Consider the following 130,000-nt stretch of genomic DNA (forward strand, 5'->3'; position numbering starts at 1 on the left):
TAATGCAAGATGATTAACTAAAAGACAGCAAAACGTATATATTTTTACAATTGAGGCAAAAAGGGACAGATCCAAAGATCAATAATCCTAGTGACCCAATGGATCAATAACCCTATTGGTTTGACCAGACAGCGCCTGGCATGGCATGGCTGTCACATGTCTTCAGGCAATGCCCCCCTAACCTAACCTATAGCCGGGAGCGGGGCTAAACGTACACGAAGCGCTTCAATGTTTCCGGTTGGAGGGCCGAGAGAACTGGAATGTGGTAAGAGGGTCACACAGAGGTCACACAGAGGTTACATAGGGGTCACACAGGGGTCAAAGGGTCGAGGGTCTGACCATGGATATTTTCTGTAGCTGCTGCTGTGTTTGTAATGAGATGTATTGTCTTCTACAATAGATCCTACTTGGGTACTTAAAGAAATTTAAATTTTGCTCTGCAAAACAGCTTGTGACTTTTGGTCAGACATTTATATTTTCAGAAGCCAGAGACAGTTCCTTCGCCATCGCCGCCCCTACTCTCTGGAACTCCCTCCCTCTGGCCTTCCGAAACTCAGAAACAGGTCGTTCAAAACTCAACCTAAATCCCATCCCTTCAGGCTTCTGGTTGGGCAATGACCCATATTTCATTGGTTGGTGCTTTGATAGGTCAGCCCTTGCTCCGAGGTTGACCAGAACGTACATGTACCTGCAGAAAGCTATGTTTTTACCTGTAGAAGATCTTCACTTAATACTTCAGTTTTTTCAGCCCTGAGGGAGAAATAAGCAGAGAAAAGAAAAAATGGGTTAGAAAAGCAGTTAAGACTAGCAACATTAAGTAAGTTATTACTGTGGTAAATGGGCGGCATAGCTCATTCCACAAAACTCAGCTGGGGGGTGAATTGCTATGCAGATTGATTTAGCTGTACAGGTCCCCGGGTCATTTTCAATAATTGGAATGGTTTATAATGCCATCCCCTGGGAAGTGCAAATAGGGTGTGTTTGGAAAAATGAGAGTGTGAACGATATTAATATACTAACACTTGAATTTGGGATTTGTTATTGTCAGTTTCTTCTTGTGATCATGGGGTCATCCTAAGCTAAAGTAAAGGTGTTGCCTTGCCCTTATTAAAATGTAGCATAGCGTACATTTGCGATTGCGATCCCTTTGAACTATATTAAAAGTGTACATTCTAGGTGAATTTAGGACCCAGTGGCACTCTCCAGAAAACACTGATCGACATGACAGGATTTTTGTATCGTTGTAAATTGGTAACAATGCCTTGAGCAGTGTTTATATCGAACCCATCAACTTGAAAAATACCAAAGGCTAAACGGAAACACTGATTAAATCCTTGTTGTGAATATTTCACATGATAACAATACCCCCTGTTAAAATATCAGCCGCATTCTGTTATCTTCCAAGTGGGAGAAATCTATCCAATCAAATTATAATTGTGTGTGTGTGTGTGTGTGTGTGTGTGTGTGTGTGTGTGTGTGTGTGTGTGTGTGTGTGTGTGTGTGTGTGTGTGTGTGTGTGCGTGCGTGCGTGTGTGTGCGTGTGTGTGCGTGTGTGTGTTTGGACGGTGTATGAATCAAGGCTTTCACTATATTAAAACCATTATTTCTCTCTGAGTTTGTAATGGCCTGAAGGGAGGAATTAGCATTGCCCCCTGCAGAGCGAGATTCAGCTCCCGTACACCATTCACCATCATGCAGAATCATTGATAACATGTTCAACTTGCAGAGAGACAAGCAGAGAGAGACACGTAGATGGATACTTGCAGTATAACTATATATTTAGCTAGCCCACGAAATGTACTGTAGGTAGGCCAAACACTAATCCTCAATAAATGATGTGAACATTTGGGTGACATTCTTTTGTATTGACAATTAACTGGACACTCATCTTCTAGTTAACCATCAGCCTGCCGGATTAAGCAGCTATTTGATAAGAGGGACCAGGACAATAGAGTAGTCTATTCAAACACAGCTCTGCATGAAAGACAGCAGTCCATTCAAACACAGCACTACAGCACAGACAGAAGTCCATTCAAAGACAGCCCGAAAGCAGAGACAGAAGTCCATCAAAAAACAAATGACATAAAATGGACATAGGTTAACTAGCAAGGTCATCCAGGAACGGATAACCGGCAAGGTCAAGGTGTAAAACAGGGGCAGATTACAAATTATTCACTCACAGACTTCACTAGTGCGTTACATTCACTTCCTAAGGCAAACTCATACTGTTAATAAATGACACTGGAACTCATTCCAGACTGAGCAGCCTGTGAGCTGAAAAGCTGACGCTTCACGCCTTAAAAACAACCACAACATGGGAGGAAGACATCCTGAAAGGTCACCAAAGAGGTATCAGGGTAAGGGAATTTCCCTGAAAGTGGAAGCTTCCCCGCGATGAAAACCAAGCCCATCCTAAAACATACTAGTCAATACTGTAACCAAATACAGTTAATACTGTTTACTTCCCGAGCCTGGCTCTCCCTGACAGGGAACACTGTTCCTGTGGAGCAATTTAGATTTCTTCTTCAATTTCTCCGTAAAATTTTGATTTGACATCTTTGGTAAACATGTATTTCTGACACAGCAAAAGGAAACTAGTGTGCCATGCGTAACTTTGAGGAAGTTTATGAGAGACCACCGGTGGATTCATGTACACTGGTAGGAAGGAACCAACGCATTCTGACATGAGTGAATAAGAACAAATCCTTTACTCTGACGGACGTCCTCAACACCCCAGGCTCATTGAGGATTGGCCCGTTGAGATCCCAAGTCTTGTGTACAAATGTCTTCGGCTTTAGACCAACCGGCTTAACAAAGTTAAATATGAATAATAAATATTAATATCCAGACATAGTAATACAATTACATTTAAACCAACAGAGTATACACAACACTGTACTCTATTCTCTCCACCCCTCGACCGCCCTCTACACTGCAAACAAACAAACAAAATGACAGCTGTGTCGTCTTGAAGGAACGTCGAAATAGTTAGATTTGCAGAAAACGTTTCCCCAAAGAAGAGAGGACAGGAGACATCTCCTAACCACACACAGCTTACCACCCTGTCTCTCTGACGGCACCGTTACAACATCCTCCATCGTCCACAGCGCTCAGAGAGTCAACTCCCTCCGAGCCCCCCCCCAAAAAAACAGACCGGCTATAAAGTCCATGGAGGAAGTACCACCGTGAGGACCAGGGAGACAGAGAAGGGTCCGGTGGTTACACCACCAGAACCCTGCCTGGTGCCGGTGCTGTGCAGGACTTACAGAGCCGTGCGTTTCTTGCTGGAGGCTTTGGTACGGGTGATGTGCAGCTTTCTCTTCCACATGCCCCCTGCTGTCGCTGGGAAGGGACCCGGCTGACTGACCTCAGTCTGGGGTGAACCGAGTCAGGGAGAGGAGAGGAGGAGGAGGAGGAGGGGGAGGAGGAGGGGAGAGAGAGAGAGAGAGAGAGAGAGAGAGAGAGAGAGAGAGAGAGAGAGAGAGAGAGAGAGAGAGAGAGAGAGAGAGAGAGAGAGAGAGAGAGAGAGAGAGAGAGAGAGACAGAGAGAGAGAGAGAGAGTGGTGGGCGGAAGGAAGGAAGGAGGGTATTGTACTGGCTGAGACCTGCCTATCTGGTCCTTTCACTATTTCAGTCATCGCCCAATTGTGTGGACAGGTCTGACACTATTGCTTACTTCCCTTGTTGGCTTTCCCTGACACACGCATGCACACACACACACATACATCCTGTGTGTGTGCGTGTGTGTGTGTGTGTGTCCCTGTGACTTATGCACATATCTATAGCTGATTGTGCTGATAGGACTGACGCATTGACAGATAGGTAGTCACACAAACGGACACACACAGAAACACACAACCAACAAAAACGAGGAGAGAACTCAGTTAGATTCCAAATGATAGAAGTTATGATAACATCTTAAGTGTTGGACACAGATGCTGGACACGATGTATATACAGATCTGATTGTATATCACCCTGGCCAATTGTATAGTTTGTAATGTAATGTCTCAAAATGACCAGCAGGGGGCAACTTTCAATAGCGTAGTTTGCCCACACCTCGCTGACCTAAACTAAGACCTAGCCACTATAGCAGTAGTACACACACACACACACACACACACACACACACACACACACACACACACACACACACACACACACACACACACACACACACACACACACACACACACACACACACACACACACGCACAGCAGGTCAACGCACTGACCAATCAAAAGGAGGTTACCACAGTCATGTGGGTATGGATTGTCTCCACAGAAATATCATTGAAGGGTCAACACAGGTTCCCCCCCCACCCTCAGCGGTGAATTTAATATCAGCTCTGTCTCCAGAGCAGCATTACGGTACATGCTTACATTCACCGGACTTCTACATGCATTCTGTTCCGATTGCATGGTAAAACAAATCAAAACACAGCCAATACACAAGCATAACTGCCCCCCACACATCCATCATGGTTCCGTTTCGGAACGCAATACATCGTCTGTAATGGTTCTGGTAAATGAAAAAGAGCTGACATTAGCGGGCGAGAGCTCTGCGCGTGTTTCCCCGACTATGACCACGCCTGGGAGAGCAGTCCATTAAGAGAACAGCGTTGGCAGCCCCGAGGCAATCAGAGGTTGGCTGGAGATATTGTGAAATGCACCAACTACGGTGTTAAGACATAGCACCCTTATTCAGACCAAATGAGCAGTTTGAAGGGGAGCGAAAAAGAGAGAAGGAAAGCAAGAAAGATGGAGGCAGAGAAAAATTGTATAAGCAAAGGATCCCATTTCATACTTTGACAACTCTTTCTCTTCTCATCTGTTCAACAACCTACACCTCTCTCTCTCTCTCTCTCTCTCTCTCTCTCTCTCTCTCTCTCTCTCTCTCTCTCTCTCTCTCTCTCTCTCTCTCTCTCTCTCTCTCTCTCTCTCTCTCTCTCTCTCTCTCTCTCTCTCTCTCTCTCTCTCTCTCTCTCTCTCTCTCGCGTCCTTCCTCCCTCCTCTCTCTCTCTCTGCAGCCTATTGTTTGTTGATGGGTATACTTACTAGCAAGGGTAGGTTTGGCCTTCCTGGCCTGCATAGAGTGGCTGGTGCAGATGGCAATCAAAAATCTCGATAGCTTGAACCCGCCCCCTCCATCACCGCCTCCAACTCCCACCCAACCTCCTCCCTGCCTCTCCTCTCATTTCCTCTCCTGCAGCAACAGCAGCCTCTGACGTCACACTAGGGTTTCCCACACAGGCAGAGAGACAAAGAGAGACAGCGGGGGAGAGAGAAAGAGATATATATATACATATATATATATATATATATATATATATATATATATATATAGAGCGAGAGAGAGAGAGAGAGAGAGAGAGAGAGAAAGCTATAGTGAAAGAGAGAGCTACATCGCTCAAAGAGAGAGTAGAGAGGGAGATGGAATGAGAAGGAGAAAGTGAAATGAGAAGGAGATTAAATAGAATGTCAAAAGGAAAAAAAAAAAAAGGGTAAAAAGCAGCATGGAGGTGGAAGAACATTGCTAGAGAGAGAGAGAGAGAGAGAGAGAGAGAGAGAGAGAGAGAGAGAGAGAGAGAGAGAGAGAGAGAGAGAGAGAGAAAGAGAGAGAGAGAGAGAGAGAAAGAGGGAGAGACAGACAGAAAGACGGACAGAGACAGAGAGAGAGAGAGAGAGAGAGAGAGAGAGCGAAAGAGAGAAATAGAGAGAAAGAGAGAGAGACAGAGAGAGAGATAAGAATGAGGAACGGCAAAGGCATTTTTTCATTAAACCATTTCTATAACCTAAAACCCAAACCTAAATCTATAAATACAGTTTATTCCATTCCACCTCAAAATGTGATGATGTAATACCAAGCCTACAGCATTAACCCAACAAGAAGGCTATTGATAAGCTATGAGAATACACATTAACACCACGATATCAGCTCTGAACACACAGGGAGAGTGAGAAGCAGCCGTACTGCGAGGCTCGAACACAGGGGAGTCCAGGGGCTATTTCAGGACTCTTTCATTATCTGTCGTATCTCTATAAACCCGTCTGGGCGTTCCGCATCGCACAGGAGAAGGAGGAGGATGAGGGAAACAATATTGAGGATTGCGGGGAAAATTAATTTGACAAGTGGAGTGAGGGATCACTTCTTGCGAAGGAGGGACGGCGTCGACCCATACTCCTTTAACAATACATTGTTCTCACAAACACTTTAAATCGTTTAACTGGCACTGGTACTGAAAAGGCAAAGAAGTCTTTCCTCTCAGGGTCTCAATCCATCCCAAAATGTGCGCGCATGGGACTGAGGCCTCTGAGTATCAAACACGTTCAGGCCATGCCGAATGAGAAACAAGTCAGAGTCGGTGAGGCCTCTCCCAGGCTCCGCCTCCTTACGCCTCATGACATCGCGGCACGAGTCAACGAGCCGATCCATCACCCACCAATCAGAGGCTTTGTGATGAGTCTTTAATCACTCTGTTCTAGTCCCCCACCTCCCCTTGCTACCTGAACCGCCCGCCTGCGACAAACGGGCACCGGTCCATCCCCGCGCAGGTACGACCGCTCGGCCCCCCGAGGGGACCAGGCAGGGGGGGCCCAACCTGAGGCCCGGGGGGGGGGGGGGGGGGGCGTTTGACAGGAGGACAACCCCCCGCCGTCGGGCCGTCTTTATAAATGGTGCATTCATCCAACGAGACGGGTGAGGAGAAGACAGGCTCTGACAGGGGACATCACCGAGCCAGCAGGGTAGGATGGGTAGTCATTACGTGTGTGTGTGTGTGTGTGTGTGTGTGTGTGTGTGTGTGTGTGTGTGTGTGTGTGTGTGTGTGTGTGTGTGTGTGTGTGTGTGTGTGTGTGTGTGTGTGTGCGTGCGTGCGTGCGTGCGTGCGTGCGTGTGTGTGTGGGGGTGTGTGTGTGTGTGTGTGTGTGTGTGTGTGTGTGTCTGTGTGTGTGTGGGGGTGTGTGTGTGTGTGTGTGTGTGTGTGTGTGTGTGTGTGTGTGTGTGTGTGTGTGTGTGTGTGTGTGCGTGCGTGCGTGCGTGCGTGCGTGCGTGCGTGCGTGCGTGTGTGTGTGGGGGTGTGTGTGTGTGTGTGTGTGTGTGTGTGTGTGTGTCTGTGTGTGTGTGGGGGTGTGTGTGTGTGTGTGTGTGTGTGTGTGTGTGTGTGTGTGTGTGTGTGTGTGTGTGTGTGTGTGTGTGATGTTCCTTGATTCAGAAATATATGTTTTTTGTATGTGCTCAATATACATTGAAAACGAAAGGTATATGAATATATACATAGTGGCACATACAAATTTACTCTGCACACATATATGTCTGTTATAGATAGATAGATAGATAAATACTTTAATAATCCCAGAGGGAAATTATTTACGGATTTACTTATTCCAAATGTGTATAGATATATAAATATACACCTTTAGTATTCAGCGTTTAATGAGGTGATGAAGGACACACTACTCCAACCCCCCAAAGAGAAGCGTTCCAGGTGAAGACCGATTGCCCACGACGCCTTGCTCTGCCGATCCCTGGAGGGAGTTGTTGCCATGGTAGCAGTGATGCGTTGTTGAAGTAAGAGAATGGATGGAGGGACCAGAGGGGGAGAGCGCGGGGAGAGACGCGGGGGTGTGCGGATGAACGGAGAACAGTGGTAAGGGGGGGGGACGCCTGACTGAAGACAGCAGAGCACGCACCTGAGAGACGTCGCTCTGTCTCACTGGGTGCTGCTGGTGCTGCTTTGATTTGTCTCCGCAGACCCAATCAACACACACACACACACACACACACGCACACACGCACACACAAAACCACCCCCATCCCCCCCACACACACACATACCCAACCCCCACCACACCCGCAAATATAGTCTCACACACACACAACAACCCCCCCCCCCCCCACATTCACACACACGGTCACACAAACAAACAGTCAAACCCACACACACACACACACACACACACACAGACCCTTCCCCACCCCCACACATACAGTCACACACACAGGCAGGGTCTGTATCTATCTTGATCTCTCCATCTGTATAATTCTGACTCTGATCTCTTTCGCTCTCTCTGTCTCTGTCTCTCTCTCTCTCTCTCTCTCTCTCTCTCTCTCTCTCTCTCTCTCTCTCTCTCTCTCTCTCTCTCTCTCTCTCTCTCTCTCTCTCTCTCTCTCTCTCTCTCTCTCTCTCTCTCTCTCTCTCTCAGTTCCCTTTTTAACACACATGAACACACACACACGAGCACACACAAAATCGGATCAATCTATAGCTCTTTGTGCATCCTGAAGGTCATCTCTTGTCCTTTTACTATGGTACGGTAAAAATATTATCGGAATTGTATCTGCATGTCCTTATGAATTAAAAAATATCAATACAACATATATTTATACGTGTGTGTATAAATACACCCTAAACACACCCTAAAAAATCGCATTAAACACCCATATGCCATTCTCTGACTCAAAGAAACATCCGATTGGTATTCTGAGGTAATGGCATAATCCATTCTATTCAAACCACAAAACTACAACTATGGATGATATTTTACCCAGTGAGGATAACCTCTGGTGCTTTAAATGATTAATCCAATAGTAAATATACCCTTTTCCCAGTAGGAAAAACATAGGTGTAGAATTAATTAAGGGTCCGTCCGATTAAGCCATAACAGTTTACAGACAGTTTTTAGACAGTTTTTAGACAGAACTATTCAAGTAAATGCACATGGAGCCTGCAACAGAAATGAATAAAACCGACAGGATTGATGGTCTGTGAAAGTCACTCCACTGAACAATTATTGAATGTAATTGTGTGCATCACAAACACAAATATGCGTTGATTTTCAAGTTCAGATTATACAATCATATGCGTAAAAGTTTCTTGAATTCTACAGGGTACGCGACGGAAATTGACACCCCAACACCTCGCATGGCAGCCTGCCTTCTCTTCCTCCAAAGCACCTATTAAAATGCTGCTCACTACCAAAAGAAACTGCAGACAAGGTCAAACTCTTTCAGAGATGTGGCATTTCACAAGGAGTCCTAAATCCCTTCAGCTTCTCTCAAGTGAACACTATAAAGTGGAATGACTAATGCCAGACTCACCGAGACAACTTTAACCCTGTCTGGATGCCAACAGAGTTACAAAACACCCCAGAAGAAAACTCATTTATTAAAAAAAAAGACATATGATACAGGCCTCAAAGATTTAATAGTTTGCTCTTTGAGATACAGATGTTTCAGCAAGAGATGGCACAACACAGTAATAGAACATCTGTCTGTGCGACGGGACAACATATGATGTATGACTGCTCTTACTTGGACAGATGTGAATAAAGTGATTCATTCATGATCGCACCATCTGTCACAGAGTCACAAGTCCTCTCATGCAATGTTGTACTCTCTGGGATCGTCTTAAGACTTGACTAAAGCTGTTTCAGAGCCTCACAGATTTACAAGGCTGGACTGAACCCAGTCTCAGAACAGAAAGGCTCAGTCTTCTGAAAGGGAAGGGTATGGAGGTGCTGAAACATTAGTGATCCATACACTGTTGGTTTATAAATTCTTCAACACTGGCTAAAAATATGAGCAATGCAATGTAATCATAAGTTCTGCTGAGTACGGTAGGGGCCTCATTTAGCATTCACAATGCATATAGATCAGCCGGGAAGTTTGGCAAAGTTATTTTTGCAAGTCACTAATGTAGATTGAAGAAGCCCACATAACTGAGAGCATAATAATAATGAATGTTATTTATGACGCTTTACATCAAAGAAATGATCTCAAAGTGCTACATTGTACAAGAACAAAGGGCAGAAACAACATGAAAACAACAACAGCTAAGGCAGAGAGAGGCTGTATACACTAAAACTAAAACCTAGGCACAGAGAGGCTACATATAATATTTTAAGGTTTAAAATAGCAGTCTAGCCAAAGGCTTTTCTAAAAAGATAGGTTTTCAAGCCTTTTTTTAAATAATCTGCATGTCCTGCACTGCTTAATTTACCAACTCTATGCACACATATGCACACACACATACACGCACACACACACATATACACACGAAACAAACAGATGCACTTATACACAGACGAAACCAACACACACACACGCACGAAACACACACACACACACATAACCACACGAAACACACACACGCGTGCGCATATACACACAGACACACTCGCACGCACGAAACACAAACACACAAGTGCGAGAGGTCGGAGTTCAGCCTCGGCTGTGGTTGATCGAGAGAGGGTAAAGCTCCCCGGACACTTTTAAGGATAACGGCTCGTTGTGTATGATTGTGGATGTGTGGAGCTTTGTTCTGGAAAGCCGTTGATTTTGAGGATCATGTCCAAGAGTGAAGGCTGCCCGCACACCAGCACCATAACATGAGCGTGTGTGTGGATGTGTGGATCTCTGCCTGAGCGGCGGCTCAGTTTGATGTCCGTGCCGAGGGAGGGTTAAGCATCTCAGTATAACTGACATCGAAATGTTCGACATTGTGTGTGAACATTTCACACACAATGTTGCACATACGGTACTTAAAAAGCATCAAACCAAAAAAAATAATCAAGTATTCGAAGCTGAAACACTGGGTTCACTGGCTTTTTACTGATGACATGGAGAATTCTCTCACAACACGGGTATGGCAGTGCTAGTGTGTTCCAAGTCTCCAGTCTTAACCTTCGGTCTTTACCTAGCACTCAACAGCAGGGCCTTATTCTCCGTGTATGACATCATTCAAATCACTGCGATATCAAAACCAAACCTAATCTATGGTAATGCCTTTCATGTGTGCTCACACACAGGTCTTCCCCTGTGGCACAATTAGCAGTTTTCGCCGTAACGCGTCAACGGACAGACAGGAAGTGGATACACCAAACAAACGTTGCAAGGGGCTTTCCCACAAATGAGTGAACATCTGGTGTAGGGACTCAGGAGCTGGAAGAGGAGAGGTGAAGGCTCCTGTGCGGCGACCGGCCCAGCAGACCAGCAAGACCGGGCCACAACTGGGCTGCCCTCAACCAGACTGCTCCGGGGGGGGGGGGGGGGGGGGGGGCTCACTCAGGCACATGTTTATCCTAGCAGTCAGGCAGATCTGGGATGCTGCCTGAGTGTGTTGTTTTTCAGATTATTGTAATTAATTCTATATCTTTCCTCTCTCTCTCTCTCTCTCTCTCTCTCTCTCTCTCTCTCTCTCTCTCTCTCTCTCTCTCTCTCTCTCTCTCTCTCTCTCTCTCTCTCTCTCTCTCTCTCTCTCTCTCTCTCTCTCTCCTCTCTCTCTCTCTCTCTCTCTCTCTCTCTCTCTCTCTCTCTCTCTCTCTCTCTCTCTCTCTCTCTCTCTCTCTCTCTCTCTCTCTCTCTCTGTTGCTGATTGGACTCCAGACAGATTGGTTGGACTCTGCCTCAGTTGAGGGGATTGAATCATGCAACGTTGTGGTTGAGCTCAAACAATTTCAGACAATGACTAATAGGTGATCAAGGGCGAGAAGACAACCACACACAGACACACACACACACATGCACACCCACATGCACAAACACACACACTACAACCCCCACACACACACACACACACACACACACACACACACACACACACACACACACACACACACACACACACACACACACACACCACACACACACACACACACACACACACACACACACACAGAATAATCAACAAAAAACTGCCTTCTGTTTAACGTTGGCATCCACCAGAGCTATGAAATCATGTGTGTGTGGGAGCACGTGCGTGTGTGTGTGTGTGTGTGTGTGTGTGTGTGCGTGTGTGTATGTGTATGTGTGTGCACACATATGTGCAAGTATGCATTTACAGCCTCTACTGTCACTTGTTCCGACCTATTTGTGGTCGTTGGTCTCCTTTCCCCCAGTCCATCTCTTCCATCTGCTCCGGTCCCGTCCAGTTGGAGAACTCTCCTGCGCACCGTTCCTGCAGTTCTCCAGAGAGGAGTATTGGCACGGCCATGGCGGCCTTTACTCCTTAATCACCAACTCTATAGCCCGACAGAAGGAGCCACACGGTGTGTATTCTGCACACATGACTCATTAACACCAGGGAGGAGGCCTTCGGGGCGCTAAGCCCACATGGAGTCATAAATTAAATCTCTTTGCTCTGCCAGTCGTGATCCGCGGTGGAGGAAGTGAAACAGGCTAATGTGAGACGTGCACGGCGCTGCCCCCGTTTCTGAGCAAACGGACTGGGAACTTGAATGAGCATCGCCGGCCCTGATTGGTCGACAGACCTTCTGCATGCGGAGACGCACGAGAACACAATCTGGCGTGTGACCGCACATGCTCGCAACAAATGCTGCTGCTCCTTTCGGGAATGCCGAAGCTTAGTGGATGGAAATGGGCGGACGTACAGGAAGACCGACAATAAGGCTGAACAATTATACACTTAACGCCGTAAATGTCCATGATTAACATCAGCGCATCAACCCGGTGTGTTGTCTTGTTTGATAGCTTTTTCTGCACAAGCCCCCGTGCATTCAAACACGCACACGTGCACAGACACACACACACACGCACACACACACGCACACACACTAGGCACAATACGTTCTGCTCAAAATAATATGGACGATTTGATTTTATAAAGGACTACCACTGAGCCCGGAAAATGAGGTAAACAACACTGGGATCCACGGACGTATCCGGTGTTCCCGATGTGCGTCAACTCATTCAACTGGTGGAGGATAATGTAACCGAAGCCCACTGCGGGGGGAAGAGTGCTAGCCCACTTTCCAGGGTGTAGCGAGAGGGAGTGTCTGTTATTCCCCCAATAGGAAAACAGCAGAGAGTGAGTGACAATAGGAACAAGTGACTGCTTGGCCTCAACGGACCGCATTTTCCATACCGGGAATGTGGTTTTACAACCTCTGCTGCCTCCCAAGACAAAAAGATGAACCAGAAAGGTTCATGACAGCAGGATGTGTGCATGTGGTGTGCGTGGTTTAGGTGTGTGTTGGTGTGTGTGTATGCGTGTACATGTTTTGAAAACAACATGTAAACAACAAAAAACACATGTATTGCCTTCATTATGTCCGTGTGAAAATATGATAGCAGAAACGCCCCTGCATTTTGTGCATGTGTTTGTGCGCATGTATGCGAGCACTCTCTCTTCCTCTCGTGCGCTGGTGTCTATTGAAACATCACAGGCTGCTGGTCGCTTCCCTCTCTCTCTTTATTTAGCTTTGTGTCACATGCCGTCACACAACAGCAGGTGGAACCCGTGATTCACAGCCGCTTTGTCACCGCTACACAACACACCGCTACACAACACACCGCTACACAACACACCGCTACACAACACACCGCTACACAACACACCGCTACACAACACACCGCTACACAACACACCGCTACACAACACACCGCTACACAACACACCACTACACAACACACCGCTACACAACACACCGCTACACAACACACCGCTACACAACACACCGCTACACAACACACCGCTACACAACACACCACTACACAACACACCGCCCATGGACATCAGAGCTCTGCAGGTGCCTTTAACAATACCATAGGGTGGAGCCGCATGGCTAATGCATCACACACACACACACACACATACTGTACACGTACACATACACACAAACACAGACACGCACACTGAACACATACACATACACACACACAAACACACACACATGTACACATTCAGACACACACATATACATAAACACACACATACTTTACACATACACACACACACACACACACACACACACACACACACACACACACACACACACACACACACACACACACACACACACACACACACACACACACACACACACACACACACACCATACACACACACGCACTGCCTGTAAAAAGCTATTTTTATGGAAATAGCCTGCACTGTCTTGTCTTTAGGCCTGGAATGATGATACAACTTCCAGGGACGTTTATTTCATTGAACCACAAGTTATACCGGTTCTGCTAAAGGGTATTTGTGAATCATACCGCACAGCTGCATATGACAGTGTTGTTATGTTTGCTTCACTCATTCACCATCTATTCCTTAACATCGTCCTGCAATACCATAGCACAGGACAGCTTCCATGCATCCATCAAATGATTTTGCATATTTACACTGTATAATTGCTATGCATATTTATTTATCCTCCCAGCAAACCTCGGCATAGCCTGACCAAACAGATTTCTCTCAGGCTCCAAGGACTTCCAGAAAAAACACAAATTCCTCAGCTTAGCGGAGCTCCCCTGAGATTCCTCCAGCTTTTCCTTGGACCCACAAACAGGGTTGTTTTCTTAAAGACCTGTGTTAAGACCCCCACAGCCTTAGAAAGATACCCCCACAGTCTTAACACAGGCCCTAACTATTCAAAACCACGACAAAAATCAAGAAAGCCCTCGCTTTCATCGGGCTTACCAAGGACATTTGGTTCTGTAACGTGGATTTCAATATCTTTGGTGGCTAAATCGAATCACGCATGACCAATTGAAAGGTACTGGGTTTGATCCCCAATGGCCGTGGTCGACCTGTAGGCATCGTTTAGCGGGATGTCCTTACCTGCCTAGCCTACCTAGCTGTTAGCTAAGAATCTCTCGCAGACCTTTTTATTGCGGCCTTTCTTTTCCCTGAGTTTAAGGGGACATACCACCAGGTGTGACTGTGATTAGCCTTACAAGCCGTTTCGAAACCTGGTGGTATAATATGTCCCCTTTAATTATCTTTTCCTCCTAGTCTTGATAATACATCATCACATTTTGAGGTGGAATGGAATAAACTATATTTATAGATTAGGTTTGGATTTTAGGATATATAAATGGTGAAATATGATGAAATATGCCTCTCTCTCCCTCCCTCTCTCTCCCTCCCTCTGTCCCTCCCTCCCTCTCTCCCTCCCTCCCTCCCTCTAATCTAATCACCTGCCAGGTGACTAAGGTCATTCAGCTCGTCATGGGAAACGCGCGCCACTCAGTCGGGAACGGTTGCCGAGGGTTACGGTAAGAACGGGGGGGGGGGGGGGGGGGGGGGAGAGGAGGGGTCAAGGAGAACCAGAGGGCGAGAGAAGGAAGAAGGAAATGATAAAAGGTGGACCAATAATGGACAATAGCGGCCAATGGTGTGCGTCCGTCAGGCCCGTGCGGCGTCGGTGCTGGGTGCGCTCCTACTGCCTCAGAGGGGGTTTATCATGCCAAGCACATACTGGGACTGTCTGTCTGACGGATGAGTGGAGGGAGGAGGCTGACGGCCCCCAGGACCCAGGCAGCACCGCTCCCCAACCCCCCAGCGCTCTGACACACAAGGACAGGCATGCACACACCGCGCCTCACACACACACACAAGCATGCATATGTGGACTTGCACGCAGGTGCACACACACACACACACACACGCATGCGTACACTTTCTATACCTCTCCCACACACACACAGTTTCTATATCTCTCTTACAAAAACATACACACACACACACACACACACACACACACACACACACACACACACACACACACACACACACACACACACACACACACACACACACACACACACACACACACACACACACAATGACTCCTCCCCAGGAGCGCTGAGATGACAGGGTACGGCGACAGAGGTGAAGCCAGAGAGATACAGCTCAGATAATGGCGTCATTGTGCTACTATCAGCACATATGGAGGAACCCGAGGGGGAGGGGCTAGTGAGGAGGCCCCGCCCCTCCTGGGGTCTGAAGGAGAAGCTGTCAGCGGGCCGGGTTCACCACATGTGGCAGGAAAAGCACCTGCTCTGTTACTGTGGAGCATATGCCGGGCTGCCTCTCCATCTGATACACAAGGAGGGAGGGCGGCAGGATGGAGACAACAAGCGCCACGCCTCGCAGCGGGACGGGAGCCACGCTGGTGAGCCGTAGCTGCTGCGGACAGATTAGGGAGCGATTATTGCAGCAATTATTAAAAAACGATTGTTGTTGAGGCATAAAGATCGAAGTCGAATAGATACCATCAAAATCATCAAAAATGTAAAGTGATGGAGATAGAGCAGGTCCTCTGGTTTATGTCTTGCAGGAAATTTCGATTCCATTTGCATTCAAATGAGTAAAAACAAGTGCAGCCGATCCGCAACACTCCCCTCATTTAACAAGGTGCATGTGACATGGGGCGTGACGTGAGCGTCCACCACAAGAAGCGCCACATTAAGCAGAGGGAGGCCGGCACGCCGCACACGAGGCAGCAGTCAGAGCTGCAGCCGCGACAGTGATTGCTATCAGTAGCCCTGTTTTAATGATCGCGGCGTCGCACGCCCCCCACAGACGAAGAGAAAAAGAGCCACGGCGTAAACAAACAAAGGCCCCGGTGCTCCTTCCTCGGTGTCTGCGTTCCCACAACGCTCTCAGTCGTTGGCAGCATCGCCGCCCGATGACCTTTTGCTGCGCGGCCGCTGATCACACGTCCAGTCAGCTGCGTGGGTTGCCACGGCAGCAGGCGGAACCGACACATCCACCCGGAGCACCTCGCCGACGCCAAGAAACACCCAAGGAGAGGGGCGGGGGGGAGAGGGGGGGAGGCGAAAGAGGGGAGGGGGAAGAGGGAGGCAAGAGGGGAGGGGCGGGGGGGAGGGAGGGGAGAGAAGGGCGGGGGAGAGAGAGGGGTGGGGAAGAGGGAGGGGGGAAGAGGGAGGGGGGAGGTGGGAAAGAGGAGGGGGGAGAGAAAGGCTGGAGGGGGCGGGGGGGGGGAGAGAGGGGTTGGGGAGAGAGAGGAGAAAATAGGGGGGGAATAGGGGGAGAAAATGGGGAGAAGACTATGGCAATAGAGAGTAGCGAGAGGGAGATAGACGGGAGGCAGTGGGAGATAGAGAGTGAGAGGGAGGGAGAGAGAGAGAGAGAGAGAGAGAGAGAGAGAGAGAGAGAGAGAGAGAGAGAGAGAGAGAGAGAGAGAGAGAGAGAGAGAGAGAGAGAGAGAGATGAGAGAGAGAGAGAGAGAGAGAGAGAGAGAGAGAGAGAGAGAGAGAGGAGATAGATGGAGGGTTCTGGTGCATGAGTCATCACTCCTACCAACTGCAGTCGTTCCACTGATATTAATAGAGAGCTGCTCTTATATTTACATTTTATACGTCTCCCTTCTCAATGATGATTGGGTCCAGAGGGGGCAAGCAGTCATTAAAAAAAACAACACTAGACACGTCAAAAAACGACAGAACAAGACAAGAAAAATCTCAGTAATATCCTCCCACTCATAAAGTCTCACTATAACTATTCTAATGAACCAACAACTAAAAAACGGAGATGGGGGGTCTCTATTCCCGAGCGCCAGGTACAGACGAGGTGGGTTCCCACAAGGCAGCTGGCCAGCGGCGCTGGAGACAGAGAAACCCAGTGGGGGCGTCCACCAAACTGGGTCAACGCCGGTCCGAGCAGGAGAGCGGGGGCGCGTCGGTCCCCAGCCCCCAGACATGTGGATCTGTTAATAAGTGAAGAGGCCAGAGAACACACAACAAGGGAGGGCCTCCGGGGAGGCGTGGTGTAGCTGGTAGGACTGCCATGTGATATAGCATAACGACGGGCCGCGTCCCCCCCTAGAGGGACCACTACAGCGTTAGGACTCATGGGCGAGCGCACAACACACACCCACCCCTCACTAAACAACGTTCACATGGCACGTAAAAGACAGAATATAGCCCAGGCTAGAAGGCTACTCTAAATATTGATCCAAAACTCATAAAAACTGGTTTAAAGTGCTGTATAATATGGATGGGATGGGAGTGCAAAGACAAAGCATAGAAGAGCTTACAATAGCACGAAGAACCAAAAGAACATTACTCCCTATGCTTGTATTGAGAAATATTGCATTTCAAGCACCTATGATTGACAGGCCAGAAGGATTCCCTGAAACAAGCAGGGAAATTATCTAGAGGGAGTGTTCTGGAGTCTAAAGGGTCTCTTTCAGAGGCGAGTGCAGCCAACTAGAAACAGATATTCTCACAGTGCATTTCACTCCCTAATAGCTGAATAACGGCCGGGCCATCTCCAAAGAACTACACTCAAATAATGGCTCTTAGATCTTACCTACAGCAGCTGGACACAAATAATAACTGTAAAATGACCAATATTGTTTTCATTAATAACGATTATAATATAATAATAATGAATACTCATAACAATGTTGTTGTACTATTCCTGCAAAATACAAAATATGGAAAGATATCGCCTGCAAAAAGTCCTGACGCATCACACAGATCCCCTGCCTCAAACCCTCCCGCTGAGTCGGGCCTCCTGGGATACAGGCAGAGCACTAGCACCAGCATCACTATTCATGAGTGTTTCCATCGGGTAACCTGAGCAGAACCACCCGGCGCTGCTCTCTGCTGTCAGGCTGACCCCGTGCAGTATGCAGCATGCAGCATGCAGCATGCAGCATGCACCCAGGGACCGGGTGGCGGCATCGGGCTGCTTATGAACCAGGAATACCTCTCCTGAATAATGGAGCCACAGAGAGTCGTGGCTATCTTTAAAAAGACTTAAAAGGGCCAATGATCGGCGCTTCATGTGGGCTTGACGCCGTGACAACATGATGGACTTTGGTGGTGATGCACCCGGAGGCTGATCCGCTCCTCCACCAAGTTCAGAACTTGTGAAAGTAAAGCTTTGGTTGTGGGGTGAGGACGGGGATGGGGTTGAAGGTGGGCCGGTGGATCAGGAGGCCTCACAGAGCCGTCTCAGGTTACCTGGAGAAGGGTGTCATTCGTCAGGCATGCGTGTGGTGAGGTGAGGCCCTAGCTCACACTAAAAAAACACCACAACGCCAACCAAACTAAAGGCACTGTAATCCTCAAACACGTGCCCCGCCCTCCATAAGACACATTTATATTAGTTAGGTAATGCCTGCCAGCGGATAGACAATACAATGGAACACTTCATGACATTCAATACACTGATGCAGAGATGTGCATAAAAACCACCACGTTTCATAGAGATCAGAGGAGGCAATTATCCAGACGATTTTTCCTCCAAGGGCAAGATCAATTCTTTGAAAATGGAGCAGAAGATGAGAGGGGAAGAGGAGAACACAGATGGGGCGAGAGGAGAGATGAGACCGTCTGCCCCACTTTCACTTTGAGCGCGCAGTCGAACGGACATCCGAGTCCATCCACTTCCTAACAGAATCAAATGTCCCTCCCTTCAGGAACCCTCGGCGGTGTGCTCCAACACACCTTCCACGCCATCGCATCGTTATGAACCGCTGTGCTTCAAGGCTATGGCGTGCACAGCTCCGCCTGGGCATCGGCCTACGTATCGCTGACAAGGCTGTGCAGCGCTGCAAGGTGCGCGAGCGGTAGGGAACGGGGAAGGGGTGAACCCTGTCGTCATCGCTTCGTCACCTCTGCAAACAGAGACGCAGGACAGCTGGCAGCGTGGCCGCTTACAAACCGGGTAAACACAAGCATGCAGCGTGTGTTTAATCACTGCTCCATCCATCTCCAGAGAGAGTTCAACACAATGTCCTGCGATTGGGCGGTCGCCCCTTACAATTACGTCATCGAGGGGAAATTCCAAACCCTCGTCATGGCGATCACGAGTGCGTCGGAGGCAGACTGTGACTGTGACTCAACTGTGTTGCCATGGGGTTCAAGTGAGCAACATGAGGAAGCCTACAGGTGGAGGCCCATCAAAGTGACGTATGGTGGAGGGCCGGTGGGTGGTAAGGTGGGTTGGAGCACCACACTCTCGCAGGGTGAAGGTGGGGGGAGGGGGAATTATGGGGGAACGATTCGTCTCTCACAACCGACCATAAATGGTCCCTCTCATGTGTTCATCGTGTGCTGACTTTTACACCCCCGTACCCCTCCTCACACCCCCTCCTCCCCCGCCACCCCTTGTGCGCAGGTTTCATCATCAGGCAGACCTTTGTGTTGCTGTCTTGCTTTTCCCTGAGTTAATTATCTTTTCCTATTTCACTCAAAAGCTCCTTCTGCCATTTTCTCTCTCTAGCTCTCCATTCCTCTCTCTATCTCTCTCCAGTCTTCTCTGTCTTTGTCTCTCTCTCTCTCTCTAGTCCTCTCTGTCTCTCTCGCCCTCTCCAGCCCTCTCATTCTGTAGTCCTATCTCTGTCTTTACCCTGCCTCTCTCGTCCTCTCTCCAGCCCTCTCCCTCTCTCCAGTACTATCTCTGTCTTTACCCTGCCTCTCTCGTCCTCTCTCCAGCCCTCTCCCTCTCTCCAGTACTATCTCTGTCTTTACCCTGCCTCTCTCGTCCTCTCTCCAGCCCTCTCCCTCTCTCCAGTACTATCTCTGTCTTTACCCTGCCTCTCTCGTCCTCTCTCCAGCCCTCTCCCTCTCTCCAGTACTATCTCTGTCTTTACCCTGCCTCTCTCGTCCTCTCTCCAGCCCTCTCCCTCTCTCCAGTACTATCTCTGTCTTTACCCTGCCTCTCTCGTCCTCTCTCCAGCCCTCTCCCTCTCTCCAGTACTATCTCTGTCTTTACCCTGCCTCTCTCGTCCTCTCTCCAGCCCTCTCCCTCTCTCCAGTACTATCTCTGTCTTTACCCTGCCTCTCTCGTCCTCTCTCCAGCCCTCTCCCTCTCTCCAGTACTATCTCTGTCTTTACCCTGCCTCTCTCGTCCTCTCTCCAGCCCTCTCCCTCTCTCCAGTACTATCTCTGTCTTTACCCTGCCTCTCTCGTCCTCTCTCCAGCCCTCTCCCTCTCTCCAGTACTATCTCTGTCTTTACCCTGCCTCTCTCGTCCTCTCTCCAGCCCTCTCCCTCTCTCCAGTACTATCTCTGTCTTTACCCTGCCTCTCTCGTCCTCTCTCCAGCCCTCTCCCTCTCTCCAGTACTATCTCTGTCTTTACCCTGCCTCTCTCGTCCTCTCTCCAGCCCTCTCCCTCTCTCCAGTACTATCTCTGTCTTTACCCTGCCTCTCTCGCTCTCTCTCCAGCCCTCTCTCCAGTCCTATCTCTCTCTCTTTCCCCAGGGCAGGCCTCTCTATCCATCTCCTTTCTTATTCTAGTCCTTGTTTTTTCTCTTGCGTCTCTCGCACTCTCTCGTTCTCTCGCCTCTCTCTATCTCTCTGTTTCTATCTCTCCTTCACCAGTAACCCTGACCCTAACCCTCTCTCTCTCTCTCCCGTCCCACTGTCATTTGACTGGCTGACCTGAACAGAGAGTGGGTCACAGAGGCCATGATGTGGCTCATGAGATAACAGAGGCCAAATTAGGTAAAATGACCATCGTGAAGTCTCTATGAATTCCTAAGCATATCATACATATGAATTGTCATCCATCTAATACTCCACGTTAAATAAATTGAATATGCTAAGCTGACTTTGCTAGGTGTGACATCAAAAATGTAGCAATGCTGCTTGATAAATGTTGGACTAGTGGTACCAGTATTTCATAAACATTAGTTTGTCCTCCAATATCAATATTATAGTAGTGAATAGTGGGAGGGACATGCCCCACAGCTAAACTCTTCACCCGACCTCGAAGGCCTTTAGGAAACTTGTTCCAAACTGTTCTGTTGTAGGGTGACCTCTTCCAGTCCAACAAAGAAACACAGCAGGCGGGCAGGATGCCCCACGCATGGGTTACAAGCAGATACCGTCATAACACACACACATGCTCACTCACACACACGCTAACATACGCTAACATACACACACAAACACCACACATTATCACAAATTATCACAAATTATCACACACATACACACACACACACCACACATGGACACACACACACACACACTCACACACAAACATTTGCATTGCACGCGCACGCACAAACACAGGCACACACAGAAACACATGGACTTACAAAAACACACATCACACAAACACATGCATTAATTGGCATGGCAAACGCACACGCACACACACACACACACACACACACACACACACAATATGGAACGCCCTATTCACCTCTGCCCCTCCTCTCACACGCGGCGTAGCGGGGAACAGCGACACCTGAGCACAGAGGGATTAGCTTCCCATTAAACTTTAACCAGGAGGACCAGCACTGGAGGCGGGGCCAGGACTCGGCCACGCCTCCCCCTCCTCCGCTGGACATCCGGGGGGGGGGGGGGGGCAGGATAAATGAGGGAAGGTTATTGGATTGTTTATGCAGGGCACGGCCAGAGAGATGGGTCAAGAGCGCAAGCTAATTACATGACCAGCTACGGTGTGGTGTGTAGGTCAGTGTTGATCCAAATAATCCACGTTTCCACCGCAGGAACTTTACCCAGGAACTAAGGAACCTTTGGAGGAACTCGGTGCGATCCACCTCTGAAACCAGGGTCTAAATTAAGTTTCAGGGACATTATACTACCCCCCAAAAGGGCCCTTCAAAAAGTACAGCAAATTTGGGGGTGGGGCTTGCAGCGCTGAACATCTCTGATTCGTCGAGTACACTAACCCAGGGGAAAAAATACTATAGTTTACTACAGCATTTACTACAGTATACTATATATTACTATAGTATACTAGAATATACTAGAATATAGTGTGGGATTGACTATAGTAATTTTCCAGACATTGTAGTGCACTATGGTAAATACTATAGTAAATTACTACACAGTGTAGTATACTATAGATTACTATACTATACTACAATATAGTGTGGGATTTACTATAGTAATTTTCCAGACATTGTAGTGCACTATGGTAAATACTATAGTAAATTACTACACAGTGTAGTATACTATAGATTACTATACTATACTACAATATAGTGTGGGATTTACTATAGTAATTTTCCAGACATTGTAGTGTACTATGGTAAATACTATAGTAAGTTACTTAGTTTTCTGTAGTATACTATAGTTTACTGTCGTAAAACTACTATAGTAAGGTTAAAAAACACTACAATATTTACTATAGTATATATAGGGTGTACTGTAGTTTATTTAACATAGTAACCTATAGAATTTTCTGTAGTATACTATAGTTTACTGTAGTAAAACTACTATATTAAGGTTCAAAAACACTACAATATTTACTATAGGGTGTACTGTAGTTTATTTACTATAGTAAACTATAGAATTTTCTGTAGTATACTATAGTTTACTGAAGTAAAACTACTATAGTAAGGTTAAAAAACACTACAATATTTACTATAGTATATATAGGGTATACTATAGTTTATTGACTATAGTAAACTATAGAATTTTTTCATGTGGGTAAGCATTATATTTCAGCCATTTCAACTTAATTTGCAGCCGCGACTCTGCAGTAAATCACACACAGTGCTCGTATTGCATCCATAAAGGGTCAACTACATTCATATACCTTTAATTATCGCTATCTGTTATATGTATTGATCATTCATCTCCATAGCAGCGCTACAAGCCAATGTGATAACATCACTGTGTGCAGTTTTTTTGTAACTTGTTTTGTTTACCAACTTCCTCTGAAAGAGCGATACTTTATTGAACAGGGAAACAACCTAAATAACTCAAAAGCATGGACGTATTAAGGAAGACCCATCCACTTTATCGTAATCCCCCTCATCTGCAAACAGCCCTTCGCTACACTATTTTACACTTGGATTAAAAATCATCATTTAATCCAACAAAAATACATAAGAGATTTTGAATACGAGCACAGAGCATATGCTCGTCGTATTCACTGGATATATGGGGTAGAGGATTGAATCCATCTGTCTTTTTATCTGCCGTGAATCCTATCGGAAAATGCTGCATATTTGCGTCGTAATTTAAGTAAATATTTGATGCGCTTGGTTGTTCCGATTTCATTTCAGTAAATCTCGCTTATTCATGTCCTTTATTTGTTATGTGCCTGGTGTAAGAGGAAATTCCTTTACCTAACCTTCGCGGGTCTTCAGACTGCGTTGGAAACGCAGATAACAAGGGGCTGAAGGAACCTCTTAGTCCCTTGAAATGTGGTTCCTGAGACCAAAGGATCCGGGTCATTGTGGTGGAAATGCGGCTCTCTGATCTCCATAACTGCTGCATGTTACAAGTCTAATCTGTAATCCTCCACCCGAATGAGGTCCCTGAATGACTTCAGGTCAAATCTCAGTAACGTGGACCCTGTAGGGATGCAATCAATCTCCGGATCATCAAGGCGATTTCTGGATCGTTTTGGACTTCTGAACCTCCTTTTCAGTGTTTATTAATGTTAATAACATTTTATTTAATGTTTTTTTCATACACAGGCAAAGGGAAAAGTGTTGCTCCAAGACTAGTGAGAGCCATGGGGGAAACTGACCTTCGCTCCACCAACGAGGCTGCACACACGCACAATGCTAGCTTTGATCACACCATATGAGCATCAAAATCTACGGCGGCCAACCATTTTCTCTCGCACTTTCATCATTAGTGCCACATCATGACGTCTCCCCGCGTTTGTCCTGAGCCGCCATGAAGCCAGTGAATAATAGGAGTAATAGTTTCACGCTTCCCCGCCCTGATGCAGCTTGCTTCCCTTTCTCTGGAAACATTGGATCCGTCAGTGACAAAGACCATGATTACAAAGAGGGGGAGAGGAATTCCCAGGGGTTGAGGGAGAGAGAGAAAAACAAGAAAGAATCGATCAATTAATTTTAGTACGTCCAAACGTTAGCAAAAACAGATACAGAAGATAGAGAAGAGGCTATGCAGGCTTTGTCAAAACAATGTGTGATTGCAAGTATTCTCTTCCAACTATCTCTTTGTTTGACGCAAGCTCGGCTTGGAGTTGAAACCTTTTCATGGGTATGTTCCGCTCCCTCATCAAATCGATACGAAGGAAAAGTGGGTCCATGAAACGGTAACCCTGTCACAATTTGAAATGTTTACGCACCCACTCATCAACGCTGAGCGTTTCCATTTGCAAAGATGTGACGCCGTTAAATATGCAGTTTTCCATGGATGCTAATTTGTCTTTCCCAAGAATTTTCACAATGACTTGAGGAAATAAGTGAAAATTGATCATGTGGCGTAATTTATTGAAGTAAACACACCTGGAACCCATTTTTAGCTTGACTACAACAAATGTTTACATATAAACTACAAATGGACCCATTTATATATTTTGGCAAATGGAAGCTTCGAATCAACTCAGGAAGAAGAGTGCCAAACAATTCTGCTGATAGCTGCGGTCGTTGGCAATTAAAGGCTTGTTACAGACTGACTTTTAGTAGACTGATAGAAATGTCAATACATGAGCTGATTGCTAATAGTCATTAAATCCCTCAGACTTTCACAAGGCATTTCTGGCATTCAAAGGCGATAAGAAATAAATGGGTAAAAAACACAATCCCACAGCTACAATTACATTATCACTACTTCACTGGCGACTGTTCCACAAAATCTTTCCACCTAAATCCTTGATTTAGGAACATTTAATAGAGGATACAGAAACAAGATCAGAGCAAGATGTAGTGCCCTCAAAATGTCTGCAGCAAGCAAGTGTCACTACTATTATTAATTTATATTGTATTCATAATTCATAACAACAATATATTCTCAGGGCATAGAACAGGGGACGGTTTTGGCCCACACGAGCATGCACAGGATGGGTGGGGCAGAGGTATGATGTTATTTAAGAGTGGGACACACCCCGACGCCTCAATAACACACAGGGAATGTCTGTAGGGTGTGTGCTATGCAGTACACTTGGGAATTGGGAATTAGAAAACCTTGCTGCTAGGCTGGCAACGCAAGCTATGCATGTCATAACCGCAACACCTCCAATCAGCTCAACATAACGGTCTGTTGACCTACAGGATACCGCTACGCTATCGCAGGTTATTGAAAACGCAAGAGACTATAGAGGTTAACAATTTTAAAGATTATCTCTAAAGTGACGAGAAACGTATTAATCCTGAAATCAAACACTGGATTTCCCTCACAGAAAAGTGAGTTTATTGTATTTCTGTTATGTTTTTTTTGGTTACTGGTCTGGAGTGTTGGCTGCCATGGGCAGGGTGGGAGGATGACCAATGTGTGTCAGCCGCTGCCATTGACCCGGGTTGGCACGGCGATGGAATGAGCGCATCACCAGAAGCTAGGGATTCATACCCAGTGGCCCCCGATCCTCTGAATCATTGTGAATTTCCTCCATCCGCCTTTTCCCATTTCCCAGCATGATGAGTGCTATGACGAATCCGCTAATGAAAGAAAAACAACTGTGATGGTCTGGTGCGTTGCTGGGATACCCTGGCATCTAATTTACAGCCCGTGGTTTCTTATGCCATCTATGTCTAGCTCAACATTAACATGCACGTAGTGCGCAGAGCGAGCAACAACCTAACGAGCTGAAGGGCTGGACACGTCGGGCCTGTGTATTTGTCTTAGCTAGCCTTGGTCGTCTTTGTAGCCTTAGGCCGCATTCTCAGAGAGGAGGACATCATCAGTGATTGTGTTTAGGTTTCAGAGTTAAGAATGTTTGAATGTCCAGCAGTAATCATGTATAACCAACGGTCTGCATCAACGTAACAGTCCAATGAGTAGTGTTACACAGGAACCCCGGTACGGTCCAGGCTGTGTTCTGAACAGCAGTGTTGTACCAGGGCTGTGTTACACCCGACCCCGGTACGGTCCAGGCTGTGTTCTGAACAGCAGTGTTGTAACAGGGCTGTGGGATCTGAGGCCATTGGGGTGTGGTGCCGGCCCGTCTGTCCAGCCTTCTTGTTTGCGGTCCTGAGGGAGACAGCAAACAATCCAGAACAGCAACATCACGCTTTAGTACAAACACAGCAATACTCCCTGCCAGAAAGACGGAAAATAATCGAGGAATGCTGTTTAAAAAGGAATCCATCTCTAAGGAAGACTCTTTGGAGAGGCCTCCTATTTCCCCCACTATCCCACAGCAACCCAGCCTCAAATACGACCGGCTCCGTGGTTCAGTCTGCACTGGGATCGTCTCGTCGTCCAGGAGGCCTCATCAAAGCACGTGAGCTACATCTGACAGCAGCGGGTTAAAGAGGGATTTTAAATGACACCTGGCAGCAGCCCCCCCACCCCCCACCTTCCTCATCTGCCATCCCTGTGGTGTCAATCATCCCATCAAAGCCTAACAGTCACAAAACCTGGATGACAAATGTGGTGAAACTTTTCGAAATGGAGGGTTCCCCCTCTGCGAGTTCAGCTGCGTGACGTATCAGAAGACTAAAGGGCGAGCAACAAAATATCACGCAGGGAAAAATAGTCATAGTTGAAAAGGAGGGTTATTGTTTTTTGTGTGCCTGCATTATTGGCAGAAAGAACAGAGAACTACTTCTTGCTTCGAGATAATGAGAATGAATGAATGGCTAAGCACAGACCAATTTGGGTTTCACTAACTACCCAGAATGCATCTTTTTGTTTTCTATTACTGCAGAAGGCAGACAGAGCCAGGTTATAATTGCGTGCAAAACTCACTCATTATGTTTTAAACTCTCTCTCTCTCTCTCTCTCTCACACACGTGTACGCGCAGATAAACACACATGCACAAAACAAACACACAAACCAGTAATCAAACTGTAATCACAATTTTACATGTCAAATCGCTTGCTTGCTCATGTCGCATGCTTGCTCATGAAACAATGCTGCGAAATGTAAATAACCTGATGACTATGATAATAAGTTACACACACTCACACATGGAGGGTACACACACACACACACATACAAACACACGTTAAGTCATTTCCCATACATGTAGCCCTATATTTCTAAATATCATTCTTAACATTAAGTCTATAAACAAGTCCAGATAACAGGGTTAGGGTTAGGTTTACGAGTCGGCCACTTCTTGACCCTCTCCCATGCTGACCAGCGTGGGCCACAGGCAGATCCAGGCCACTCACAATGCTCTCTGGGTCAGGGGGACAGCATGCTCATTCTGTGTTCAGCATCTAAACGACCCCAGAATGCAGATTACATTCTGTAGCAGCAGCAATCAGCCCCCTTACACTATGGAAGTTGTATGGATGAATACACATACTCTCCATTCGCACCGTGTTTGACAAATGAGGTTCATTATCTTTCCCCGGCTAAATGGGACGGCAGTTCGGCGGGATGAAAAACAGATTAGCATAATTTATGTTCCCCTCTACGGGGACCATTTATACTAATCCGAGAGAGAAACTCTTCATTAGAAGCTAAAGGTTTAGCCACCAGGAGGCTAACCGCCCCGCCGTCATAACCAATCCCACGCACTCCCTCCTTCATGGGGCTTGACAGGGGTCACCACCTCAGCGTGTCTGGTACACAAGCAGTGACCATGAGGTGCCCAGGCAGCAGGAGGACTTCAGTGAATGATGGAAATACACGACCATATTTAGCACCCCTCGAGGGAATCCGACACCCCGACACAGATACGCACTGTGGGCCAACACTTAACGTCAAAGGCCCCACACTAAGTCAGGACGGCCGGGGACACGACGTCAAAGAGCAACCGCCCGCAACGTAACAGAGACACCGGCACCCATGTGATTAATGAGGTGTGACCGAGGAGAGGAAATATCCGCTGCTCCTTAAATTGGGCCACGAGCATGACAGTGTCAGTCAGGATCCGAGCTCCGAGGGTGTGAACTTATATACCTGAGTGTGAGTGTGTCAGAGATAGGAAGAGACGGATGCCAAGTGACACAATATGGAATGCTGTGCAGCAGGTGACGCAGCCCCGCCTCTCGGGCCCCGCGGGGGCCCCTTGGAGAAAACGTAGCCACAGACGCTGGTAAACGCAACCGCTTACGACATGTTACTCCGAGCGGCTGTCCGACAAACAACCTCCACATTGGGAACAGAAAAGTCACGATTATAATTGTGTCGCAGAGCGACAGGAGCACCGATAAATCAAATAGTGTGGTTGTGCTCCACCGTCGTTGCTCGTAAATCTGTCAACGAGTAAGACAGGGGAGAACAATAATGGATGAAATGGAAAAAAATAAAATAGGATGAAGCTGTTAGAGGTGCGTATGCATTCCCCCCCCCCCCCCCCCCCCACACACTCTCTCCTCGCTCTCTTTTGCCAGAAGCAATTTTCAGCAGCCTCTTCAATCACAGACGCTCGTAGGAGAGCAATCGATAATCAGGTTTCAGATCTGAAATGGAATGTGTACGACTAGACACAAACGATGGCTCCGAGACCCGAGGTCCCAGGAGCCTTCAGGCCGGTCGCGAACAACCAGGAGACAGTTTGCATCGTGTTGTAAAGCAAAAATAGAACCTATTACAATCGTTTTTTCCCTTCCTTACAGTTTCAGAAAAATAAAATCTGACTTCGGGGAGGCCTTTTCGGTGACGAAGCAGCAAGACCCATCGTTTCATTGCCGCGCTGATTTAAAGCCCACCGATTGAGCACACGTGTGCGGCCCTTAGATCTATGGAGACCGCAGAGACCATACCCAAAACAAAGATAATGTGAATGAGTAGACAGACTCAAAACACGGAGCGAGGGAAGTAGTGACTGGGCCAGAGGAGGATTATGTGTGTCCCCTACCCGCCCTTCCCCAGGCCCCACACACACTCCCCCCTTGATTCAGTCACAGTTTACACAGCATTATGCAGGATTAATGATGCCAGCCAGGGCCTCTGAAGATGAGTTGAACTGTGTCACCAAAAAATAACATACTCTTAGTCTACATCATCAAATCTCATCGGGATGAAGTCCTTAACAATACTGTGTAATCTGCCTTAAACCTTTTGGTCTAAATACTGCGTTAATGGCATAGAGTGTTTACGTTTATGTTGTTGTTTTATTAAGAAATGTTCACGAAATGCAGTTGACTTGCCTAGATGAAATCGGCACATTAACAGGATGTGGTGCTGAGCTGTTGTTGTCATTATAAAATATGAAAGGTTTAATGAAATCTATTTTTACGTGCTAAATAATTCTAATTAAGATCGTGAGGATATCTCTGCCAAACATTTGTTCGCTATGGCGGGATCCCAAGAACGGCAACAGGAAAAACAACCACGAAAACTAGCACAAGGAAATGTGGAGGAGTGGTGCTGCTTTTCTTAAGTGTCAATCTCTAAAGCCTTAATGTACTGCCCAGCTGGCGTACGAGTCCATCACAGAACACCCATCATCAGACACATGGCAGTTAACAGATATGAAGACTTCTCTGAGGGCCCTTCGTGGATTCCTTAGTGCTTTATATGAGAAACATAACCCATGCACGAGTCGGTCAAGTCGACTGAAACGCCTGTCATGTGGACATCCATTCCTGTTTATATACGTAACTAGGTGAGAAACTACCGCCTCAACCAGACCACCCACAAGCCATTGCATTTATAAATGCTACTGCAGGAACAGGAGCTCCAAATCGCCATGGTAGGAGTTTTAAGCAGGGGCCAGGTGAGATTGAGTGCCAAGGTCATGGAAGTGATGCCTAATTACCTGTATGGCCAGCAGTCAGCTGACAGGCCGGAGCCCCTGCCCTCTAAACATGACTAATTGGCCAGGCTGTTGCGCCTCTTAGGATACAGGTGAGAACTCATTAACAGAGATGATACGCTCAACAGCTGCTCTGCTCCTGGGCAGATGAGAGGACTAAATGAGAGGCCACACACACACACACACACACACACACACACACACACACACACACACACACACACACACACACACACACACACACACACACACACACACACACACACACACACACACACACACAAAGGAGGAGCCACATGTCCGTTGAGCTCCAGCAGGGTACAATATCTCTATGATAAAATGTCAGCCAGGCCTGTTGTGTTCAACATGCTTTGCATTGATCAGTAGCTGTACCTGATAATCAGTAACTGTTGCTATAGGCACACAAAACCAACTACACACTTAACAGCGTGGTACTGCCCCACAGCAATGCGTGCCACACGCATGATAAAAAACCGAGAAGTAGGAACAGGTTCCTCTGGTTGACTCTGTGGCGTCCGATATGAGGTCTACATTTTGAATCGTGACAAAGACAGAAATGCTATACAGGTCAGCACAGGCAAATTGTTGACAGATGGAATCAACAATAAGGTAAGGGAGGGGTTTGCAAACACTTGGAAGCAGAAACACAATATCTGTTTTCATTTACTTATTATTGAGAAGGAGATACACCCATGTATTGTTCCTTGACTTTTTTTTAGCAACACTTTAAAGCAACTTGTCGCATGACATAACACATCTCATCACTGCATCATGGCATTTGTTTGGCTATTTGAGTTACATGGTGACACAATCACTAACCATATATGAGTTGTTTTCAGACACAGACACCAACCTGTGTGTATCTAAATCAACTTTTGAATGCCAATGCACCACGACACACACACTTCAGAGGTGGACATTCCTGCCTGAAAATAAAGTCTTAACCATGCCTCCTTCAACTGTCTGTGAGTGATGACATCTGGAGAGGCAAGTCTCTTTATGTGTAAATGATTGACAATGTGACTTCGAAAGCAATAGAACCGAGGACTGAAGAAACATTGTAGTCATTAAATGTTAAATAAACATTCGAAGAAAGAACGTGAATATTGACTCTTGGCTGAAGGGGACAAGAATCTACGCAGTATTATTTCTAAATGTTCAAAATGTATGCAATAACAGAGGCCTACGGTGAGACGTTTTAGCTTAGTCACTTTCGTTTGCTCGTTTCATTGCATGTACATTCATCATGGAATAAAATAAAAGTCAACATGTATGATGATGCTAACCATTTAGGCAGAACAGGTAACAGAACATGGAAACTATAACGTGTTTATAGGCCATAAAGGCCATAATGATAAAAGCTATAGCTTTAAGACTTATTCAAGAGCCAAAGAAAAAACTGTGATTGTTTTTTTTGGCGATACTTGATACGGGATAACATGAGCTAATTGGGCTAGATAAGGCTACAGGTTAGCTGGTTTAACAATTCATCGGATGCGACCCGAGTGCTCCCTGTATCCCGGGTACCATAATCTGATAAACCCTTGCCTCATCGGTGTGCTGAAGCGCGCGCTGCCAGCGCAATCAGCTGAGCGCTATCAATCCATACGGTGCGGACAATGCATAGTATAGAAAGCAGCGAAATCTACGTAGGCTATGTTTGTGATAGGGTCTCACCCCAAGAACAGAGCTTGGGATGCATTGCATTTGTTATTTTCGGCATTTCGAGCTCCTCTCGGTCAACTAAAACGCTAATCTCGGTTGGATCCCACGATGTTATCTCAAGTCATGCGTCGGGTTTCATAATTTACTCTTACCTGCCCACTGTTTGGTTGGCAAGCTGTCGCATTCGATTGAATTGCTTCTTCATCTTGTATTTTCTGCGTTAACACCGATGGGTTGAGCGGGTCCACATATTTCATTGACAACAAGTCAGATCTCCAAAGGAACGAGTAGGAGACGGTTTACTCTGTACACATCCGAGTCTTACATCACTACAATATATCTTGTTAAATAAAAATGGGTGGGCTAATTTCTACTCATTCTGTGGCCTCTGTCATCCACCCCGCTGCCCAGAGATGCTGGAGCAATTTCTCCAAGAACAGAATGACAGCTCACGACACGACGCTATGCACTGTTGCATTGTGGGAAATGTAGTTCCAGCGGCCAAATCCGACTCTTGTACTAAATGTACAAATAGACCAAAAATCCTGATTATAATTAACTGTCCTTCAACATGGTAACATTTGTGCGTATCCCTAGTTATAGTTCCTCTTTTTGTATTTAGTTCACAATAAAAAAAATCCCGTCAGGCTACTGAGCTAGGCTACATAAAAGCTGAATATAAGCCTATTCGATTTTTTTTGCAGTCGATAACATTAGTCAGCTAAGTCGAGGGGTTCAAATTAGTCACTATATGAAAGCAGCTAGATACATACCACGGCCAGCTAATGAATGCCGATGGCATCATCTGGTGGCGTGTTGGCTGAAAATGCACTCAAGGGAGTTGAAATCAAATGCAAAAATAATCACCCAACAATATTGACACCACTGTGTCAAATTTACATGGTGATCGCATATTTATGACATGCATAATATGAAAAAACATAATTTAATTTTTGGAAGACTTGAATTACCTTGTTTTTTGGGGAATGTCTCAATCTAAATGTGTTTGCCTTCCAGCCCGTAGGGGGTGCCCTGGTTCACATAACGCTGTCCCTGATCATGGAAGAAGTGACAGGTTGAATGACACAAGACCGTCTGTGCACAAGAGCGAAAGTTAACTTTTCACTGCTGTATTTTCAGCACTATTTTCATAATTCATCATCGTACAACTACATCTCCAATATCTACGAGGGAAACCTAAATTGCTCCATTTGGGACAATGCGGGACCGCACCAAAGAGTTAGGAAATGTAAGTTTCCAGGAGTATTGCTAACTTTAGCACTACCCGCTAGCCTGCAGATTCTGTTAGGTTAACTCCCTTCTTTAGATGTTGGTAGCTAGTGTCAATGTGTCTGTCTCGGCCACTTGATAAACACAATCGAAATGACCTTTGTCAAAGCTGTATTTATGTCTCAGCATTTATGTTAAGATACAATACATTTACAACTTCCGTTCAAACGTGCATTGTATTTCCCATAAAGGGTGTGTGACAGACCGATGCCGTTTGTGTTATGATGTGCTAATAGCCAGGATGTCTAGCGGCTCTTCAAACACCTCAGGGCTACATGAAGTGTATGACACATTTAGTCCCTGATTACTTGTCCTTGTCATCAGGCTGAGTGCTCCGATGAGGATGAGGAGGGTACGGCGTTGGTGGTGAAGCCCGGGACCTCGACAGCAAATGAGGAGAAAGAGAATGATGCTTATTTCAAGAAGGTGAGAATTAAATTCTAATAATTTCATGGTCGCTCATTTTGATTGATTGTTTCTCATGGGAAGACGTTTGAATTGGGCAACACAAAGGACAATAATGTAAATAAACTTTGATTTTTGGGAGGTCCTTAATTGGAAATATTTGCAGCCAATATTTTTTTTTTGTCAGGCTGATGTTATATATCAGAATGGGAACATGCAACATATTCACAAGAGTGGTCTACCTATACAATAAAAGTTGTGCAAGGTGAAATAACTAACAACTGATATGATTGCTGAATTGCAAAATTCTTGATGCCAAGGTGCTGGAAATTCGGGAGGGACTTGTGTCGATCAAAGATAAGGTGGGGAAGCTGGAGAATAAACAGAAGACTGTCCTGGGCGAGCCACTCCCAGATGAGAGTAAGTAACCATTGTAGTCCATGTTGGATTTTTTTGATTAAGCTGTATTGGCCGATACTCAAGTTCAGGAATCGTTGTTCGGAGTAGAAGAAATTAGGCATTGCATGGCAAAGAATTGCAAAACATGACGCAACCAGCAGTTTCCAGACTGCACGGGTTTGGAATTCTGAAGTTCAAGCCGGCTAACTATTGTGGCTCAGAGCAGGGCAGTGTGCAGACATTGTATTGCCAATGCGGCGGGGCTTGGAGTGCTGGGGTACCCTTAGGATAGACACCCCTAGAACCCCCCAGAAATGTCTGTGGTTTATTTAGAAATTATTTCGAATTTTTCGTTTTTGGTAGAGCAGGTGATGACACAAAAAAACTCTCTAGATATATATTAAAGGGTTCTCGAAAAAAACAATGCTATAAGTGGCGCTGCGCAACCACGTAACATTATTAAATAGGGCTGCTGTGACGAGGACATTTACTTTCTGCAATTGTTTTTTTCTAATTGGGTGAATGCATGTTTTAATGGTATAACGCTACAAAAAGAACAACTGCAATATCACGTAAGTGCTGTGTGGAGGAAGTCCGTGCCTATCGGATCCACTCTCGAAAAGAGGCCGACTTGGTTGCAGCAGAGCTTTAATGTAAAGCAGCTCGCACACTAAACGAGCAACGTAGCGCCATGTCGGGCAGCAGCGATTTTAGGTCTTGTTTAATATAATGAGTGGCAATGGCGCTGCGATGCGTGCCAAGGTTTGAGCAGTACTGGAACTCATAGCGCGGCAGTAGGGCGGGGACGGTGTTCCAGCTCTTGTAGCTATTGTAAACACGACCCACTTGAAGTTCAAATGAAGACACACTGCTTTAAACTTATATTCACTCCTTCACTTAAGTTCAGGGAACATTTGAAACCAAGTTGCAAGTTGGTTATCACGATTTTACCCTTTATTTTTTTTCCACAGGTTTGAAGAGGGATATCCAGACCCTCCGAGAAGAGATCAAGAACATTGCGAGTCAGATCCAAAAGAAACTCAAGAGTGAGTGGAGGAATAAACTTGCTTGCATTGCCATAACCCACACAAACCTTTCTTCATTAATCTTGCTTTTCTTTTGGCAGCTATTGAACCCAAGAAAGGAGAGGATGATGGGAAATATGTAGCCATCAACTTGAGGATGCAAAGGACACAGGTGAGGCCGTGTTTGGTAATCAAAAAGAACTGCTCAACACGTTATTCCAAATGTAGTGATCGATTCCATCCAACGCATTGTTTCATGGACTGACTGAGTTTCCTCTGTGCCGCCAGCACGGGGTCTTGTCCAGGGAGTTTGTGGAGCTGATGGGACACTGCAACACCATCCAGGCTGACTACAGAGATCGCAACTTGGAAAGAATAAAGCGGCAATTTAAGATCAGTGAGTCTGTCGATCGTTGGTCTTGGGCCCGGATTGCATTGAGTCATCCACAAGATTGAACATTTTTGTCATGCCTGATGGGGCTGTAGAACTTGGATTATTCCTCAGAGGTGAATGTTGATGTCCAGGGCAAACGTGTTTTGAATCCAACCCTAAACGTATGCATCTTCTTTGTCTCGGACACTTTGATTTAGTCATGTAGTGAACTAGAAAAGCAGTACTCGGCGTTGGCGGTATTGTTAGCCCTACAGTCGTCATTCATGTATCGTCTTTCTTGGCCTCACACATGTGAATGGCCGGTTCTGTCTCTTGTGTCTCTGCAGCCGGCACCGACGTCACCGACGATCAGCTGGAAGACATGATTGCGAGTGGGCAGACGGATGTTTTCACACAGAACGTGAGTGCATGGAGTTGGGTGGCTATCAACCTCATCCCAGGACTCCCTTCTGTCTCAGAGACACACTTTGTAAACATGATTTAAGATATAATAACTGACAACTTTGTTTTTACTACCATATGAGCAGTATTCCCACTTCCAAAGGCTATGAGCACCCTTAGGTTGGTCTCGTTGTTGACCTCCTTAGGAACCCTGGCCACCCGCTTGGGACACAACTTGTTTTGGTGGCCGCAGTACACAAGTGTCATGTCAACAACAACAAAGCAAGGCTTACTCTTCCCCCACGTCTGCAGATCCTGAGCGACGTCAAAGCCACCAAGCAGGCGCTGAACGAGATCGAGACGCGGTGCGAAGAGATCCTGAAGCTGGAGAAGAGCATCCGGGACCTGCACGACATGTTCCAGTACCTGGCCATGGAGGTGGAGGCGCAGGTGAGGCTCCGGCGCCGCCGTGTGCTCGTCCAGGGAGGGTGAGGAATGGTTTCCGCTCTGAGCCGCACCCCTCTCGGTCATGTGCAGGGGGAGACGGTGAACCGGATCGAATCCAACATCCTCCAGTCTTCGAACTATGTAGAGAAGGCCAGGGATGACGTGGAGAAGGCGGTCACATATCAAAAGAAAGCCCGCAAGGTACGTGTAACGGTCATCTTCGTGGGGTTATGTTCAGCTCGTTGGATATGCCTTTGATCTGACTCCTCTTTTTCTCTCCTGCAGAAGAAGATTTGGCTTGCGGTTTGTTGCGCCATTCTCCTCCTTATCGTCATAATTTCATTGGCTGCCAGTCTCGGTGGATGAAACCGGCTGTGAGTCCACGTCCCTTGTATTCCCCCCCCCTCTTTTCTACCATAACCCCCTACTTGCTGTAGGGTTCTGCCTTTATGGCAACATATTGTCATCCCCAAGCTTTTCCACCAACGTTGTCTTCCTCTCTTAACCTCGGCCCTACCGTCGCCCTGGCCAGGTTGAAGAGATGGTCTCTCTAACCTTTTAACCAGTGCCTTCTCACAGGCCCACATTCAGGTGCTCTCCCCCGCCCCCCCCCCCCACACACAGTCGCCCCAGACAAACGGACACGTGGATTACTGCATATTGCATTGCCATGTTTCCCCCCCTCCCCCAAAGTGCTTGTGAGCAAGGAAGAATGCAGTATTTGATACACTGAAATGGCTTATTATACTGTACTCAGGAAAATTACTTGTAGAGTATTCTTGTTACACGATTGATAATGAATTATGAAAGACGACACTAGATGGAGCATGGTTCTTTTTGAAAAAGGCATATATAGAGACTAATATAAATGTACATAGGCCTTTTTATTTTGCTAGTGTTGGGGAACACTTTCTTTGTAAATAAGAAAATGTGCACATCTGGAGATACTAGCCCAAGCATTGGAACAAACTATAAAGTTATAAGTGCAGGTCCTCTATCATTCACTCTTATTTATATTTGTATTGTGTTGCTTTATAAATACAAACAGCAATGTCTCGTTAGGAACTCTTTTTTTACAGGTTTTAAAACTGCTTTACCATTTTGCAAGGTCGAAATTGGTGAGAATGAAGTCAATTCATGTATTGCACCGATATTATCAAGAAGGGATGAGGTTTGGGCTGTAACTGCTTGCTTTCACATCAACCTTTGGATTTTTTAATATTGTTTAGCAACTTCAATGCTGTATTCATGCTTTACACAGGGCCCTGAAATGTTCCTTTAAATCAGTGATATCCTCCTAGGTGAGCATTTTTAGCATCTGTTTTTGATTTAACAGTTGGAACTGTTCAATAACCAGTAACTTACGCACGACATGTGGAAAAACCTAAAGATAACTTCCTGTATGGAATTTCCTTAAAGGCTGCCTCTGAGGTGGAAATGTGCCGTGAACACAAACTGGGTAGACTAGCGACTTGGTCTGTGTAACTTTATATTGATATTTTAATTTTGTATACAGCCCAATGCCACTTATTCTGATGTTTTAAAATAAAAATCTGTCATGTTCTACAATATCTTCCTCTGGTCTTTTCAATACTCATGGAAGTTATCAATATTTGCAAAAGTAGATTCCTCTTGTCAGAAGGCTTAAATATTGAAGTATCAATGTTTAGCTGCCATGGGCAATTCTGCCTGTTTGAAAGAACAGGATTACAGGCTGTCGTTTGCCAGCATAGGTAGAGGTTCCGTGACCTACTGGCAGCAGTTGTCCCCTTATTTGTCCTACTTCACCTAACTTTTGTTTGTCATTAATGGTTGCAATTTCTGAGCAGTTATCTTCTTCACTGCGGCGTTTGATTTTCAGATACAAGCATAATTCATGGGAACGAGGCAACCAGTAATTAACGCTGCTTATTAATGATTGGCGACAGGGAGTGAGTCATTTTCTGCGACTGTTTGTTTATGTGGACTTTACGCAAGAGTAGTTAATATAAACCCTTGCCATGGTGCAACTGCAATCACCCATCGATACACACGTAGTATCAAACCAACTAGTTAACATTTCGCTTAGTGTGGACCTTGCTTCCTAGCTTAAGGGAACTAGACTGGTGAAAGACTAATAGCACTACAGACACATTCAATTGGGTTTCCCATTTCAAAGACGACACCCATCATTTTATAAATTGAGACGCCACAAAAACATTTCACTTGGACATACATTTCTTGTAAGACCTGAACCAAACGTAAAAAAAATTACCCATAACCTCAAACACCGTTTCAGAAGCCATTCACAGAGAGTTAACATCTTTCAAGGATACTACACTACAAAAATCATTGCCTCCAAGAACACAAAAAAACAGTAAACTTTTGGTCTTTTTATTCAACTCTCTTTTCAATAATTCAAGTAAAACGATGTGGAATTACAAGGGAACAAAAAGGAATGTAACAAACGAAATCAAGATTAGACCATCACCATAAACTACCCATTCCCTCAAAATAGCACCCTGCCCCAAAATTATTTAGACAAAAACCAGTCAACGTGAATTGACCATTTACATTGTTATCTGGAACTGTACCAGTATTTTATTCACATATTTTGTTGAGGTTCATTACAGGAAAGAGCAATGAATTCATGGCAACAGTACAGTATCAGATGGAAAAGAATAAAAAGTAAAGAAAAATAAGATTTGGTTGCACATCCTTGTTTGTTTGTAGGGGGACGTTTCATTTTTAAGCAAATAGCTTCTAGTGTTCGCCGCCCACACTTTCAAGAGTTTCAGAAGGCAAATCGAGGTTCATAACGCTTTTGGCCATACAGGCACTCTTAGTCAATAATGATTCATGGCCCTCTTTTTCAGAATCAGTTCAAAACCAGGTTGACCATAATAGAACTTGGGAAACTTAAGAAAAAGCAAAAAAGAAGACCATGATCCTGTTGCATGCCTGCAGTCCAAGGGAGCCAAAATAATACCTGGAAATTGAGTTGGGTTGGAGACGCTCAGGGCTCTGAAATGCATTGCGAGGTCCCAGTTATGTAGCAGATGATTGAGGCTGCTTTAAAAAAAAAAAAAACGCGGTCAGAAGCGATGGGGCCATTTATCAGATGTGCAAAGAATAAATGCAAGGCTGGATTTAAAATGACAGGACCAAAACATGGAAAGCAAGAAGAAACAAAACAAAAGCCCCCCCACCCCCCCGTTAAGGACAAGCTCCAGCATAGTGCAGAAAAGATCACATTTACAGATCGATTCTCTTCCCGATACCCTGGAAGAAATAATAAAATATCCATAACTTATCAACCGACTACAAAACAATAGTCCCAACAGCCAACAAATATTTCAGAACCCAACCGTCTAAAACTTTCAACTTACAAGACATCTGCTCTCTGAAAAAGTATTTTTCTTGTTTGTTGCACAAACGGTCTTTCATTAATAACCCCGTCAGAGGGTGCAAGTTAATCCCACCTTTAACACTTGAGTATTTTTTTCCAGTCTTTTAAATGATTACAGTACTTAAGTGTGAATCCACAACAACTTGTGTTTTATCACCTCACTCGTATTCAACCCACCCCCCCAGGGGCGTGTCCAACCACCCTCTGACCACCCCCCCCCCCCCCCCCCCCCCCCGAGCAGTGCTCCCCACTACCGACCCCACGCAGGGCGCCTTCTGTTAAAGTCTTCTTTTTGTTCCCCCCCATGAGTCCGACATCTCTGAGCCATCCCCCAGGAGACGATGGCCGTACTGGCGAGGAGACCAGCTCCCGATGGGAGGGGGGGAGACCCAAGAGACGGGGAGACCCGCTGGCGTGGACGCTGTCACAGTACTCTCGCGCTTTTATTTTGTAGCAAAAAACAAAAAGCGGCAACGTCGCGGAGGTCGTGTCATGCGCTCCCCGCGCTGCCCCGGAGCAGCACCCTCCCCTTTCCTCTAGGCGTGTGATGTTCCCGGCGGCGCTCCCGGTCAGGTCTTGTTGTGGCGCTGCTGGCCGGCCGAGGACTGCGTGCTGCTGAACGAGGAGCGGGTGCTGGCGGCCGAGGACAGCGTGCTGCTGAACGAGGAGCGGGTGGTGCTGAACGAGGAGCGGGTGCTGGCGGCCGGGGAGCGGGCGTGCACCGCCGCCAGCGCCGCCACGCTCCGCAGCACGCGGTCCGGCGTGCCCTCCGCCCCCGAGCTGCTGCTGGCCTCCTGGGAGAGCTTGTGGGACCGCCTGCTGCTGCGCCGGCTCTCCCGCCGGCCCTCCCCCGAGCGGCTGCCCCTGTCCTTCCTGTCTCTGCGCGTGGAGCGGCGCTCCGAGCTGCGCTCGTGCTCGCTGCCCGAGGACGCGGCCCGGGAGCGGGACCCCCGGGGGCCCGTGCTCTGGGAGCTGAGGCTGGGCGAGCGCCGGCTGCTGCCGCTGCTGCTGCGGCTCCGGCTGCTGCGCCCGCCGCCGCCCTCGCCGCTCCCGCTGCTGCAGGCGCTGTGGCCCCGCGACGACTCTCCCTCCTTCCCCTCCTTCTTCCCCCGGCTCCTCTTGTACTCCGTCCCCTCCAGGGGGGGCAGGAGGGACCCGGGACAGCGGCGGGTGGAGCGCGAGGCGCGGCCCGACTGGCCGGGCGTGGAGGGCTTGCTGCCGCTGGCTCTGTTGTTGCCGCTGTTCACAGAGTTGGTCTGGGGCGTGGCCGGTAAGCTTTTGGATTTGGGCTTCTTGTCAGCCGCCGGGGAGCTCCCGGCGGCCCTGGGGTCTTTCCTCAGCGTGTGCCCGGGGGTGTCCACCCGCCCCTTCATGGCCAGCAGCTTGGCCGCCGCGTTCAGGGCCGAGCACCTCTTCCCCAGGACTTCCGGCTCCGGGGGCACGCTGTTGGCCGGGGGCTTCACGTGCTTGCCGGTGGTCCTCCCCGACGACGCGTCGCTGCCGGACTCTCCGCCCGTGGACACGGCGGCGTTGCGTCTCTCCAAGCTCCGGGTGGTCCTCTTCCTGGGCCGGTTGCCATCGCCGACGCCGCGGTCCTGCAGCCCGCGCTTGGCCGAGCGGGTGAGCCGGTGCTCCTTCCGGTCCGAGGAGCGGTCCGAGGAGGAGGAGGAGGAGGGCGAGCGGGAGGGTCTCCTCTGCGAGGCGGCGGGGTGCTTCTTGGCCTGCTCCCTGCCCGGCCGCGCCTTCTCCTGCTGCCTCCCCCCGGGCTCGGGGGAGGCATCCAGCCGCCTCTTCTTGGTGGGGTGCCGGTTCTCGTAGGTCTTCCTGTGGTGCGCCCGGCGGGTGAGCGTGGCCGTGGAGCAGCCCGAGGACGGCGAGGAGGAGCGGGCCGAGTCCCGGCTGCTCTGGCGACTCTGGGATCTCTTGGTGCCGGAGGCCCTCTCGTCTCCGTCGCTCTCCTGCTTGGACCCTCGCCTGGGAACACCTGCAGTGGGTTTGGAATCGGTGCGGGGGGACGCTGGGGGCGCCTTCGCCTCCGAACACTCCGTGGCGTTCTTCTCGGGCTGAGAGCTGGAAGTCTCTGCCTTGTCGTCTTCAACGGGAGCTCCACTGTCCATGTTGGCTTCAACAGCGTTGGCGTTCTTTCTGGCTTCCTTCTCAGACTCCATATTAGACACTGGCTCTGGTGGAGAAGGGGCCAAGCAGTCAGCCGAGGGGGCCGGCGCGGGACCCTGGGGCCGGCCCTCGGTCTGGGCGGACGCCGAAGCCTCCGGTGGTGCGTCATGGGAGGCCTCCTTCTGCACTGGAGAGGGGACGACTGCGGGGGCGGGACGAGGAACTGTCCCAGTTGCTGTTTCTGTGGACCCGGGTACAGCAGCAGTAGCTGGAGTGTCCTGGGTATTAGGCGAGACCTCGGTCGGCATAGCGACAGTGACAGGTTCTGCGGTGGAAGATGAAGACGCTGAGGCTGATTTCAGAGGGGCTTGCGCTGCCACGGGGCTAGAAGTCCCCTGAGGGGTGGCGGCCACAGTAGTGGAGGTTGATAAAGTCCCCCCCGGTCTCTGCTCTGCTTCTTCCACTCCCTTTGAGGAAGGGGGTGGTGTGGTTGTCTTTGCAGAGGTTGCTTGGGTGGTGATGTTTGCATGCCGAGAAACGGTAGAAGAAGAAGGAGAATTAACCATAACAGGCTCGGTCAGGGATGTGGCTTGTGTGAGCGTTGTAAGTGGGGCTGCAGTTGCTGCCTCCTCAGTTTTTTTTTTTGGTGGATAGTTGGTGATTGGTTCCTCAGGGACAGTTGTGGTTGGACCTGCAGGTTCAGTAACTTGATTCACGGTGGACAACGAAGGGGCGATAGCGATGGCCTTTTCGACCGCTGATGACTTTGCGGCAGTGTGTGATGCGTGACTGTTGGAGGCCGGGGAAACCGCTTGGTCCACATTTAGCACGGTTCCTGAAGTAGGCGAAGAGGTGGTGGTGGTGGTAGTAGCAGAAGTCATAACTGCGCTGGCTGGACCTTCAGTAGGTGGTGCAGTAGACGTGGCAGTCTCCATGATTGGGTGTGTGGAGGTTGTAGATCCAGAGGGTGTTGCAGAAGTCTGGGCCGAGGAAGGGGCCATGTTTTTCACAAATGTACTCTGGCACGCTGGTAACGGTGAACAGTTTGTTTTCGAGAGTGTGACACAGCCTTTTGTGGGAGGAGCCGACACAGCAGCAGCATCTGAAGTAACTTCTACTGAAGTGACATCGGAAGGTGTAGCGTGCAATGGTCTGGAGGCCGGTGTGGAGGCCGTTGTAGATGACGATGACGTTGTTGATACCGGCATTGATTTTTCATTGGGTGGGGAAGTTGTTTTTATTGTCGTGGAGTCGCCGTTAAATTCAGACGGTGTGAGAGCTGTCAGCGCTTGTTTAGCAGCTGGGATGGCGGCTGAGGCTGTAGTGATGGTAGGAACTGTAGCTGGCACCGCTGTGGTCGTGATCAGATCAGAGGCTGGTGGGGTCGATGACGGTGGAGGGGGAGCGAACACAGGCAATCGGGCTGGCTCTGCGGCAGGACCTGACAAGTTTGTGGGGCTGGGTTTGGGATTCTGCTCTCTTGGGGATTGGTAGATGGGTGATGGCTCGAGGACAGAAGCTGCTGGACCAGATGTGTTCATCGTATCTGTTTTCTCCAACTTGGAGGGAAGAGAAGCCTGACTGGGGCCAACGACAGTCTCTACTGGAGGGGTGGATAGGGGCTTAGAGGGCAGGGAAGCCTGACTGGGGCCAACAACAATCTGTAATGGAGGGGTGGGTAGGAGCTTAGAGGGCAGGGAAGCCTGACTGGGGCCAACAACAATCTGTATGGGAGGGGGGGGTAGGGGTTTAGAGGGGAGGGAAGCCTGACTGGGGCCAACAACGATCTGTAATGGAGGGGGGGGGAGGGGCTTAGAGGGCAGGGAAGCCTGACTGGGGCCAACAACGATCTGTAATGGAGGGGGGGGTAGGAGCTTAGAGGGCAGGGAAGCCTTACTGGGGCCAACAACAGTCTCTGCTGGAGGGGTGGGAAGGGGCTTGGAAGCCGGACTGGGGCCATCAACTGTCTTTACTGTAGGGGGGGGTAGGGGCTTAGAGGGGAGGGAAGCCTTACTGGGGCCAACAACAGTCTCTGCTGGAGGGGTGGGCAGGGGCTTGGAAGCCTGACTGGGGCCAACAACACTCTGAGCCGGAGGGGTGGGTAGGGGCTTAGAGGGCATGGAAGCCTTAATGGGACCAACAACTGGAGGGGACGGTAGGGGTTTGGAGGGCAGGGAAGCCTTACTGGGGTAAACAACAGTCTTTACTGGAGGGGCAGGGAGGGGCTTGGCGGGGGGCGACTGAACCTGTGAGCTACCAGGCTTCTGAGCGGCGGTCTTCGACCCTGGATCAGGGCTGGCAGTGGTTTTGTTATTGGGTTTCTGTCCTGTAATGTCTGCCACAAGTGAGGCGTCCTTTCGGGGACGCCCCCTCCTGCGTTTGGGAGAGATGGTGGGGCTGGCCTCGGCCTTGGGTGGGGGGGGCGGGGGCAAGGGCTGGACTAAGGGCGAGGGAGGAGTCTTAGGAGGTCTTCCTCGTTTCCTTTTCACTGGCGTAGCAGCGACAGAGTTCTCGCTGGGAGCCGTCCCGGCGGCGGCGGCGGGGTCTCTGCCGGGTGGCGTGTCCGTCTTCCTGGGCGCCCCGGCGCCCCGGCCGCGGCCCAGCTGGTGCTGCTGCTCGCTGAGCTGGGCCGCCATGCGGGACTCCGTCTCCAGCCGGCGCCGCACGGGGAGGTTCCTCAGAACGGGCATGTCCGGAGAGGCGTGGGGCGGGGAGTAGGGGTGGTAGCCCCGAGGCTGGGGGGTGGGGAGAGCGGGGCCGTGGTCCTGGTCCTTACCGGGGGGCCCTTTGGGTTTGCTCTGGGGGCTCTGGGGGGCGGCGTCTCGGCCGGGCTCAGAGGCGGAGCCCCCCGCCTGCTCCTCGGCGGCCTCCTCCGAGGAGCCGTGGCCGCCCGTGCCGCTGGCCCGCCTCCGCCTCTTGCGTGGCTCCTTGTCCGTCACCACGGTGACCAGCCTGCCGGGGAGCTTCCGGAGGACCTTGGCGGAGGGCGAGTCCTCTGACAGCCCCTTGAGGACCTCCCCGTCCGCAGACTGCCGCTTGCGGGGCGAGCGGGAGCTGGAGCTGACCGGAATAGGACCGAGGGCGTCCATGTGCGTGGTGTCCTCTCTGGCCGAGTACATCTGGTGGTCCACGGGGCAGTTGGACTCCAATGGCGAGACCTCTGTCATGGACCTCTCTTTCGTGCCCGTCTTCTCCTCTTTCTCCTTCTCCTTGCTAGCAACCTTCTCCTCCTTACTAGCCCCCTTCTCCTCCTCACTAGCCACCTTCTCCTTCTCCTCGCTAGCCACCTTCTCCTTATTAGCCACCTTCTCTTTACTACAGGGCTCCTCCCTCTCAGTAGTGACCTGCTCCTCCGCCCTCTCCTCCTTACCCCTGGGCTCCGGAGCGGCAGAATGCTGACCCTCTGTCGGCCCGTCGGTCTGGGGTCTCCCCTTGGCCGGGGACGAGGGGGCAGGGGAAGGCACTGGGCCGGAGACGGAGCGGTTCAGAGTCCTGCCTTTAGCTGGCTCTCTGGTGGGGGAGGAGTCTTTAGCGTGTTTGGAGGAGGCGGGGCTCCTAGTGTTGGGGTCTGCGCGGGTCGGGCTAGCGGTGCTGGTGCTGGGGGGGGAAGCCGCCGCCGCCGCCGCCACCGCCGCCACCGCCGCCGCCGCCGAGTCTTTGGACGGCGGTCGGCCTCTCAGGCCGGAGCGGGGTCTCTCAGGCACTTCTCGGGGGGCCGGCGGCGGGCTGGGCTCGGGCTCCGGGGACGCGCCCCGCAGCCGGCCGCTGGTCCGGGTGGAGGTGGCGCTCTTGTCTTTGGGCTTCCGGCCCCGGCGGGCGGGGGTCGCCGCGGGGGTCTCCGCGGAGGCGGGCGGCGACGACACGTCGTCGTCCGAGGAGGCGTTGTGCTTCAGGCCCTCCTCCTTGGCCTGGTCCAGGCCCTTCCGGGCCGCCTCCACTTGTTCCTGGGAACAAGGAGAGCTCGGTTCACATCGGCTCAAAGGACAACATGGGTCAAAGTAGGTCACAAGGGCCTCAGCTCATGATGCCACTCCCTCGACCAGTTAAGCCTGATAAAATGGAGTAGGGCACGGCACCAACACGGCCAATGTCAAGGCGTCGTTACCTCCGCTTGCTTCAGCTCCTCTTTACACACGTCTTCCAAGGACGCCTCCAGGAAGTTCATTGCATAGCGCTCTATGGGAGTGAGCTGGGGGAGGCAAGGGAGGAGAGGGTTAGTCTTGGTGGTTGGCCTGGATAGGCGGGGTTCCCCCACGTTTGACAGGTCTTTCAGTCATGAGCGCCCGCCTCGAACGTCAGACATCAAAACTGAAAGTGACATTGAGTAGCATACTGCCGCTCTGGCGGAGCATTGAAACAATCACACGGCAAGTTTATAAAGATATCCAACATCGATCTGAGGGGGGGGAACTAAAGACACGATCAGGAGCCTTGTGGTTCTAGAGAGGTAAACCTGCTCAGGAGACAGGGCAGCAGTGCTACTTTCTATAGAGCCATCGTTTGGTCAATACTTCCACACAAGAGGCGAATTACAAAGTACTCTGCCCTAAACAATAGCTTAACTAAAACCCCGTTAACCCGGGTACGTCTCACATTACAAAATGTCTGCAGTGGATTCAAATCACTGTTTAGAAGTAAACAGTAAAAACGAGTGCACAAGTAGGTCCTACGTGTTGAGATTTGGACTGAATCTATGGAAGAAGGGCGCTTATGTCCCATCTAGTCCTTATTCTATAGGCCATATAACCGAGCGAGACTTGTCGAAGTTGGCACATTGCATTTGACACACAGCATTGTAGGCTAGACAATGTCACACATCCTACAATTCTATCCGTTTTATTATTATTAATGTTTTACACAAATACCGTCAAGTCATGTACTGTATACCCTGGTGAAGTGTCAGGAGGCTATGCAAAAATAGATAGCGCCCAAGCTGAGAGGGGGTCTGAGTACAGTAACCGTGGCAACAATTTTCAGATGAAATCAAAACAGAACTTCAAATCCGACTCAAGTATGAAATACTAAATTATTTGTCCTCGCTACTAATTTGTTCCAGCCAGTCGGTTCTTCTGGGACACCAGAGGATTGCAAAATGAGACTTGAATAACTTTATAATCACTAGGATCGCCGTGGTTTGGGATGACAGGTTATTACTCGCTGGCATTCAAACCAACGGACGCCCTCACCTGCTCCACCAGCGCGGCTATTTCCTGCTCCGCCTTGGAAAGCTCCTCCACTTCCTCCTGGTCCCCTCCGTCGTCCAATGGGATGTTCTCGTTGAACTCCGCCAGCTCCGCCACCTGCTCCGCCTTGGCCTGGGAGGCGGCTACGATGTCCTCCTCGTCCTCAGCGCGACAGAGGGCCTGGAGAAAAACCGTGACACGATCCGAACCGTGAGTTTTGTGATCCGTTGCACCCCTAGTTATGAGTAACGGGTACCCTTTTGAAGTGTACGGGAAAATAGGTAGAATTGGTGAACAACAGAAAAAGGTGAACATCAACTAAACTGAAGAGAATTCCCTAAACAGAAGCCTGGCTTCACAGTTGGCCGTGTCTTATCGTTGGCTCTACTTTCCATTTGGGGTTGAGATGAAAGTACATTTTATGTTCCAAAAAAATTATGAGCTCAATCTTCCAATTTCTAAGTCATATGAATGCTTAAATTGTACCGGTCACACTTGACCATAAGGGTACAATAATAAGCCATTCATTAACATCAGTGAATTCAGTAATACCCTATTCAATAATGAATACCCTGATAATCATGAACACCATTCCTTAAATGATAACTATACTATTAGTTAACTATTAAATCAACGATTAGTGAATTGAAGTTAGTGCACATTAGTGCCTTAACTCATGTTAATGAATTAACGTTGGTGTCAAGTTATCAACACAACGAATGACCATAGCAGACTGGTACGACTCCCGGTAGCAGCTAGCTGGTCCACCTAAAGCCTGTACATGAGTAGCTAGGTGCCGTGCGGCTGACCTGCTCCAGGATGGTGGTGCTCTGCTTGTGGGCCGACTCGTCGTCCTCCGGCTGGGGGGCCGCCACCACCACCACCTCGGCCGCCGCCTCCTTCTTCTCCCCCTCGTTCACGTCAAACAGCTCCCGGATGGTTTGCTGTGGACAGGGAGGAAGGCGCTAATGAAACCTCTTCAATAGGCCTCGGTGGCCAGCCTCCTACACGCGTGTTGGAGGCGTGCAGGCCAACGAGCCTTCGTGGGTCGTACACAACTTCAAATCCCTCCTCAAAAACACATTGTTGCTAACTGTAGGGTTATCCTTTCTGGTTATAATGGTCGTGTTGTGCGTGCATGTGGAACCAAGACGAAACATATAATTACGGTCAATCCCTGTTATTTCCAGAACTGAGACAATGTTAAATGTATTGTTGCTCACCATTGATATAACTCCCAAAGAGGTGGTTATTGTCTCTATTGATGTGTAAAGAGAAGGAGCATCCGGCTGGCCCACTGTTATGAGGGTGAACCCCTACCTCTTTGAAGAACGCCGTGGTGAAGTTTCCTCCGTCGATGGCCATGTCTCCCAGCATCCTCTTCTGATTGGCCTTCTTCAGGATGTTCTCCTCCACCGTGCGCTCGCTTATCAATCTGACGGAGACACCAAGGAGGCCAATAGGTTGGTTATCGTTGCCCGTCATCGTTACGGAAACACAGAAGGACCAAACTGCACACAGTAGGGTTCAAAACTGGTGGCCCAGGAACGGAAGACAAACTCGCCAACATAAAAGACACATGATCTCGGCAGCGTCCCAGGTGATGGAGCGGAAGGGTGGTAGTTTGATTCCTGTCGAGGCGTCGAGGTGTCCCTGAGCAAAACAGCTAACCCCAACGGCTCCAGGCGAGCTAGTTGTTGCCTTGCATTGTTGACGTTGGTATGCCAATGTTTTAATCATAGGGTGGATGTAAGGCCATAATTGCAAAGAGCTTTCAGTGGCCGCTGGTGAGAAAAGCACCCCATTTTAAAAGGCACTCCATTTACCATCTCCTTGCATCAGGAACCTTAGTGAGAGCTACATCTGTATGTCGTGACGTGCAGCCTTGCAGAGAAGTAGCGGCCCATCGAACAGATATCATACTTGAGCGACCCGAAAAGACCCGCCCCCATCACTGGAGCGGCGGCCTGGTCCCGGGGAGCGGGGGCGGGCGGGGGGGCTCACCGGTAGATGTGCACGTCTCTGGTCTGGCCGATGCGGTGGCAGCGGTCCTGGGCCTGGGCGTCCATGGTGGGGTTCCAGTCGCTGTCGTAGAACACCACGGTGTCGGCGCCCGTCAGGTTGACCCCCACGCCGCCGCTGCGCGTGGACAGGATGAAGCAGAAGATGCGGCGGTCGTTGTTGAAGCGCTCCATCAGGGACTGAGGGAGGGGTGAGAAGGTACATTAGGAATCACTTCATCTACACACGCATTATAACTCGCACGTCCTGGCACTCAAAAAAGAAAAAAGTTAAATGGTGCGTTAGTTGTGTAGCATCTTAACCTACCTTTGTCGTAGACAAGGAATGGGTTAGCCTAGCGATTGTTTGCACTTGGTTCTATGAACCTCATTACTGTACCGCAGCGATGTATTGTTCTGACAAATGTAGTTATTATAAGTCGCTTTGGATAAGATCGTCTCCTCAATGTATAAGCCAATCAGCACCATGCTGTCTTTTTTACAGAGTCGTACAACAAAAGAAAAAAAGACAGTGGCTTTGACCTGAAATATGTGGTTCTCTATATGGGTTACAACTGTAATTTAATTAATGGGTATTTATTTTACACACACACACACACACACACACACACACACACACACACACACACACACACACACACACACACACACACACACACACACACACACACACACACACACACACACACACACACACACACACACACACACACCTACCTGTCTCATCTCCACGCGGGTGCTGCCGTCCAGACGCAGGTAGATGTGTCCGTGGTAGTTGAGGAACTGCTCCAGCACGTCCAGCATCCGCGTCATCTGGGTGAAGATGAGCACCCGGTGGCCGCCCGTCTTCAGCCGCCGCAGCAGCGTGTGGAGGGTCTGCAGCTTGCCTGCACACACACATTACACATGAACTTATTGGAATTCTGGTAATGTAAACAAACACACAAAATCATTTACAGCTACGCCGTTCACAATACTGTATTTAAATGGAGCTGCCAAGACTATTTTCATTACACACACACACACACACACGTCGCAGTGTGGCTGAAGGAAAAAAAATGCATATTATGTACGCAAATCATTTCCACGGACACTAGGCATGTGGCCAAAACCAATAGATTTGATTACTTTCTCCCTCCATTAGCCCAGTGTTGTGGGTCACTGCATGAAATTTGTTTGCGTGGACAAATGGAATTCGGGAAGATCATTTTACGGCTTAGTGCGGGTTGACCTGGAATCAACCTGACACAAATCCATTCCTACTTTTGGTTGTAAAGTAAAGAAGCTTTACATGATGACCAAAAGTGACCAAAAACAGAATTGACAGTCTTCCAGATCCAATTAGTCTGTGAGGAATGGGGGTCCTTTCCCAAGCAGCCTTACAGCAGAGCTGCCTGCGGCAGACTAAACCCAGGTGGACCGGCACCTACCACAGTCGTACTGGATGAGCCTCAGGTCGGGGAAGTGGGTCCGCATGTTGCACTGGATGCGGTGCAGGTTGCGCGTGAGCGGGGCGAGCTGCGTGGACAGGGCTGAGGAGAAGACGACCTGCTTGTGGCTCAGCGAGGGGGGCGGGTGGCAGCAGTGCATGGTGATAGGGGCCGCCTCCACCGGGGGGATCACAAAGGTGAACCTGGGGGGCAGCGGGAGCACACGCATGGCTGGGGGTGAGCGGGATAGCTTTGGTGAGGTCTCGCAGATCTGACTCATAGATTCATCCGGAGTCTGGTCGCAGAGCAAATTCAAATCTGGGTGACACTTTCACTTTGTGTTCCTGGGGAAGGGGGTCTGCATGTCTATACTTGCCAGAGTTACACAGATATGACGTTAGCCTGTTCCTATATAAGTTAACAGCTTGGACAAAAGCTCAAATATATGAAGCAAATCCCCCCCCTTCACAATCTGTAGTGAACAAGGCAAGGCTTGTAAACAGACCAATAATGAATAGCGTTTCTACAGCTCTTTATAGTTTCTATACCCTCAGCGACACATAACCAACAGAAGCAGGCCCCCGTCCCGTACCGGTCGATCATGTGGTAGAGCAGGTTGAGCCTCTGCTCGGGGCTGTGGATGGCCTCCTTCAGGGCCCGGCTCTGGACCCAGTGGTCCGCGTGGTGATGGGACTGGGCCAACAGGCAGGCCGTGTGGCCCGACCGCCCCCACTCCCCCCGGGGGCCCACGGGGGCCGGAGAGGGCTTGGAGCCCGGGAGGAAGGTCAGGAAGTCGAGGACCTCCAGACCGTAGATGGGCCTGGCTCCGCAGTGGAGGTCGTTGACCCGGGACAGGAAGTCCAGCTTGCTGCGGTGCTGTTCTTCACGGAGCTCTGCCAGCGAGGGCTGGGGGAGGGACAGGCGACAGGAAGGTTAACAGCTGATGGTTGTAGTGAGGCAAAGCCCCAGTGTTCAGGGTACAAGTGTTTTAAATATACAAGGTGCTCTAAGAATCAGAAATTCCTTCTCATTACTGGCCCCTTTGGTCTGTAAGTGAACAGCAGCGCACAGACAGCACTTCCTTACTATTTCCAGGCAAAACCGTCCCGGTTAGCCCTCATACAGTGGGGGCTGATTTTTTTAAGTAAAGTTACAACAGGTTCATATATTGGCAATTTAAAGCAACCTGTTGTCCCTTTAAAAAACGCTGACGTTGGATTACTGCAGACGTTGGATACCCGTTCAATACCGAAAGCTATTGTATGTGACCGTTCACACCGTGTGTTGACGAGGGGACTTGACATGAGCCACTGACCAAGTAGAAAAGGGAGCGACGAGGCGCACGGGTGGGGACCCTCGGCAAGGGGGGGGCTCGTGAGGCCGGGCTGGCTTTGGGAGGGGGGGCGGGCTTGCTGCCGACGCTGGTGTCCCGCGGTGCCACTGCTGAAGACTTGGAGGTAGAGGTGGAGGCCATCGAGGGCGACGAGGATGACGATGAAGGGGTCACCAGGACTGGAGCTGAGGGGCAGGTGGGAGGGCAAAGCAGGAGCGTCAGCGGGTTCCTAACTGGAACACACGTTCTAACAATCACCTTTCACACCAAGCAGCGCGGTCCAGTGACCGACCAGTGACGCATCAGAACCCCGATAGAGAATCCACCAGGAGAACCCGACAGCGCCTGACCAGGCGACGTGGTTCAAAGCTCACAACACCAGGGTCGGTTCTCACCTGACTGCACCACGGGGGGCGGGGGGGCCTGCACCACCTTCAGGATGGTGCGGGGGGGCTGGGGCAGGGCCGGGGAGGCGCTGGGGATCCTGGGGGGGGCCATGGTGTAGGTGGCGGTGGCGGGTCCAGGGGTGCGATGGGAGACCGTCAGGGGAGTCCTGACGGGGGTGAACTGCAGGGGGGCCACGCGGGGCGAGGGGGCGACGGCCAGGGTGGGCACCGTCCCGCCCTCCTTGCCGGTGGCCTGGCGCACGACGATCTTCACGATGCCAGGGCTGCTCACCATGGAGGAGGTCACTGGGGGGGGGGGGGGGGGAGAGAGGTTCACGTGAGGAGGAGCACGGCAGCAGTCACGTGGACGACGTCTATGGGAGGGACAGGGGCCAACTGGGGAAGACATGAGAACCGCTAGACCCGCATGGAAAAGGGAAAACACATGCAAGGTAGATGTGGCCGCAGAGGGTGACACACTGAGGGGCATTCCTTAACAGAGGTAAAAAAAACAAAAACAAAGAATGAAAGAAGTATTTCCATCCAATGACACCAGAATGAGTTGTCCTGCCCAGACTTTGTTTATACAGAAGAATGGAAAACAGGAAAAGGAAAGGGAGTGGTGGTGTTGTGCACAGGGGGTTCGGTGCTGGTGGTGTTGTGGTTGGTGGTCGGGGGGTGGGTGGTGGTGTTTTGGTTGGGGTAAGAGGGTGGTGGTTAAGGTTGATGATGGTGTGGATGCTGAGGTTGGGGTGGTGGTGAGGGTAGTGGGGATAGGAGGAAAAGAGGGGGGAGAGGGGGAAACCTTGAGAGGAGACACTGAGAGGCAGCTGGGTCCCAATGGGAGCTGGAGAGGTGTGAACAGGGTGTGTGCTGGCTGTGCTGAGGACAGCCACCTGGGCCGGCTGGCTGATCAGGTGGTGCTGCCCCCCACTGGACACCAGGTGCATCACATTACCTATTGAGAGAGGGAGAGAGAGAGCAAGAAGTCATTAAATAACCAAATCAAATGCATTTCCATAGTACATTTGGCTATAAATCCGAAACCGCATGCTGCTTCAGAGGGAGGATAGAAACAGTTCAGAGTTAGCTTGTAATGTCATGCTGCCGCCTCTTAATCCTAGGTTAATGCTCACCTTGTACTTGGCGTGGTGGTGCCATTGGGACATGGTGGATCTGAGCTCCAGACAGAGTCAGCTTGTTGCCCTGGAGCTGGAAGGTGACCGGTTTACTGCCCTGACACGATGACATGGGCCGGCCGGCCAGGGAGGCCAGCTGGGCAATGCTCACTACCTCACCAGCTACAGAGAGAGGGCACAGAGCAACGCGGTTCAGAAGCGGAACTGGAACCCTGCAATTGTGGTTCAAGGATCGTCGTCCCGCTGTGGTTGATATGCATCTTACTGGTCACCACCCTAATAGAATAGTATCATTCCTCTGTTCTGAAATACATCAGACCACAGAAAAACTATTCTGACAGTAATCCATTCAGAATTTATCACACCATAGGCAGGGGTGCAAAATATTTTTTTTTGAGTTACTCAGGTGATTACTCAGGTGAGTACCAGGAGATGGTGTTCGATACGCACCCCACACATAGCCCCACACGTAACATCTGATCTTATGAAACGTACCTAGTTTCACAAATGAGATTCCGTTATCAATACACAACTTCTGAAGCACAACTGTGTTTTTTGCTACACCCATTTTATCATACTGCAGCAGCCTGACCACGGAGCGTTGCGATCAGCTGATTTCAGGCAGTTCTCCAGTGTGTTCAATGCATAGCGCACACAGCGCACACCAGGGCACATTTCAGCGCTTATCATTCGTATCGAGCCTGGCACATCTTCACGCCACTTTAAAAAAAACATTTTCTTTGCAGGTGGCAGTCGCCAATTAGCTGCTCAATGTATTTAGTTTTTAGATCTGTTAACTACGCAAAAGCGTTTGTGACACAAGTGACGTTACGCATCCTTGATTATGGGCGCGCGTGCGTACTTGCATACCAGTTATGTGCACCCCTGACTAAAGGAATGTATTATGCTAATAATGTTTTGAATTACTATCAGCAGCAGTGAAGGCTCAGACTGCAGGAGAACACACCAAGCAGGGGGTCTGTGTGGGTACTCACAGGGCAGCCGGGCCTGCATGTCAGGACTGAGCAGCACCCTCTGGGGCAGGACCTGGCTGGGGATGGGGGTGGGCTGGGCCGGCACGCTGGGGGCCCCGGGGGCGCTGGGGGCCCTGACGGTGAGGATGGGCCGGGGGCCACTGGACCTCACCGCCGTCTGGGGGTTGGGGTGCACTAGTGGGCGCGGAGGTGGCGGCGTGGTGGCCACTGAACACACAACTGAGAGAGAGAGAGAGACACAGAGGGAGAGACAGACGTATACAGATACGGGAAGGAAAACGATTTAAGATGAATTAGGGAAGATGGATGGTTCACATGATTAGGTTGTATGAACAGAAGCCGATCCTTTAATATATCAAAGCATAAAGATCAACAACAGTAACTGCACGCCACACGGGCTCAGTTTTCTTATTTCTTATTACGCATTATTTCCCAACATACGTTCGTCTCTCTGTACTGACCTTGTTGGACCACGGGGGCCGGGGGTGGGGGGGTCTCGGCGACGCTGGGGGCTTTAGGGGTCTGCGCGGCAGGCGGCACCGGGCAGGTGGGCTTGTTCATGAGCAGAACCGGCCGACTGTCCGTCTTGGGCGGCGGTTGGAGAGTCCTGGCGGCGAGACATGACCCGGGATTACAGGAGGCTGGGAACTGCTGGCTTAAACATTAGGGTCCGAGTACGGCTAATCACACAGTCTGAGGGAGGCTTGTTCTTTAGCAGCGAGGCCGCATGGAACATTTTCGGGGTACCGTGCTCGCATGCAGGAATTTACTAAACGGGGGCAACCCAGGTCGGGTTTGTTTTAATGAGAGACAGCGCCGCGAGGAAGGATCGCAAGTAGGCCAACTTGTGACTTCTCGTCAGAAAGGAAGGCGGAACAATGAATTAATGTTTGTTTGCAAGACATTAATTATTCTCTCAACGGTTTTAGGGCTAATTTGTAGGGTAGCTCCGGGGTACAGGATAGATCGTGTTTATGGAAAGAATCCCTTTTCCATCGGGGCCCTGAATGAGGCAGGGCCGCTCCACACTCAAAGCGCCGTGTCTCCCCGTACCTGTTGACCTTCATGCGCACTGGTTTGGGTCTCGGGGGCGGCTCCGGAGGCTCCATGATCTCCTGGATGAGCTGCCGGCCCACTTTGTGACGGGGCATGAAGACGTCGGCCCGGTACCGAGAGACCCGTCCCTCTAAGCCCAGGAGGTCGAACATGGACAGGTCACAGCGCTGAGAAAGGCAGGGTTGGTTTTAATGCGAGGTCACACAGTGCTGCATGATTCATGGGTTCAGCTTATAAGGTTGACTGAACGAAAACAACACTAACACAAACAATGTCCCCATTTCAACAAAAAAAAAATACAAACCACAAGGGCTAACCACATCATGTAGAACCAAGGATTCCTTGATCAGAGTTATCGTGATGATGGATTCTTCTTCTCGAGGCCTTCACATGGGCTCTCGTAAAGGATGAGTCATCAATAAAATCTTTGTGGAGGAGCTTTTCTCTCTTACTTGTCAACCTGGTAAACAAGCTCAAGCCTCCGCATCCCGTCTCTTACTGCACTATGCCCTTACTAGGCACACAAACAAATCCCAGACATGCTGACTCTTTGCCCAACAAACAAGCCGGATTGTCTCCCCAGTGAGTCCACAAACATCGAGTGCGTGTAGCTCTCCCCCCAGGGGGCCCCCTCCCCACACTGACCTTCAGAGGAGAGACCTCCAGCACGTCCTGCACCAGGGAGGCCGTGCGGAACACGATGGGCTTGGTGATGAAGGGGGACTGGATGGGCCGCGGGTCAAACAGGTTGGGGTGGTTGCACACCTTACGGAGCTGCATCAGGATGTTGATCACTGACATGAAGTGTCCGCTGGCCAGGGTTTCCCGTACTCTGTGAGACGGAGAGGAAGGAATGGTGGGTTATTCACCGTAGAGACAAGTCTTAAGAGGACTAAAACGTCATGATGTCAACAAACACTTTTCCCACCGCTAGTGGACCAAACATTCATACAAGAGGAACAATCATTCAGAAAAAAAACGAATTTCAAAAAGGAAATTAGCCGACGGAAAGCCCCGCTGAACGAAAAGCGACCACTTACGCTGCCTGCGCCATGAAGTCGTCGTAGAGGAAGCGCTGCCTCTTGGACAGGCGGCAGCGCACCACGTGCTCGTACTTCTTGGGCATCTGCTTCTCCACGTCCACCTTGATCCTGCGCAGCAGGAAGGGCCTCAGCACCTTGTGCAGCCTCTTGATCAGGCCCTCGTTGTACTCCTGGCTGCCCTCGATCATCCCCGTCAGCGGGTTGGAGAACCACTCCTTGAACTCGCGGTGGGACTGGAACACGTGGGGCATGAGGAAGTGCATCAGGGACCACAGCTCCATCAGGCTGTTCTGCAGGGGCGTGCCCGTCAGCAGCAGTCTCCTGTGGCTGCGGGCGCCAAGGAAACAGGGACGGGTTAGACATGGGACCAGCTTTGTATAGCGGGGTTGTGGACCCCGAGAAAGTCTGAGAAAACAGTTGGTTCCACCCATATATACCAGTAGGTAGATTTCAAAAAGGAAATGATTTATACGAGTCAGACTTGGAACTTCCTCCCTGGAAGGAGATTCCCATCGGACCGAGATGAATCACGCGTCAAGTTTTACCGACCTGTTGAAATTGAGAAGGCTCTGCCAGCGCTGGGACTTGAAGTTCTTGATGTTCTGGGCCTCATCCAGGATCAGGTAGCGCCAGGACTTGCGTCGGAACGCCTGGTGATCCTGAAGAACCAGCTTGTAGGACGTGACGCACACGTGGAACGCATTAGGCTTGGTCCATCCCTGAGGAAGAGAAAGAATCCATCAAGATGGGAAGGAAAGCTGTGCTCTCACAATTCAGCAGGTTGTGTTTCATATTTTTATTGCATGCAGGTGTTACACACCTGTCTCTTCATCTTGCGTTCCTTCTGACTGCCAAAGTAAGTGAGGATCTTGAAACCAGGACACCAGCGTTTCAGCTCCATCTCCCAGTTCAACATCACACTCGTGGGGACGATGATGAGGTGAGGGCCCCAGTTGCCTGCATGCGCAAGGTGAACGGACAAACCATTACTGAGTAATCTCGTGTACAAAGCTGCACAAGTCACTACGTACATTTGAATTCATCGGGTGGGTGCAACCAGACGCATTGAATGGGTTACCTTTCTCACAGGCCAGGTGGGCAAGCAGAGCTATGGTCTGAATGGTCTTGCCCAACCCCATCTCGTCAGCCAGAATGCCGTTGAGCTTCTTCTCGTACATGGTGACCAGCCAGTCCAGGCCGATGTGCTGGTATTCACGCAAGGTGCCGTCCAGGAGAAAAGGGATGGGCGTCTTGACCTGGATATAATCGTCCAAATGGAAGGAAGCCATTAACACACGACGGGTCTCCTTAGGGCTGGACGATATGGAAATGTGCATCACCGCGATAATTATGGGGAATGCTAATCAAAACAGATAAATATATAAACGTTGAATTCAAAACACCCCTCTTAACATTCCAACATTCCAAAAAACGATCCCGATAAGTGGATAGCTGTATCAAATGTAGTCACAATAACTTGCAAAGATAAATAATAATAATATTGAATTATTACCCAGCCCTATTATTACCCAGCCCCAGCCCTACTACTTCCTATACATACATCTGTACTGAAACAGGTCTCCTCTCCAGTTAAAGGACCTGCTCCATGCCAAGCTATGCTATTAATACAGGTCATGTTCTTGTGACTTGGACCCACCTTAGTGGTGGCCAGCGTGTAGCCTTTGGGTTGCAGGCTCTCGGCAGTAGCAGCAATGTGACTGATCTCCTTCTTGGGTCTGGAGCCGGCGGACGGAGGGCTGTTGTCTCCCTCTTTGAGCAGGACCTCCATGCCCTCATCCCCACAGCTGTCCTCGTCACTACCCTCCTCTTCATCCTCCTCTTCCTCATCACTCTGCTCCTCGTCCTTCTCACTGTCCTCTTCCTCGCTGTCTTCTGGTGAATCTGAGACACAGACATACAGAAACACACGGCTTGATTCTTCGGACAAAAAAAACTCAAATGTTGGCAAATGTTGTAATAAAAAACGGATTGACATTTAGTGTTTAGCAATTACCTGAAGAGGAGGAGTTAGTTTCCGCATCGCTCTCATCTTCCTCCGTCTCTACTTCGTCGTCCCCGGACACCTCAGAGTCCGAGCTGGCTTTAGAGGCCGAGGCAGAGGGCTCCTCAAAGTCTGACGTGTAGGCCCCCTTGTACTTCTCCAGAAGCTCATCCATGCTCATGTCACCTGTTGGGATATCAGGACATCATTCAAGGCACAGTGGCGCTGCTTGAAAGGTAACATGAATGAATGGCGAAGTGACAAAATAAGTCAGATCAAGCTATAGTGTTTATTTATTCTATTTATTATTCAATACATAATACAGAATGGCCAGAAGGTTGCTGGCATTTTATTGAGATTAAACCACAGCAATGTCACTGAAGCCATTGGCTCGGCCACTGGCTTCAGTGTGAATGTAAAACCACGAGGACTCTACCTTCTTTTGCCAGGTCGTCCAGTTCTTCTGCATGGTCCACGGTGCCCTCCACCTTCTCTTGGGCATCGATGGTGTCCTCCTGATCCTCTGCTGTGAACAGCAGAGAGCAGACGCACAAGTCTTCAGTAATTATGTTTGACCTCAGATGACACCAAGCAACAGTGCCCCGATGTTAACTAGAAAGAAGGTGGGAGGGAATCTGTTGCCCCCCTACTCAATTGTATACATAATACTTCCAGTAGGGATTTCACTGGTTGTATATATTTCAACAGTGTGAGTGCTCTGAGTGAATACTATGGGATAGGCATGTCTTACCATCCTCTTCGTTGGCATTAAACTCCCCGTCTTCCTCCTCGATTGAGGTGGAGTTGTCATCCGAGCCCTCCTCGGAGGCCGAGTCCTGTGAACAACCAGCATTACTCAACCTTCTAGAAAACAACATTTCAAACGCAGAGAGCAGCAACAACTCGCTGTCGGGCCACAACCTGCATTTCTTTTGTACAACAGACCAAAAGTCACACACCAAATGAAGAAGATTTTTTTTGTTTTACATACAGAGTTTTGTTTTACATTAAGTCATAAAATAAGTTATTTCATGTAAGCAGGTCGGATAGACCAGTCCCTCTGGAATAAGAGAGAGTCTCCTTCATCTAGACCGGTCATTCAAAGCTGCTTGCATAAAATAACAAGTTAGTTCATGTTAGAAGGTTAGAATGACCAGTCACTATGGAATAAGAGGAAGTCTCTTCAATCTAGAAACCTCAAGGGATACCACCTCAGCACTATTCTGTGATACAACACAAACCAGCAATAGCCATCAAATTGACCAGAAATTAGCATGCATATCTCGGCCCGGCCACAATCGGCTGTGATCTCAAAAATGAATAATTAAGAAAACATTTTGAGTGATATGCAGTCATTGTGAACGCACTGCGGATGAACTCCACGTCACTAATGTCATGGATAGGCCAGTCAAGTCTCATGACAAAAAAGCATTTCCAAGAGGAAATAAAGCTCATATGACAGCGCAGAGAAAATAGACCCTTTAAAAACACTCCAATTTTCTAGTTCTTCCTTGTATCGCGAGTGTCCAGGACGATTTTGGAGGATTGGTCATGAAATCCCCCAGCTTTGTGAACGTGAAATATGGAAAGGCTTCGGCCGGGACCGGTCCAGAACTCTTGGCGTGACGCTAACATCCCCCACCTCCCTTAAGGCCTCGTTTCATGCGAGTAGGGCGAATATGTTCATACCATCAGGTTTTGATTCAAGCTCTACATCTGTTGCGAACTCCTACCCCATTCCTGAGAGGGGATGCATTTTTATCCCTTGCACATTTGCTTCCTCAAGCTCTACCCCCAACACATGACACGGAGCGGAATTCATGCGTTCCCTCAAGATGGACCCCCAGTGTGGTGCCAGTGTTATTACCGCAGGGCCCTTGAGCATGCGTAGGAGGTCCTCCAGGGGAAGCTCTCCTTCCTGCTTCAGCAGCTCGATCTCCCTCTGCTGGCTCTCTGCGTCGTTGCCCTCCTGCTGCTCCTCCACGTCGATGGTCTCCTCGTCATCCTCCTCCTCACCAGGGGGCTCAAAGTCTCGGTCTGCAAAAATAGGTAAAGGGGCTGTTAAGGGGGGGGGCACAGATTCTCACACACACACACACACACACACACACACACACACACACACACACACACACACACACACACACACACACACACACACACACACACACACACACACACACACACACACACGCACACACTTATCTGATATCCAGTCGCACTATGTTGTATAGCAAAGCTTCTGGGGGCAGAGAGACTGGGCTGGGGACCAGAAAATATGTGGGACGGCATTAGAGATATTCTACCGAAGAAAATCCATTTATGGATGAGGCTTTCAGAGGGGGGTTTGAATGTGTATATCTACAGTGGTCAGTCTAAACCGTGCTAATCCGAAACCTTTTTTTACAGTTTGCTACTGCTGGCCCAGATGGTGTTTGCCAATTCTGCACTAAGACTTCCAGTACCAAGAGATCCCCGTCTTCAGTAACGCGATTGGTCAAAACAAATATGAAGGGAATGTAATTGAATCGCCCCATTCACCCAGATTTGAGGTTGTCCGAATCTCTCCCTCTCCCTCTCACTACCACCCTCCCTCTATCCCTCTCTCCCCCTCTCCAAGTGCATTCCTTATGGTTTAATGGAGCGTAATTGGTCCTAGTGGTGGGTTTCAGTTTCCAATGCACGGCTACTTGTGAAACAATAAAAGCGTTCACCCTGGACGAACTCGATGGAGCATGCAGCAGAGGAGAAGCTTTCAGCCAAATAACTAATGTCTGGAAGTGGCCTTCAACGAAGAGAGTTATGATGTCGGGCACACAGAGGCCGCCATCCAACAACGGGAGGACGTTGAGGCCAGGTAGTGAATCAAAAGGTAACGGTGGACATGGAGCGGCGCACTGCGACCGGTCGTTTCCTCTTCCTGGCTGAAGAAGCCCTTGCACCAACATAATCTCTCACCACTGAGGCCGTTCGGCTTACTCAACGCCAGTTATCCCTTGCAGCTTGAAATGACAGGTTAGGCCAGTCCCAGGGTTCACACCTGTGCTTTTGTTCTCCAGGCAAATGCTTGAAACATGATCTTCAGACGCCGTTATAAAGCCCGATGCAAAGCTGCCCACAGAGAATCAGCAGGATAATGTCTCCTTGCACCCCTATGATTAGACCTTGAACAAGCGCAAATAGAGACCATGCTTTACATAACCCATTGACTTTTGAAGAAGAGCAAGTACATGTCATTTCTAGAGTGTAGCCATGACAACGTTTCCCACCGAATCATCTCCCATTCATTCATTTTCATTCACTAGTAATAACCGGTCAACACAAAATCCATCTAATAACAGGTGATTCGACCTAACAGCCGACGGAGGGAGGAGAAGGCTCACCGCCGTCGTCTTCTCCGGCCGTGGGAAAAGGTTTCTTTGGTTGCACGTCTGGGGTCTCCGTTGGCGCTGCAGGGGCCAGGGACTGGCTGAGAAGGTCTGAATACTTCTCAGTCTGGCCCACAATGAAGTCCAGCTGAAGGTCCAAAGCCTTTTTCCTCTTCTCCTCCAGTCTGGACTGCTGCTTGTACTGCACCACCTTTGTGGGATACAAAAGGGCACGTCACGCGAGGACGTAGCAAGAGATCTCCATTCGACTGCGTGATCGTGAGCATGAAGTAGCGAGTATGAGCATTTGTGTGTGTGTAATGATGCAACTAGGACTAAGTTGCATCACTGTGTCCGGGTGTGCCCGTATGGATTTAATTACAGAAGAACAGGATTTCCATACAGCCATAGTGAGACTACCACGGAGGCAGAGAGATTGTCCACAACACATTTGTTGACAAGCTTTCACACAAAAAAAGCAGCTGTGACTTAAAACATATATGGGTCCCTAGAAGACAAGACGGCGTTCCCGTCGGCCGTGTTTCATCCAGGACATCACACAAACCTTCTCAACACTGCTCCAAAAGGCCCGGACCTCCTTGGCAATGGAGGAGGCGATCCGTCGGACTTTGGAGTGCTCGTCTCTCTTGGCCTTCTCCTCCTTCTGCCTCAGATCCTCGTGGTATCTCATCACCATGCGCACCACCTGAGCGCACACACACAATGTCGTGATGCGTCATGTTTTCTCCCTTTCAAATACATTTGTAAGGCTCTTTTTGCCAGGACAGTGAAGATGGATCGAAAGAAATTGGTTTAAAAGAGGGAGGAAATGTAACACGGTCGAGAAACAGATTTGGGTCAGCAGAAGGTGGATGGTTCATATGGTTATGGCGCTAGCACGTTAAGCCGAGACACCCTAGTTTAATGTCCAGGCTCGCATTAGGTAGGGGACAACATAGATGTTTCAGCTTTATTTGCAGCCAGGTGGCCTCGCTTACCTTCCTGGCCACCCCTCTCTTCCAGCGCCTCTCCTGGGCAAAGTCAGCAGAGAGCCACTGCATTTCCTCACAGAGGTAGTCCCAGTGGACCTTGGGCCGGACGGGCTCCGTCAGACGGGTCAGACGCTTGGTGGACCAGTAGCCCTCCTTCTTCAGGGACTGGCTGCGGTGCTCGATGTCTGCTTCCTAAAGGGAAATGATAAGTAGTATAACATTCTTTAGGGTCGAGCCAAAGTTCATTCAAGTCTTTAATGTGAACGATATGAGACGATCGGTGGTAAAGATAAGCATTACAATGTATACGCAACCTTTGACTCAGCTTCTAAGATTCTCTTTTGATTGAGTCAGTTTAAAACCTGATCTTAAAACAAGAAATTACATTTTCTTAATTTACAAATTCTCCTGCTTTCGAACTAGAACTCGTATGCATTAACCTAGTAAAACCAGGACAAACATGTTCACATGAACCAGGTAGAAAAAAAATAAAAAATAAAAGGTCCATTGCAGATTTTATGAAGTCCAAGCGTAATTCAAACCAAAAGCAACCACTATGGATTGAAAAACCAGCCACACATAAACGACATAAAGCCCTGATTATCCTGAAGGTGCACAGGTAAGAAGTGCAGCAAAAGGCGCGTCTACGTGGGGACCCCTGCTCTTACGTGTTTGGCCCGCTCCGCCATGTCCTTCTCTCCGCGGGGCCGGTGGGGGGTGGTCTGGTCTGTCGGGGACGACGAGCAGCTGGGGGAGAGGAACTTGCCGTGGGGGCCCCGGAGAAGCGAGGCCCTCTCTCGCGGGGTTGACCAGTCGCTGGCCGACGAGGGACCCGGCGACGGGGAGGAGGAGAAGGGCGAGACGGGCGAGGCGCTGGCCACGACCCGGTCCGCTATCCACCGTCGAACCTGGGGGCACAGGGGGGGAGACGGACGGGAGGAAATTACACAAAACCCCCACGGGACAACGTTGGGAACGGCAATATCCACAGAGGACACTGGAGCACGATAGGAACGTGGCATGAACGGTCAGCGGCGGTTCATTGTCTTTGGACAGTGGCAGCTTGTCCAAAGTGGCAAACTTCCGGTCCATCTTCCCAATGCCTCTCTCAGCCAATACGTTGCATCATAAAAAGAGCGACGATGCAGTATTAGGACGCAGCACAGCATGACCACGCTGTCAACAGCCAGCCAACCAGCCTTTCATCTGCTCAATATGTTCATCACCACCACCACCACTCACCTTGGCGAACACTGCCTGTCTGTCTGTCCTGCTCTGACCATGCTGGAAAACAAACAGGACTCAGCATGCGGCTAACTTGATTCTTAATAAGAATGACAACATCCCTGTCCCATTCCACAACAGAAATGAGAACTGTGTAATATAAAAAGGAATGAGAAGTGGCTATAGAAAAAGTTACACTACCATTGTATAGTACAGGATGAGTACTGTGGTATTTTTTGCCGTTACATATAAAAAGTTTCAGGTTTTGATATATATTAACCAGTTTGTGATGTAATAAAAACTCTTGGGGTGCAATCAAGGTGCATCTTTCCCTGTGAAACCCAGTCCAAACATAAAAAAATGATCCTAAATGTATTGTGGACAGAGTGCTACCCTTTTGCCAGGACACCTCACCCCGTGTGCCATATTGACATGCAACTCCATGATGGCTTTGTGGATCATTGCATGTGTAGTTTTAGTGGAAACAACCAAACCGACAGCAATGTATAAACAAGGTGGCCTCAAGTCCAATGCAGCGTGTATAAACGTGACACCGTGCTTTCAAGTGCTTGCTTATCCCAACTACTACCCAACTCCAATAAAGACCCACCAACTCGTTCCCCTTACCTGGTTGTCCGGGCTCGGAGTGGTTATCCCGTAATCTGTCTTGTCGCACTCCGACTCTTCCTCCTCCTCCTCGCTGCCCTCCTCTTCACTGCTGGCCTCCCCCGAGGCGGGTTCCTGGGACGGGGCTTCTTCAGGGGAGCCTTCATGCTCCATCTCCTCACCCTCACAGAGGAAGTAGGACTGGGCGTCAGGACGCTCCTGGGCAGTGAGAGAGGGGGCCTTTGCTTCCAACGTAGCCGGTGACGCACCGTGGGACTGGGGGGCGCTCGGAGCGGCGGTGCTTTTAGAGGAGGCAACATTTAGGAGTCCAGGTAGTTGCCTCCCTGTCGAGGGTTCTGCCGCAGTTAAGGCCTCATTGTCCGAGTTGCTTTGAAGGGTTCCGTGGCGGGCGTTTTCAGTTGTAGGTCGGCACAAGGCCTCGGTGGAAGGTGCGGTGGCGGGTGACCTGTCGACGGGACGCTGAGCCTGATGGCTCTGGCAGCCAACAGCAACAGTCTCTGGCGCCGGGTCGGTGAGCGACACGGTCTTGGGAAGGCACTCTTCAGACACCGAGCCCGCCCGGAGGCTGTGGGCGTTGGCAAGAACGTGTTCAGCAGAGTTCTGCATCTCGGGCACCTGCGACAAAACAGAAGGTGTGTGTCCGAGGAGGGGAGACTTAGTGTGTGGGAGGAACTTTGGATTTACGGCGGGGGAGGCAGTCTCTGGTGTGGTGGCTCTGCTCAGAGTTGATTTGTCTTTGGTCCCTCCGTCGGAAGGAGCTCCGCAGGCGCCCAGCTGCACAGCGTTTTCAACAGTGACGCCCGGACACTGTGGCGGATCCGTCTGAATTGAAACAGCGAGCGACGAGTACATAGCCACCTCCTCCGGGATGACAAACTGCACGGGGGAAACGAGAGCGGAGGAACCAGCGGACGGTTCTGGTCCACCCATCTGAAGAGAAGGGGCCTCCACCATGTACGATACAACAGCGTCGGCTGGCAGACATGGGGCCAAGGGGTGCTGCTCACTGCTGGCCGTAACGACACACAGCTCACTCAGGCCGGGCACTTGGACAGCCTGACTAATGTCTGACACTAGGCGCGAGCCCAGGGCGGCCGTGACGGGGTGCGAGATGGAGACGTTGTGGCTCATCACTGCGGAGGCCCCCGACAAGGGGAAGGCCTGCTGGGCGATCAGGACGCCGTCGGCTTCGCTCACGGTGCAGAGGGGGGCCTCCATGTGCAGGCTCAGACCCTCTTTTCCCGGGTACTCCTCAGAGTGATCCAGCAGCGCGTTGAACAAGTTGACCTCGTAGCCCGGGGAGTGGGGCTGCACGGTGCTGCTGACGCAGATCGTCTCCTCGGCTACGCCCTCAACCAGGCTGCAGATCTCATAGACGACGGGCTGGGAGTCCAGCTGGAGGCCCTCTCCGTAGAGCTTGGGCTGGCCAGAGGACAGGTCGTTGACCACGGAGGCCTCGCAGATGCTGCCGTCCTCCTGTTGGACTAGGTAGCTCTGATTGACGTGCATCTCCGACCAATCCCCACCGAGGTGGGACGGGTCCCCGACGATCACGATCCTCTGAGTTTCCGACGAATGCACCATCTCTGAGATCATTGGCACATCCACCGTGGAGATCTGGTCCGCCAGGGCAGCGGACCCTAGTTCAACAAACGCCTCCGCCTGGCTGGAGCCCGCCGGGTCCGGGCGGAGGACATTGGGTGCAGAAGGGGGCTGTATTTGCAACGCATAGCCCGCCGACGTGAAGGAGACTACACTATAGGTGTCCACGGTGCCGCTGCTCTCCGCTGGCTCCACCTCGGCCGTGCTGACGGAGGCGGTGCTCTGTTCACCGGCACACGGCTCCGCCCCGGACACCGTTTCTCCCGGCCCGGCATTCTCAAGTACCTCCGACGAGGGAGGCTGAGATAGTGTTTGTTTATGAGCGGAGTCTGAAAGTTCCGTGGCGTGCTCTTGTATCCTGACCGACATGGATCCAACACCTCCAGTCGGTTCCCCGGCACCGCTGGGGCCCTGGCTGATGATTTGCGGCTGCGACGTCGGGACGTCAGTTTGTTGGGCGGCCGTTGTGGACTGCTCCATAACGGCGTCCTGGAGTGAAAGGTTTGCAACGCAGCGTTGGCGGTCAGGGGAGGAAGCGCTGGGACAGGGTGGAGAGGGGGCTTGTGGGAGGTTGTCTGTGATTGTGTGCTCTCCTCCACAGAGTGACTGGTCTGGTCTAGTCTCTGAGTTATATTCCATAATGTCCCTGGCTGAGGCCACTGGTCCCGCCTCTGCCTCTGTAATAACCAGCAGTCCACCAGCCTCTCCCGCTGGCTCGGTCTGGGTTTCACCACACTCTGACTGGCAGATTTCTGTCTCAGTTTGTAACCCGTAGTGGAGCTCTTGCCCTGTGACGTCAGTCTGTATGCCTGACGACGGGGTAGGAGGTGGAGGCGTGAGGGGAGGGGGGCTCCTCTGCAGGCCGGCAGAGGGGCTGCAGTTCTCAGAGGGGGGTATTGGAGCGGAGCCTCCACCTTGGACGCTCTCCGGAGAAGCCTTGAGCCGCTCTTCTGGAAGGCCTTCCTCAGAGCCTTGGGAAACAGTGTGGGGTGTGTTGGACGCAGGGTCCCTCTCCGCACCGAGGGCCGCCGGGACGTCGCTCTCTGGCGTGGGCAGCGTGGGCGCGTGGACCAACAGTGGGGCTGGGAAGGGGGCAGCTGCGACCGGCTGCGGGGCATGCTGAGGTGACAACCCAGCCACATTCTGTGCAGCCAGAGGGTCGACACCTAGCACATCCACAGCCGGGGGGTCGTGCCGCTGCACCACCTCCCCCCGGGAGCTTCCTCCCCCTGCGTCGCCGCGGCTACACTCTGCCCCTGGGGGAGGACAACAAGGAGGGGATCCGGGTCAATGGATCAGACCGACATATTGAATACAATATTTGGATTACGTAAAAAAGGGAATTATTAAACAAATCTCATAATAAAAAAGGTAAACTACTATATTTTCCAATCATTTATGCATGTACTATAGCTCATCATAAAAAGGTGAACGTCAAAACTAAATTGGGAGCAGCAATACAATTGTTTATAGCATAATCCAACCAGGTAGTACACATCCCCATTCATAAAGATTCTCATATTGACCAGCCAAATCGGCATGCGATGTTCAGAAGCAAAAAACGAAAACTAAAAGCTGTTCAAATGAAGAAAGGACATACCAAAATAATGTCATAGGGTCCATACGTTTAGGCATACACTTTTAGTAACACACGTATATAAACAAACACACACACCACAACATTTTCTAGGCAATGTCTTACCTGTCTGTGGTGTCACACACAGATCTTCTGTGCTTTCTACTTCCAGGATGCTGACATTAAGATCCCCTCCACATATTCTAAAGGGACAGAAATCAAACGGTTGTAATGAAATGTAAAGTTACCTTTATTTACAAATTGGTAACTTGTATACCTCAGCCTTCTCAACAAAGCAACACATTAGCATGCTAACAGGCTAGACAAAATACTTGCTTTTGGGTGCTAACATTAATATTGTTAACTTAGATTTCGACTTGCTGGGAACCAACCCCTTCTGATAATGAAACTACTACATATGTTCCCGTGCCGGGCGGAAATTAATGTCACATCACGCGAATAACACTGCCGCCCAGACCTGGATGTGTAAGCTAGCCGATGCTACCGAGAAGTAACGGACATTTATGTGGTCTAGCGGGACTGCGTGGGCACCGGCGTTCTGGTCATTATGTCAGTAGTCTGCGAAAGGGACAGACACGATGGCCGGAATAGCGGTACGCTTTGTGGCGGTTGTCACTTCGGGACGGAGGGGTCGTGCAGCACGCGCTCCCCGAGCTAAACCCGGCGGACTGCGCGCGGGCCTTCGGTCATTCATTGCTCTCTCGTCAATGCGAACATTATTCATTGTGACTGGGGTCGGGAACTTGTTCAAAACGTTGGCACACCAACGACATTTTTTTGTTCTATGCAATAACAATGACTTCGGATCATAATAATTATTAGAAAATAAACAATGTTCGTTGTTTACTGTTGCCTCGATATAGTCTGACCTGCCCCTAACTTGGCCGTATGCTTAGCGTGTGAGGGCTTAAATGGGTTAAATGAACGTTACTGGGATTGTCTTGTGAAGTTAGCTTAGTAGCGTGTACAATAGCCTACACTGCTTGACTGGCATCACTGGAAAGATTGCTAACTAGCAATCCGAATAGTTGGTAGGTGCATTCATTGTGTGCGCAGGCGCCTTATCCCGCCCGCAATTATGTAATGCTGATTCTCGCTATAAGACTGTGTATGCCGATACATATGAAGAGTTATTTTCTCATTTGGACGGCAACACACGAAGAGTCGCATTATAAAGCCGCTTTACCATGCACGATAGAAAGGAACAATCGCTCGTGACGTCATTGCGTGGGGGTCAAATCTACAAGTAAAGAATCACCTCAAAACTATTTTTGCATTGATGGAAAACGCACTGCATACATAAAAAAGGTCCAAATAAAAAAAAAGATACATACATTTAAAAGTTTCATATCAAATTTGCAACGATTAAAGGGTTGTCCGAAGGGGGCTAACGACAGCCCACAGGTGCCTCTTTTGCATTGACCAGAAAGGGGCTGTCAATTCAAGTTGGTTGAGAATGAATATCACTGTTCTCCTGCTACGGCGAATCCATATGGGCCACATCCTAGCCATAGCATGATATGAATTGTACGTTTCGCATATTCCATAAAGGAAAAGGTGAAGTGCAATATATTCAGATAGTGTCCCGCTTCAGTTTCACCCCCTTTAAAGCCCCCTAACTTCCTTTATGCCCCCCCTCATTCTCATGGCCGCCATCTTAAGTTCCCACCTACCTGAAATTTCCGACCAATTTTCTTTTACTAAATTCTTGTTGAAGAAGTCGTCATCCGCATGAAATCGTACTCAATCCGTAATGCTAATAATCCAAACTGTCTCCCGGTACCCAACGAGGTACAAGTAGGTATCTGAGAAGAAGTTAAAATACGGACCGGGAGAGAGTGGGTTCGGCGCAGAATGTAGCGATTGCGGGGAGGAGACTTTACGCAGCGAAATGGTGGAGGACCGCTGCTGACAAAGTGCTGAACAAAGTAGGATCTCGCGAGACACAATCGAGCGCGGCAGTTCAATTGTGTTAATTTGATGCATCTTCTGATCAAAACCGAAAGGATTCAAGACACTATGAGATTCCTTTTGTTTGACAGTATTCAATATAAAGTAAAGTTTGAATTGTGATAAGTTGGGGTATTTAAACATTTGTATTTATCAATACAAACTCAAATATATTCCTGTAATTAGGCCTACTCTATGCATGTCATAGTTTTGATACACAGCCTACTAATATGCATCCTGGTATTCGCGTTATAATATACTTCCATATATTCTAACTATTTATAAAGAACAACTAACAACCATATTGGTCATTTGACTCAAGTTGTTTATCCTTACCGTTTTATCAGTGTTTATTTGGTGACGTTGAGGTAATGGTTGTCCGGTTTGACCTATTGTACCGTTAACAGTGCTTTTCATGGATTAAGTGTGTACAATTTTTAGCACAGAACTTTCTATGCAATGCACATTTGTAATTGTATTACCCCCTAATGTTGTCATGTGATGCATGGGAATTAATATATATCATTTTCCTCCATCAGATAATTTCACCACACATTATATTTCAATTCCAAACAAAATAAGAGCCACACAACTCAGTAAACAACAATTCATTTAATAATTAATATATGTGGTCTCTAGGGGAGGGGATTTGAAAGGTATAAAATGGTCATATTAAAATAATTGACCCATTGTCTTTCCTCCTCTCAGTATACCCACAGTCCAGTTGCCTTTTGACAGAAGACCTTACATTTCTGTCCTTGACGCAGGTGTCCCAACTTTTCCAATGTATATAACTTATCTTTGTGAACGAAACGTCTCTTGCTATTCACATAAAAGCCTCCCAAATGTAATGTAACACACCAACGCCACAGGCCGACCTCCCTCCTCGCACAACAGCCATGAGATCCTTGAAGAGGTCGCTGTGGTTCTGGCTAACCGTTCACCAGCGGTTCAGTTCTCCGTGGAAACGAGCTATTTGCATGATACTTTAATTACTTATGACTACCTCAGGAGAGGGTACTGATTGATACCTGAAACAATGACGAATAACATAACAGTGAATATATTTAATATTATTATTATAGAAGATAATTAATGTTGAGAATAATAATTACAAAGGCATTTTCACTATACTACTATAATCTGGTCCTGGCCATATACCAAATTAGAGGAGTGGGGAAACAGTTACTGGAAGTCCGAACCTATTGTGTGCACCCACACAACGCAACGACTTCATATTCGTCCTTGAAAACAGAGTGGAGGAGCTTCAATCACAGAAGTGGTCAAGTTCAGGGTGTGTATTTTGCAGGGTGAGGCAGAGAAGGTACAGATGTGCACTGAACTTTGTTAATTCATACATTTCAAGAGTAATTTGTCTTTACAATGATGAGACAAAAGACTTAAACCCAAACATCCCGTTACCACTGTATTTTGTAAGGCATCATCCGAAATACAGGATCATGATTTATGTAGAGGAGGGATTTAGAACATCCCGTAGAGTTTAAACAAGAAAAGGAGTAACCTTTCATGTGTTCTGAAAGTGCACACCCCTCTGGAAGAAATAATTGTTTTAATCCAACAGGAAAAGGCTTGCTTAACAAAGCATGGAAATGAGATTTACCTGTATAACTACTGTATTAACAGCCTATAAAATAAAAATACACAAGGATGCACAGAAAACATGTACCTTTAAATTGCACTGATAGAACTATTGGGAGGGGGATATTATTCCATGTCATTCTGAGTGTCACATGTCCCCTCCCGGGACCTGGTTCGGCCCCTCGGTTGCGACTGGACCCGTGTTTGGTTGTGGGTCTGGGCAGGCCGGGCGTTGCAGAAGCCCGTCACCAGGGACGACTACAGAGGATGGGGAAGGGAGGGAGGGGGGCAGGTTGAGAGCAGCACAGTGATCCTTATGTTTCCCTTGATCTCCAGTGTTGTGCCTGTACTATCTGGACTCCCCGTCTTTATGGGTGCTGTACAGAGTCATCTCGCCCGGCCCCCCCATTCTGGAGCCGCGGGGGGGCGTGGACGACCGGCTCGTCACCGAGGGAATGAGGGGCGGCGGCGCGCCCACCGACAGCGCCCCGACCAGACCGCCGGGGGTCTTGGTCAGGATGCCGTTGGACATGTGGTGCGGGTGGAGCTGCCCGAGGCGCGAGTACAGGCCCGGGTGGTGCTGGGGGCCGGCGGGGCCCCCGTGGGAGAGCGAGTGGGCCAGGAGGCCCGGGTGGAGCTGCTCCAGGTGGGCGGCAGTGGCGGCGTGGGACTGGCTTTGGAGGTGGCCGCCGGCCGAGAGGTGCGGGTGCGGGTGGGGGTGCGGGTGCATGCCAAAGTACCGCGCTCGCTCAAAGTCTTCCCTCAGGATCTGGGCTCGCTGCTCCTCGTCCATCAGCCCGCCGCCCGGGGGCCCCAGCTGGGGGGGCCGGTCAAAGTGGTGGGCCATGAGGCTGAACTCCTGGCGAACGGCGGCGGAAGAGGTAGATGTCTGAGGGTGGTGGGGGTTAGCCGCGGCCGCCGCCACGGCCGCCGCCCGCTCCGCCTCCAGGAAGCGCTGAGCGTGTTGGTGCTGGAGGAGGCGCGCCAGGTGGGGGTCCGAGCGCAGGGCGAGGTGCGGGTCCGAGCGCAGGGCCAGGTGGGGGTCCGAGCGCATGGCCATGGCCTCCCTGCGCTGCTGCTGCTGCTGCTGGGCGGCCAGCTCCCGCCAGGGGTCCCAGGTGAACGTGTGCGGGTTCTGCGACGGACCCTGGGGCGGGCCGTGGGCAAAGCGTTCCCCCCCTGGGCCCATCACCAGGCCCCCGGCTCCGGCGGCGCTCCCCAGGTAGGCCTCGATGGCCCTGGAGTGCTCCAGCAGAGACAGGTGGTGGTGGTGGGGGGGCGGGTGCTGCGTGGGGAGGGGAACCCCCGGGGTCGGAGTGAGGGACATGGACGAAGAGGAACCCGAGTTGGGCTGGTGGGAGCGGCTGTTTGGACGCTCAAACCCGTGGGGGTGGCCGTGGCCGTGGGGGTGTCCGTGGGGGTGGGGGTGTCCGTGGCCGTGGCCGTGGCCGTGGGACGGGGGCTGGTGCAGGGTGATGGGTATGTGCTCCGGCTCCTCTTTGCGCTCCTCTTTGACTTTGACGGGGGGCAGCAGCAGGGGGTGTTTGGACACGGGCGTGGGGGTCCGGTCGGCCTTCTTCCCGGGGGCCATGGGGAAGGGGTGTTTGGAGACGGGCGTGGGGGTCCGGTCGGGCTTCTTGCCGAGGCTCATGTTGGGGCCGGCGGCCGACCCGGAGGAGGAAGACGGGTGGGTGTCTCTTTGGGAGGAGCCGTGGGGGGGCTCGCCGTGGTGGCCGTGTCCCGCGGGGTGCGGGGGGCCGCGGGGGTACAGGTCCAAGGGGGAGGGCGCCGAGCGGTTGGAGGGCGGGGGCGTGGTGAGCACGGAGGACGAGGACGACCTGGGGCGCTCTTGGTCCGACACCAGAGAGGAGGGGCCGAGCGGCGGCCCCCTCGAAGACATCATCTGCATGGGGGGCCTCTTGTCGCCGTCCCGGTTGATGCTGCGTGCCAGCTCCTCGATGGGCCCGCCGCCGCCGCCCCCCAGCCCGCTGCCGTGACCGTTGAGGTGGGACACCGGGGTGCTGCTGCGGGGTTTGAAGGTGGGGGCGACGGGGGACATCCTCACAGGCTGCCGGCCGTACAGCATATTGTCTCTGCAACACAGTGACCACATGAGTACGGCATCGTTTCACAGCGCACACGTCTTTCCATTATTAGTCCTGATTACAGAAATAAAAGTCTTTCAATAGAGCTGTTTACAAGTTACATGGTCAATCCTAAAGCGCATGGAAGGTAAACGGCAGCACGTGGAGCTTTGCACACCTGTCTTTCTCATCCTTGATGTGAGGGACGTCTCTCCTGTCCAGCTCCTTGCCTCGGTCCCTCTCGTCCCGCTTCTCCGCCCCCTTGGCCCAGCTGGGACCCCCAGGGAACCCGGGCGGCCCGCCGTGCAGGCGGTTCCACGGGTCGTGGTGGTTGGGGTTGGACATGCCGCTGACCACACTGGCCGGGGAGTCCTTGTGGCCGAAGACCGAGCCACCTGCAGGGAAACCAAAACCGGGTCTCAGCACGAGGACCTTGCTCTTACTTATCCCCGGCCGTTTTACATTCTCATGTGCAAAACTAGAAAGAGGAGACGGCCTACAGGGCAGGGGGGCTGAAAGATACTGGAAGAGCTTGTCTATCTATGGGTCTGGAAGATAAGTAGGTGTCTATCAAGGCGGCAGTAGTGCTAGACTGACCCAGTGTTGGGCTACCAAGTCCTCCAAAGGCTCCAGAGCCTAGCGCTCCCAGTGGAGTAAAAGGTGGTGAGCGGCCATATGGATCTGAAACATACACACACCATAAGCAACTGGTTTATAATCCACTGATTTAGAAAGGGGTTTTAAGAGCAGCACATGTCAATATGTTAATTACACACACCATGATCTGGTTTATCATCCCATGATTAACAGCAGCAACAGAAAATTTATTATAGGCCTTAGCCTTCCCAACATATTAGAAAGAGGATAACCCTTTTGAAGCATGTGAGGCATCTAATGCACTTGAGAACAACAACCAAGTGTATATTTTATCCACGTTGACGTTAGTGTTCCTATTTTATCTTAAACTAATTGTTATACTTCTTAAGAATAAACAATACAGGAACGTTTTTTGCTTCAAAACAAAAAAGGCATGTAGAAGAAATCAAAACCGTGTGGGGTGAATCAAAGTGACAGATATGGTCACGGATACTGTCCACTGACGTGTCTTTTGGCGGTCGAGCATACCCAGGTGTGCAACTGGATTGAGGAAAGACGAGTGAGGCGTTGACGGAGGGATGAAAGGACTCGAGGACTGATGGACTCCACCTGGGCACCAGGAAAAAAGGGAAACATGATTCTCTTAAATCTGACCTCATTCATTAAGACAGCCAACAGAGATGCAAACACACAGTCAATAGTGCCGGACATGATGGTGGGTAAAGGATCAGTAAGAAATTCTCACATTTCTAATAACTACTGAAAAGTATTCAGTGTGCAAAGGAAACCAAAAGCCCCGCAATAATAACCAAAGCTATTCACTGCCTTCTACTCCCAAAAACACTTTGCTGTGCGCACATACACACGGACACACACCTGCTACGGTGAACAGACTGGCAGGTCTGGTGAGGTCATGTGACGGAGGGAGGCCTCCTCCCATGGGCCCCAGAGGGCCCAGGCCCCCGGCTCCAGGCATGCGGGCCAACAGCTCATTACGGAAGTCCAGTTTGTGAGGATCAGCCTGCATCAGCTGACACAAAGGAAGGAGGTGACTTAGGACAAATCATGGTCATCATGGATATCTTACCCGATTGAACAAGTTGTAAGAAAAAACGAAATCAACGAGGGCCCTGGCGTAAGCGTACGACGTGGAATAATTCAGACAGATCTGGTCAAAAAGTCCTAAATTAAAAGCTTTATGAAATATGCACCGTTTGCTTCCAATTGGATGCTGGTTAAGGTTTAGGGGATAGAAAGAAAGTCTACTAGCAAAAGAACAAAGCAATTACCTCATCTTCATTACATCAATTGTTACGTTTTATAAGATTTGTTTTCATTGGACAGCCTACCTTCACCTTCTTCTGGTGGCTTAGGATCATCCAGGCCACGTGAACATGCATAGCACACCATTTTCCCGGTTTCTGCAAAAGACGAAGGCCAAGCGTTACATGGAGTGTGAGTTGATTTGCAATTTAAAAGACATGCTAGAAGTCTTTGTACACCAAGTCGGTGCAAATGATCAGGGTTAAGCATTGCAATTAGTTTTCGGGTTTTGCTAACGTGAACATACTAGGTCCGTTCAATGAATGTTATTCGTAGAAAAAGAGACAGTGGCATCAGCGTAAAGATTAGACAAGGAGACGTACAAGCAAAGCCAGAGCAGAGGAAACAAAGATAGGCATGAAGTCTAGTTCTACAGAAAGACCCAATATGGTGGGCAAAGGCATTGATTAGACGAGCATTAGTCGATCAGAACGATAAGGAACAGGGTTAGTTCAAAGAGTGGGTGAAATGGTGGCCCCAGGACTGAAGGGATGTCTCGGGATTTCAAGTGTCCATCTTGTGCTTACATTACTGACTTTCAACGATGTCCCAAATGGATCAGTTAGCTACGAGAGAACAGAACCGTAAAAACCACTTAAACAAGTTTCATACCATTTCCCTTCTTATGTTTATGTAGCGACTGAGCTCATCTCGGTGCACATCATTAGCTCCAAGTCTCGGATGAAAGACCCATGAGATTCTGGTCTTGGATCAAGACAAGTAACTCATAGGACAACCTCCATATGTAAACATGATAGAGGGCCACATTCCCGTGCGAGTACATAGGACATAGAGGTCATCCTCACCCTGGGGTCTTTGGGCTGCAGGTGGTGTGGCACAACCCCCAGCCGGGCAGTCAGCTCAGGACCGGTTCCCTGAGGGACGAGAGGCTGTCAAGAACAGCACAACAACATCAGCACAGCACCGTCGGCCAGGCAGCCTACACGTATCCCCAACATACGTTTAGGGCAGCCTATGGAACAATACTTGACAGTCTAATGAAGATGCTGGCTATAAATAACTAGCAGTTACTATGTATCAAGTTGGTCTCACAGACTCACTGCTATTCATGTTAATGATTCACTGCAAGACTCAACTAAACATGGTCAAACAGGGTATCCAGGGTGTTGTTGAATGATAAATGATGTGTGTGCAACTCTGATACACAGAGAAAACACATCTTGGAATGTGGTCAGGTAGGTTAGTGGTTGGTGAGGTTGCATTAGGTGCCTTTGACCACCCCTCAATGAAATGTGAAGATCAGATGCTTAACAATAAACTGGGAATTCCCTTAATCATAATTTCATAGAGTAGGATCAACAGGAACATACTTTCTTGCTTGGTGTGAATGCGTTCTACTCTCAGATCTGCGATGCCCGTGTCAAGTGACAGGTTGTTCTGACGGCGTACTTCCTCATTGATAAAGAACGCTTGTGATTTCCAGGAGGACAGGACAGTCCTACTTACCTTTGGCTGGAAGGCTCCCTGCAGGGAGCTGAAGGGTCCGGTGGGGGGAATGACGGGCTGAATGCCAGGGACTGAGGGAGGGGGGTACTGTGGGAAGAACTACATCAGCCACAAGCACACACAGAAACATGACTTAGTCACCAGCAGGCTACACCTATCCCGCTGGCTTTATAGTAGGGCAGTAGGGCTTATGCGCTGGTTACTTTAAACCCCGTAATTCTAAACAGATGTATTCTGTTGTATATAGGGTAGCTTGCCTTGGTTTTTAAGTATGACTGCGATTTATGTTTTTTCTTTTTATCTACGAGCGATTTCTACATAAAACGATTTGAGTCTGGATTTGATTTTCTATCCCTGGTACTTCATCATAATGATACTTGAAATAATCCCATGGGAAACTCCCCTGCTATAACCCCCTCTTAACTTGGAGCTAGGAGCAGTGGGCATTCTCACAGGGTAGCACCCTGGAACCAACTCCAGGTGTTAACACACCACGGCCAGGTGTGGTACCCTGGCCTTGCTAATAGGCAGGGCAGGAGTGTTAACCAAGATGTAGTGCCCTTTACCTTTCTTTTGGAGTGTTCACTTCCCTTTTTTGGGGTGTTGGAGGAAACCAGAGCACCCCCCCCCCCCCCCCACAAACCCAGGACCTTCTAGTTGTGAGGCAGCAGTGCTAACCACTGTACCACCCTAAATCCCATAACGACATGAAATACTGACAAAATACTCACAGTGTGTCGGTACAAGCCCTCCATCTTGCCAGGATATTTATCAAACTGTAAAAGAGAGACAAAGGAATGTTTTCGTTAAAGGGAGCCACCATAATACAACCAGCTGGACCTTTGTCCCAGCCGGGCCCAGAGCCCCGGGAGCCAACAGGAAGGTTCTCCTCACCAGTGGCGGCGCCGTGGCCGTCGGGTGCAGGAAGGGCGTGAAGTGTTGGTGCGTGTGCGTGTGCTGGTGCTGGTGGTTGTGCTGATGGATCTGGAAGTTGAGGGGCGGGATGCTGGGCTGGTTCTGGGACGTCCTGCCGGAGGAGCTGGCCGAGGAGGTGGAGGTGGGCGGGCCGCCCGGCGTGGAGCGGCCGGCGGCGCCCGCGGCGTTGCCCTCGGGGCCGGGGGCGCTGCGGCGGCCGTCGCGCTCCTGCGAGGCCATGAAGTGGGGGTTGAGACGCAGCAGTTCCTGATCTGTAGAGAGAAAGCCATCGTACGGTGAGTTACTACGTCCACTACAAAACACTATGGCGGTCCATCATACAGTGAGCAGACGTTCACAGCACAAAGTGCACAGGTTGGACTCTTTCAGTGCTTAAAACCAGATGGTTCAAATAAAAACCAATAGACAATTATTTTTAATCTTTAGCCTGATTTTAACTATGCCACTGGTAAATCGTGGTACAATATGCAACTCATTAAAAGCTGGAATGCGCTTCATTCATGCCAGGCAGAGTGGCACTGGAGTTATAAAGTGCAAAGTCTAAAACACAGCTCTATTTTAAGCACCTTGACCACAAAATATGATGGACAGTACATTCAGGCCGGTTAGTGTTCGCTTTCCTGTTAAAACTTCACCGTTCTCTGCCCACACATGAACCGTTACCTAGATGCAAGGTATATGCTAGTCGGCTGTATAGCCTCATTCCACTCCAACGCTACCTTTCAAGACAAAGCAGCGAAAGGTTTCTGCCACACTATAGAGGCCCAATTCAAAATGTGTCGCTTGACCCGTTCCTGTTTAGTGAAACAGCTTTCCTTGAAAATGAACTGCCAAGGTCGTTGTTCCTCTTACTACTCTTGTGTTTGGCGACCAAGCGCTGCCTTAGATACATGCCCTCTGAATCACCAAAGCTCACGCTATGCCCAGGCCAGTGCTTCAACACACTCAGTGCTCCCCCTGTTAGAGCAGAGTGAGGACCCAGGCCCACACACTCAGTGCTACCTGTGACAGCAGAGGGAGGAACAAGGCCTAGGTCAGGGGGGCCTACGAGGTAGCACCGTGGTGAGTATAACAATGTTATATTTTAAACAACATTTTCTCAAAACACTGGTGATCACGTAACTCTTTCTGATGGGCTACTCTGAATGTGTACATTGGCAAGCAGGACATCATATCATACTCATAATGTTGTTGCAATGCCAAACATGCTAATCCAAACACATAGCACATTTTGGTGATATTTCACCAGCAGCTAACTCACGTTCCCTAAACCAATAAAATATTCTGTAAAGCCTGGCATGTAGCCTGGCATACAGCTTGGCCTTTCAGGTCCCTTCTCGGGTTGCCCAAGCTCAACATCAGAAAGAACAATGAAGCAATAGCATATATAGGACTCATCTGGTGAAGTACAGTTAACAGCATTGCAGAGGAGGCAGTGGATAGAGAGACGCAGGGGCTCCTACCTGTGGCATTAGCGTGTGCAGACACTTGTAGGAGAGGCGGAGGCGGAGGAAGGCCAGGTGAGGTGTACAGGGCCCCAGAGCCGGCTCGCGATGGGGGCCGCATAGGCCCCGACGATCCAGGGACCCTCATGAGGGGCATGGACATACTGGTGGAGGGAGTGGGCGGACGCATGAGGAAGGGTTTGTGTTTGGGCTGCGGAGGGCTGGGCCCTTGGCGGCTGTGCAGGCCGTTGCGTTGACTGGGTCGGTTGACCGAGGATGGGACCGCCATGTGGGGCTTCAGGCAGGAGAAGGGGGCAGAAGAGGTAGAAGAAGAAGTAGAAATAGGCTCCACGACCTCCAGGCTCCTCTCTTGACTGCGCTCCAGGCCCGACACCCTGGGGGTCACCATCAGGCGAGCGATGCCTCCACACCGGGGGGGCAAAGAGGGGCCGTTCTTGCCCATGGACGAGGCCAGGCTCACAGGGGTAGGCTCCATCACTAGAGGAAAACAGTGCAGTGCAGATTGTTAATTATACTTAAGCTTACATTGGGAACATGGGATTTAATTCCAATTAGAGATATATATACTAAAACTACTTTATAAGAATCATTATCATACAAACTGAATACTGGAGATGTGTCTGCAGGTCTAGGGAAACATGCTACTTCCTCTTGAATAAACTAGGGACAAAAGTCTCCCAGATGAAGAAACTAAAGCAAGAAGAGTTCCCTGGTCTTACCTTTCCTGGTACTGACTGTGAACACTGGGTCCATGTAACCATCAGAGGCCTGCAAGAAGAAACAACAAGGTTCAAATATACCAAATAGCAAGTCAATAAAATAAAGAGGATTTCTCATTATTAGGTACAACTTCCAGTCAACTGAACAGAGGAATAATTAAAGGATTGTATTGCTTTTAAGAGCCTAACACATTACAGCCATTACATCTTAAATTAAAATGTAATCAATTAAAGATTAGATTAAATACAAATTAAAATACACACCTTATCTCCTGAATCACTCTCAGTGTCACACTAAAAGAGAAAGAATGAAAGAATTGCATAATTAATGATGAACCATACAATACATAACATTAATTGGTATTTCTGACAATATGATCACAACACTGGAGGAGATAGCACAGGCTCGGAAAATCATTACGAAAACAAAAAAAATGCAGAAAGGCACTTACAATGTAGCCAGTCTCCAAAGAGAGTGCAGCGGCGCCCTGTAAAGAGGATACAAGGGTACAATTTTAAAGTCACAACCTATAGCAAAGTAAAGCACAACATTTAGTCAGGTAAACATGTCCATCTGCTTGCATTATTCAATTATTAGAAGGTTATTGAAGAGCAGCTTCCAGGACGCCAACCCTAGTTAATTAAAGCAGGGAAAGTATTTTGTAAAACTCTTACAATTTTAAACTCTACATTTTCTTAAAGCTAGGGTAGGCAATACATTTAAGAAGCCATTTTGTCATATTTCAAGTTCTCTTTACACCCCGAAAGAATCATTAATTCTGCCTGTAGCACACTTTATATGCCTGCAAAAACATAACAAAAGTATTAGGCTGCGGGCCATCTCTCCCGTTATTGTGAGTTTTCACGATGGTCACCCCTCACCCTCTCCCCTTGCAATGCTACTGGCCATCTTCTCTAGCTCTAGCCTTAGCTTACCCAAGTTTGTTTTTGGCCTGCGCGTGACTTGGGATAAAAAAAAAATACAGGTCTAGCTGTACTTCCAGGTGTACAAGAATGAATATAATGTTGCGATTGCTTTGCTACAGACTTTCTCCACACATTAATTAACTTGGGATGTCCCCCGGGCACTTCGCTCTACACCAGGATGTGAGCCATTAGTTGTTTACCTTTGTAATTTCATCTAGCATTTTAGAAGCCACATAGAGCTAGCTACTAAAAAATGTCATAAAGAAGATGCCATAAGATCTTGAACAGCATTGAGGCTTTTTTGTATATTATTTTTGACAATCTGATTTCCTGTCACATCAGTCTCATCCTCAATCATTATGTATAATGTACAGTCAGTTAAAAGTAAGAGGAAGGAACCAATGACGAAGCAAACCAGGCTGCTTAAGACTACATATTAGTGTTATGGCTAGACCCTTAAAACACCAAGAGCAGTGACTAGTGCAATGTCACATATATGTGGGATGGAAATCTTGCATACTTGGCAAACATAATAGTGTGATCTATGGAACCCCTTGCACAACCAGCTATATGAACAGAACAGATAATGAGTCAGATGCTGGTTCTCAACAATATGATGTGGTTGCAGCACCTTCACATCCGTCTTTCTCCTCTTCTTTCTATTCGTGCTCCAGCAACTATGGGAGAAGCTGGGCGGGCCGCCTTCATCGGGCTCCGAGAGGGGCCCTCCACCGTTCTCCTCCGGCCCTCGCTTCCTCTTCCTCTTGTTGCCTCTGCCCATCAGCATAGCGGCACGCTGGGTGGGCTTCAGAGAGCAGTCCATCTGGGGAGAGGAGACAGAGAGGGTTGAGGGTCAGAGGACAGAGGGAGGCCTGGTTGTTACTTGGTCCTGACATGGTTGTAGTGCAAAGTGGACCTTTTGGATGCAGTGTATTGAAGATATGAACCATACAAGCAGAGGCATAAAACATCTTGGTACAGTCCATTTTATCCAAGCATTAATCCACGAATGGCGTGACACCTGACTAAAAGGTGAAAGCACGATGAGAAAAGATCTATGAACAATGTGTGAAAGGGAAATTCCAGCGTCAGTGAGATCACTTGTCTTCTAATTAAAGGGAGTAGTCATATTTCCTGATAATGAAAGGGGAAAATACTAAAATAAAAAATAAGATACTCATTTCTCTTTTTTTTCTTTCTTTGAATACACTTTCAAACGTCTCAAACTAATAAATTCTCAAGGCCGAACCTGAAATGGTTTCAGAAAAGAAAAGAGCATTGGTTTTATCAATTTTCTTTGGCGTTTTCCCAAACAACCTTTTGACATTCCTCCACACAGTATTCATTTATTGGTTTGTTTTGCCGGGCAGGTCTGGTTACATGTCATTCGATTTTCCTAAGTATCCAACTGAGACACACCGTATCAACCAACAGACATCATGAAACAACACCATTGCCCATGTTTAAGGTATTAGTTATCCAATCTTTAAGGATATTCAATGTTTGGGAGAAAACAGTTTGACTTCATCTGGGGTAGTTCTTTTTTCTTGAATGTCATAAATGTAATATCAAAACACATACTTAAAGTAATAACCTTATTCCTGATACCACGAAATAGAAACCCAGCTTGACAATATGCCAATCCTTTGTTGTGGCTTTCAAATTACTGTAATGTGACTAGTCACTAGACTAAGCATCACACTTCATACTTGACTGTACAAGACTACTTATTTTTGGTTATTATTTAAATATTGCTAAACAGATAACGGTCTTATGACGAAATCTCATGAATCTGATTATTTTGATGTTTGCTGATAAACTATGGCTAATGGCATCGTTTCAATACACAGTATTTAGCCACGGTCTTAAAATGGTTTTAGATTCAAGGGATGTGATCACAAATATATCTCTTGTTCTAGTTTATAGGTCAACTTGTTGCCTCAATGGTGAGGAACTTTTCACTGAGCATAGCATGGAACAATGCAGTTCCTACTCAACCCTATATATATATATATATATATATATATATATATATATATATATATATATATATATATATGAATAATAGAGAAGATGCTGTCTTTCTTTTTGGTCCTAATTTTTTCGTTGCAAAATGTGGATGAAAACCGAACCTTGATTTGAATATTTTGTCCTTTATCTACATGAATGTTTACCCACGGAAATCCAACTATTAAAATGTTAATACACAAGTTAAGTATATGATGATGAACGAAACACTGAAAACAAATATTTTGTATGCAATTAGCTAAATATGCATGCAATTTAAGTATCTTTGCTATGGTAAAATTAAATATTAACAACGTTCCCTTAAGTGGGACAGGTAACGCTAGTTAAAGTGCTGAACTCAAACCACTTATTTTAATGGCATGTTGCTCTACACTGCAGCTCATTTGCATAAGATTGCACTGCTATAAATTTGTTTCACATGGAAAATGATGCATCAGTGCCGCCTATGTTGATTACTGCCATGCAGAATGACTTCCTGTGCCTGTCGCAGAGTTTGTGGAGGATAGTTTGGGTTTAACCGTGTAGTAGTTGTATTAACTAGTCAGGACTTGCTTTTGGTCATTTAAACAATATAGATCACTGAATAACTGCCTGTTACAACCCTTATATATATATATACTATAATACATAATATATTCTACAAATAACTACATACTTAATCAGCACATGAGCTTATTAGCACATGTAAATACAGACAATGGAATAACTGTTCAAGAGTTGTGCAAAAGGGTACAGCGTGCAGTTACTATACTGAACCAGGGGAGCACCAGACGCTGGTAACATTTGCACGGTTGGCCCTCTTAAAGCACAATACTTGGTGAAATAATGCAGGCCGGAGACATCAGCTGCCTCAGAGGCATACTGGTCTTCCCCCAAAAGGAACGGCTGGATAATAAAAGGGGTGCTCTGCAACAGCTTAAAAATCGCCGTAGGTGATTACCTGATCAAACACCAAATCAAGTTTGCATTGCACACAATTTCCTGTCATCTATAGTAAACTCCAATAAAATACAATGCACCCTACAAGACCGGCGTGCTATCAGGTGCATCAGTGTATCGCTTGTGAATTTACCTCCAAGGCCTCGAAACTGATGAAGCTCGCAATAGCGAAACCGTCGATGAGGTCTTCCTCGCATGACATCGATTCCCTTTTCCTCCGACGAGGAGGCCTGTGTCTTCCAAATCCGGGTCGGCATTCTCGTCCACCGGCACCAAGAACCGAGTTTGTTCCACAAGCTTCACGTTCAGAGCCCGAGGACAGGGATGTGGCTCGTTGTTCAGCCAGGTCGACTCTTCTCCTCTGCCGTTCCCTGTCGCGCTGGGAACGAGACCGTCGGCTCTGCCTGAAACCACTGCTTCGGCTCGGACCCTCCATGTTAAAACCAACCCTTTATTTCCAATCACTCCGAAGGCACTTAATTTCAAGTCCTGGTCCGGTCAAAGGCACCAAACCGCAAATGAACCACCACCACACAGGCCCTCCGAGGAGCCTCTGTTTAAAATGGCGTTTATAGTACCAGTGTCTATTATTTAGAATCCTCTGAAAACAGTATTTCGGCATCGATGCCTTTCTTACGCCGAATTTTGTGTGTCATTTCAATATAATGCAGATAAGAAAAATAAGGTATAGCGAAATTCATAACATGTTCATGACATGCAGAAATGTCAGGACATGGCTGATTGTGTCTCGTAGAAAGCTAACGCTAGCTAGCTAGCTAGCTAGCTAGCTTGCGAGCAAGGACTTCAGCCGACAACCAAATGTACGTATGTAAACAAAAAGAAAAGTCTGCCGTACTGACAAAACAACACAAATTAACAGTAGTTATATTTTCAAATCTAGCTTTCGTTTACCTCAGAATTATTAAATGACACCCGTTATTCTATAAACTCCACCACTTCACCCGGCTTTGACAAAATAATTTAGGGAATTAGCCAATCGTTAACGTTAGCCAATTAGCGAGGCCAATAACCCAGATCTCCGACGCTAGGAAACAAGCCACCATGATACGCGATTTCATGAATTGTAAATGATAGGATGCGATTTGGGTTGTCTCCAAATAACAAGTAAAGCTCGCCTGCCAGAATGAAATATCCTGTTGTTCCGACAGTTCAGTCCAGACTCCTCGGATTAGGTTGTTCCCTTCGTGTTTTGCCTGTTAGCCAATTAGCCTTAGCATGTCTATCACCGCGATAACAATATATTCAGCAAACTTCGTAAGAATAAAAGTATTCTTGAGACAGTTTTGAAAATACAGGTAGCAAGAAGAGCAATCTCGTTAATTGGTGATTCGCAGCAGCGTGGACAGGCTCCACTGTCAAAATGCTAGGCCGATGCGAATGGTCGGATTCGCACCACATCAAAAGAAAGACGTAGCGTTAGTGTTAGCACTCTTGCTAACTAGCCGAACGGGCAGTTAGAAGGCTAATCCAAAAACAACATTTTGGGGGAAAAAGGGCAAGTTTATATCAGAACCGGTCAGCCCAATAGACCCGGCTTGTCGCTCCTTCACGCAAGAAAATGATTTCCTTCCACCTCCATCATAAAGAAAATATTTAAGGCCCGCATTTCAAAGCCTCGGTCTTGAGTTCCATACACAAGGGTGTCGGCCAAGCCCTCATTGGGCTGGGCAACTCCTACATGCAGCCTTCACTGTGTAATCCAATGTTTAGAAGAAGTTGAGGGTACTCGGCGACGTCTTCATGAAATGTATAGTATTCCTAATCCAGTCTGCCAGTACACAAATAGAAAAGCAGTACGACTTCAGTGCTGCCTCTCTTTAAAGATCCCGAATAATTGGAAAATGTATCGCGAAAATGTACAGACACAACCCCTGTCAGCCGTGCAGTGCATTGTGTGCGTGATTCTTCTTCCTCCCTCATGATAGTATGAATTTGTAAGCATATGTAGTACATACTGCCACCAAGTGGAATTTGTTAAAACTGCCAAGATCAACCGAACTGATCAGTACGTAAAATAAGGAAAACTATCTCAGACCTCGTATGACGTTCGTGGGCTGTTAACGATTGATGATTTCCCCTAACAGCATTTTAACCGTATTGTGGACTGCAGTACATATATTGCTTAGATTCAACTTATACATTTGACTTAAAGCTGCAGAGATACATTATACATCCTACAACTCTGCAAAACATTAATTCAAAAACATACCCAACTCCTGTATTTGTTTTTTTTTCCTTTAATTTACAGTCATTACATCAATGAGGATTTATATAGCCTACATTCAATATTTATACAACATGGATGGATAAAAAAAAAACTAGAACTGAAAATCCAGACATACATCATGCCTGTGTAGGAACTTGCTTATGTCGTCCATCATGACCCACTCCCGAGAGTCCTGTGTGACAGCAGCGAGTGCAGCAGAATGCCCGTTGCTACGGACACATTCAGAGACTCTATACCCGGGATCAGTTGCCTAAAAGGTGGGATGGTAAGGATGGTTTGACAATGAGACAACAATTTTTGTGACATACCCTCCCCCTCTCCACCCATTAACAACAATGTAGGTTTGGTAATCTGGAAATCCGAGCAGCGAGTAACCACAGTGGAACACTCCTCTGTTAGAGCTCCCATGGTGCCAACCACATGCCAACCCTGTGATACTTTCAACTCCAGCATTTTCACAAGGCTTTCATAGCAATAAATGTCCATGACTTCCATTGCACCTGAACTAGCCTTGCTCACTACTGGTGTCAATGGGCAGCTATTGTGAAGACCGGTGACCACTCTGTCTACACCAAGGAAATAGGCTGAGCGCAGAATTGCTCCAAAGTTCATGGGATCTTGAATTCCATCCAGCACAAGCCAAAGTGGTAAAATATCACTTATTTTGACCGATGGGAAGGCCGTCTCCTCTGTAAGAAAACTCAGTGGACTGGCCTGAAGACATACTCCTTGATGAACACGCCCAGTAGAAATCCGGTCCAGATGCTTTTTAGTTACTCGTTTGATCTGCACTCCTCGTCTGTGAGCCTCCTCACAAACCTTTATGACAGAGGTCCTGCGAGAAACGTCGCCCTCTTTCACTAAAAGTCGGAAGGGCTTTCTTCTTCCAATGGTTAATGCCAAGAGACATGGAGAAATACCAAAAACGACATCATAGTTTCTTTCTTCCTTGGCATCTCTTGTTACTTTCCCACGTACAGGCTTTTCCGAATAGGCAGTAAAGTCTTCAAAACTTAACTTATGAAGATCTTGTGCTCTGCAATCTTCTTGAGGTCTTCGCTCAAATGGCTTACCATTCTTTAGAGCTTCACTTTGGGTACGATGCTGTTGATATTTACCCTCAGACCGCATTTGGCCCTGCGACCCATTGGATACAATCTTCTTGCTACACACATCATTACGTTTTGGCACAGGTGGTATGGCGCAGTCCTTGGAACACAGAGGTTTACTTGCGACATGGTAAAGGGCAAATTGAGGGCAAATCACTTGCTTTCCCCAAGAAGACTTGAGCACGTTACAGCAGTGCTTAGATAGCCATCGTTGTTGACACGCAATATTCCACAAGCCCATGCTTGCAATTGGATGTCATTGAATTAAGGCGTTCTGGAAGAACCAACTTGTAAAATTGCGTGTCCAATCTTTCCACTATCCTTCAGCAAGCTCAATAAATAACGCTGCCCATGTTCACTTAGCACTTTAACAAACGTGTTTTTTTACCGGCGTCTAACCATTCCTCGCATTACAATAGCCGTCCATGACTAATGACATGTGCACTCCCTTCGGAAATACAGCAGCTATTTATATGACGTCACGTCCGGGATCTGGAGCCACCTTGATACGGAAGTGTACCATTAAAAAAAAATACACCTTAAAAACAAATCGGGTTGAAGGCAACCTTTACGCATCTAGATTACTTCGTTTTTGGTACCTCGCTCATCGGTCATCGAGTTAGACCACATCTGCTTCAAGGTAAGAACAACACAAGCCGTCTTTTATAAGTCAGACACAAGATTGGCGTTTCTTAGTGTAGCTAGCCTTACCGAAGGGAGAGGAAAACAAACGTACGATAGTGAACTATCGTTAGGCCTTGTGGACATTTATTATTGAATAGTGAAACTAGTCCGAGTCGTTTAATACTTGAGGAAAACTTAAACATGACAATGTTGTGTTGATTGTTAAAAAAATCTGGGCGAATCTCAATAGGTAAACAGCTGAGTCATTTTACTGTAAATCAACCTGAATAAAGATAATGATTGTCTATATTTTTCTTTAATCTATCTATCTTTGTCAACGTCAAAATAAATGATCAAGATCCTGTTTCAAGAACTAGTTTGTATCTTTCTTTAACAGTTCATATGCGAAGATGATACACCTTTTTAATATCGCTATACTTAGTTTCTTGTCATGTGACCTCTAATATTTATGCTCGTACTTCAACTATCTCCCTTGTCTTATTTTAAAGATGGACTTCCTTTTCGGGTCAAGAAAGACCCCAGAGCAGATGCTGAAACAGAATCAAAGGGCACTAAATAGAGCGATGAGAGATCTGGACAAAGAACGTCAAAAGCTGGAGCAGCAAGAGAAGAAAATCATTGCTGACATTAAGAAAATGGCCAAACAGGGACAAATGGTAGCGTAATAGTTATGTTCCCAGTTTATTCGGGGTAAAAAGGAATGAGTATTACATTGTGACACAATTCAAGTTATTGAGTTTTGTTGCTTTATTGGTTGTTATTGCAGGATGCCGTCAAGATAATGGCTAAGGACTTGGTTCGCACACGGCGCTATGTCAAGAAGTTCATAATGATGAAAGCCAACATCCAGGCCGTCAGTCTCAAGATTCAGACACTCAAGTCTAACAACAGTATGGCGATGGCGATGAAGGGTGTCACAAAAGCCATGGCCACCATGAACCGCCAGGTCAGTTGTTACTTATTTGTTTGAGTTCTGTGGCTGAGCTTTGAAAGAGAAAAGCATTTAGGTTTCTCATTTAAGATGATCCACAGGTTATTACAAATACTTGTATTAGTGTATTCATTTAAATTTGAATTATTCTTCCCAGCTCAAACTGCCTCAGATCCAGAAGATAATGATGGACTTTGAGCGACAGAGTGAAATCATGGAAATGAAAGAGGAAATGATGAACGATGCGATAGATGACGCGATGGGTGATGAGGATGACGAAGACGAGAGGTGACGGATTGAGAGATGTCCTTTTTTAGTGCTAGCACATGATCCCAACACCAAATTCTACAAATCATTAATTGTGTTCTGTTTCATGTACAGTGACGCCATCGTGTCCCAAGTGTTGGACGAACTGGGTCTCAATCTGTCAGACGAACTTTCAAGTAAGAAAAACATTATCGTGTTCTTGCCAAATGACTGGTATACAATGTACATTGTGTCATAAAGTATTACATTGTGATTAATATATTTTCACACATTTTGAAATGTAAGCACGCACATGATGATCCTTCTTCCCATCGTTTGCTTAGGTCTGCCCTCTACGGGAGGGAGCCTCTCAGTGGCCGGCGGGAAGAAGGTGGAGCCCCAGGCGGCCCTGGCCGATGCAGACGCAGACCTGGAGGAGAGGCTCAACAACCTGCGGAGAGATTAAACACGGGGAACCTGTCAATTAACGAGCACTTTGGTTCCTGGTTTTTAACAACACACAACAAAGGCTAGTGTTAGTAAATGGTAAAATGTATAATAAAAAAAAAAGAAGGTATATGGCTTTTTGTGGCGGCAGATTTACATTGTGTGACGTGTATCTTTTATCAACACACAATGTGGTAATTTCTGAAGGAAAAATATTGCGCGTGTGCGTGTGAACACTAGCTTCCATTTGCATGACTTCTTTTGACCATTTTATTAACACTATCTGGAAACCCAAAGTTGAGAGTAGGTAATGCTGCATCAGTTACCATTTGATAAGTTTCACATACTGCACAATTTGTACCTCAGACTAGTTTCCATGAATCATTGTTGAATAGTATATGTAACAGTGTATTGTTGGTCTATCTCCTTTTTGTATTTTTTATTTAGCCTTTTATGCTTTTCATAGCAGCACAAATTTGGACCGGGACAGACATAGGTGAGGATGGTACAGCAAATGTTTAGCAGAAGAAATTTAATCAGCCTTGGGGTTTTCTTAATAAATGGCTAATCAAACATACATATTGAAATTATGCATTGAATGGATTTCACCCTCACCGCAAGGTGCCTGGTACATAAAACCATTTTAATCGTATTAGTTCTGTTCAATAACCGATGAGGTCATGTTTATATATTTGCAAAATGGTGTCCCTTTTTCTTCTTTATTCAATAAACGTTTCCTTTTCAAGGGTTGGTTGGACTATTTATGTATCGTTAAACCATAGCAAGATGTAAAGCAGTGCTAAGTGTCTTGACGATTTAAAATAAAGTGTCCTGGTTAAATTTCCTTTGGGGAATTGTTTTCCAAATATATTTTCTGTTCATATACAATCCAGCAGTAGGTGAAGATTCTTGGAAACCTAAAATCGTATAGACATAACATTTTATTCCAAAACATTCAGAACTTTCAAAACTCAATTATTTCGCCAACATACATTCATAACGGAACGATATTTAAAGAACTTGACAATTACAACATTAAATAATAAAAAAATAACAGCCATGTTCTATGTACAGTTCTTCCTTGAAGCTATGTACAGACCATTCTATTGTTCCAAAATGATCCTAAACACGTTTAGTTATGTTAGAGGCGAAACACCGCTATTCTTATTAGTTGAACAGTAAAAAGGCAAAACAGCCAGAGAAGTATCTGGGTGATTGTACTGGCAGCCTCTTCGAGCAAACTGGGGAACAAGCCTACGTCTACAGCTAAAGAATGACTAAGTTTTTTTCTAAACTGGTACACTTGAATTTTGGATAATTGCATACTTCAGAGACCAATGCATACATACGTAGCATAATTACTCCACAAAAGCATTGGCTTAAACGAAAATATCAGGAAAAAAACTTCCAGCGCCCAGAACACATGCGCTCAAAACCCTAAAACACATTTTATTTTCTTCCAGTGAACAGAGTTTACACTCCATTCAAAGATATGTCATGTTATCAATCAGGAACTGGTCAGCTCTAAAGGAGCCCATGCAATTTCACAGGAAACCAAGCAAATTACATAAAATAAGAACCAGAGACCCATAGGGTGATGGGTCAAATTTGCCACCTGTCTCGTATGGCGAGGTTGGACCAGCCTTTGTTTTCAGCAAGTCAACTGAAACAAAGCATCTTACATGCTTTGTTTGTTATATTCTGTGTCTTAACCTTGTGATATAATTTATTTTAATTTCTGGACATGCAAAGCGCGGACCACAATTCGTTCGACATTACAGTATATGCTCATTAATGTTTTGTTTTGTGTTGTGCGAGCACAACAAATACTATCCTCACTGTACATACAGAACGTTACAGTCCAATTTAGTTTTTCAATGAGGCAGTCAATAGAGTTGGTAAGTGTGGTATACAGAAGCAAACAATGGCTGCAGCAATGTTAAAAAATCGAAATGTAAAATAAAACACCCTCTGAAGGCCGCCAGGATATTTCTATAAATTCTTTAGTTTTTGCCTACTTGACTAGGATATAATTCTTTTTTCAAGCAATACAATTTACACAGTCATGTCATACAAATCAATTAAGGATGGCTCAGATTTCACAAAATGTATTTCAAATGTCTCACAAGACATGCATATGCTTTTGTTTTTCCATTTGTAGAAATAAACCGCAGCTGAAGGATGCTTTAACTTTACCGTTAACAAAGAGAAATATAGTGGGACAACATCTATTTAGTCTCCTTTTCAGACACATAAGTTAGGACAGAATTGAGTATGGTTAATAAGTGGTGCAGCCACTTCCAGATCTGCATTGCGTTCCAGCATTTGGCTGGAGATCAGCTGGTCTGTGATGTTCAGATAAGTAGGATCCTCTTTCACAGAGTGAGAATTGTTGTGATAGCCAGATACTGAAACAGGCCAGTTCTGCCCAGAGGAGAACAAGTAAGAGCTGGGAATGGAGTAACAATGTTCCTTCGTGGCTGCGGTGTCACTTCCGACAGGTCCGATGGGGGGTGTGTTTTTTGGGAACCTCGATGCGGCAGCGGCTTCGGTCGTCGAGCCACGGCAACTCAAAGATCCTGCCACGGGGAAACAGAATTGACCATTTGAAGGCAAACCAATTTAGGGTAATTATGCAAGACCTATGGTTAGTTATATTTGACGAGTTATTATTTGAAAAACTTTATACAGTCCCACGGGAACAATTTTAACTTACTGTTGTGTGAGTTTTGGTAGTGGTCGCCCAAACACCACCACCGGGAGGAAGGGGGTGATGACTATTGACTCGACTGGTAGGAAAGACAAAACCAGAAACATCAAGTCTGGTGTCTCCAATCACAACAAAACCAACACAAGTCACTGATGCAACATTCCTCCAGAGTGGATGGCATGTAATGGTTCTCCGACGTACCGTCCTCAGAGTCGGGGTAGAAGGAGGAGAGCTCAGGTTCCCCCTCCGGTTCTCTGACCTTCTTCTTGTTCATGCGCTGCTGCAAACGCTGAAACATGCGCTGCTCCCGAATCCGCTGTATATCCCACCTGCACGCAAAGAAAAACACAGGAAGAACTTACTATCCCAGTCCATAGAGCCAGGAGAGGACATTGATGATGCATGTTGTAGTGGCACATGAAGGGCTTTGTGTTACAAACCGTTTCCTCCTTTTCTCATCCAACTCTAGCTTCAGGTGGCGCTTCAGGTATACATTGTCATCCAGCGCCTGGAGAAAATGACACGTTATTCATTAATGGGGTTCAACAATAGGATGGGACTATTGCAGCGAGTGTGGAGGCCCAGCGACGGCTCACCTCTGGGATACTACTAGGATCGTCTGAGTCCAGGGGCTCCATGCAGTTCTCCCTCCAGGAAGGAACTGAGAAAGAGAAAATATAGTTTTTTATTATGAATTTGTAAAACCTTTCATTTTCTTCATAATGATAAATAGCGATATTCATATTAAAAAGGACTGAGTGTATGCAATGGGTCCACTCACTGGCTACTTCTTCCTCCTTCTTCGGGGACGTCTCTCTCAGCGGGGACAGGGGTGGCTGGTGCCAGCAGCACAGGTACATCTCCGTGGTGCACATGAAGGGCAGCTCCTCCATCAGCGAGCAGATCTCGGGTTCCTCTTTGCAGGGAAGCAGCGAGTCTCTCTCCTGGCCTAGCCTCATGGACCCCGCCTTCTCAGGAGTCTCCTTGCTGCGCAGCTCGCGGTGGTAGGGGGAGCCGGGCCGCATCTCCAGCTTCTGGGGGCTGGACTTGGGGCACTTGCCCCGCTGCTTCTGGAGCTTTGGATCCCCGAAGCAGATTTTCCTTTGGGGAATAAATATTGAATAGGTGCATGAGTTTCGATTTTGATTCAACATTGTTTTGATAATGTGTGGTTGGACAACCAACCCTTAACAAAAGCCAGTTAAATCTAGTCCATGCGTCCCGGAGTAATAGCCTACAATACCTCTTCTGGCCCTTGCCGCCTCGGCTGAATGCAAGAGGCGTGGCCTGCTCCGAATGCGGGCTCTCCTCCACATCCAGGTCCCACATGTCGTCCTTATCGGGGGTCCAGGGCTCCAGCGGCTGGAACAGACGCTTGTCGCGGGGGTCCTTCTTGGTGAGCTGCAGGCGGCGCTCCATGCGCTCGATCCGTGCCAGCAGCTGGAACCAACAGGAGAGCGTTGGCAAACCGTCACTTCACAACAGATTCCAAAGACCCATGCATAAAAACAATATCACAGATAAAGTAAATTAACTTTTGTGGACACTACATACAGTCTCTTTTTCGGCCTTGAGCTCATCGATCTCCTTGTCTTTCGATTGAAGCTGTTGCTGCTGTTGCTCGATGAGGTCCAGTTGGAGGAGGAGAATCTGCCGTAAGCAGTTGGCTTGAGATTGTGGATTGGGCGGGGACTTCCGGATGTTCCGCCACTTGCCCTCCGTACTGAGCTCGATAGACGCGGTGCCCAGGACCCCGGGGCCGACCCCCTTTGCGCTCTCATCACCACCACCCACTTCCTTGGGGTTATTGTTTATTGCCATCTGTGGGTTATCCATATTGTCAATGGGGAGAGGTTTGCTTTTCACTGGGGTTCCCTCACCCCCCATTTGTCTGACTGGGGACAGTATCCCCGCGGTTGTCTTGTCCTCTTGAAGTACTTCTGCGACTGTGGCAGCGCTGGTAACTTCGCTCGTTGTGTAATTCTGGTCTAAGCCCGTGGACTTAGTGGGGATGTCAACCCCCTGAACATTGAGTACCACGTCACAGGTCTCTCTCTTGAGGCTAACGGGACTCGCGGTAGAGATACCAATCTTTTTCTCAAAGTCGATTGTGTCAGCGTTCAGCTTGAATCCCGTGTTAGGATACAGCGTCGATCTCAAAGTCATGGCGAACACAATGGGTTTTCATTCTGCATGTATTAACAGCAGTGTCCAGCGGTAACAATGCTTCTGGCCCTGCAAAAGACGAAAGAAAAGGTGTTGCGTTCGGTAGAAAACACGTCGTCTTTCCTGGCTGCAGATGCAACATGAGGATACCACGAATGTTACGATAACTGTCTCTAATCCCCATCCATTTCAAAATTGCTTGACAAATTTAAAGTGTGAGGTATGCTGCACGGAGTCAACAACACAGACATGCTAACTACGTAGCTGGCCAGATAGAAGGGTGGCATTCACCTCCTAACTTCGCCTAAATAGATTTTCCAGGAAAAGAGCCATAAACAGGGGCTCGGGAGTGGCTACGCAGGACACTGGCGGCAGCCATCTCCTCCATTTTGCTTCTCGCCAAATGATGAAAAACAATAACAGCCAGCTAGCATGCTAATATTAGCTAACTGTCTTACGTGCGAAATGCGGCGTCGTTCCTAGACATTTAAAACGTAAACGCTGATAGTAGTTCAGGTTGAATAATAATGGTGAATTAGAAAGACGTCAATATAACGTTAGAATTGTAGAACCATACCTGCAAGTGCCTTCTTGTTCCCTCCTCAAGACTTATTTAAAGCGCCGACGACAGCGCATGCGTAATTTGCTGGCTGGATGTCTTGTCGCGAGGCGGACGGTAGAGGGAACCAGAGCGGGAAACGACTGGGCGTTTATATCTGCGGGTCAGTGTCAATGCTACAAAAATGTCATGAATAACGGTTTTTTATCCATTCATACAAGTAAATAAATTATTATTATTGTTAAATAAATTATAAATTATGCTTAGGGAGTTGTGGTACTGGGGTTCAGAATCGGAATCATATTGAATAATATGATAATACACTCTATGGTTTATTAGAGAGTTAAACACTGCGTTGATGTGTATAACGAAAAACTCATTATTTTTATCAACGAGTTATTACCAATTTAATTTATACGAAGAACTTGATCTAACAACTGCATGCAGTTCCAGAAGAAGATTCTGACCTGCCTGTTCGCCCCGTCAGAGGGAGGCAGTGCTAGCATACCCATTACTTAATACCATCGAAGAAGAAGTTTCCTTCCTTGTTCTTGGACAAAAAACAAAACAAAGAAAATGTTACCCTTCTGTTTTAGTGTGGCATATTTCTGAATTGCGGCAACATGCCTCAATCGTAAACAGTATTCTTGCATGCTGTGTATGATAGTGTAAGGACATTTTCACCTGAGAATTGTAAGATTTGAAGAGCTCGTGAATTGCTGGAACATTTATCATTTAAACAACACTAACCAAGTTCATCTGGTTGTACACTACCAATCTCGAATCTTCATTCATCTGAACGTGTGACAAGAAAGCAAGATGCATAGAAGGGGGGTTGGCGCTGGGGCTATTGCCAAAAAGAAGCTCGCAGAGGTATGTTATATTGTATTCATGTCACTTCAATGGTCACAAGTTTGAGATTCACATTGTTATTTTTTATTTGAATGCAGGCAAGGTACAAGGAAAGGGGGAACGTTCTCGCTGAAGATCAAATAGTTCAGGTAGGATCAGCTTTGTGTTTAGGGACTACCAAATATATAAAAAATATAGGAAGATATATACAAACCTATAATTAATGAAATATTATTTAATATTTTCAGATGTCCAAACAGATCGAGACCTTTAAGTCTCACCTGGAGGAGTTTGCCAGCAAACATAAACAAGAAATACGAAAGAATTCCCAATTCCGAGTCCAATTTCAGGAAATGTGTGCCGCCATTGGCGTCGATCCACTTGCCTGTAAGATAATTTCTTATTTTATACACAATATAGACTTTTTAATTTGATGCATCTATTATTGAAGATGTTCTGTCAATAGGATTCTTTCTTTATTATTACTTTGTTTTCCTCTTTTCACAGCTGGAAAGGGGTTCTGGTCCGAGATGCTTGGTGTGGGCGACTTCTATTATGAGCTGGGAGTACAGATCATTGAAGTGTGTCTCGCTCTAAAGCACAGAAACGGGGGTACGGGTGGCTCAGCCGCTTCTTCATTTCAGTAGTATATCTGAAAGGAGAATATCATAGATAACGTACTTTGTAATATCTTTTTAGGGCTCATTACGTTGGATGAGCTCCACCAGAGAGTGTTGAAAGGACGGGGTAAATACGCCCAGGATGTGAGCCAGTAAGTCTTATTTTGTCTGTCTATCTTATCAGTATCTAATTTTCCATCCCCCTCCTCCTTCATGATTCATCAATCCCCTTAATGTGATATGGATATTAAACCCAGTTAAAATGTTGTTCCCAGGGATGATCTGGTGCGGGCCATAAAGAAGCTGAAAGCCATGGGCAACGGTTTCGGCATGATCCCGGTGGGAGGTTCGTACCTGGTGCAGTCGGTTCCTGCGGAGCTCAACATGGATCACACGGTGGTTCTGCAGCTGGCCGAGGTACGGACCGGGTGATGCGTGGTACACGTACTGGTCTTCACCTTGAATGACACCTCACAGTGGTGCCATTGGGTCTTGTGTATGTGTGGCTACCGAGAGCGTCAGTACATCAATACTCAGCGAAAGTTATTGTTCCACCTCATATTAGATGTATTTATGTCATTATTTACCCAATGGTCCAATCTTGAGTTAGTAGCAAGCCGTTTTTAAATTCTGTATTAACTTGAGTTATAAACGTGCTTCTACTATAAGTAGGCTATGAAACTTGGATATATCATGTTGAAAAACCTGTAGGTATGCTATGGTGTCAAATTACATTCTGGCTTTGCTTGCTCCCCCGCCTGCAGAAGAAAGGCTACGTGACCGTGAGCGAGATCAAGGAGCACCTGAAATGGGAGAGGGAGCGCTCTTGCCACGTCCTGGTAAGTGTCTCGGAGCGAGGGGAAGTTCAGCCACTGCGGGCGTTGGTTACCAGGTTTCACTGGAGTGTTGAGGAAATTAAATCTCTCCCCTCGTTCCCAGGACCACCTGCTGAAGGAGGGACTCGCTTGGCTGGACTCACAGGCCGCTGGGGAACCCCAGTACTGGCTTCCAGCCCTGTTCTCTGAGATTAGCTCCCGTGATGTCACACCCGACGAAGCCAATCAAATGACACCTTGAGGATTTATTTTTAATAAATATTTTATATATGGGCCGTTGGTATTGGTTAATCTTGGAGAGGCTTGCTGACATTTGGCGGACTAGCCGTTGTTTGTTGGGGTTGCAATTGTTGCTCAATTCAATGCGCAGAGGGAAGCCTTTCTCTGGGCATACTGCATTTGGGGCCCTTATTTCCTAATTGTATAACCTGAGAAAATTTCTTGCTGGTCACTATTAAAGAGGAATGGGTTTATTTTAATTAAGTATATGGTGTGCATTCAATATTATTAACCATGGTCATACCTGTTGGAACTGCAACATAACTGAAACATACAAGGTAACATCTTAAAGGAATCCTGTGGATCCCGCGTGCAAGATTTTTTAGTTTATTTAGTTTATTCTTCTAAACTAGACGTTACAATATATCACCGTGATTGGGCAATCACACACATTGTTTAATTCGTTTTTCTCCTAAGCAACAGTATAATATTGTTATTAAGTGCATAAGGTTTTACAGTTGACTTCATCTAAGAAGTTAGTTAAATTAATTCCAGCTTAATAAGAAAAATAAAGCCATTTCCTAATCGAAATGCAATGGATTTTCCTGTGCAAAGTAAGGCAGATAAGACACATTTTGGTGGATTCTATTTGGATTATATCTCGTGGCTGTAGACGTGATCTTCGAACTCAGCCTGTCCCATGTCATCGCAGATGAGCGTGCAGAACGGACACACCCTGTGGCTCTGCTCATGCTGCTCTAGCTCCTCCAGTGTGATGCCAGGGAAGCTCATGTGGCAGCTACGACACACCTTTCTCTACGCACAGGGAAATTGAGAAGCAGAAGCACTAGGATTAATGAGATGTAACTGAATAAGGGTGCAGGATTAAGAAAGCCTCGAAGATGTCAGCAAAGAGCCTCTATGACTTCTTCGCTCCGTGGTGTCTTGAGTGTTCAGGATGTTACCCATGCCTTCCAGTATGTATTGTTGAGCGAGTTACCTTACCCCAACCTGCTCCTTCATGATTAAAGTATAGTAAGGGTTATCATGCTCCATGGTGTCATGATTTGGAGAAGGAGAATAAAAGGGTGCGTTCCCCAGTGAATGCCTCCCGGTATGTACGGTTGAGCCAGTTACCCTACCCTCCCCTACACCATTTTACACAGGGTGCTCACATGATGCGACGGTCCGTTACTTCTGTTTGAATTTGCTTACGAATATGTTAGCCCTAGATTAATTGTTATGCCGATACTGCCATAAACAAACAAATACATGAATTACCTGAATGCTATCTTTTAACATTTGAGCTGTCTCAAATGCCTTTTAGTCAAACATAACAGAGCCATTAAGTCAGCAAGTGCATCATTTACATACCGTTTCCTGTGTGTTCGGGCCCCTTCCTGTGGTAAAAAACAAAAAGCAAACATGTGACTTGGTAAGCCACGAGCCTCGCATCGTATTTCACATTTGAAGTGCAATGTTGCGTTCTGAAAGTTATCAAATTAACAGCAAACATTAAACTAATTGGCTGGTCAGCCCAGCAGCGCCCACCAGTTGTGTTGTGTGGCTCCTCAAACTGAGATCCCGGTTCGTTCTGCTGTAGCCCATGAGCAGGGCTGCCCGTGCCGCGGGGCGGTGGGCTGTGGGCCGGCCTCTCGGGCCGAGAGGAGCCTGAACCCCCCGCAGCCTGTTCCCTGCGGAGGTCTTCAATGGTTTTCCTCAGACGCTGAGAATAAATAAGGATCAAGTTATGAGCATGATGGCTGAAGCATTACCTTTCACATTATACTTTTAGTTAGTCACTATAAGGTACTTTACAATACCCTTCAATTCATAGCAATTTAAAGGAGCAGTAGGGGATATTGTGTAAAATATTCAGTCAAAATAATCAAATTGCAGCTATCTGTAAATGCTATATTCTGCCAAAAATACTTGACAGTAACGCATGTCTGCGTAGTATGCAACAAAAGAGTGACAACCCGCCGGCCAATGTAACACCTTGTTTGGTGGGAGGGGCAATGGGCAGGGGGACGGTTAGTGGTATTTCCTCTAAATCTTGCATACTGCTCCTTTAATAGAAGATCATACATTCTTCTTAAACTTTGTCTAGCAAGAACCGTCATTGTGTATGTGTATTATTAATATGTTGTACCTGGTTGTCTCGAACAAGCTGCTCCTTCTCTTGGTTCTGGATCTTCAGCCGGTTCTCTCTCAGCTCGATGGTTCCATGGATCTCTGCGATCTGTGACTCTCTTTCGGCTATGATCCGAAGTGACTCTGCCAGACCTGACTGAATGAAAAAATAAGAGACAAGAGAGTCACCACACTAACAGGATATATGTGAATGTTTACAAGCTTAACCCTCTCTTGGAAATAGCCATCAACATCAGCCTCTGCCCTGACAGAGCTCTACACGTCCACACCCACCGTGGCGTTCAGCATACCCCCTCGGCATCGGTGTACCTTGGTCGTGATGCCCAAAGAACACCGGACAGCACATTCTCATCAATAAGAATGTGACTTGAGTTTGGAGCATTGTTGAACATTCACAAACCAGTTGGAGGAAACAGGCCAAAACATAGGATTTGACACCAGCTTACTCCGAATTACACTTTTAAATTTGGTAACAGTGCTGTGTTGAAGAACATAAAGGATGACCAAGAGGTTTTAAACCAAAAACACGCTTTTCTGAGCCCTGGCACTTGGTGGTGTTTTGCCATTTTTTCTTCTTGACAGATGTTTTATTTGGGTTTGGTACCTGGTGCTCCCGAACAAGCTTTTCTCTCTCTTGGTTGTGGATCTTCAGCCGGTTCTCCCGCAGCTCGATAATGCCACTCATCTCTGCAATCTCTGCAACTTTTTCAGCGATGTTCGCCTGAGACTCTTCAAGGCGGAGCTGAAAAAAAACAAAAAGAGTGAGACTGAGAATGAATCAGGGTCCTTCACAGCTGAAACAACTTTAAGCTAAGATTCTGCACCACTACATCGGGACAAACGTTTCCTACGGACCTTCAGTTTGCTGCCGTTTTCTTTGATCCGATAATTTTCCATCTCTGTGATGTGCATCTGACTCTTTGCATTCAGCAACTCTCTCTCGGCCTCCTCCACAAGCCTTCTCTTGTCATTGCACTCCTTCCTCTCATTGGTCAGCTGTGTCCGAGCATTTTCTAGCTGGCCCATCATGGTGTTGCATTGTGCCTATGGTGGATCAGAACAGAAAGATGATTGAGACACGCTGGATACTCTGGAAAATATGTAATGCAATGGTGATTGATTTCACATTTCGATTTTTGGCAGACGCTTCCATCCAAAGCGACTTCCGAGTTATTTTTCGAGATACATGTCATTCCCCTAGTAGAAAGCTTGCTTTACCTATTTGGCGCCAAACACCTTAGCACTAACCTTCCCCCATTGCTGCAGGTGTCATACAACAAAAGGAAACATCACATTACGATGAGTGGACACTTCTTCATAGGTCGGACCTTGTAGTCCTGGTCTGGGCGGTTGTGACGAACCTCTTGCTGGGAGAGGCTCTTACGCAGCTCCTGGTTCTCGCTCCTCAGCTTCTCCATGTCATGGATGAGGAGCTTCACCTGGTTCAGCTCCACAGAGAGCCTCTCTTTCTCACTCTCACTGCATTTTAGGTCCACCTGGAAAGGGGGTAGCAGGCCATTCGTATAGAGATATGTCGAACACTACAAGCAGATACAACCTTCAACCGGCCATTCTGAATCCAAACCGGCCAATCGCATCATGCCAACGTATGAGCCACATTCCTCCGCCGATTGTGTAGCGTAAACACAGCTGAGCACTTTGCCTTCTTCCATTGGCTCATTGTTGACATTAGTCAAGTGCAGCTCAGCTCGATTCCAAGGTAGGTTTTAAGTTGCACGCCACGGTTTGTACCGAAGCCATCTTTACTGATCGTCATTAGTCATTAATATGCAAAAAAAAGTAGTGGATTACCTCAAGGAGCTGGTTCGTATCTTTAAGTCTGATCAACTCCTCCTTTTCCTCTCCTTTGACCTTAGGTATCAGGCTATAAACACACAGATGTGTATTAATACCCCTCCTACTCAACCAGTAAGTGAAAAGAATGCAAAACATTCTGAAGCATTTCTGCTTTGTCATTGTGCATTCTAGATGTCTATGTTGTGTGTCAGGACTCACTCTGCCATCTCTTCACTCGTGGTGATACGTTGTCTCTGCTTCTCGAGCTCCACCTTTAGCTGACGGATCTGCACCACAGCCCGGTCATACTTCTCCCTGAGCTCAGCCTCACACTGCAGACCAAATGCACGGATGATGAGACACATGGAGAAGACACACGGCAGGGATGCAAACAAGAGGGAGAACACTTAAACCTAGGCCGGCTAAAAGGGTCTAACATGATCTGTCAAATAGGTCCCACTTACGGCTGTGTTTATCCCTGGTTTACTTATCTCCGGTTTCTGCTTCTCGGTGAAGTTGTCCTGATCGGGATCCAGGTGCTTTTTGCTTTGGATTGATATCTCCTCCTTGAATGGAGACACATTTAAGTTGAGGCTCCGTCATGCAGATGTTGATTAACCACATGCAGTCTCTCTCAACGGGTTGCTGGGGAGACCAACCCTGAGGCGCTCTGCTTCCTTCTCCTTCTCTATCAGAAAGACCCTGGCTTGGTTCAGTTCCTCCACAAGGTCAGATTCCCTCTGGTCTCTCTCTTTGTTATTCTCCTGTTAAAGAATATTCAGAATGTATGAAATATACTTTCTTATTATACACCATTGTAGACTGGCATTCATATTTGTCATTTACATTTGTGTTACATAAATATTTCACAATTTCTTAATTTCTTGCATAGTTGTCTTATTATTTACAAATTATATTGTATTTATGTACTCTATTTATTATCCACTTACCCACCATCGAATACAGGAAAGAGTTTTTACTTTATATTTAACAGAGCCATTCCAGTTTGGAAAGAATTTTAAATATTGCTTCAAAGTTCAATTCCTGATAAAAACAACGAAATGATTAACTAAGCCAACCTTCAGGCGGTCCACCTCCCTCTGCCGCTCCTCCAGGGCCGTCTGCACGCCGCGGGTTCCCCTTCTCAGCTGCTCTAGCGTCTGCCTCAACTCCTCTTTCTCTCGTTCACTTCGATCGATCTCGTCCTGAGTTCAAATGGGACGTTTTAGCCTATGTCAACATTCATCCTTGTTTAACTTGGAGGTAATTCAACTATGCAGCTTTTTAGTTTCATTATTTAATTTTATGTCTTTGCTTTTTGTTTTGCGCAATTCATCTGTTTATAAATGTATCCAGCACTAGTACATCTTTTAATTAATAGTTTATTGTTGTTCGTTTAGCGGTGTACATAATACAAATACCTCTATTGATTTCCAGCTTGTAGGCTACATATTATTTCCAATTTCCTTGCCAATCTATTTTCGGTCCGCCAACTTGTACTTTATACCTGTGTTGTAACCACCATGAGGTCAGTCTCCATGCTGCAATCCATGTTCTCTACTGGGTTCTGGAAGCTGAAGGGCGTGCTGGCCCCTTTCACGTAGCCAAGGCTGTCCACGTAGCAAAACTGGTAGAACTCTGACTCCTCCTTGGGAAGGTAGTATTCTAACAGAAAAAGAACCATGAGCTCCCTTGCCGACTCCTAAAGATGCTACATCATATACAAGTGACAACAAAAGCCTCTCACCTGAAAACAGAGACTGTTTTCTCATTGGTTCCTGCTCAACGAGCTCAACCGGTGGATCCACCCAAACGAAGCTCAAATAATCTTTGGTTGTGCTCCATCCTACCTGTATAAAACAAATGCAGGCTAGGTAAACACGCATGTGACGTCATGGGAAATAAGGCTCCGTCCAAAGCGATTATGCATGGCTCACCTTGTATATTCCTACCCAATCCCTCGTGGTGGGTAGAAACCCGACGGCCAGAGTGTAGTGGCAGGTGACTTGGGTCGACCTGTAGTACGTTTTAGGGATGTCGTTGAAAACAACCTGGGAGAAGGTCGATGTCATTGCTGCACCTTCTGTGGAAATTCCCCCACACACACACACACACACACACACACACACACACACACACACACACACACACACACACACACACACACACACACACACACACACACACACACACACACACACACACACACACACACACACACACACACACACACACACACAAACACAAAGTTGCTTTCACTTTCGTCGAATAAAGAACTGGCAGCACAGACCTACCATAGCCTGCTCAGCGAAGTTCTCATTAAAGGGCCGACTTACCAAATTATACTATAGGGCTACTCACTATTATTTGAATTATTCCGGTTACGTCTACTAGATACATTTGGCAGAGAGAACTACGCACCTAAAAAGTAGCCACTCGTACGATAGCGGAACTTGGTGACGAAGCTACTGAACCATGTCTTTTTTTTTATCCCCAACAGACTACGAGATACACTCATAAAACATACAAGTAGGCTGAACTGGAGGTGTGAAGCGCATATACATGTTTAACCTACGAGTGGGTCTGTTGTTACCGTGGTCCAGCTGGTCTGAGGCGCCCGAGCCTACTGCTGTGACGGAGATAAACAACACTTTCTCATGTTGCGCAATAGTTCCTTGGTCGACGGTTGCCCTGGGAAATGTAGTTCAACTGAACGTAGAGCCGACCGTCCGACAGACTGAATTCAGGGGAAGCATCCTTCCAAGGCTGCATTTGAAGACCGCCGACCCAGGCCAACCTCCACCGACACACTGGTTTAGGTCGATGGAAGGTATGAATAAAATAATATATATCAATAAATCAAAATGATGTAACCTACTCAATCGAATATTATTATTAATATTATTATCATATTATTTAAATGCTACTTAAAAAAACAAAGAACAAGTCTACATTTACATAGCCCACCGAGATTAGTCTATATGAGGAACTTCTCAACGGTGAATAACGGTTAAACAAATGATGTTTCCTAGAGACGGTCGGTAGGGGGCGCTGATGGTCTTAAAGTGGACAGACCAGTGGAAATCAACGAGGACTTCCAGACGTACCAAAAGTAAATGGCCTGCTGGAAACTCTGTGGTGTTGGAGTCCTGTGCCTTGGTGTTATGGAGGCCTGTGCATACAAGCGGACGAGTTCTTAAAGATGCATTAACGCTCCGTTTTCCTTTCGGACCGAAATCAAACCGTAACGTTTATGCATCTTTAAGAACACATCCCTTTGTAGGCATTAGACTAGGCTACTAAATATGGATTTTAGATGTAGCCTATGTGCTAATGCTATATCTTATTGATAAGACAAAAATAAAAACAAATAAAAAATCCTTAGACTACAGGCCTCACTCTCGCCACCTCTTTCGATTATTCTTGTTATTTATTTGTACATTATTACTCTGCATATAGAATTAATTTAAGAGGTCGAGCTATCATTAGGCCTAAGTGATTTCTATATTACGTATCAGATTCCACTCTTAAAAAACATAGCCCTATTTGTTGACCTAAATATCTTTATTCATGTTTGAACGTTGGATGTAAAATTAGGCCAACGCTGCCATATGGCTGCCGTTGTTAGATTGTCCCTTTATATTTGGACCTAAACTTATTTTGACAGTCATGTGAATTGTTTATGCATGTCAATATACAGTCAAACCATATATAATTTAATAAATTGCTTTAAAAAAGCACGTTCCGCACTTCCCATTAACTAAATAAACCATTAAATAAAAAAGAACAAGGAATGCCAAATAGTTTTCATATTGATCATTAGAGTTCTGTTACATAGGATAATCACGAGGTAACCATATAAAGACAGAAAAATGGTTAATTATTGGAAATTCAGTAGACCTATAGGCCTATTATGATATGATATGATATGATATGATATGATATGATATGATATGATATGATATGATATGATATGATATGATTATCTAGCGATAGGCCTAAGTGCATACAAGAAAATACTTCCAAACAATATATTACATATTCAAAAAAAAACTCGAAGCCGTACACAAATTATACATACATATTTTATTAAAATAACCAATTGTTTTTTTTCAAAAAGGAAATTTCTATAAGTTATTATAATAACTAATTAATATAGAAAATTACACAAAAAAAAAGCTGAAATACATTACAATTCAGAAAAAATATTGATAAAAATCAAAATACCTATGTAAAAAAAGACATGGTACATAAAAGTCGATTTTTTTTTCTATGTACAGTATATATAAAAGCAATACTTAATGTAATAAGGTTATGTCCTTCTCTTTGGCTCGCCCTCTCTCTCTAGTCCTCGCTCTTCATGTAACCTGGCTCCTGCAGCTGTTCTGATGTCTTCTGAAAGAGGAGGGGAGTGAGGGAGGAGGAGGAATAGGAGGTGGAGTGGTACTGTCATGAGAGAGAGAGAGAGAGTGTGTGAGAGAGAGAGAGAGAGAGAGAGAGAGAGAGAGAGAGAGAGAGAGAGAGAGAGAGAGAGAGAGAGAGAGAGAGAGAGAGAGAGAGAGAGAGAGAGAGAGAGAGAGTGTGTGAGAGTGTGAGAGTGTGAGAGAGAGAGAGAGAGAGAGAGAGAGAGAGAGAGAGAGAGAGAGAGTGTGAGAGAGTGTGAGAGAGAGAGTGTTAGAGTGTGAGAGAGAGAGAGTGAGAGAGTGAGAGAGTCGAGAGAGGGTGTGTGAGAGATGGAGAAAGAAAAGAGAGAGTGAAAGAGGCCCCAAGCCTCAGTAGGCTGAGACAATTACAAAAAAGGTAAGACTCAGCAATGTGTGTGTGGTGGTGTGTGTGTGTGTGTGTGTGTGTGTGTGTGTGTGTGTGTGTGTGTGTGTGTGTGTGTGTGTGTGTGTGTGTGTGTGTGTGTGTGTGTGTGTGTGTGTGTGTGTGTGTGTGTGTGTGTGTGTGTGCAGCAGCTAGTGGCCGTGTGGCGTTGATTGTAAAAATAAAATACATGGCTTGTAAAATGGTATTGTTTTGTTCAATTTTCAATTCTGTCTGATAAACTTTTCTAAATGCATGGATGAGCGGTAGTCTATTTCTTGAATGTTAAAGAAACTGAATCCAAATAATTGGTTATTGTTATGGAGTCCTCTGTCTGTACAACACAAACAGACCAAAGCAATCAATAAATAATGCATATTAATTCTTGTCTGTGTTTATCATCCAATCCTGCTATAATTAGAAGCTCTCAAGGCCATCCCAAAAATAAGTTCTTCTGGTAACTGTCGTTTTTCAGTTCAGTGTGATGCCTAACGTGTTATCGGTAGACAGGACATCACTGGTCTGACTCAGAAGTCCCCTTCTCTGTTTGTCAGACAACCCCCTCTGTACAGCATCAGCATAAGTCATACCAATAAGGCCGATACACCAGAGGATTGGCTCTCTGTCACTTTGTGTATTTATCTGTTAGGTTATGGTGCTAAGGTGGAAGGGCGAGGTTAGGAACCAATCGTCTTTACCAAAAGTTTTGTCAAGTCAATATTTAGAGGGCACAACATTTTCAATATTCTAGCTGCAACTAAACCTAGTGGAAAAGTTATTTCGCTTCCTGATTATAGCAAAACCTTCCAGATATCACATTCGTTTCAGGAATTAGTCTGGCTACTTTCAATGTGTGGGAAGCCAACATATCAGGCTATGTTCAGTGTATTTCGACATCCAGGGACTGTTTTGTAATTAGAGTTGCCTTGTGGTGTCTTTTAATTGCCTTTTTTTATTGCATGATTAAATCATATTAATTAAATATGACAAAGATACTTTGGAGTCAGCAGGCTATTAGAAATCATTCAGGGCCAAATAACCAGAGTGGGACACTTGCCATACCCACAAGGTCTGTATTATTTTAATAAATTAAAAAAGTTTGTAGGCTATATCACAGATGCTTTTTGTCTGTCAATAAAGAATTACATCCTGAATTGTGACACACACAATGTGTGTGTGTGTGTGTGTGTGTGTGTGTGTGTGTGTGTGTGTGTGTGTGTGTGTGTGTGTGTGTGTGTGTGTGTGTGTGTGTGTGTGTGTGTGCGTGTGTGTGGTGTGTGTGTTTCCGATTAGAGTTTATGTGTTATGTGTTGTGTTTTGACACAATGCTGAGTCTAAATAGGTGGTAGAAGACACCATTGCATCCCACAGACTCCCATGATGTTTTCCCATTAAATGCGGATGTACCACGGTGACCTCAGACCATCTCCTGCACCTTCTTGTCCGTTGACCCCAGAGACCTGCTTATGTTAGTGGATCTAGCAGGGTGCTGGGCCCTTCAGTTGGGGGAGCTGGCTTATTTCACACAGTTAGTATCACATTATAAATTCAACACTAAAACCCATTGAGCAAAAAAAAAAATACTGTATTTTATGCCTTTTGAAATTCAGATTTTATATCTTGGTTTAGGGGCCTTTGCATTGTTATTTTGCTGAAGCTAAACTCAAACTTTTTTTTTAGTGCGTCTGTGTCGTTCTGTGGATTATTTAAAGATACTATCGATGCTATCTTTACACACTTTTTTATTCACATTCTGCCACACAAGACAATCGTCATGAAAACAGTTTTAATAGTCCAGAGATTTGCCTAATTTAGCTCTTTGTTCCTTGTGTAGGCTATTGGAAAGTTGTAGTTAATTATTTTTCCTCAGTGACTAATTCCTAAAACATCCTATTTTGTCGATAGGTCAACCTGTTATTTCCCCGTCTCTCAATTGAAAAAAGTTTTAAATGTAGGCCTACCTTAATCTTTACTTGCGGGCGTATTAAACCGTTCGCCTCTACGTATAACGCTAACCAAATAGACATTGCATTTTTTAATTAGCTATGTATTTAATATCATGTCGTGTATTTTCACAAGAAATTTATAATTTTGATTACTATTTATCAAACAGGGCACCACCCTTGAATGCACGCATGACATTAGCCTACTTCACAGCAATAAACAACTGATCTGTGAGTTTAAGACGATCACATTAATGCAGCACCAGGATAAGATTGTTCCATAATAAGAGCATCAAACATGCAGCCTATATGATGTGGGTCACATGGACACGTGGATGTAACCCGTAGGCCTGATATAACTTCGTTGTTTGTTTCGATTTAGGCCTTTGTTTTATTTGGGGGATTTTCGATAAAAACCGACCCCTACGTTAAAGGATATTAACATCATGTTTGTAATGTGGGTTGAACCAGTGGAAAAACGAAACTATGGTGATGGTGTGATATAGCTGAGGTATTTATGGTTTTATTGCATCCATAAACGTCGGAAATCTCAGTCAGTTTAAATTAAATGCAATGAGTGGAGTCTGAAAGGGGTCTCCTAACCATGAAAATAAGCCTAATATTAAACATGTTAAAATATACTTTAATTAAATATTAAATTAGGCCTACCCCTTATTTAAATATGGATTTAAAATCCATTGCCATCAATGCCAACTTCATGTAGGCCTACATTAAATGGCTGAACAGGTTTCGTGTAACGATGTTAAAGAAGTCCCTGATCCACTAAATGAATGAGGCCTTGCACCACAACTACTGCCTCTGACATGGATTGGATAACGGGTAGATAATCCGTCACAAATAACTGTTGGTCCAATTGCAATTTATCTGCCTTGTGGTTGTGGTTGTTGTTGTTGTTGTTTTTGTTTTAGATGCAGGCCACATGGAAGCAGTATTAAGGCTATGAAGCTCATGTTCCAGTTAAGGGGTCCTAACGCTCGGGAGACGCAGGACTTAATGACCCATAATGAGGTGTTTAGAGCCCTATATCTTTAGCAGCCTTAACGTTTTACAACAGGAATATGAGTCCTATATCCTTCAGTAATGCGTCTCGGGGTCCATTGCTGAGTTTTAGTTCTCATATTCCCACCAAAGCCTATTTTTCTAACAAAAGGTGGCGGTGGTTAAATAGCCCGGGCTGTTTTCTATACAGAGAGTGTCTGAAAGCACAAAACGGGCGCCGTTTATGAAAATTTACAACTTTGCCAAAGCAACTTTACGACGCGCTGGGCTCCGGGATTGGAGGAGCCGGGTCATGTGGCCCCCAGAATGGGAACTTATTTCCCATGAGGTTATATTGCAGCTGCTATTTTCAACTGCTCATTCGGTTATCGGTTGTAACGTTTTCTTGGCGCTTTCTTCATCTGACCATGCGTATTTTTCGTCGATGTCAAATTAAATCCAACCCGACGGACATCCGCGTCTGCGCGCTTTACGCGATGATGCCGCTGCGCCACCTTTCTCCTCCTGGACCGATGCTACTGTGGCTAAATCCAGCTTTGTCCGGGAAAAAAGGGATCCAGAACACCCCATCCTGGAGGAATTATTCACCTGAAATTACATAAAAGCTCCAAACATTTCAACAATGTTGGATGTGCAGCAAAAGGAGGTGGAAGAGGACGGGTGGAGAGCAGAAGACATACTCCAGAGGGGCACCACCTCTCCAAGTGATGGATGATCAACAAAGGTAAGGGCACCGTGTTTCTCAGCCCGTTGCCAGCCATTAACACAACACTGCGCAGGACGTTAAAGCATGCCTGCTCCTGGTGTATTTAGTCAACTTGTCTTATCATGGGGTGAATGAAACTCGAGAATGTGATGATGGTAACACGAGTTTCGTCAGATTTGTGCAACTGAAGGACATTTGTCCGGCTGTCAGCAGCGCCTCGTTCTCATAGGCCGAAATGAAGGCCCGTCTCTCAAATACAAATAATTATCACAATAATTGATAAAAAAAATAGTAGTAGAAATAGTCCAGATTTAACATGTTCTCATGTAGTGAATGTTAAGTTTATCGCCAGTTGTAATTAAACTAGGCCAAGCAAGGATGGCTTAAGCAGCGGACAAGCATCAAAGCCGGAATATCTCTCAGGCTTATGGAACATGCTGCTCCGTCTTATCTAGTTAACGTTTACCCCTTCAGAACAAAATGTATATGAGCTGTCTTACCCAAAATGTTGGAAACATGGCAAAAATACACCGCACTGAACCAGTAGGCCCGACAGCGGACCTATCGTCCATTGTCAGGTTTCCCCGGATGTGTGTGTGGGTGTATGTGTGTGGGTGTGGGTGTAAATTGGGCTTTTTACAGCATATTTCCATAAATATAAATAGTTTGAATGTGTTCAATACCTCCCAAAGGCATATTCGGGGCCCATTTGATTATAGCTGTCATATCTACGACTCCGGCCCGCTCAGAGGCTCGAATCTCCTTCTCGAATTATGCGGTGCGTCGGAATAAACGCTCTTTCCAAACACAAATGGTGTCTGCAGCCCTTAACGTCTTCTTATGGCCTGTAGTGTATGGAGTCTTTGAATTTGGGAAGCTGTTAAGACAAGTGCGACCATGGTTGGCAGTGTGGCCTTAAGATAGGATCAAATGTAGCCTATACTTTAATAATCCCGGCAGGGATATTAGGGATTTCCCTTATCTTATTTCTCTACAGTGTGGCCTGTGTGGTCATGAGACGCCCTCACGAAAAAGAATATAGCATCAGAAAAACATTGCACCAGCGATAACACTATAAATAACCGCTTCGTGAATAGACTTTGAGGCCTACGCAACGCCGTTAGCTTCAACCGGAGGTGCAATTAGCTACATAATATATGAATTGCTATTGTCTAGGCCATTTGATTTGAATAATATGATCCAAAAATATCCACCACACATAAGACAACAGCTATATTAATAATTATAACTATAATACAAATTATGATAATAATAATAAATGATATTATTATCAATATTATAATTATTATAATGATCTTAATGCCATGATGAGACAGTAGTGATGGAAGGGAAACCTTGATCTCTGAGACTCGTCGTGCTGCAGCCTTGTTCACCTTATTTACTTGTAGTCTTGTTGATCTATCTGCGGAGGCTAAGTGCGCATTTGTCCCGGTCAGAGAAGCCATGGATTTTCCTTCGTCTCTCCGAATAGGCCTATTTAAACAAACATAGGGAAATTTTAGAGCAGCATTAACCCAATGAATACAGATGACTTTATTTAGTGGACAGATTTCCAACAAATATGTGCGCGTGCCTGCGCGTCAGTGAAAAGAACAAACGACAACAATCGAAACGTTTAGTGATGTGTTATATCTCTGGTATTTTGGAAATAATTAGGCTAATTGGTAATTCCTTGCGAACACACGAGTTTATCTATGTGCTTGCGCGCGAGAGTGAGAGTGTTTGTTTGCGTGCGTGCGTGCGCGTGTGTGTGTGTGTGTGTGTGTGTGTGTGTGTGTGTGTGTGTGTGTGTGTGTGTGTGTGTGTGTGTGTGTGTGTGTGTGTGTGTGTGTGTGTGTGTGTGTGTGTGTGTGTGTGTGTGTGTGTGTGTGTGTTTATGTGTGCGTTCGTTTGTGTGTTATTATATGTGTCAAGTAAGTGAACATGTTTGTCCGGAGTAGCAACATAAAAAACATTATTTGATTCCAAATATGAGATTTGCTCTAAACTTTATTTATTATAATATATTTTAATTTATTTGCGTTTGTGTGTGTGTGTGTGTGTGTGTGTGTGTGTGTGTGTGTGTGTGTGTGTGTGTGTGTGTGTGTGCGCGTGGGTACGCGCTTGCGTGCGTGCGTGCGTGTGGAAACACGGACAAGCACGAGCGCTTCATTGGATTCACTGGGGACCCTGGCGCGCAACAAGAGCCCCCCATGGGGGCAATACTGCAACCATAGAAGCCAGTGATTGGCCAGACGTTGATCAGATGGTAGAGATCCCCTCTGCATTCAGTCGTCCTTCGCAACCCCCTACAGCAAAAACCAAATCTCCGATAAAGTAATGGCAAAACCACTTGGACTATAAAAGACAACAAATCATATTCCTCCGGAGTATACGCGGTTGTCCATCCAATGAGTTCCTATTTTGTTAACTCAACTTTTCCCGTGTCTCTATCGGGCGGACAGGACTCTCTCCTGGGTCAGATACCGCTCTATTCGTCTGGATACACCGATCCTTTAAGACACTATTCCAATGCAGCCACTTATGGAGCGGCCAACATGCAGGACAAGGTGTATCCTACCGCCGCGTCCTACTACCAACAGAGCAGCGCCGCGGCCGCCGCCGCCCTCTACGGCCGCGCCAACGGCGGCGCGCCCTGCGACTTTAACACCGTCGGTACTTTCTACAAGGACAGTGAGGGCTCGTGCGCCTTCGCCAATCGGGAAGACCAGCCGCTGTTTGTAACTCAGGACCACCACCGCAAGACAGAGTGCCCGGAGCAGAGTGTCAGCATGAGCAGCAGCCTGGACGACAAGTCTTCCCTGATTTATCCCTGGATGCAAAGGATGAACGCCTGTTCCGCCGGTAAGTTCTCTCCTTTATTTGTTTATGTAACCTAGGATCTCGGATGTATAGGATGACTGTACTGTGATGGTGAGCATCCTTAGCCGTTCATTGATGCCACTATAGGAGCATGGCCGACTGTATGTGGCACACAGGGTATAACTCTACATTGATGGTAGTTAACATCCAGGGGGTTTGTGTTGAAGGCAACAGTCTCTTCCATCACGCCACGAATATCTTCTTCGTGCCCTGAAGTGCGTAGCCTGCCTCATCAGCACCACCAACACAACCGTGGCCTTTACGAGCCGAAGTGAAATACCATCCTCTAACAAAGTAACACATAGTCTAAAATGTTGTTGTTGCATTTTGATTTGAAGTTAAACCTATAAAGCAAATGCCCAATAAATAAAAAAAAATCAGAATAAGACCAAATCAGAAATATATAAATTCTAAATTTGAATAAAGGAGACAGCCTTTGGGGCTCTTCTCCTCACTCATCTAAATTTAGAATTTATATTTTTTCTGTTTTGGTCTTATTCATTTTTGGTCAATCCGGTCACATTCAGAACTACTTTCTTTGTATTTTATCGATGCCTGTACCACATGTTTCATTGACGTGATGCTTCACCTCCCGCAGGTACGTTTGGCAGCACGGGCCGAAGGGGCCGGCAGACCTACACCCGCTACCAGACCCTGGAGCTGGAGAAGGAGTTCCACTTCAACCGCTACCTCACGCGGCGGCGGCGCATCGAGATCTCGCACGCGCTGTGCCTCACGGAGCGCCAGATCAAGATCTGGTTCCAGAACCGCCGCATGAAGTGGAAGAAGGAGAACAAACTGCTCAATCCCGCCAAGCCCAGTGAGGAGGAGGAGGAGGAAGAGACGGAGAAAAACAAGCCCAGCTGAGGAAGGGCTGAAGCGCTGGCCCCGGGATGTGCACCCCCCCCCCCCCCCCCCCCGATTGGCTTACACACGGCCTACGAATAAATACAATTAATGTGAAGACGATGTATCATTTCTTTGTAGATATAGGCCTCAGTGTCGTGTATCATGGCGAATATGTTTGCAAAAAAAATCAACGTGTAGAATATTAGACCATATTTGAACCTTTTGCACGGTGATCTCTGTGTTAGACTGTCCTCCTTTGTTTGTGTTTGTGCTTAATCGTGTGCTTAGGAGACTATGCAACATGGCCAAATGTAAATAGATTTTTCAGTGTTTAGGGTTTGAAAATGTTGTGATCTCAATAGATCCTTTAAGTTGCTTCCAGCGTCCCTTAAAGCGGGTCTCTGGCCTGTGCTGTCCCTAGCCTTGTGCTGTTAGATGTTCTACGGTTGTTGTCCTGCTAGCCATAACGTTTTGTACATCGAACCTACATGCTATTTATTGATTTTCCACCTGTGTTACATGAGCATCCGGATATTGTGTGCAATATTTTGTTAGATATTTGTACATAGAAATAAAGGCTTTTGTGTTAAAAAAAGAAAATAATATTGGACATCTTTGGCGTCATTGAGACAAGACTCCTCCATACTGCACCTCACGGTTCATTAAGACCTCATACTAAGACCAGCTATTACAATATGAAACTAAGATCTCCTACGAAAATAGTTAAAGGCCTACGTTTCAAATAATAAAAAAAGAGAAAATGGAATAGAACTTGGCCTATAGGCCTTAACGAGCAAGATTCATTTATTTTTTTATCTAAACATCAAAACATAATCCTCGATTGGTCTCCAATTGGCCTATACACGCTCGTATCTCCAAGAGTTGTATTTCTTAACGTCAGATTGACGCACGTCGTCCCTTTGTGCGTGTGCGTCGCTCGGTAGGTTATATAAATGATAAACGACCTCGCGGGCCTGACGCCGTCCTCCCGTGACGCGTCCCCGCTCGGCCAGGAGATGGCGCTCTCTACCTATGAGGCTCTCAGGGCGCGATGGGGAGGCACCATTGACTAGAGTCTAACGACCATCATTTCGTCATCATTTGTAACCATAGAGCATGAATTACCTCTTGAAGTCATCAGTGAGAATTTACGACTGGTCAACAAAGGCACGTGATTCCTGAACGCTCTCCCATATTTGGCCGCATACCTGGCAAAGTACAGTAGGGCTTCATTGCTATAATTCATGATTGCATCATAAATCGTGCAAGCACAGGATTATAGCGACAAAGATCTACAAATCGGGGCTTTAAAAACCAAGCAAATGAGCTCTTACTTTGTAAACTCGTTCTCAGGGCGCTATCCAAATGGCTCCGACTATCAGTTACTAAATTATGGGACTAACGGCGCTGTGAACGGTTCGTTCAGAGACCCTGGCACCATGCACTCTGGGTCTTTCGGCTACAACTACAATGGCATGGACCTAACCGTCAATCGCACCAACACGAGCAACCACTTCGGGGCGGTGGGAGAGGATACCCGCGGATTCGGTGGACAGGACGCACGGTACAGACAGCCCCACTGCTCCCTTTCCTCCCCCGAACCGGTGGCGTGCGCGGCGGCCAACCGCGAGCCTTTGGAACTAAAAAGCCCCTCGCCTCCGTCTGACCGGAACGCGACCAACTCCTCGGCGGGCAACAACCTCAACAAAAGCAACAGTATCAACACTCATTTCGCAGAGATCGAGGACAGCGGCGTCCCCTCGGAGAGCGAGGAGGGCGCGCACACCAGCACTTCCAGCAGCACAGCGCCGAGAGCCCAGCAGCAGCACCAGGAGCCCAGCGCCACCTCCTCGAACCCGGCCTCAAACGATTGTCAAACGCCACAAATATTCCCCTGGATGAGGAAGCTGCACATAAGCCACGGTACATATAATTTTACTATTGTGTTGGGAAAAAGGGGGGTCACGCAGTCAATTGGGTTAAATGTCGTAAATCTTTGCAAGTGTTGCATCGCTTCACATCTGTAAGCTATAAAGAGCAGAAGAAAGGCAACATTCGTGATCTGGAAGTGCAATAATGGGTCCGAGGTCAATCGAACTCGAAAAATATTAGAGGGTATAATTGCTTTGTAAAAATAATTGTGAATATGTGCAAAAATGTGTTAAGGGCATTTTCCCCTCTAGACCCATTTAGTATTTGCGCTTGCAGTGTTTTTTTGGTCGGAGGTGCACGGCAATAGGCTGCAGGAATTACACTCAAAACGCTTTGTTGCCTTATAAGCACATTCCAGGTCGCCCTGGACTCACATTCAATCCTGTTGAAGAACCACGGTGCCATGACGTTAATAATAACATTGCTGTGTTGTTGTGAAGCCTGGGTCGTTGCTAATTGTGTGTGGCTTCTCTTATTAAATGTAGATATGACCGGACCCGATGGGAAAAGGGCCCGAACCGCGTACACCCGCTACCAGACGCTGGAGCTGGAGAAAGAGTTCCACTTCAATAGGTACCTGACCAGGCGGCGGAGGATAGAGATAGCTCACACACTGTGTCTCTCGGAACGACAGATCAAAATCTGGTTCCAGAACCGCAGGATGAAATGGAAGAAGGACAATAAGCTGAAAAGCATGAGCCTCGTGACGGGAGGGAGCGCTTTCCACAACTGAGTTTTCCCCCCTACAATAAACTCGGGAATAATATTTGGGCGTTTAGTGGGGAAGAAGAGAAAAAAAAAGGAAAAATGTCCATGAGTACTGTAAAAGCTATTAAAAGGAAAAAAGCGCAGCACCTTTCAGCATGCAATTGTAATTGACATAAAGTATTCCGTGGTGTTGACATACCATTTTAGTTTACTGTTGTTGTACTAGCTCTAGTTGTCTTTATTTGAATATATTGAGAAATGTAAATATTGCCGAGGGGTCTTGTTGTCCATGCTCTTTGCGTTCTGGAGGATTGCCATGCCGACTGAGTCTCTGTGTTGTGTCACTTCTCGGGTGAATTCAGTGTACAGTTGAAACATTTCAAATGCTGCTCTTCGTTTCTAACCCTGGTGTATAATGGGGCTATTCAAAGCGCTTTAGTCTAAGTTTTATTGCAATATCGATGATTATCTTGTGGCCAGTCAATACCTTTCATAAATAAGCCAATGTGTAGCTGTAGGATCATTTGTGCATCTGTTGTTTTAGGACTAATTATGAGAAATGTAAACGTTCAACCTGTCAATGTGATGCATTGTATTTGTGCAAAGGGTTATTCTGTGGATAGGCGGTGATGTGACATTTTTTTTCTTTGCCAATTTCGTATATTTAAGTGAACTCATAGCGCTTGAAATAAAGTTTCTCTTAAATGCTGTATATGTGTTGGAATACTCCATTATTCAGTAGACTAACATAAATAGACCCACATTATTTCCGCTTTCATATGACCAACAGGAATCATTTTAGTAATTTCACTCAGGCTTGCAGGCCCGCATCGCTATTCTTTTTTTTTCATTTTCAATGACAACCGACCAGAATTGTTAAGCCGTCAGACAGAATATGAAGAACTCAATATCAAGGGATACTTCTAAGCCACTGTCAGGCCACAACATAAAAGACAAACGGATTGTGAGCGTCAAAGAGAATACACAAGGAAAATATTTTACATTTTAACTTACCTCCTCTAATTTGCACGCAACGCGTCTTTACTCTGCTGGTAAAATCCAACAGTTGCTAGCTTTACTGGTTGGCCGGGGCCTGCAGAGGAACACATGAACTTGGTAAAAAAATACTCGTTACCAAAGATTGTAAAGGCCTATATTACTTACAGACTCGGAAAAGTCACGTGAGGTCCATAAAGTTGGTTTTATGGTTTTGGGGAGTAGACAATATAATTCACAACCTTGAATGAAAGTGACGGTTTAACTGCATCGATGGGATTCGAAAGGCTGGACTGGGGAAGTGGTGTCCACTCAGGACAACTACGAGTAACTTCAACTAAAAAAAGCACGGCTCAGTTTGTTTTGACTGCATATTTCCATAAAGAAAATAATATGTAGCAATGTCGTTTTTATATTAGATGCCTGTTGGGCTGATCTCTTTTATAGCTCTTATGTTTGGGTAAATAATAGTTTCACTAAATGTAATAAAGTTGAAAAGGCTATAATAGGCCTTTAAATATTTTTTTGGTTTAAAAGTTGTTGTTGTGTTGAGGGCATCATGGCTGTGCTGTTAATCGCTCGTGTCTATTTCCTGTTATAATTGTTATAAATAAGATACTTCACAACCTCAAGTAGAGGTGAAGACGGCCAACGTTGGCTTTTAAAAAGTAAACCCGTTTCTTCGTCTTCCTTCACAAGAACAAACTCTATCGGCTCCATTGGGATCTCCACCGATCTGAGGTGTCAGTGAGGGGACAAAGGTGAACTCTGGGACACTTTCGGGTTGAACTCAGGCTTTAGTTAATTAAAATAGGGTCTAGGCCTATGGGCTATTGGCTAAATTCTTTGTGAACAATATGAACAATATGGAGCCCATTTATATGGGCCTATTTGATATCATTTCTGAATTTTAAAATACAAAACAAAAACAACAACAACAACAACAACAACAACAACAAACAAATAGCAGCCTCCCCTTCATGCCTTTGCTGTTATTTACAAAATAGTTGCCCCTGAAAGTAAATCTTGTAGTGTGCTATGGGGTCCAAATATTTCACATGTTCATAACTATTAAGTGGCAATTTAACCAGCGTAATGAGTATTGCATATTGATAGGGGTAATCAGTACCCGGATCTCATGAATTATTCATAGGGAAGGGATCATCGCGAGGTCAGGAGACGATAGACTACCACTGCTGGTGCGTCACCCAGCAGGCCGCGCTCCAATGCCCTCTCTCTCTCTCTCTCTCTCTCTCTCTCTCTCTCTCTCTCTCTCTCTCTCTCTCTCTCTCTCTCTCTCTCTCTCTCTCTCTCTCTCTCTCTCTCTCTCTCTCTCTCTCTCTCTCTCTCTCTCCCTCCCTCTCTCCCCCTCTCCCTAATGTCAGACACTGCACTGTCATCTCCAAGAACATGATGTGAAAACATACAGGGATCATTTACGATTTGTTGAAGTCCAAGGGAAGCGGGTGCCAATGAATGAAAATAAAAAACGTATGCAACGCATTTTAATATATTCAAAGACTTTTTTTCATCCGGAATGTAAATTTGGATGGTAATCATGTAAATATTTCCTGTTAGTTTAAATAAATGAAAGGCTTCATGTTGTACTAGTTTGCTCAAAGACACACGTATTTTTGCCCAGTTATCCCCCAATTATTTTAATTTAAAAAATGTAATATGATAAACAATTGATGCTCCATCGTAGCGTATTACATCAATAATTACTTTAAGAAGAAACCCGCAGCCCACCGCAGCCAGGCGCGAGGACCTGACACACACTGACCGCTGTAACGCGCCTCGACGCCACCAGAGCGCGCCTCAGACCGAGCCTGAGTTTGATGGATGGTTTTCTCCACGTCTGGGCTCACTTGGGGCTCGTAGGTTATTGCAGAACATAGAGGAATCGTGCCTGTTCGAAGACTGTAAATATATTTGCTCAAAGAAGTGGGCGTAATATAATCCTACCAACGACTTCCCACACAATTAAATCCTCAGGATGCTCTTTCGGTAAGGCCTTACGCCTATAGGCCTATATTTAATTTACATTTATACTGAAAAAGGTTAAATCCAATACAGCTGGGTAATAAACTCGTACCAAAACATTCGAACACTATTAGTGTTGTGTAGTGGCATTTAGGCCTATACCTTTGTCGACGTTAACTATTGGCCAACAGTCCCACTGAGTCAGAACCCATAATATTACAAACGAAAAGAAATTGTCTTGGAAAGTGTGGGATTCCGGTGGAGGCCTTTAACATGAGTGGCATGATGATACACCCAAATGATATTTCCTTTTTTTGTGTGTGTGTTAGAGAATACACAGAATTGCTGAACAATACGGATCATCTGTCATCTATATATACCCTGTAGATCCGAATTTGTGTTATAAACGCAGTCACAAATTCGCTTCTTGGGGACTATGTAGTTGATGACACTTCGCCAGGAAAACCCAATTGAAGACTGCAGAGAAGGCTTTGTGTCGTGGAGAATTGACCGAGCGGGTGAATAAAAACGGCATGTATCAGCAGACAATAACCAAAACATAGCCTACTCAAAATACCTTTATTGTTGTCTGTTTTTAAATTAAAACCATACGCTCTTTTACGATAACTGCTGCAGAAGAGAATATGCCTTCATAAAAATAGGTCTACATTGTGTACAATTTGTGGAGGGACGAGTTCACACGACGTGCTGTGACAGTGCCCTGCAGGATAAGTTTCGGTAATGGCCAACTATGCATTGTTCATGGTGTCAGTTGTCACGCCCTTCGTAACCTTTTGTTGATCAGCCTTATGGCTTTATGGTCGACTGCGAGGACTTTGATTGAAGAAGCTTATTTTTTCAGTGTGGTCTACGTGTGGGTATGAATAATATATGTAAAACCATATGTAGGCCTATTGCTTTATCACAAATTTGAACAAAATATTTGTCTATGTGTCTGATGCCATACTACTTTAAAACATAGGATATGGTTATCTGGTAGTGTAAGAGGAAATAAGTATGTTGTTTCTTCTTTCAATACACATCTTGGCCTAACATCGTTTTTTTCCTTTTGTTAGCTTTTCAATAATATGTAAGAGCCAACAGACTTTGCACATCTATATGGACGACGCGATTTCTCCCGTCGTATGTGATTTAACGAGGGGCTCCAATTAATTAATTCAATTGTCCACCGTGGGCCTCCTCCACAGCCCCAGCCCCCAGACTGCCCGGGCTGGACGGAGTGACGCTACGGTGACGACCACAGAGGAGCAGTGGCTGGCTGCGCATGGCAACTGGAGAGCAGCCCTTCTATTGATCAGGTGGATGCAGTGCATCCCTCAATCTTCCAGGAAAGCAAGACGCCACTTTGCCACGAAAACGTAATTTTGTTGTTGGCTTTTTTCTATAAACCAAACCAAGCAAGGCCTATTCTGTCTATTTTTTTTTAGAGAGTAAAAAAAAGTGAGAGGGCTTTGGCCTCTCCCCGGTCGACACAATGTATATCAGTTTCTACTCTACAATATATGGGTAGCATAGTTATTTGTCCTTTGCAAGACAGATCGATCAGCAAATCTAAATTTCTTTAGCATGGCTCAAAGATCAAAGCTACTTGTCTTTGGGTCTCCTCGTGTCAATTTAGTTAAATATTACTTATACCAACTAATCAATGGAATTGAGTAGCCCCAATTGAAAGATGAACATGAGCGATCAAAGGCCCGTATCGATCCACTGCAGCAATCAGGCGACATTCTGATCACATAAAGCTAGCCTAATTATAACCACCACAATGGACCCAGATCTCAATTTGCCTCGATTGCTGATTCAAAGTAGGGCTAATATGGATTAGGCCAACCGATTTTAAAAGTGCTGCAACGAAAAACAAACCAGTTAGTTTATATTCCACACAATCCAAAGTCGCATTTGATTTAACACAGGCCTAGAAAGGATAGCCCCGATTGAGGTGGTGTGGACCTGGTAGCTTGATGTAATATAATGGTAAGCTTTGTATTGGTCCAAGACTGCGGCCATGTTGGAATTCACGGTGATATTGAATATTGGATGCTTCATATCAATTCATCGTTCAGGCAAGCTATTTCAGGCTATTGATGTTGCTCCAAACAGACCAACATTCAGGAAAGGGTTATTTTTACTTCAAGTAGGCCAAGTCTAAAAATCTTTAGCCCCGAGCAATAGGCCTATACATTATAGGAGAAAAATCCTGTCACAATTTCTGCAAGAAAAACGTCACCTGTATATTTATAATTATGTTGTGATAAAATCTCATAACGAAACATGACAGTGCTTGCCAACAACGTCAAATGCACGCATTTCTGTCTCGATTAGGGCCTATATTCTAGCCTATATGTCCGTAATTCCGGTTCAATCCATATCAAAGAACATGAAAACGTTCATTTAAAACAATAGCTCCCTCACATCATAATTGCAATGAGAGCAAGTCTGCATAATCAGCAGAAAGGGTTTCCCCCAGCTGTGTGAGGGGTGTCTGGGCGGGCGGCTGCACGGCGAAGAGAGGGGTCCATTCTGTGCTCCGACCACTGCATGTTGGAGCTGCCGCGACACATCCGAAGAGCCGATGCAAAAAGGGACCGGAATTACTATTACTATTATCTGGTCCGTTTTCTCGTGCAAGGAGTCATAGGCGATTGTTTCAGATGTGATTTTTTTTTTGTGCAAAATTAATGTCACGCGCTGCAGCGGGCCTACACCCTTCCAAGGTAAGCATGGCTCGATTGGAAATGCGTGGTATTGTGCTGGGGAACGGGCTATGTGTCTTTATGATTTACGAGCCTGACTCCGGCGCGCGGTTCACCCAGAGTTCATAAAGCTGCATGCCTCCGTATTCATTTTGCATTCGTTTTCCCCTCTCTCTTACCCTCTCTCCCTCTCTCCCTCTCTCTCGCTTTCTCTCCCTCTCTATCTCTCTCGTGTACTTTGGAAACCGGAATGGAAATGAATCGAAATGCTCATTTGAATTTCGTATCATTCTGGAATAAAAGATGGAAATGAATATTCCATACCAGTGCATTGGTATCGCACTGGTGGGCTATAGCCTATGTGTACATTTCAATATTTATGGTGCTATATTTAATTTATGTTTTTCTGCCGCAAATATCAATCATTTGTTGGGTGTTTGTAGACGTTAATAGGTCTTTAGTTTCATGTTATTGTGTTGTACGCATAATATATATTAAATAGAGCCTACAATATTCACTCGTTTACGGATGGGTATCAGGAAAAAGTGTCTGATTTAATAAAAAATGTTTGTACATTTAGCCAAAAAACGATCCCCTTTGAACAGAATGCATTAAGGAGGCGTGGAATCGGAGGGCTTTAACACCAAACTCACTGAGCTCATGTGACTGAAGGCGATGCTTGCTATTCATGTCAACATACTATTGAGTTGATAAGATGGATCATGGGGTCTCCTCCCTGTTTTGGTCTTTTTTTCTATATATTCTCCCAGGCCAGCGACGAAGTGGTCTTTGGAAACCCATGTTCAGTCGGGGGGTCACTGCCCTGGTACACGTCTCATGGAAATGCAGAACGCTGCCTACAACAACAGCGTCCAGCTCAACCTGTGCCGGTTCCAGGAGGCTGGGGATCGTGTCCGTGGAAGTCCACAGCCTCCACCGGGACCCAGGTACCAGACGCTGGTGCACGCTCGGGCCAACAGTCAAAGCACACTGAGATCATGTGGCAACAAATCACATCTGCTTCATCGAAGAGCAAATCAGCAGAACACTATCTCCAAAAAGATCTTCCCCTGGATGAAAGAGTCCAGGCCATCAACCCCGAATCTCAATAAAATAAACGCAGGTATTTGGATATATTGTGGTCAAATGAAACTCAGCAATTATTACAAACAGTAGGCCTATTCGTTATTAATAGCATTGAATAGTATACGAATTCTATTGTAAAGAAAATGCGCTGTATTTTATTTCCCGCATGTTCAAACGGTCTGGTTTAATCAGGCCATCCCATTAATAACCTTAAATCATGCTCCTGTTTGTATGTATTTACCCTCACAGACAGCTCTGAGGACGACAAACGTCTAAACTCGACCGCTGCTTCCAAGAGGGCGCGTACCGCGTACACGAGCGCGCAGCTAGTGGAGCTGGAGAAGGAGTTCCACTTCAGCCGTTACCTGTGCCGCGCGCGGCGCCTGGAGATGGCCGGTTTGCTAAATCTCCAAGAGAGACAAATCAAGATATGGTTTCAAAACAGGAGGATGAAGCAAAAAAGGGATGACAAATTCCGAGGCATTGAAGGCCCTCCGTCCCCGGGCAGCCCTTCCACTCTGTCCACTTTAGGCTATGTCCATCTGGGCAGTGAATACGAGACCGCATCCCCCCCACTGAAGTCACAACAACAGCAGCAGCGAAACCAAGCGCACACTTTGTCCACCGAGATCCCAAACTTGTCCAAAACACAGTTATTAGTGCAGCATGGATATTCGATTGCGGACTGTAATTCGCTAGGTCTGCAGAATAATTTCACTAACGACTCCAAGTTTGATTTACACTATGGTGCAATGTGCAACACGCCAAAAACATCACTCCCAGATCAAGGAGTAAATGACCCGAACGCGTCGTTTTTCTCAGAGAGTCACAATTCGCAGCAGAGAATCCTGCAGGCTCCCAAACTGTCCCATCTGTAGTGGGATAGATGTGGAATAATTAGGCCTAGTCGTTACCTTGACCCAGCTTTGCTTTTTAAATCATTCCACGAGGCTAATTAATTGTGATAAAATCCTCATTCAACGTCTTAAAAAAGGGGACAACATTGATAGCCTAGACTAATGTTGAATGGGTAGCCGTTGTCGGCCTAATTCAGGGAATTGTCCTGCTCAAGTGTAACGAGTTGGAGGGACCTGGTGGAAAACATTTCCAGAGGTCGAGTTTTTATTTGCCCATGTGCAGCTATAGCAAGCAATTTAATATGATTTATTACCATATGTATTTATGGATTTTATTGTTCAATGCCTCTAATTTGGTGTCATTATTTTTTTTTTATTAGAACTAGGCCTATTTAAAACAATCGCTCGTTTATAGGGAATTTGCTAAAGTGTGCACCTTAATTGCTTTAAATAATGTGTTTAACCAAGGATTTCACAGTACTTTATAGGCTATACCTATTCAATTATAGCTCCAATAACGCGTGCGGATGAGCAGCAGTCCGGGCATACTGAGATGGAAACGCCATATATTATTTGGCATAGGCCTATGTAGCCGGTGAACTCGTTAATGCTGTCCGTCGATGTTTACTAGGTCATATAAACGTAATTTAGACTTCTCTCCTGGACCCCAACACGCCATGCTCTTGAATGTTTCTTTGTTCTTGTATGGGCATATTGGGTAGCAGGGCATGTCAATCTCACACAACAGCAAATGATGGATCACTGAATTAATTGAGCAGCGAGAAGAGTATTTCAATTAGGCCTCCGTGTTGGCCAATGTGTTGAAAAGGCTTCAGAATTAGACTGCAGAAAATAGTTACCACTAGTAGGGCTTCCGTATTTTCGATACATCTTTAGATAGATACAATTGCCTAGGCTACGGGTTTGTTTTTATACGAGGTCTAAGCCGCAGGAAACACACTGTCGGTATAAAAAAGAGGCTTCATATTTTGGTTCAAATAATAATTATAGCCTTTAAGAAAAAGTAGATATAGATCTTAAATGTCTTCAGTAGGCCATAGCCTTTACCCTTCTGTATAACTGGAAACTTTAATTAAATTACTTAGGCCTATGCCTACCCCACATTAGACTTTGTTCACCTCCTTGCTGATATTTATATTAGTTGTGTTTCCATCTACAAATGAAACCCTGTAGCCTGAAAAATTTGTTTGATGTTTATATTCTTATCAGATGGAGGGAGGCCTCTGATTGAAGCGTTTGTCATGTAAATGCTAGGGCGCGTGATGGACGACCCTGTAGACCTGACAGAGCGTCGTAGCTCCTCTGCCATTGGCGGTCAGCTGCTCACGTGGTCTGTCAAGAAGGTGATATGAGGGTGGAGGGCCGTTTTACAGCTTTGACATACTACCTAGAGGTTAGCGCCGGGCAGCGACAATTAATGACTGCCTGGTCCCCCATAAACTCTCGCCGCTGATAACAACAGGGCCCTACAATGAACTCGTACTTAGAATACCCCGTCTGCAACCGAGGAACCAACATTTTCAACACCAAGGCCGGATACCACAACCTGAACCATGGATATATGTCGTCGCTGTCCCCGGGTCAATGCGCAACAAGTGATGGCTACGGAGGCGAAGGCCGGCTGGTGGGTGCCAGCAGCGCAGCTTGTCCAACCCACCAGAACCCCGGCCACCCTCTCCACCACCACCATGTCAACTTGGACCTCCAGTTTCCGTCCCCAGGGACCGCCACGGTGTACGGGGCGCAGGTCGGGCCGCCCATGGACTACGGGCACCACCAGTATGGCCTCGGCCACGAGCAGGAGCGAATGTTTCTGACTGCATCCCCCGGATCTAACATGGCGCCCTACGGGGACGGCTGCGGGCCAGCTGGCCAGTATCTGCACTTCAGCAGCGGGGATCAGAGGCCTCACGAACCTATTGAGAGTGTTTACTCGAGGCTACCGTCCCAAACCAAGGAGAGAGACCCCGACCACGGCGAGCAAACGTCTAAAACCTTCGACTGGATGAAGGTGAAGCGGAATCCCCCTAAAACAGGTTGGTTCAATGATTTAGCTGTGAGGTTTAAACGAAGATGTCTCAAAATAAAGTCAATGGCCTACGTGATGTTTGAGCCTAAGTTTCCAGCGGTCAAAGCAACTAATCAACTAATCAAAATGTACTTTATTTCACTCCGTCATCCTCTCATGTCCCATCGTCAACAACATATCCCCCCTCCCCCCATAAGTTTCTCCCGTCATCCATTCATGTATGCATCCATTCGTCCGCAGCTATCCTGAGTGACTACGGGGTCCCCGGCCAGATGCAGAACGTCATCCGCACCAACTTCTCCACCAAGCAGCTCACGGAGCTGGAGAAGGAGTTCCACTTCAACAAGTACCTGACCCGGGCACGGCGCGTGGAGGTCGCCGCCAGCCTGGAGCTCAACGAGACTCAGGTGAAGATCTGGTTCCAGAACCGAAGGATGAAGCAGAAGAAGCGCGAGAAAGCAGGAAGTGTCCTCCTGCTCCACAGCCAAGCACCTGCGGAGAGCGGCTCCCCTCCCAAAGCTTCACCGGCCCAACTCGAGACTTCTCCCCGAGTCAAGCGGAAAGACTGTGAACTATGACGGCGACTTACGATCGATTCTTCAATTAGTAACATATTCACGCTATACCTCCCGACTGGTGATCACTGATACGTGTAAAAAATACTTGTGGACTTGTGGATAATACAGGGTAATTAGATTGTGATTTAATGTATGCATTTCTTTCTGAATTGGATGCCACTTTACTTCCTGTTCTTGATGCATTTGTAGCATTCGTGTTGTGTTTTATGTTGTAGCACTGACGTGTTGTCAGTGTATTTTTTTGCACTATTTATTAACAGGGTATTTTACAAGAATTGTGATGATTAGGCATAGCCTAATAAAGACTCTACCATTATAATGTATGTGTTTTTCAAATGATTTCTATAATTATTGCCTTTTGTTTGTTAGAAAATATGTAAGACGTGATTTTTTCTCAAATAAAAATGTCTTTAACGTGGTGATTTGGTATGAGGTTATGGTTTCAATATTATTATTTTTTTTAAAACGTATCAACAACGTCAATATGATATATAACAGACATTTACATGCATAAACACACATTTACATCTTCATTAGTGAGTAATAATGCTGTCACCAGTCCTCTCTTTGGTAACCTGACAGGAGGCATCTGGGGGGGCTCCCAATGACCTCTCACCCCCGAACACCTCCAGGGGCTCCAAACAGGACAACAGCTCCAGGGAGCCCACTGTCACACGTGACCTGTTATCCCGTACTCCACTGGGGTACAACTCATACCAACGTACAGTTCACCTTTCCCTCACATTCTTATTCCTCAACCTGCCTTTTATTGTGATGTGATACAATGTAAAGAATGTGCGTATATATTATTTGTCAAATGCAGAGTAAACTAAGCTGGCCACTTGACACCATAGTGTTTGCTCCAAGGCCCTGACCAAACGCAAGCTTGAGTGGACCACTAAGGATCTCATCTGGTGGGTGAACCAGGGGGAACAAACTCAATATTTGCACTCTGGGGTGCTGGTCTTGTACACATAGTTTCTGCCCCAGCAGCACTAGCCTGTTGTTATATACCTTTCCCTAAGGCGGAGGTTCAACCAGAGTTCAGCCCCAAATGACTCCCGACTCTGTCAAGCAACGCTGGAAGACTCTTGAGAAGAAAACGCCTAGCCCTGACACACTCTCTATGTTATTATACACCTGTTTGGTTATTTGAGGGACTATGACATATTGCTTTCAATAGTGTCATGCTTTCAATTGAGAAAAAAGTATGTGGACTCTTTCCAATCACATCTGCATGAGTTTGCAGCTCTACTATGACCATATTAAAAATGCATCCATTTCCGACAAATAGCCCTCGCCAGTGAAACACCATACTGCCCATTACTGTAAAGTAGGAAAGGGGGGAGGAGGCTTTGTTAGCATGTATCATACACACAGACACACACACAAATGCACTTGTACACACACACACACACACACACACACACACACACACACACACACACACACACACACACACACACACACACACACACACACACACACACACACACACACACACACACTCACACACACACACAGTGTCTCTCACACACAAGTCAAAAGCTTGGGCCTCCAATCAGCTTTCAGATCACACATGTCACAAGGCCAAAGCCGCTGAAAGGTTAACACTTAAAGAGGCGACGGAACTGACAACCCGCACGTTAACAACAACAACGGGCCCAACAACAACATAAAGACAGATGACGCGGGCCAGGAGTGTGGGAGCGGGTTCCAGAAGTGTGATCCCTGCCGTCGTCTGGTGGGCGATAGCTCAGTGCTCCCAGCAGGCCGTCCATCTGGTGGTGTCAGGAGTCGCTGCTGAAGACAACCCCACGAGACAGATGTTCTGCCAGGGGGGGGGGGGCAGCATGAGGACGCATCATCCCCCCCCTCTCTATTCCCCCTGTTTCCCCTTCTTGAGAATGTAGGGCAAGGAGAGGAGAGGGTTGGATATTTTTTTGGGGGGGGGTGGGGGGGGGGTAGAAAAAAGTGAATGGACTTGGAGCCATGAGCAAGGTGACAAACAAGGGAAGTCGGAGAGTACAGGCGCGGAAATGATCGACTGCTGCGCCGTAGCATGCTCACACCCACACACACAGACACACACACACACACACACACACACACACACACACACACACACACACACACACACACTCACACACACACACACACGTACACATTTTGTCTACACACACACATACACACGCCTGATTGCACAAGTGTGGTTGTTATACAAGGATAGATACAGCATGCTGCTATTTCCTCCTCCTTGGATATCTACCACATCTCCACCCCCACCCCAAACCCCTCCCTGAAGCTCAGCTGTAACACTGAGTTTGAGGTCATAACAGTGCTGTTTGCACCCCATGCTGCTCGCTCCCCTTTTAAAGTCTATTGCGAGGCTCACTTCCTCGGCCCTACACCAGGTCTTCTGTCGCATGTCGCTCCGCGGGGGGCCCGGGCTTCAAAGGGAACGTCGGCCACGATATTCACAGGCTGCAGGGGGTGGGGCGGGGGCTGTCTGTGAGGATCACCACGGAGCACATCGGATCAAAAGAGTTAAGACAGACAGACAGACAGACAGACAGACGCATAGATAGATAGATAGACGGAACGACATGCGCTCAGAACGAAGGATCGACGGAAATAGGAAAATATGAATACATCCGTATAGAAAAGACAAAGACAAAGATTTAGCTTGATAAATGGATAGATGGATAGATGTCACATAGAAAGATTGATAGCCAGACAGACAGACATATAGTTAGACTGATAGATGGATAGGGGAAATAGAAAGGAAAGGGAAAGAAAGGTAAGATAAGCAGGCAGACAGACAGACAGACAGACAGACAGACAGACAGACAGACAGACAGACAGACAGACAGACAGACAGACAGACAGACAGACAGAAAGGTAGGTAGGACAGATAGATGGCACCATGCGTGCTCCTTGTTCCTTTGTTACCCAGGACCAGGACTGAACTGGGATTCTCGAGACAAAAACCTCCCCCACCTCTACCCTCCCCCCCACCTCCAACCTGCTCCCCCCATCCACCATCAGAGTCAGGCTGTGGCGGAGCATGGAAGCCTCAGCCGACCTGACACACCAGCCCGCCTCTCCCGCTCTCCGGACCCTCCCTCTGCCCCCCCTCCATCCCCCCCCCCTCCCCATCAGCACGCTAACCCAGAGAGACAAGCGACTTGGCCAGGGTTAACGTCTTAATGCTGACTGGGATTGCCTCCAGGATCTAAATAGTTCTCCCGCTCCGTGTGCCTGTCAGCGCGCCAGGGCTACATGGCACAAGACAAACCTGACCGGCTGAGTGGCGGTGGAGCCCAGCAGCACAATGGAGCTGTGAGGGGGAGGAGGGGGAGGAGAGAGGGGACAGGAGCGCACAGATTTGGTTTATAGGACATGTGTAAAGATTTGGTGTATAGACATGCGTAAAGATTTGTTGTAGA

At 47.2% G+C, this 130,000-nt stretch overlaps 13 protein-coding genes across 21 annotated transcripts in view; 7 read left to right on the forward strand and 6 right to left on the reverse strand.

The window, feature by feature from the left end:
• Positions 1-3,329, reverse strand: part of LOC130371180 (rho GTPase-activating protein 44-like) — a 32,068-nt gene extending 28,739 nt beyond the window's left edge. Inside the window, 2 exon segments of the mRNA XM_056576855.1 lie at positions 711-750; positions 3,267-3,329. Of these exon segments, the coding sequence (XP_056432830.1) occupies positions 711-750; positions 3,267-3,328 (102 nt within the window). The 5' untranslated portion in view covers position 3,329.
• A 29,730-nt stretch (positions 3,330-33,059) lies between these two features.
• On the forward strand, positions 33,060-37,953 carry stx4 (syntaxin 4). The gene is made up of 10 exons (XM_056577415.1): positions 33,060-33,273; positions 33,639-33,740; positions 34,040-34,139; positions 35,090-35,164; positions 35,245-35,315; positions 35,432-35,540; positions 35,864-35,937; positions 36,231-36,368; positions 36,456-36,566; positions 36,651-37,953. Exons 1-10 carry the CDS (start codon positions 33,244-33,246, stop codon positions 36,729-36,731), a joined length of 891 nt encoding a protein of 296 aa, XP_056433390.1. The 5' UTR covers positions 33,060-33,243; the 3' UTR covers positions 36,732-37,953.
• Positions 37,954-42,768: 4,815 nt separating this feature from the next.
• Positions 42,769-69,556, reverse strand: srcap (Snf2-related CREBBP activator protein). The gene is made up of 35 exons (XM_056577712.1): positions 69,540-69,556; positions 67,972-68,048; positions 64,668-67,525; positions 63,485-63,724; positions 62,823-63,008; positions 62,390-62,530; positions 61,840-62,035; positions 60,324-60,493; positions 59,208-59,292; positions 58,893-58,982; positions 58,469-58,642; positions 58,112-58,356; positions 57,533-57,710; positions 57,275-57,411; positions 57,004-57,173; positions 56,452-56,781; positions 56,057-56,243; positions 55,409-55,578; positions 54,817-54,962; positions 54,356-54,562; positions 53,358-53,522; positions 53,027-53,179; positions 52,231-52,527; positions 51,818-52,020; positions 51,095-51,408; positions 50,503-50,705; positions 49,790-49,959; positions 49,056-49,252; positions 48,372-48,486; positions 47,861-47,995; positions 47,055-47,231; positions 45,974-46,057; positions 45,532-45,812; positions 43,883-45,465; positions 42,769-42,848 (listed from the first exon to the last, which is right to left on the reverse strand). Exons 3-35 carry the CDS (start codon positions 66,906-66,908, stop codon positions 42,769-42,771), a joined length of 9,450 nt encoding a protein of 3,149 aa, XP_056433687.1. The 5' UTR covers positions 66,909-67,525; positions 67,972-68,048; positions 69,540-69,556.
• A 10,945-nt stretch (positions 69,557-80,501) lies between these two features.
• On the reverse strand, positions 80,502-84,337 carry fbrs (fibrosin). Its single transcript, XM_056577667.1, has 2 exons — positions 84,035-84,337; positions 80,502-81,757 (listed from the first exon to the last, which is right to left on the reverse strand). Exons 1-2 carry the CDS (start codon positions 84,335-84,337, stop codon positions 81,383-81,385), a joined length of 678 nt encoding a protein of 225 aa, XP_056433642.1. The 3' UTR covers positions 80,502-81,382.
• A 1,962-nt stretch (positions 84,338-86,299) lies between these two features.
• On the reverse strand, positions 86,300-87,499 carry mrm1 (mitochondrial rRNA methyltransferase 1 homolog (S. cerevisiae)). The gene has a single exon (XM_056577666.1). It carries the CDS (start codon positions 87,497-87,499, stop codon positions 86,300-86,302), a length of 1,200 nt encoding a protein of 399 aa, XP_056433641.1.
• Positions 87,500-87,738: 239 nt separating this feature from the next.
• Positions 87,739-90,104, forward strand: chmp2a (charged multivesicular body protein 2A). Its single transcript, XM_056577668.1, has 6 exons — positions 87,739-87,898; positions 88,392-88,559; positions 88,670-88,849; positions 88,992-89,122; positions 89,216-89,277; positions 89,425-90,104. The coding sequence occupies exons 2-6, from the start codon at positions 88,392-88,394 to the stop codon at positions 89,544-89,546; spliced, it is 663 nt and encodes a 220-aa protein (XP_056433643.1). The 5' UTR covers positions 87,739-87,898; the 3' UTR covers positions 89,547-90,104.
• Positions 90,105-91,477: 1,373 nt separating this feature from the next.
• msl1b (MSL complex subunit 1b) lies at positions 91,478-95,088 on the reverse strand. Of its 4 annotated transcripts, none has more exons than XM_056577664.1 (9): positions 94,981-95,088; positions 93,792-94,472; positions 93,481-93,677; positions 93,019-93,338; positions 92,834-92,898; positions 92,678-92,745; positions 92,439-92,566; positions 92,244-92,316; positions 91,478-92,106 (listed from the first exon to the last, which is right to left on the reverse strand). In XM_056577664.1, exons 2-9 carry the CDS (start codon positions 94,401-94,403, stop codon positions 92,016-92,018), a joined length of 1,554 nt encoding a protein of 517 aa, XP_056433639.1. In that variant the 5' UTR covers positions 94,404-94,472; positions 94,981-95,088; the 3' UTR covers positions 91,478-92,015. The 4 variants fall into 4 exon arrangements, with proteins under 4 accessions (XP_056433639.1, XP_056433640.1, XP_056433636.1 ...); XM_056577665.1 differs by having other exon boundaries at positions 94,862-94,989; XM_056577661.1 differs by having other exon boundaries at positions 92,834-93,338; positions 94,981-95,073.
• Positions 95,089-95,481: 393 nt separating this feature from the next.
• snf8 (SNF8 subunit of ESCRT-II) lies at positions 95,482-98,887 on the forward strand. Its single transcript, XM_056577014.1, has 8 exons — positions 95,482-95,835; positions 95,913-95,963; positions 96,063-96,201; positions 96,322-96,426; positions 96,514-96,586; positions 96,710-96,851; positions 97,199-97,273; positions 97,374-98,887. Exons 1-8 carry the CDS (start codon positions 95,782-95,784, stop codon positions 97,509-97,511), a joined length of 777 nt encoding a protein of 258 aa, XP_056432989.1. The 5' UTR covers positions 95,482-95,781; the 3' UTR covers positions 97,512-98,887.
• On the reverse strand, positions 96,335-104,121 carry calcoco2 (calcium binding and coiled-coil domain 2). 6 transcript variants are annotated; one of them, XM_056577010.1, is made up of 16 exons: positions 104,016-104,121; positions 103,378-103,523; positions 103,188-103,290; positions 102,948-103,105; positions 102,520-102,645; positions 102,100-102,204; positions 101,905-102,006; positions 101,660-101,772; positions 101,456-101,528; positions 100,972-101,139; positions 100,499-100,687; positions 100,248-100,385; positions 99,642-99,779; positions 99,041-99,215; positions 98,864-98,889; positions 96,335-98,305 (listed from the first exon to the last, which is right to left on the reverse strand). In XM_056577010.1, the coding sequence occupies exons 2-16, from the start codon at positions 103,510-103,512 to the stop codon at positions 98,144-98,146; spliced, it is 1,911 nt and encodes a 636-aa protein (XP_056432985.1). In that variant the 5' UTR covers positions 103,513-103,523; positions 104,016-104,121; the 3' UTR covers positions 96,335-98,143. The 6 variants fall into 6 exon arrangements, with proteins under 6 accessions (XP_056432985.1, XP_056432986.1, XP_056432987.1 ...); XM_056577011.1 differs by having other exon boundaries at positions 104,034-104,119; XM_056577012.1 differs by having other exon boundaries at positions 103,378-103,520; positions 104,016-104,073.
• Positions 104,122-112,195: 8,074 nt separating this feature from the next.
• Positions 112,196-113,665, forward strand: LOC130370938 (homeobox protein Hox-B6b-like). The gene is made up of 2 exons (XM_056576505.1): positions 112,196-112,780; positions 113,397-113,665. The coding sequence occupies exons 1-2, from the start codon at positions 112,327-112,329 to the stop codon at positions 113,663-113,665; spliced, it is 723 nt and encodes a 240-aa protein (XP_056432480.1). The 5' UTR covers positions 112,196-112,326.
• Positions 113,666-114,807: 1,142 nt separating this feature from the next.
• LOC130370934 (homeobox protein Hox-B5b-like) lies at positions 114,808-117,169 on the forward strand. The gene is made up of 2 exons (XM_056576500.1): positions 114,808-115,570; positions 116,065-117,169. The coding sequence occupies exons 1-2, from the start codon at positions 114,970-114,972 to the stop codon at positions 116,310-116,312; spliced, it is 849 nt and encodes a 282-aa protein (XP_056432475.1). The 5' UTR covers positions 114,808-114,969; the 3' UTR covers positions 116,313-117,169.
• Positions 117,170-122,771: 5,602 nt separating this feature from the next.
• Positions 122,772-125,198, forward strand: LOC130370929 (homeobox protein Hox-B3a-like). Its single transcript, XM_056576496.1, has 2 exons — positions 122,772-123,103; positions 123,316-125,198. Exons 1-2 carry the CDS (start codon positions 122,818-122,820, stop codon positions 123,942-123,944), a joined length of 915 nt encoding a protein of 304 aa, XP_056432471.1. The 5' UTR covers positions 122,772-122,817; the 3' UTR covers positions 123,945-125,198.
• An 85-nt stretch (positions 125,199-125,283) lies between these two features.
• On the forward strand, positions 125,284-126,978 carry LOC130370931 (homeobox protein Hox-B1b-like). Its single transcript, XM_056576498.1, has 2 exons — positions 125,284-125,980; positions 126,214-126,978. Exons 1-2 carry the CDS (start codon positions 125,416-125,418, stop codon positions 126,549-126,551), a joined length of 903 nt encoding a protein of 300 aa, XP_056432473.1. The 5' UTR covers positions 125,284-125,415; the 3' UTR covers positions 126,552-126,978.
• Positions 126,979-130,000: the final 3,022 nt, after the last annotated feature.

This window comes from Gadus chalcogrammus, chromosome 18 (assembly GCF_026213295.1).
Source record: "Gadus chalcogrammus isolate NIFS_2021 chromosome 18, NIFS_Gcha_1.0, whole genome shotgun sequence".
NCBI lineage: Eukaryota > Metazoa > Chordata > Actinopteri > Gadiformes > Gadidae > Gadus > Gadus chalcogrammus.

Coding starts and splice junctions, on each gene's coding strand:
- calcoco2 (XM_056577008.1), bottom strand. CDS start 103,958: ATGAGTGTATCTCGTAGTCTGTTGGGGATAAAAAAAAAGACATGGTTC. Junction 103,524..103,861: donor TACGAGTGGCTACTTTTTAG/GTGCGTAGTTCT, acceptor GAATTTCCACAG/AAGGTGCAGCAATGACATCG. Junction 103,106..103,187: donor AAAACAGTCTCTGTTTTCAG/GTGAGAGGCTTT, acceptor TTTTTCTGTTAG/AATACTACCTTCCCAAGGAG.
- LOC130370934 (XM_056576500.1), top strand. CDS start 114,970: ATGAGCTCTTACTTTGTAAACTCGTTCTCAGGGCGCTATCCAAATGGC. Junction 115,571..116,064: donor GAAGCTGCACATAAGCCACG/GTACATATAATT, acceptor TATTAAATGTAG/ATATGACCGGACCCGATGGG.
- msl1b (XM_056577661.1), bottom strand. CDS start 94,403: ATGACTTTGAGATCGACGCTGTATCCTAACACGGGATTCAAGCTGAAC. Junction 92,567..92,677: donor GATGAGAAAAGGAGGAAACG/GTTTGTAACACA, acceptor CTTTGCGTGCAG/GTGGGATATACAGCGGATTC. Junction 92,107..92,243: donor CTACCAAAACTCACACAACA/GTAAGTTAAAAT, acceptor TCCCCGTGGCAG/GATCTTTGAGTTGCCGTGGC.
- LOC130370929 (XM_056576496.1), top strand. CDS start 122,818: ATGGAAATGCAGAACGCTGCCTACAACAACAGCGTCCAGCTCAACCTG. Junction 123,104..123,315: donor TCTCAATAAAATAAACGCAG/GTATTTGGATAT, acceptor TTACCCTCACAG/ACAGCTCTGAGGACGACAAA.
- stx4 (XM_056577415.1), top strand. CDS start 33,244: ATGCGGGACCGCACCAAAGAGTTAGGAAAT. Junction 35,165..35,244: donor GATCCAAAAGAAACTCAAGA/GTGAGTGGAGGA, acceptor TTCTTTTGGCAG/CTATTGAACCCAAGAAAGGA. Junction 36,567..36,650: donor ATCAAAAGAAAGCCCGCAAG/GTACGTGTAACG, acceptor TCTCTCCTGCAG/AAGAAGATTTGGCTTGCGGT.
- snf8 (XM_056577014.1), top strand. CDS start 95,782: ATGCATAGAAGGGGGGTTGGCGCTGGGGCTATTGCCAAAAAGAAGCTC. Junction 96,202..96,321: donor TGGCGTCGATCCACTTGCCT/GTAAGATAATTT, acceptor CTCTTTTCACAG/CTGGAAAGGGGTTCTGGTCC. Junction 97,274..97,373: donor AGCGCTCTTGCCACGTCCTG/GTAAGTGTCTCG, acceptor CCTCGTTCCCAG/GACCACCTGCTGAAGGAGGG.
- srcap (XM_056577712.1), bottom strand. CDS start 66,908: ATGGAATATAACTCAGAGACTAGACCAGACCAGTCACTCTGTGGAGGA. Junction 57,412..57,532: donor CCACCTGGCCTGTGAGAAAG/GTAACCCATTCA, acceptor TTGCGCATGCAG/GCAACTGGGGCCCTCACCTC. Junction 47,232..47,860: donor GCACCACCATCCTGGAGCAG/GTCAGCCGCACG, acceptor GTTTTTCTCCAG/GCCCTCTGTCGCGCTGAGGA.
- fbrs (XM_056577667.1), bottom strand. CDS start 84,337: ATGGAGGGTCCGAGCCGAAGCAGTGGTTTCAGGCAGAGCCGACGGTCT. Junction 81,758..84,034: donor TCAGTTTCGAGGCCTTGGAG/GTAAATTCACAA, acceptor TCCTCTCCCCAG/ATGGACTGCTCTCTGAAGCC.
- chmp2a (XM_056577668.1), top strand. CDS start 88,392: ATGGACTTCCTTTTCGGGTCAAGAAAGACCCCAGAGCAGATGCTGAAA. Junction 88,560..88,669: donor TGGCCAAACAGGGACAAATG/GTAGCGTAATAG, acceptor TTGTTATTGCAG/GATGCCGTCAAGATAATGGC. Junction 89,123..89,215: donor GAGGATGACGAAGACGAGAG/GTGACGGATTGA, acceptor TTTCATGTACAG/TGACGCCATCGTGTCCCAAG.
- LOC130370931 (XM_056576498.1), top strand. CDS start 125,416: ATGAACTCGTACTTAGAATACCCCGTCTGCAACCGAGGAACCAACATT. Junction 125,981..126,213: donor GCGGAATCCCCCTAAAACAG/GTTGGTTCAATG, acceptor ATTCGTCCGCAG/CTATCCTGAGTGACTACGGG.
- LOC130370938 (XM_056576505.1), top strand. CDS start 112,327: ATGAGTTCCTATTTTGTTAACTCAACTTTTCCCGTGTCTCTATCGGGC. Junction 112,781..113,396: donor GATGAACGCCTGTTCCGCCG/GTAAGTTCTCTC, acceptor CACCTCCCGCAG/GTACGTTTGGCAGCACGGGC.
- mrm1 (XM_056577666.1), bottom strand. CDS start 87,499: ATGGGCTTGTGGAATATTGCGTGTCAACAACGATGGCTATCTAAGCAC.